Raw genomic sequence first — 119487 nt, forward strand, 5'->3', positions numbered from 1 at the left:
GGCAAAAACATTGAAAAAGAGTTACAGAAGTTTGATCAGACATTACGTTATGTCGCAGGGCGTTCAGGGATATCAAGATGATTGCATGCTTACCCATACAATATACAACGCACAACAAAACACCGAGCATAATACTGAGAGATGTTTTGTGTTTCAGATGAATTTAAGACCAAAACCTTAATTATAGAGAATTGACTAATAACGAATATGAATAGATTATGTACAATTTCACGACAATCAATCCAGAGAACAAACTGGCAAACCGTGTATGGATTTTCAGATCATTGGATATAATCAAGCAAACTATGATATGGTTTAGAATATTATGATTACGTGTCGATTGTGAGACACCGTAAGAATTGCTGAATAGCGGGGTACATTATTTGATATACACTGTTCCATTTTAGGAAATAGGAAATCTTTTGTACATGGGTACTCAAGGTGACTACATCTATAATGTTGTGAAGTGGAGGAAAAATCACGCTATAAAGGGACGGCTGTGATGCCCTACATTTTTTGTATAAAAATGTTTGCTCTTCGCGGTTTGTGACTGAGGGTGAATTGTGTTCATGTTTTGTTGTTGTTGTTGTTGTTGTTAATACTTTTATTGTTGGGGGTAAGTAAATATTCTATTATATATGTATATGTATAAATAAATATATATATATATATATATATATATATATATATATATATATATATATATAATCCAGAAGCACTCTTTGAGGTTGATAACTCATGTGAAAGCATGTGGTCTTAGCAGTTTGTTTGTTTGTTTGTTTTGTTTGTTCATTTTCCATCTGAGAAGATGGCTGGATAGCCCATATTCAGCCACATTAAGCTGGTCTTCCATGGGGTCCAGTTGGATGTGAGGTGGGACCACTTCACCGGGTTAAACACCGCTCTTTGCGATGAATGAATGAAGCGGGATCTTTTACGTACATGAGTTGTTACTCTCTCACACACGGGACCTCCATTTTATGTCCTATCCGAGGGACAGAGTGTTTTGCCTCTTGCTAGAGGGGACGGTATGCTTACACACAACATTGTTCAGTCCAGACTCGGGTTCGAACCCGGGCCGCGTGATCGTGAGGCAGACGCGCTACCGACTGAGCCAACTCACCGTTTTGTAAAAATGTATTTTCCCCTCTCTTTTGTTAACGGTAGTTTATCTTTATTTATATCAGGATATCACTGCATAACACGCATTGAGTTTTGTTATGAATAGATAGACCGTTTCTGCAATGTATTACACAACTTATGATGTTTCTGTTCCTTCAGCCTATTAACGAAGCATTTCATTCACCTGCTCACGTCTATCATGTTCCCAGAGACTCCAACTCTCCCGCTTTCGACGGGAGATTTCCCGCCGAAAGCCCATTTTTGCAGAATATCCCGTTCTCCCGCTTGAAATGATTTCTTACTTAATTTCACTGTATGTTGAAAAATAAGCCTTTAGACAGCGCGAGAGAGCATCTAAAACCTTAGACCGCAAAGGGACTTCGCGCTCGTGATGTGCGCTTCGCTTCGCGCACATCAAGTTGGAGTCTCCTCGTTTGCTAGGGGTTTCAGGCGGGAGAATCTCCAGATCAGAAGGTGCTTGGGGTTGGAGTCTCTGTGTTCCATGGGCAGGAATTCACCTAGCTGTTGCTATGTCGGGCAAGCTTTGTCGTTGTTAAAGGCAACTTTTGTGAACAAAGCATGTGTAAAAGCTAAATACATCGATCTATTATGTTCTGATCAGATGTGAACAATCTGTATTCGTTTTGAAGGGGAAAAAGAAAACATCATTAAACTAGAAAAGCACTCTGAGAGCGCAGACCTCCGCCAAGCAATTACTTTCCACCGATGATCTTGCTCTTCCCAAATTTCCAGATTTTTTTCTCCTCTCTACCACTGGGGAAAAGCTCTTTGGGCTCTTCTACAGCGATCAGTGATTTCCACCCATAGGTCTACATGCTGAAAAATTGCCCGATTTCCCAATATAGAAGCCTTTGTTACGTCATAAACCCTCAGCTGCACAGCGCGCCTCGCCCTAGCTAGCCTTTGGACAAGGCCTCGCGCGCTGTTTGCCTCTCAACAGTGTCTGAAAATAGACTAACACAGTATGCGTGACAGCCGGATTGGCCAGAAGATATGATACTTTAAGCAGGCAAATAGACGTACCGGCAACTGACCAAGGATACTCATTATAATATTTCTTCTTTGTGAAAGAAAAAAATGATAAAAGGAAAAGAAATTTATAGAGCAGTGTTTGGCGTAAATATTCGAAAGAGAATGGAAAACGCCACTAAACACAAAACAACAACAACAACAACAACAACCGACCGTGTTCGTTGCTGTATCGCAATTAGTCTCGATTCAGACACACAGGGGATATAAACCCAGACCGCATTGGCTAAAGGCTACGCTCTAGCAGAAATTAGAGCACGCACTTTAGTGCGCGCATGCAAACCTCAATACGCGCAGCCTGAACTCCCAAGTTCATTGACCCTATACCTGTCAAAATGTCAAAAATCCTTCATAAATTCCCTCAAAATTCTCGGATCACTACCAAAAGTTAATCGATTGTTACTTATATCGTTCTAAACCTTTCATGCAAGTTTCATCCAAATCCGTGCACAACTTTATGAGTTATTTTGCACACGGAAAAACACACAAACCAACGGTAACGAAAACATAACCTCCCCCCTTGGCGGAGGTAAAAAAGGGGGTAAACTCCTCGCTACAACAAATGGAGTGCCCTATCATACGGATTACTAACTATATAGTGATTACTATGCAACATGCATATTGCGGAAACAGAACGAGGGCGCTCTGGGCATCGCACACTCTTGATTTTCTGTTCTCGTACAAGCGGCTTAATTTCTTTATTTTCATCATTTCATTAACGTAGTCGAAGCACTATATTTGCATAAAGCCCTTGCTGTACCCTTGCTGGTTCATCTGGATCACTTTCGATTCCTGGAAATGGCTTCCAGGAGTAGTGGCAGAGGCACCAAAAAGAAGGGTAAAAACGCTGAAGACAACAACGTTGTCCCGGCTTCAGACCATGGGCAAACTCTCCCGACACGAAGTGAGGATGAAGGTATGGACAACTCGGCTGGTCACTCAAGCGGCGGTCACTCGGAACCTACAATGGACGATCTCAATGACACTCTTCAACAACGCATTGTCAAAGCTCTGTGCACCCCTCCTGTGGTAGAGGTCATAACAAAAGCCGTCACAGAAGCAATCATGGATTCCGTCACTCAACACGTATATGAGTCACTCGACCATGACCTCCAGTCAAAGCTGAGAGTACTTCATGACCTTGAACGGACCATAGGCAATCTTGAGCACAAATTGTCCAAAGTCGCAGAAGATCTCAAAGAGCAGGAACTCTGCAGCCGTCGCAACTGTTTGAGAATAGTTGGGTTTCCTGAAACCCCGAACGAGGACACCGACGAGATGGTCATCGATCTGGCAAAAGAGAAACTCGGCGTCGAACTCGGCCCCAGTGACATCGACCGGTCCCACCGTCTTCAGGCCAGGCACTCTGAGGGAACACATGGTCCGAACCCCCTCCTCGTCAAATTCACCCGATACACAGCGAGAAACGAAGTCTACCGAGCACGCTGCAAACTGCGCGGTTCGAAGATATTCATCAACGAACACCTCACGAAAGATCGGCAGATCCTGTTCAACAAAGTCCGCAGCAGCCAAGATGTAAGGAAAGCATGGACAAGTGATTTCAAGATCACGGCACTTACCACTGACAACAAAAAGGTGAGAATCAACTCAGAGCGTGACCTGGAAAGACTTTGATACTCAACGTCTGTGGCCATTAAAGGGGACCTCCGGATGATTTTCAGACTTTTACATTTGAACAACTATATATAAATCAAACTGAGTACAGAGTTGTAGAATTTATAGTGATTGGGATAAGGAATGAGAATGTTTTCAAAATTTATAACAAATTGCAACGAACAAGGATGATGACATGACAGCCTCACCATAAGAATGCATGAGTTGGGACTCAAGGAAGCAGAACAAAAGAAGAAGGCATGCATAGATTTTTCACAGGTGAACTTGTCGAGCAAGCGGTATTGTAATGCAATTACACTGTTACATTTCTGAAATATATGAGGCTCTGATGTCATCAGCACTGTTCAGTGTAATTTGTTCAAGATTTTCAATTTATTGGTTTCTCTTCTCAAGGACCACAATAAATTCCACGAATCTGTACATGGACCTGTTGATTTATTTACTACATGATGTGAAATTATGAAAATCATCCGGAATGCCCCTTTAACTTTGTCGACACTGTGTGACCACAAACAATGTCACCCAAATATACGTGCATTGAATGTTCAAAGCCTGTTAAGTCAAACAACAAAGCTGTAATGTGTATTGCTTGTCATAATTGGATCCATTTGTCTTGTTCTACGCTAAACAACCACTTCTTTTACTCAGACGCTGATTGGATTTGCAACACGTGCATGTTTTCTGAGTTACCTTTAAATGATGTAGTTGAGTCAAATAAGCCCGCACAAACACGACCGTCTATACCTACTTCCTCACTTCAGTATGCTAACTGTGAAACAATTTGTGAAAATATGAAATCTTTCCGTGGTCTGAAAATCGCCCACTTAAATGTTTGTTCTCTTTTGAAGAATGTTGAAGAAGTAGAGAGCTTACTCACTATCAGCTTGATGTTTTTGCTATGTGTGAGACCAGATTGAACGAATGCATTTCTGATGCTGAAATTGGAGTTACTGGCTACAATATATTGCGCCGCGATAGAAATCGACAAGGCGGAGGAATAATACTCTTTATACGTGAGTAAATACGTGAGAAGCCTCTGTCCATTAAAGTCTGGTATAGACCTCCTAATGCGCACATGAGTTGTTTTGATGAATTCGAGTATGCGCTTCAATACGTAGATGCAAATTTCACTGATTTTATTGTAGTCGGTGATCTTGTGACATAGGTAAAACAGTCCCAACAAACCAAACGAGGAAACTTCTTGTCACTAATGACTGAGAGAGACAGAATAAAAAAGAAAGCAATAAAATCAAAGCAGCCCTCCGACTGGAATGATTATAAGAAATTGAGAAATTGTGTAACTTCGTTGATACGTAAAACTAAGAGAAAATACATTACTGAAAACATTCTGAATAGTAAAGGTGATTCTGCTAAGCTTTGGAAGTTGCTTCATGTGTTATTACCCAAGAAAAAAGTAACTACGTTGAATTGTGTTAAATTTGAAGGAAATGAGATTCGTGAGTATAAGAATATTGCAAATATCATGAATAATTGCTTTGTAGATGTTCCTAAACGATTGAAAATGGCTAATTCAGAGAAAGAGACTTACGGAAGCTGTGCTCAATTCATCAACAGCGTTCCTTCAACTTCTCATTCCACCCCGTTACTGAACGTGAGATAATGAAATGTTTTGATTCAATACCAAGAAATAAGGCAGCAGGTGTTGACAATTTGCTGACGTGTATCTTGAAAGATACATTGCCTCTTATTATCAAACCACTTTGTCATGTGCTTAATTTATCTTTAGCCCAAGGTAAAATTCCAAGTGTCTGGAAATTAGCACGTGTTTCACCAATCCATAAAGGCGAAGACATGACGGACCCTCTGAATTATCGACCAATATCGGTCCTCCCTGTTTTGTCAAAGATATTGGAAAAGCTGGTGTTTAATCGGGTCTACAAGTATTTTAATGATAATTCTTTACTGAGCGATAATCAATTTGGTTTTCGTCCAAAATTTTCGACACTCCTTGCCCTTGCTACAATCAACGAAAATATACGTGAAGCACTTTATGAAGGCCGCATTGTTGGCTATGTTACTCTCAACCTGAAAAAAGCATTTGACTTGATACCTCACAATGTGATCATTGAAAAACTGCAAAATTATGGAATGCATGAACAGAGTATTGCTTGGTTCAAAAACTACTTGTCACTAAGGAAACATGTCAGAACCACGTTGTGTCTCATGCGGTGTGCCTCAGGGAAGCATCCTCTGCCCTCTTTTGTTAATTATCACCATGAATGACATTGTTAAAGTAGTGCAAAATTGCATAGTGTCTCTGTATGCAGACGACACTTGCCTCTATTATTCATCACTTAGTGCACCTGAATTGGAAAAGTATATTAAATGACGATCTAAAGTCAATTTCAAAATGGCTCAAATGTAATGGATTATTACTCATTGAAGAAAAGTGTGCTTCAATGATAATCGCGCCAATGCGGAAAAGATGTCAACTTAATAACATCCAAATCAAGATTAATGATTCTCCTGTGAATCAAACTGAAACATGCAAGTATTTAGGTGTGACCCTGAACGAAACGTTAACTTGGAACAATCACGTAGCGTATGTCCGAGGTAAATTATCCTCCGCTATTTACTGTCTGAAAAGAGTAAGACCATTTATCTCACAAGATACTGCATTGTTGTTATACAAAGGTTTAATTCAGCCGCGCCTGGATTACTGCTCCATTATCTGGATGAACGCAGGAAAGACTTTAGTTAACTAAAATAAGTGTACTACAGAAAAGAGCCCTACGGGCTGTCCTACTGGTAGACTATCGTTTCAGCAATAAATCCCTTTACAACCTCACCGAAGTTGAACCAGTTGAAATTCGCTGGAAGAAAGAAGCTGCCCTTTTTATTTTTAAGCTCTTGCATAATATGTTGCCGTCGTTTCTGTGTGATAAAATAACAGTGAAACTGAATGCACATTATCTAAGAAATTCACGCAATATCCTCAAACTGAAAAAAACCTAGAACAAATTTTTTGAAACACGGATGTATTTATACTGGCATTAGTATTTTCAATGATCCCCCCGAAAATATTAGAATATTAGACAGTCTGTCTTCCTTTAGGAATGCTCTTGATTCAGTCGTAAATTTTCATACAGGTACTCATAGTTCATTTTGAAGTGTTTGTTTAACCTGAATGAAGATAATCACCTCAGATGATTGTTGGTATTTTGTTATATTGATATTGATTTTAGAGTATGTTTAGTCTTTGTTTCGTTGTGGTTTTTTTTTTTTTTGATATTCATATCACCTCTATGTTTGATTTGATTTTGTTTCGTTCTGTATCTTTGATTTGTTCTGTTTATATCAAATACTTTGTTCACGGCCTCTCTGAAAAACAGTCTCTTGGCTAATTGAGTTCTTTTAACCCCCTGATTAAATAAAATAAATAAACAAACAAACAAACAAAAGAAAAATTCACTGGTAGATCTACTTCATGACGACCACTCTGCATCGCATTTTAGTTGCTGCGAATGTCGGAGAATCATTCTCTATTGACAGACATGAATGAATATAAGGAGCGGATCCAGGAATTCCGTAAAGGGAGGCACAAACAATATTTCTGGTGCTACTTCCGGGTTTCATCTCATTTGTTCTTTTTATTTCTTTTGTTTTAACAACAAATAAATAGGGGCGCGCGCCAGGTGCGTCCCCTCTGGATCCGCCATTGACTATGTTAAAACAGATCTGGTATGTCTGTCCAAGCACAAGAATTAATTTTGTTTAGTTAAAAATTCAGCTTTAGGCCTGCAAATTAGACCAGAAGAGGTCACTCCAAAGGATTCGTTATCCCTATAGGGTACGCACTGCTGAGGAGGAAGAATTCCCGCACACCATCCGTCTCGGTGGACCTCCTTGCCCCTGTGTGCCATCAGTTCACCTTCGACCATAATCGCATCTTTCAGTAGAATATAAAACTTCTTTAATCAAGCACATGACTTTTTAGAATATTACATAAAGGTTTGAAGCTACTGTGTGTGCGTGTGTGTTTGTGTGTGTGTGTGTCATTTTTGAGCGCCAAGATTGTCCGCATTTAATGAAGGCCTTTCATCAGCTTCACCAGGGAAGTTCTGCACAGTTTTGGAAAAAGAAAAAGAACCATCAATGAAATTTTACCAACAGGTTCGATGTTTCCAACCTTCGATGTTAATTATGACGTCTTTGCTCAATGCCATTCTGCCCTTTTCACCGACTTTAAAAGCTGCAACTTCTTTACAACGTGTCGTTCCACTCCGGTGTCATGCATTGTCGAGGCTGAAACTAGGTATCCTTGATTTCGACAATACCATTGGTGCTACGCACTGCCGCACCCATTTGGCGTGCTCTGTTGAGCAGCGCATGGAACCAGCTGACCATTAAACCCCGTCTGTGTGAGTATAGCGGATAGAACTATTCCAGTTTTGTAACTTCACAGACGTCCCTCAGCACAGATCGAGAGAAGACACAGAAACGTGCGTGAACACACGTGTTCTCATGTAACTCTCATCAAGGACCGAATGCTAGTCCAAGATCGAGTCAAAGCCGAGGACAATAATGTCTCTTTGTCCGGTAAGTGTCGGGTTTTTTCCCACGTCACAACTTACAAGCAATAGGCCTAATAACTCATGTATGATGTAGTACCGAAAGTGAGCGAACACGTTTTTGTTACACCAAAATATATTTATAAAGAAGAGTCGTTAGAGTATATCTTTTCTTCCTCTCATTGTAGACGACGGTCATGCTTCCGGTGTATTTCGTACTGAGTGGCTGACCAGAGTAATGCAAATGTTGGGTCAACAAAGAGAGATTGTACATAATATACATGGACCTCCAAACGAAAGGACTTTCAACGAATCCAATTACTTTGAAGTACGAGATCCGACGCCACCTGATTATGCACATCTTAACAGCGTATCAGGGCAATTACCCCAGGAGGGCAATTACACCCCCACCCCCACAACCCGGCTAAATACTGGTTAGTGATAAGGTTAGAGTAAAGATTAGGGTTGGGTTATGTTTAAGGTTATGAGTTTGAGTTAGGATTAGGTTCAGGATAAGGATTAAGGTTAGGGTCAGGGGAAGGGTCTGGGGTGATTGCCCAGGGGTTGATTGCCCTGGACCCCTTAAAAAGTATGTTTAGAAGAGATGGCTGCATAATCAGGCATGGTCACTGACAAAATATTTTTTCCGTAATTCCGGTCTTGACCGATGTGCCTTTTCGGACTGATGTCTTGAATAAACGCCAATGATGAGAAGCAGCAAACCTCAGACCATGACTGAGTTCGTATAACCACGAATTTCATAGCTGACTATAGTGCAAGCTGCATTCCCCCTCAATTCTTTCATTAGAGTCCTGCTTCATTCTTGAAGGTAATGCACGGCAACACTTAATACAGTAAGGCATTACAGCTGCCAAGTAATTAAAAATTCTGATATACTGTCAAAGATACATTGAAGCGTCACCTCCGTTAACGTGAATATAGCTGCGCATTACATCACGACGTTGAGTGATACTATACTCTCGGTTCCCAGAGTTTTACAGCATATTCAATTCAGACACAGATCCAGGTCCGGTAGATCGCAGATCTGCATGTATGTAGCACAAAAACTGCGAAGCTGAATGTCTCCCGAACGCAGAAATCCATCTTATATATTCAGACACACAAAAAAGTCAGTATAGTGCGCTTTATTAAAGATACAATTCACCAACAGTTTGTATATTGAGTAGGCATTACTGGCTCTCCTGGAGAGCAGGGCATCGGCACATTTAGTTCTGCGCTGTATAAAATGTATTCGTCTGTGTCCTTGCCTGTAGGGTACGTTCCTTAGAATTAATTGAGTCGGTCTTCTGCATCATCTGTTGGAATTGTTCGTCTGGACAGAAAATAAACAAAGAAACAAACATGTTTTAGGAATAGTCATCCGTGACAGTGAGCATTTGGATAGGCAATACTGTAAAGAAAAAAAGTAAACAACCACCGGAGCATAAAGGCATTATATAGCTTTAGTGGGAACGGACACTTTCCAAAGCTGTTAACATCGTGTTACCTGAATGGTTCTCAACCTAATAATTACATAAGAATTAAGCAATTGGAAGTGGGTTTTTTTCAGTCATTAATTCTATTCAGTGATTGAAAACAAGCTGAAGTGTTCACACCGGCCTTACGCGTTTAAGCACTCAGCTAACCGGGTAAACAAACATTTTCACCAACTTTCAGTAGTATATTATGTCGGCGCTCCATTAAAGCTGCAGGTCATGACATGATACAGCGTAGTTGTAATAACCAAGACCATTTACGTGTAACAACGAACCTGCATGGATCTATGTCCATGCTGACACAAGAGGGAAAGACGATTATCAAAATCTCTATTCACTGACAGTAAGTTCTGTTGACACTGTTCTAAATTCTTCGTGTCGTGCTATCACTGGTTGCCTAAAGCCCACAAAATGGTGAAGACCTCTGTATAAGTGGGATTGCCCCCCCCCCCAAGTGTTCGTAGGACTGTTGCATCCCAGAAGGAAAAGCTGAAGCAAGAAAATGATCTTGTGATCGCCACACTTTCTTCGATGATCATTCAAGAAAGAGACTAAAATCCAGGCACAGCTTCATGCATTCTGTAGAGGCACTGAACCAAAAGCCCTGACAAGCAGCGTGTATTCATGTGGACTGAACGTCTCCTCCATGCACCACATACGGTATCTATTAACGGCCCTATATTGTTAGGAAACTACACCATCAGGCGCCATTGAGGCATGGCCTTCCTGGTGTTGCTACATTCGCCTAAGAAGTGATGTAGGCCGCTGCAAATCCAACCTAGCAAAGTGGGGGTATAGTGATGCATCACCTGCCTGTGTGGAGAGGAGCAGACTATGCAGTAATATCTCTTAGTCTTTGCAACTGATTGACAAATTGCCCTACATCGACGTAAATAATATTTACGTCGATGTGGGGTAATTTGTCAATCAGTTGCAATGAAAACATCTCGACGGAAGAATTTCATGAATTTGAATAATTACGCAGTACCCGCTGCCTGCTATAAGGATTAGAACCAACACTTGCTGTCGGGCGAAAGCTCGGTGGTCTAGTGGAGATGACGCCTGTCCGGTGATCAGGAGGTCGTGGGTTCGAATCCTGCTCGAGTATGTACGCCCATGATTTTTTATCATGGCTACTACTAAAACACTGATCAATTCAGTGCTTATTTACGTCGATGTAGGGCAATTTGTCAATCAGTTGCAATGAAAACATCTCGACGGAAGAATTTCATGAATTTGAATCTCTTAGTCTGTCCATTTTTACCAGAACCTTGCACACAAGAAGATCAGGCAGCCCTAAACGCCCTGTGCAGGCAGTGCATCCAACAGTGGAATGGTAGACATTCCATTCAGCGTAGTGTCTCGAGGAGAAGAAGAAGTTCTCACTCTCATATCTGACAATCGGGGATAAAAGCACAAAGAGAGAGAGACACAGACAGAGAAAGAGAGAGAGAGAGAGAGGGAGAGATTTTATAAAATTGGTGATGATAATGTGAGCGGTGTGCTGAGAAAACAGGTAGGTCTGATGTTCGATCTTTTGCTGAAACGAGGGAGTCGAGAGTTCTCCCTCCAAACCCCTGATACAATCCCGAACGGATAAAAGGAAGTTGTGAGATTAAATAACACAAGCACAACGATTGAGGAAATTCCAGTGCAGATTAAAGTTTAAGTATGTGAAGAAGGAGTAAAATTTTCTTAGAACAACTATGAAAATTTGATCAACAATGGATGAAAAATAAGTTATGACATTTTGATGTTTCGTTAATTTTTCCAGAAGCAATTCTTGAAGAGTCAAAGTGAATACACAAAATTGACGTGATATAGATCATCGTCCCCTCACAAAATATTTGCACATAGGTTTTGACATTTCCAGTTTTTCATTAACAAACGGAAATCCGCCCCAGTGTCAAATTCTGAATTACGGTGTATGTCTAACTGATCATTATTTTGAAGTTATCGACATACCAGAAATGATATCATGTGTCACACATTGATAACAGAAACTTTGAATTTTCGTATTTTCCCCAATGATATTATGCGCTCAATGGAAAATTGTTACGGGATAGATGACACCATTAGCTATCTTTACTATATTCACATCAACTGTACGAGAAGAGTTCTTCACAAATGAGCGAACTTTCACAATTTTATAATTACCCAATTTTTATCCGATTTTGTTCAAACTTTCACAGTTGAACTCGAAAGATTTCACTCTTTCGTCGTGGACTAACGTAGGTCCTATACCTGGACCTTTAAGAGGATGGTGAAACATAATTACGAAATGGAGTGACGTATATAGGGATGAGGTTATGATATCTAGGCCAACATGATATCTCTATGATTTTGATGGAAACTGTTCTTATGCACACAACGGAATGTATCATGATACATTATGTAGCAATCGGAAGAAAATCCTCAGTAATCATCGCGAAGGTATACTACATATTTACTTGAAGAATGTAAAGACGAGTTATTTACTTCATGTGCATTTTCGGGTAAGCTGATCAATGTCATTACCCCTAAAGTATATGGTCACTCAGGACACAAATTTGGAGATAATTTCATATTTAATCATAGACCATTTCATAGTTTCACACATGATTCCATATCATTCATCTACTGTGCATTTCAACTATAATAGTCGACCCATGGCATTAGAGACATTTTTCGTTCAAAGGTGCGCCAGTCGATGCGAAATACATAGGATCTACGTCGTAACATTTAAGTATGCTTCTTTGGAAAAAGCTGCTCGCCTGTGCAGTTGCGCGGTTGCTTTACCAATCGCTGTTTGTAGAAAAAGGTATTGCCAGGATTGGCCTCTCGCTGGTGAATTGACTCTGTGTAGCGTGACGATCCTTTTTCTCGCTTGTCTTCCGTTGTATAACTAAAGAGGGCTTTTGTACAGGCTATATGCTACTTAAGCTGTACGATAATTAATGGATACTGTTGTACTACAATGATTGTCCGTAGAATGATAGCAGTCCATTGTACTCGACGTGCAATGGCAGCCCTGCGGTTTACACCTGTAGTTTGGATGTTGTTTTTTCTCCTGGTTCTTCTTTAGTTTTTTTTTTTTTTCACGGTGATTCATTGCTATGGCAACTTAGAATAAGAACTCATATGATGTTTAAAGTTCACTGCTGGTATCTTGTTCTATCAGGGAACAATCTTTGAAGGCTTCTATGGCGGTAGAACGTTGGGTGGTAGAAGGCTTCACGGTGCACCACGTATTCTTTCTAGGGTATGTGTGTGGGCCTTGAAAAGGGCCTACCCAATCCCGACGTTTCGGCAAGCATCGCCGTTCTAAAGGGAATGCATCGGCTTGAATTACCACAAAGATCATGCTGTCGTACGTTTATACGTTGTCGTACGTGTAAGTGGTCTTATTAATTTTAAAACACATATCGTAGTCATGTTATTGGTATGTTTTAAACGACATGCCCCTGGAGACAACGAAAAGTATGTGTTTCAATATTGTAAACGTTTCTTGTTTTGTTTCAGATGGATAACGAGACTCGAGCGACGAGGAAGTTGATCGGCATGAGTTTACAACACCTGTTGTGTGTGCTCCTGATTCTTCTTTCGGGAGCAAATGACGCTGAAGCTGCCAATATCCTCATGTCGGGTGGTCTCGGTGAGGGAAGCCACTTCCTCGCTCTTGTTCCCATCGGTAAGAGCCTTGTTGAGCGGGGTCACAACGTCACGTTTTTGATCAGCGAAGAGTACTCCTTTCGGGCCGCAGATCCGATACTGGGGGCGCTCTTCGACTTCGAGATTTTCTACTACAATGACACGGAATACAAGGCGCAGACTTTCTTCGATACCGCTGCGGACATAGCTAGTTTTGGGACAAATGGATTGGTGCAGAATTTTGAGATCGCCAGGCTGGCAAAACGAGTCGTAGTGGACACGTGCGTGTGGATACTTAGTGACAAAGATTTAATGAAACGCCTGGAGAGCATGGATGCCATTGTGGCCGAAATGCCGTGGCCTTGCGCGGGCTTCATCAAATCATATCTCTCGAGACACACGCATTCGCAAGTGCGTTTCATTCTGTCGTCGGCAACTGCGCCAATCTCAAGCATGCTCACTCTTGCGGGGTCACCATTCAATACGGCTTACCAGCCATCTTCTCTGACTGGCTTGACCTCATCAATGACCCTCCTCCAAAGAACGAAGAATACCATTTACTATCTGATGATGAGAGTTTTGATGGATGTGTACGTAAAAATGTTCGCAGAAATTGTGGACAAATTCGACCTAAATCCATCTCTGAAACAGTCTTTTATGTCTTTCTCCGATGAGATTGACCTGTATCTTATAAACATGGACTTTGCCGTGGAATTTCCCTCCCCCCTGACGCCGAACATCATCCCTATTGGAGGTGTCACCACGGGACCAGCTGGCCCTCTGACTGGCGATTTACTGGAGTTCATTTATCAGTCTGGAGAACATGGTGTTGTCATCCTGGCAATGGGTAGCTATTTCGCCTCCTTCACCTCGTTAAGACCAGACCTCTTTAAAATGTTCGTCGAGGCATTCAGCCGCATTCCTCAGAGAGTCATTCTGCAACTCAAGACGATGCCGGCTTACAGCCTTCCTGCAAATGTCAAGGCGATGCCTTGGATACCGCAAAATGACCTACTGGGACATCCGAAGACAAAAGCATTTGTGTTCCATGCCGGAAACAACGGATACTATGAAGCCTTATTTCATGGCGTACCGATGCTCGCTGTACCACTCTTTGGAGATCACTTCGACGTAGCAGCAAGAATTCAGTCACGTGGTATCGGCATTGTGCTCAACAAGGATGAGCTCAGCGCGGATCTGATTTACGAAAAGCTCTCGGAGATCCTGCATGATGAGAGGTACGCCAAGACAGCGGCGCGCTTGTCGGCCATCTTTAGGGATCGCCCGCTGCGTCCCACAGAGCGAGCCGCCTTTTGGATAGAACACGTAATCAAACATGGAGGCGAACACATGCGTTCAACAGTGCATGATTTGAATTTTCTTCAGTACAGTCTCATTGATGTTGCAATGATCTGTATAGCGGTTTCTTCCATTTTGGTGTACGTTCTATATCGTGTGTTGAAATGTGCGGTTACAGCACTCTTTAACAAAGGCATGTCATCAAAAACAAAATCCGAGTAAATGTCAGGGTTTTGATTGTATTATCCTTTATACTATAAGACGAACGAAATATATTAGGGACACACGCTTTGAAATATTTTCCTCCCATTTTTCATTTATGTATATCGTATATATATATATATATAATTTTTACTCTGGGATGGCAAAATACTTTGAGTATCTGTGTTCTGTATAGCTGCAATGATGAACGTTCTTTCACTTAAAGCATCGCATATTTGTATATATATATATATATATATATATATATCACTATCTGCCAATTATTTTTTTTTTTCATTGCTCCTCTGATCATTTACATTTGGATATGAGGTTTTGCCGATCCAACAGCTGCTACGGATATATATAATCATTGATTATTGTATAATGTATATGGATATATACACATACACTCATGTAGATTTGCATTTCCTCTCTTATCAATTCCCTTTATGAATTGAGTTCCATTCAGTGCATGGTTTATTCAATCACCCTTTGCAATTTTAAACAATTTTAGACAATAAAAGCACATAAATCATATATATTTCAATGCAATTTGACAATACCAATTAGGCAATGGAATGAGTAATAGACGCACTAGACACTATTGCTTATCGTATTTGGTATTTCATTGAAAAATCGAAATTTACGAGGAATTCGGACATAATATGTATATAGCCATTTCCTTCGTTGAAGTTATGCCACTGTAGAACAAACCGTATAATATGTACAACTTTTAAGTGTATAAACACAAGGGACTATATGACATAACTTGATGTCAGCTCTGAAACTATAGGATGTCTTTGAGAATAAATTATACTTTGACTGTATACCGACATAAAGCCTTACATTTCACTGATTGTTATTTCATGGTCCGACGTATACAGTGTGTCACTTTAAGGTGCGTGTGCGATGTAGACGGCCCATAACTGGAGGGGGGTGGGGGGTAGTGTGGTAAGTGGTTTTCTCCTTTCTTGTCCTTCTTTCTTTCTTTCTTTCTTTCCTTCCTTCTTTCCAAACAACTAAAAAAATATATATATTCAAAAAAGGAGAAAACTTCTTCCAAATACTCCAAATGCAAAAAAAGGTGTTTTATATGTCAAATATAGATGTATATGTATATATATATATATATATATATGTATATATATATATGTATACATATATATATATATATATATATATATATATATATATGTATATATATATATATATACATACATATATATGTGTATATATACATATAGGCCATATTTGAAACAATATCCAAATCCATCTAATTAATCTTGATGAGTTGAATTTCCCCCCCCCCCACACACACACCCTTAATTGCTTCTTTGGCTTTCATTTGTTGAGAGCCTTAACTCCCAACGAGCGAGTATGCGGACGTGATACCAGCGCCACTGACAAGAGTTAAAATCCCCTAAAAGATAACATATCTATTTTTTCTCATTTTGCAATAATTCAAAAGCATTCAATTCATTAGTAAAATAAGATATATCAGTATTCGGTGGCCTGTATACACAGGCTACGATAATATATTTGTGATTTTGAGTGACCTCAACAAAAAGCGTTTTGTGGTAGAACAAAATAAATCATGTCGTATTACATATTCCATTTCAGTGGAAATATACAGTGCTACTCCTCCACCGATCTTGTCTTGTCTACATAAATGCACAAGGGTATAATTTTGAATATGATACAAATCAATGCTGGATTTAGGTGTAAACCAAGTTTAAGATGTTGCCATAGTGTCAAATTTATGTTCATGGGATGATAATAACATAGTAAATTGATCAAAATTCTTTGGGAGACTTCTAACATTGTATGAGATAAAGAAAATTAGACTAGTTGCTTATTATTTGGTCAAGAAATCTTCAGTGAATAAATAATATTGACACTTGCAATTTGGATCAATACTGTTCTCCACATCATCAAGGGTGTTTTCATTTCCAAACTTATGTGACTTTGTTGAATTAATGGTAAAGGGATTCATTTTCAGAGACTGCAGTTTGGTAATATCAACATGTTTAGACAAATGAAAAAATGATACATTGTCCAATAAAATTCGTTATCAAGTGTATGATTAAAATGGTAGAATAATTATCTAAATTACAATTTACACATAAATATGACTGACTAAAAGAGGGAATACTTGTAAGGCAATGCACACACTCACACATACATCGGATTAACAGTAGACAAAAAAAAAAATAGTTACAAAAAAGTTTAAAATTACAATGTATGTAGAATGGAGGTAGCCAGGGTTATAAATCAAACAGATAAAGATGCCATGATGTAAGGCAGTACCGGTAATAATTTCTTGCATTTAAAGAATCAATACATAGCTGTGCTCTACCTAAATGTTATCGCTTCTTATCACCCTTTTGACACTTTTCGCATCACTTGCAGGTAGAAGAGCGATGATCTCGCCATCTGAAGACCATGCCAAGAAATCTCACCTTTGGATTAACGTATATAACTCACCAAATTAGATATCCTAGAAAAAGAAATAATGGATATATCCAATTAAATCTGTATTGTTTATTCTGAAGGTGACCTTTTCTGGAAGAATCATTGTACAAATCGACTCAATACTGAAGAAATGTACGAATCTGTCTTTTGAGAATTTGAGGTAAAAAGAGCAACAGAAGTTTGGAGCAGACATTACATTAAGTTGCAGGGCGTTCATGAATATCAAAATAATTGCTTGCTTGCTCATACAATATGGAGTTACAACAGAGACATAGATACCGAGTATAATACTGACAGATGCTTCTACGTTCCAGATGCATGTAAAACGGAAACATTGTAAAGAATGGACTATAAAATGATACATGAATAGACTATGTATAATTTCACGACAACCAAGCCAGAGAACGGGCAAAGTTTTCTAGTATACATACTGTGTATGGATTTTCAGATCATTGGATATAATTCAGCAAACTATGATATGGTTTAGGATATGCATGATTACACGTGTCGATTGTGAGACACACCTTAAGAATTGCTGAATGGTGGGGTACATTATTTGATATACAATTGTACACGGGAAGGCAGGGTGAATGCATCTATATTGTGAGGTGGTGGAAAGTCATGTTATTGGGATGGCTGTGATGTCCTGTATTTTGGTAAAAAAAAAAAAAAAAAAAAAAAAACATGTTTGCGACGGAGGGTAAATTGTGTTGATGTTTTGTTGTTGTTAATGTTTTGTTGTTGGGGTAAGTAAACATTCTATAATATCTCTAGCTCTTTGCAGAAGCACTCTTTGAGTGAAAGCATGTAGTCTTAGCAGTTTGTGAAAATGTATTTTTCCCTCTCATTTGTTACGGTAATTTATCTTTATTTATATCAAGATATCACTATTATAGATAACACGCATCGAGTTTTGTTATGAATAAATAGACCGTTTCTGGATGTTTCTCTTCCTTCAGCCTATTAACGAAGCATTTCATTCACCTGCTCATTCCTATCATGTTCCATGGGCAGGAAGTCACCTAGCTGTTGCTATGTCGGGCAAGATTTGTGGTTGTTAAAGGCAACTTTTGTGAACAAAGCATGCATGAAAGCTGAATATATCTGTCTATTACATAATTTTGGTTTTGATGTGAACAATCTGTATTCGATTTGAAGGAAAAAAATCATTAAAAAAGGGGAGTAAACTCATCACTTACACGAATGGAGTGCCCTATCATACGGATTACTTTAAGTGATTACTATGATACTACAACATGTATATTGCGGGAAACAGAACAAAAGAAACATTCTCAGGTAGATCTATACTTCATGACGACCACTCTGCATCGCATTTTAGTTGCTGCGAATGTTGCGGAATCATTCTCTATTGACAGACAAGAGTGGGTATGTTAAACAGACCTGGTATGTTTGTCCAAGCACAAGGAGATCACTCCAGTGGATTCATTATGCCTATAGGGTACGCACTGCTGAGGGGGAAGAATTCCCACAATCCGTCTGTGAACCTCCTTGCCCCAGAGTGAGGTCAGTTTCCCTTCAGTCTTCCAGGAGAGTATAATATGTTGACCTTGGGAACAATTTTTTTTTAAGTTAAGCATGGGACTTTTTAAAATATTACACATAGATGTGAAACATTTTATGTGTGTGTGTGTGTGTGCGTGTGTCATTTTTATGCGCCAAGATTGTCTGCATTAGAAAAGCTTTCATTAGCAGTGCGAGTACACTCCAGGGAAGTTTTTGAGCAGGTTTTGGAAAAAAGAAAAAAGAACCGTCAAGGAAATTTAACCAACAGGTTCTGCCATTCTGCCCTTTTCACCGGCTTTGAAGGTTGCAACTTCTTTACAAAGTGTCGTTGCACTCCAGTGCCATTTATTGTCAAGGCTGAAACTAGGAATCCTTGATTTCGGCACTATTATTGGTTCTACGCACTTATGCACCCATCTGGTGTTCTCTTTTCAACAGTGCATAGAACCAGCTGATTATTAAACCCCGTCTGTCTGAGTATAGCAGACAAAACTATTCCAGTTTTGAAACTTCACGGACGTCCCTCAGCACAGATCGAGCGAAGACAGAAACGTGCGTGAACACACGTGTTCTCATGTAACTCTCGTCAAGGACCGAATGCTAGTCCAAGATCGAGTCAAAGCCGAGGACAATAATGTCTCTTTGTCTGGTAAGTGTCGGGCCTTTTCCCCACGTTACAACTTTCAAGCAATAGGCCTGATAGTTCCTGTAGTACCGAAAGTGAGCGAACATGTTTTTGTTACACACACTCACACACACACACACACACACACATATATATATCTATCTATATATATATATATATATATATATATATATATATATATATATATGTATATATATATATATATATAAAGAAGACTTGTTAGAGTATAATCTCTTCTTCCTCTCATTGTAGAAGACGGTCAATCTTCCGGTGTATTTCGTATTGAGTGGCTGGCCAGAGTAATGCAAATGTTAGTCAACAAAGGGTCTGGGGCAATTGCCCAGGGGGCAATTGCCCTAGATCCTCCAATAATTATACAGATGTCTCGAAGATGATGACTGCATAATCATGCATCGTCACTGATAAAATATTGTTTTCCGCAGTTCCGGTCTTATTTGGCTGATGCGCCTTTTTAGACTGAAATGTCTTGGGTAAACGCCAATGATGAGAACCAGGAAAACTCAGAACCAGTCTCAGAACATGACTGATTTCGTGTCAATGGAGTGGAAATTACCGATTCGCTAGCACGCGCTCAATCATATGATCTTGCCTAATAGCAGAACAGACATAACTTTTTCACATACCATCTGTTTTTACTCTGGAAAACAATGAGCGGAAAAGGTGGAAATGAAGATTAAAAAATTGTAATTAATTACCTAAAACCTTTGCTTTTTTTCTTGAAAAGTACCTGCATTTCGCCAATACAAAGTGTCTGAGCGGTGATATACGAATACATACCACAACTGCACATGCGCTCTCCTTGATTTAAGACAGTTGTTATCTTCTGCGCATTAAGTTCATGCATTTTTCAAAGCTGTAGCGTTGTGTTTTGCCCCGGTTTGCCGGCGACGGATATCATTATAAGATTAAAGAAGGGAATAATGTTTAAAATGCTTTTGTGACACTTTTGACATAGATAAAGACATGCATTGAATAACGGAATGATGAATGTCCTTGTGTATAAGTAGGTCCAAGGAAATAATATGGTTTCAGTTCGTTATCCCGAAGGTTCGTTATTCCGAAGAATCTTTATTCAGAAGGTTCGTTATTCCGAAGATTCGTTATTCCGAAGATTCGTTAATCCGAAAATGAAATAAGGTTTGTTATTCCGAAGTTTCGTTACTCTAAAAATGGAATAAGGCTCGCTCGTTATTCCGAAGGTCCGTTACGGCCCCTATTTCATTTTCGGATTAACGAACCATCGGAATAACGAACCCTATTTCATTTTCGGATAAACGAGCCTTCGGAATAGCGAACCCTATTTTATTTTCGGATTAACTAACCTTTCGAATATCGAATCTTCGGAATAACGCCACAAATGTTCGGATTATCGAACCCTTTTTAATTTTCGGATGAACGAACCCCTTGGAATAGGGAATTTGTGTGTTTCGGATAAACGAACTTTCGGAATAACGAACCTTCGGAATAACGAACAGCACCCGGAAAGATTATGAGTACGATATTTATAACTAAGTCTATGTACATTGCTGGTGGATGAGGAAAGAAATAACAGCTTCTGTGGTTTCAATGACGGAATTGGTTGTGCTGCACATCTCGTTAAAATTGAATGGGACCTGCAGACACACGGCAGAGTCACTTCTTCATGGGGTAATGGTTCCAGAACTATTGGAAGTCTGGGGGGGGGGGGGGGCGGGGCAAAAGAACGCTGGAACGCGCGCTATCATTTGGAACAGGGAGGTGGGAAGAGATCCACCTCCCTGGTTGGAAATTCAATCTTCAACCCGTCTGCCACTTTTAAAGGGATATAGGCCTTCCCCGTGATATGCATTTGAACATGGTGGCAAGCATCAGAGTATAAGTGTGAAAAAGTTCCAGGAAAAATACTTTGACAATGACAGTAAGAATGCGATGCAGGAGCCGCATTCCAGGACTATCAGCACCTTTTACTAATGATGCCCATTGAAATACTTTTCCATTGACATGGTGCTCATGAGTGCCTTTTCAAAGGTGCTTACAGGCACTTTTTCGAATAAAAGGTGCTCACATGCATGGTTTATCTTAAAGAGTGCTCATGAGCACCATTTACAACTATAAGGTTGATGTTCATTTTTTTTTTTTTTTTTGGCGTTGCTTTCAAAATTCGAATATTTTACGAAAGACAGATTTTTAACACATGACAGATGTGTAAAATACAACATCTGTTATTTGCACTGATCCACTCGACCTACCAACTACTGTTTGACAGTCTGACGGTATAATCTTTCCAACCCAGCTACATGTACGTTTAAGCAGGCTTCTCAGCACAAAGGCCCATAGGCCACTCAATACCTTACTGTACGCACCTTACCGGTAAGGTGCTTACAGGATTTTAAAGGACAAGTTCACCTTCATTAACATAAGGATTGAGAGAATGTAGCAAGATTAGTAGAACACATCATTGAAAGTTTGAGGAAAATCGGACAATCCGTTCAAAAGTTATGAATTTTTGAAGTTTTTGTGCAGTCACCGCTGGATGAGAAGACTACTGCAGTGTATGATGTCACATGCGTACAACAATGTAAGGAAAATATAAAGAGAATTTCACAAAATTTCATCTTTTGAAAAAAAAGTACACATTCCCTTGACTCGTTACTGACATATGTTATGGGTAATATTATTCCCATTGCCTTTAGAAAGAGGCAAGTTAAGTGCTCTTTTATTGTGCAAAAAAAGTGAAAATATGTTGAATTTTCTTTATATTTTCTTTATACTGTTGTACTCATATGACATCACGAGCCTTAGTAGTCTCCTCATCCAGCGGTTCCAATACAAAAGTTTTAAAAATTCATAACTTTTGCATCGATTGTCAAATTTTCCTCAAACTTTCACTGATGTGTTCTACTAATATTGCTGCATTCTCTCAATCCTTATGTTAATGAAGGTAAACTTGTCCTTGAAAGGGTGATCATCAGCGCCTTTGATCAGTATGGTGTTTATACTTTGTAGTCACCATTTCTAAGAGCACCCATATTTGCACGAAAATAACCATCAACAATAGCTTTGTAGTTTCACCAGTCAAGCATACTAAAGCATTTATATCAGTAATCCATGAGCACGTCATTCACCACATTGATAAGAATCGGGGGGGGGGGGGGTGCTGGGATAACACACCCACACAAAGACTCGAAAACATATGAATACACAAAATTCGTAAATCGTTTTTCAAGACATTGAACGTATCAAACAATTAGACATCATTTGAGTTTACCCTTTTTCCAAAAGCAGAGCAATGTCTTTATTCAAGCTTACAATCATAACGCCAAGCTGAGGTTTGTATTTCCCACCTTTTAATCTATATGCCAAAATGCCCATATTTATCATTTTTTGTTCATCAAGAACATAGACGTGATTATATGTCATGTATTCTAAGGTTTTAAAAAATCTTATAATCAGTGAAAACTAGAAACACTAGAACATTTTTGTCTACACACCTAAAAGAGACTGTGCTTCTATAAGTTACAGGTATGATAAAACATACTGTACTACAAGAAACTAACAACTTTTAACTTCCAGTCGTTTTTCCAACACTCTAAGCATCGTCTTGTAGGCTAAAATCAAGCTTGCTGCAGGCGACTTGCAGAATATGATTAGTTCCTGGACCCTTGATTGTTTGTCCATTGGGTGAATCGACAGAACACTGCCCATTCGTACAGTAATACTTTCGTCTGAAATGAAATGAAATGAAATGAAATGAAATGAAATGAAATGAAATGAAATTAAATTAAATGAATCAAAGATGATTTACGAATGACTGCTTTTACAGCATCAATACTCCGGGACTGGGTCGAATACTGACAAATGGTGCAGAAGGAACCCATTTCGATTGGAAACCATTTGAAGGTTGTCAGCAAAACCATTTTGCGAGAACCGTTCAAGGACTTTTTTCTTTTTCTTCTTAGAGTGTATAAGGAAGTAGCATTTAGTTGAAAAAAAAAATAAAATCCCTGAAGAAAAAAAAATGTTCAAGACTGATCTAAGATTGCTTTCAAGTTCTCAAAATTCCTCCCTTGTTATGCTTGCATTGGTTATAATGCCATAAAAATTATTTCCAATTCTATTAATAGTCAGGCCTCTTTCCTGTTAACTATGGTATCGTTACTTAAGCTAAACCTTAGAAGCATAACCACAGATTTCTTAGCTGACGAGGCTAGCGCAAGCTACATACATCCCCCTCATTTCTTTCATTAGAGTCTTACTTCATTCTTGAAGGTAATGCACGGCAGCACTTAATACAGGAAGGCACTACAGCTGCCAAGTAATTCAAAATTCTGATGTACTTTCAAAGATACATTCCAGCGTCACCTCCGTTAACGCATTACATCACATGCAGTGCTGAGTGATATATTCGGGGTTCCCAGAGTTTTATAGCACCTTCAATTCAGATACAGATCCAGGAGATCGCAGATCTGCATATGACTATGTAGCACAAAAACTGCGAAGTTGAATGTCTCCCGAACGCAGAAATTCATGTAATATATTATTCAGAAAAATGAGTTATTATAGTGCGCTTTATTAAAGACACGATTCATGAACAGTTTGTATATTGAGTACATTTGGCGCTCCTGGGCTGTAGAGAGCAGGGCATCAGCGTTATGTAGTTTCTGCACTGTATAAAGTGTATAATTATGTCTATGTATGGTGCTTTAAAGGCAATCTTTGCCTGTATAGGTCCCTTAAAGTTGATTGAGTCGGTCTTCTCCATCATCTTTTGGACATGTTTTAGGAGTAGTCATCTGTGACAGTGAGCATTTGGATAGGCAATCACTATGAAGAAAAAAAGTAAACAACCACCGGAGCATAAAGGTATTATATAGCTTTCGTGGGAACTGACGCTTTCCAAAGCTGTTAACATCGTGTTACCTGAATGGTTCTCATTCTATATAATATTAAGATTACATAAAAATTAAACAAATGAAAGTGGTTTGTTTTTTAAATCGTCAATTTTAATCAGTGATTGAAAACAAGCTGAAGTCTACACGGGCCTTACGCGCTAAGACACTCAGCTAAACCTGTTAAATAAACATTTTCACCAACTTTCAGTACCCGGTAGTACATGTCGGCCTACATTCAAGCAGGTCATGACATAATAGTTGTAAAATAGCCAAGATTTTACCGGATTTTACCGGACGCGTGGCCATGCATTCGGATTTTACCGGACGCATGGCTCAGTATGGATCAGTAAAAATCAATGCACGACAATTGACCAATCAGAGATTCTAAGGCCCATTTTATAATGTCTACTAAAACGGCACCATCAGGCGCCAGTGAGGCATGACCTTCCTGGCCTAATTGCTACCGATGTGTTGGCTCAGTAAGTAGAGCGGCTGCCTCACAATCGGGAGGTCGTGGGTTCGAACCCCGGCCGCGTCATACCAAAAGACGTTAAAAGATGGGAGTTGCTGCTACCTTGTTTGCCGTTCAACAGTTGAAAAGGTTAGCGCAACGTCGATCTGGCGCTGCTCAGTGGCTGCCGGGCCCACGATCAATTGGGCAAAAAGAATTTCCATTTTCGGACAATAGAATTTTGAGCTTATATTATTATTCGTCTAAGAAGTGCCGTCGGCCGCTGCAAATCCATCCTCGGTAGCAAAGTGGAGGTATACTGAATGAGAATGATGCATACTTGCCAACATTTTGAGATCCTGAAGAGGTAGATTTTGCGAGGGAGCGAAGCAACCAAGCCCGAGCGCGCTTGCGCGCGAGGGGGGTGGGGGGGGGGGGGAGGGTGTGGGAGGGGGTGTCCCCCCCCCCCCTCCCACGGTGTGGAATTTTTTGTTTTTCAATATCAAAATATGACATTTGGTGCATGCTTTTTAACCTTTTTAAAGGGTTCTTGGTATTGATAAAAAACATATAATCCATGTAAATCTATGAACTATTTTGTAGACCATGCATATAAAAATAAAATCAGACATATTGGTAAATAATTTTTGTAGGCTAAGCATATGTAAAAAAGTAATCAAACATATTGGCAAATAATTTATCCCCTTATAGTGTACTTTCTATTGTGGAGCTAGTTTGATGAATAAGACATAATGTTGCCCTCACCAAATCTAAATTAATTAGCAGATGACCTGGCTATGAGATTCCTGTACGTGGCAGATTTTGCTCTCTTCTGCAGTGTTTGGGAGAGTTTCCATTCCTAGCATTCACTCTTGCAGAACGTGAGCTACCAAAACATTACTATTATGCGTGGTTCGAGTTACAAGTACACGTGTACAGTAAGTCTTGCACGCACGTAGATATGATAGAGACTAGTGCGCCACTGCAGTGTGCATACATGTGTGCATATTAGAAGGCTGAATACGGCGTTTTTGAGGAACGAGTTTCTTGAAATTATTATTAGTATTCTAATTACTAGCTTATTTTAGGGAATCAACGCACAATAAAGGGAAAATATGACTTCCATTTCATTTTATGGTATTGGTTTGCTACAAAATCGGTAGATCAGAAGAGAAAATCGGTAGCCGGTCAAAACCTCTAAAAAGCGGTAGTCTACCGCCAAAAGCGGTAGAGTTGGCAAGTATGAATGATGACATCACCTGCCTGTGTGGAGAGAAGCAGACTAGGTGCAACATCTCCTTGTCTGTCCACTTTTATCAGAGCCTTGCACACAAGAAGATCTGGCAGCTCTTACGCCCTGTGCAGGCAGCGCATCCAGCTGGTGGGATTGGAAGAATCTGACAGTCCATTCAGCGTGGTGACTCGAGAAGAAGAAGAAGAAGAAGAAGAAGAAGAAGAAGAAGAAGAAGAAGAAGAAGTTGTTCTCACTCTCATATATCAAGGAGCTTTAGATTTTCGCGACGGGGACTTTCAGAGGGGAAAAACTGGTCTGAGCATGCGCAGAATCGCGTATGAGGCGCGATCAATTTATAGCTTGCGCGTTCTGGGCTATTTTTACGTCCGCTCAGTTTACGACGTAGAGAGCAGATGCGCCGATCATATTAAAGTATGGGGGCGCCATTTTATTTTTTATACGTTGTGTCTCAGCGTAATGTGAAGCTACTGGTATACAAATGATGCACACAGGATAGAGTGCGTTAGTGGAGGCGTATAGTGCACTCGAGGGTATTTACAATTGTGAAACATGCACGAGGCGAATGTTGCACTACATTGTAGATACCCGAGAGTGAGCTACGCCTCCACTAACGCCACGAAATAATCCTGTGCATCATTTGTTTTATAAAATGGGTCGAAAATTCGAAAACTAACAGCATTTTCCAGCGTTTTTCACGTACCTTTGTGGGTCAAGACGTCCGAAGATGTTCGTCCCAAACATTTACGCACGTCGCACTCGGAAATCCCGCACATACAGTATAAGTATGATGGGGAGTTGGGTTTCCGGACACTTAACTAGTTCCCTCATGAAAACTTACTTATTTTACATAGAATATGCACCCTTTACCTTAAAGACTTGATATAGACTCCTCATATAGGCCTACTAGACAACATACTCTGAAAACGGAGTGAGAATTAATCTGCTAAATCGTTGGATTTGCCCTTCAAAGTGACTCCATGTACGCGTCCGGTCCCACAACGCTTGGTCTACTGTACTGTACAAAGTGTACGTATATAAGAGTATACGTACGCCACACAATGTTATGCACAAGGGAAGTAAGGCCGGCCGGCAGCCCGAACTAGAAGTTGTTTACAGGATTGACAGCGCGTACTGTATGTATGCATGCAATTCAAAGGAGCCGCCGCGCGCACAGACGATCGGCAATATAATAGGATTTAACCACGGTGGATTTAACACGCAGTGCGATGGGACTAGAATAACCAAAGCACACGTGACTCATTTCAGCGCTTCCTATTGGCTACATTCTTGAACCCATTTTATAATACTTTTCAGCACGAAGCAGGGAAGAGGAGAACGTCCAGCGCAAGCGTCGTCTCAAACGTCCGCGCAGCAAATCTGAAGCTCCCTATACTATTATGACAATCAGGGATGAAAACACAAAGAGGGAGAGAGAGAGAGAGAGAGAGAGATTTTACAAATAACTGGTGATGATAATGTGAGCGGTGTGCTGAGAAAACAAGTAGGCCTGTTGTTCGATCGTTTGCTGATATGAGGGAGTTGAGAATTCTCCTTCCAAACCCCTGATAAACAATCCCAAACGGATAAAAAGAAAGTTGTGAGATCAAATAACGCAAGTACAACGTTTAGGGAAATTCCTGCAATGCAGATGAAAGTTAGTATGTAAAGAAGGAGTACAATTTTCTTAGAACAGCAATTTTCTTAGAACAACTACTAGTATGGAAATTTGATCAATATCAGATGAAAAATAAACAATTTATGACATTTTGAAGTTTCGTTAATTTTTATAGAAACAATTCTTGAACAGTCAAAATGAATATACAAAAGTGACGTGAAAACATCCCCTCACACATATTTGCACATAGGTTTTAAAATTTCCAGTTTTTTTTTATCAACTATAACGGAATTCCATCTCATACACAGTCTCAAATTCTGATTTACATCGTATGTCTGAGAGATCATTATTTTGATGTTATCAATATACCAGAAATAACATCATGTGTTACACATTGATAACAGAAACTTTGAATTTCTTATTTTCCCCATTATATATGCGCTCAATGGAATTTTGTTCGAGGATGGATGACATCATCAGATATTTTTATTATATTCACATCAACTGTTCGCGAACAGTTTTGCAGAAATTAGCGAAATTTCACAATCTTAAAATTTCCCAAATCTTTATCCAATTTTGATCAAATTTTCACAAATGAACTCGTAAGATTTCACTCTATCTTATCAGATAACCGTATTAACTGGACCAAATTTCTCTTTAATCACAATAGGATGAGGGAACATATGGAATAGAGTGACATGGGGGGGGGGGTCATTCTTCGCTAAGTGTACATTTTCGGCATTACAAATTATTGAAAGAAAACGTGTCTCAGAAATGGAAAACCTTTCATTAAGTTGGAAAATCAAGATGAATGTAGAAAAAAATTCCATTAACGTCATCTCCGTCACTTTTCGTGACGGAGATGACGGGTTCAACAATAAAATGGGCTCATATCATCTTCCTAATCCATTCACCGTGTGTACTGTGTGTACTGGTAGAGGGTATGATCTTCTCTCCGTTATGCCACCAAAATTATAAATTAATTTGATTTGATATGTAATCTTAAGCGTTCGGAGATGACGCTGAATAAAGGGACACACAATTTTGAATTATTTATTTCATTTTTCTCTTAAATAGTTTGATATTGATATATCTTATATACGCTAATATTTCAATAGGTACGCTCTGAAATGAAATAGAAGAGCAATTAAAAACGTTTCAACATGCTTCCATCTTGAAATGTGACATAATTATATTTATCTGTAGTGTCACCGGGACATGGGGTTTTCAGTGGTACGGATACGGGAAAATAACATAATAGGTCAGGATAAACAATTCATCCCTCTGTTTCGTATGTTATCTTAATTACATGAATGTGAGTCGTTGTAAACAGAACAGAAAATAACGACATGGCCTTTTATTTTTGTACATATTACCTTTAAACTGGTGGTACTTTATACACTTAGCGAAGAATGACCCAGGGAATGACTCACGATGCATTACAGTATGTAGCAATCGGAAGGAAATCCTCACTAATCTTCAAGAATGTATACTACATATATATTGTAGGCCTATTACTTGTAGAATGTGAAAACGAATTATTTACTTCATATGCATTTTCAGATAAGCTGATCGATGTCATTACCCCTAAAGTATATGGTCACTCAGGACACAAATTTGCGGATAGTTTCATATTTAATTATAGACAATTTCATAGTTTCAGGTATGATTCCATATCATTCATCTACTGTGCATTTCAACAGTGATAAACCCATGGCATTGCGACATTTTTCGTTCAAAGGTGCGCCAGTCGACGCGATAGGATCTACATAAATATGCTTCTTGGGGAAAAAGCTGCTCGCCCGTGAAGTTGCGCGTTTGCTTTACCAATCGCTGTTTGTAGAAAAAAAAAAAGTATTGCCCGGGATTGGCCTCTCTCTGGTGAAATGACTTCGTGTAGCGTGACGATCCTTTTCTCGCTTGTCTTCTGTTGTATAACTAAAGATGGCTTTTGTACAGGTTACATACTACTTAAGCTGTACGATTGTTAATGGATACAAGTTGTACTACAATGATAATATTATTGTCCCTAGAATGATAGCAGTCAATAATATTGTACTCGACGTGCAGTGGCAGCCCAGTGGTTTATTCCTGATGTTTGGATGTTGGCTCTTTTTTTTTTCTTTTTTTTTTTTTGCTGGTTCTTCTTTACTTTTATTTTTTTTCCACGGTGATTTATTATATGGCAACTCAGAATAAGAAGAACTCATAATAATGGTTAAAATTTACTCCCGGTATCTCTCAGGGAACAACCTATTCATCGCGGAACTGACAAAAAGATCAATGCATATGTGCTTTTTTCCCTATGAAACATTGTATGCTTTTTGACGTCAAAAAGGAAAAGAAAATATACATACCATGAACAAATATCCACTGTTTATTCTGGTTTAAAGAGAGAAAAACAGACAGTGATGGCGTTCTGAATGGGTGAACAGTCTGTACAGTATCGCCGTAAAGAAGATTATCATTTACATGCCACGAACGCGAGATTTTAGCCGTCAACAGGTACGTGAATTACGAGTCTGACAATATTCTCACAAAGTCGCTCTGTCTTTGCCACGAGAAATGTCGCCGTTCATATCATCCAGATTGTCTTCATAGCTGTTATTCTTAAAAAAGTAAATATATCAAATGCGCTATTTCACATTTTGTCTTTTAACGGAAATCTTGACGGTCGCAGTTTCTCGAAATAACATCCTGAATTTTCAATACAGGACTTCGTTTCTTATTGCCCAAACTAAGAATCTATGTTGGTCATTATAGCACAAGGCATAACGTCAGATCTCATTAACTGTCATCTTTCTAGAGTTCGTTGGCATATAGGAATACTGTTTGAATATTAGGGAGGGACGTGATTCAAAGTAAAGGTATATAATCCTGGTATTATAACTTCAGAAGGAAATCGAGAAATAACAGAAAATAAATCACTGTACTTAGCACGGATTTTTTTTTTTTTTTTGCATCGGCTTTACTACAAAGATCATGCTGTCGTACGTGTATGGTCAATTTCAAAGTTTATAAGTATAGTCATGTTATATGTTTTTAAACGACATGCCCCTGGAGACAACGAAAAGTAGCTTTCAATAATTATTGTAAACGTTTCTTGTTTTGTTTCAGATGGATAACGAGACTCGAGCGACGAGGAAGTTGATCGGCATGAGTCTACAACACCTGTTGTGTGTGCTCCTGATTCTTCTTTCGGGAGCATATGACGCTGAAGCTGCCAATATCCTCATGTCGGGTGGTCTCGGTGAGGGAAGCCACTTCCTCGCTCTTGTTCCCATCGGTAAGAGCCTTGTTGAGCGGGGTCACAACGTTACGTTTTTGATCAGCGAAGAGTACTCCTTTCGGGCTGCATATCCGATATTGGGGGCGCTCTTCGACTTCGAGATTTTCTTCTACAATGACACGGAATACAAGGCTCAGACTCTCTTCGATGCCGCTGCGGACATAGCTAGTTTTGGGACAAATGGATTGGTGCAGAATTTTGAGATCGCCACCTTGGCAAGACGAGTCATGGTGGACACGTGCGTCTGGGTGCTCAGTGACAAAGATTTAATGAAACGCCTGGAGCGCATGGATGCCATTGTGGCCGAAATGCCGTGGCCTTGCGCGGGCTTCGTCAAATCATATCTCTCGAAACACACGCATTCGCAAGTGCGTTTCATTCTGTCGTCGGCAACTGCGCCAATCTCAAGCATGCTCACTCTTGCGGGGTCACCATTCAATACGGCCTACCAGCCATCTTCTCTGACTGGCTTGACCTCATCAATGACCCTCCTTCAAAGAACGAAGAACACTATTTCCTACCTCCTGATGGGAGTCTTGACGGATATGTACATAAACATGTTTGCAGAAATTGTGGAAAAATTCGACCTAAATCCAGCTCTGAAACAGTCCCTTATGTCTTTCTCCGATGAGATTGACCTGTATCTAACAAACATGGACTTTGCCGTGGAATTTCCCTTCCCCTGACGCCGAACATCATCCCTATTGGAGGAGTCACCACGGGACCAGCTGGCCCTCTTACTAGCGATTTGCTGGAGTTCATTAATCAGTCTGGAGAACATGGTGTTGTCATCCTGGCAATGGGCAGCTATTTCGCTTCCTTCACCTCGTTAAGACCAGACCTCTTTAAAATGTTTGTCGAGGCATTCAGCCGCATACCTCAGAGAGTCATTCTGCAACTCAAGACGATGCCGGCTTACAGCCTTCCTCCAAATGTCAAGGCGATGCCTTGGATACCACAAAATGACCTACTGGGACATCCGAAGACGAAAGCATTTGTCTTCCATGCCGGAAACAACGGATACTATGAAGCCTTATTTCATGGCGTACCGATGCTCGCTTTACCACTCTTTGGAGATCACTTCGACGTAGCAGCAAGAATTCAGTCACGTGGTATCGGCATTGTGCTCATGAAGGATGAGCTCAGCGCGGATCTGATTTACGAAAAGCTCTCGGAGATCCTGCATGATGAGAGGTACGCCAAGACAGCGGCGCGCTTGTCGGCCATCTTTAGGGATCGCCCGCTGCGTCCCACAGAGCGAGCCGCCTTTTGGATAGAACACGTAATCAAACATGGAGGCGAACACATGCGTTCAACAGTGCATGATTTGAATTTTCTTCAGTACAGTCTCATCGATGTTGCAATGATCTGTATAGCGGTTTCTTCCATTTTGGTGTACGTTCTATATCGTGTGTTGAAATGTGCGGTTACAGCACTCTTTAACAAAGGCATGTCGTCAAAAACAAAATCCGAGTAAATGTCAGGGTTTTGATTGTATTATCCTTTATACTATAAGACGAACGAAATATATTAGGGACACACGCTTTGAAATATTTTCCTCCCATTTTTCATTTATGTATATCGTATATATATATATATATATATATATATATAATTTTTACTCTGGGATGGCAAAATACTTTGAGTATCTGTGTTCTGTATAGCTGCAATGATGAACGTTCTTTCACTTAAAGCATCTTATATTTGTATTTATAAATATATATACATATATGTATATCACTATCTGCCAATTATTTTTTTTTTCATTGCTCCTCTGATCATTTACGTTTGGATACGAGGTTTTGCCGATCCAACAGCTGGCTACGGATATATATATTCATATAATCTTCGATTATTGTATAATGTATATGGATATATACACGTACACTCATGTAGATTTGCATTTCCTCTCTTATCAATTCTCTTTATGAATTGAGTTCCATTCAGTGCATGGTTTATTAAAGCACCCTTTGCAATTTTAAACAATTTTAGACAATGAAAGTACATAAATCATATATATTTCAATGCAACGCAATGGAATGAGTAATAGACGCACTAGACACAATTGGTTATCGTATTTGGTATTTCATTGAAAAATCGAAATAACGAGGAATTCGGACATATATCCATTTCCTTCGTTGAAGTTATGCCACTGTAGAACAAACCGCATAATAAGTACAACTTTTGAGTGTATAAACTCAAGGGACTATATGACATAATTTGATGTCAGCTCTGCAACTGTAGGATTTTTTGAGAATAAATTACACTTTGACTGTATACCGACATAATACCTTATTTTTCACTGATTGTTATTTCATGGTGCGACGTATTTTCATTTCATTTATTTTTCATTCTTCTTTTTTCCAACAAAACATAACACATAATAAATTTGGAATTACATCATAAATATAAACATTCGACTTTGCAAAAGATAAATGATACAGATAAACGAAAGAACACATACTGGAAAAAAGTACAAAGTTATGCTTCAGTTGAGAAAAAAAAAGAACTGAGAGGTTCACTAAAAAGCAAGCTTGTATGTTGTGAACCACTCAAAAAATGAACAAACTTATGAATTACTTATTTACAAATACTTATCAAACTACGACAGAACAGAACAAGACAGGAGAAATACAAAGACATGACACGACTTGACAAAAAAGACGGAAAGAATGGAGAGAGAGAAAAGAAGAGAAAAAAGAGAGAATGCCTACACGCTGAACTAGGGAAATGGAACAGGGGGTGATTGAAAATGTGCTTCAGAGGGCTGGTACTGGACGCAGCTGTGCAAGGATTTGATGGCTATTACATAATAAAACACGTAATCTATTACGCAATAATGAAGCCAGTGATCGAAAGATTGGTGGATGGATGATGAACCCTGAGGTTGATGAGATCTAACTAATAAAGAATATATCAGAGAGGATTTAAGAGAAATGATTTCAACTTGCGCTTAAAAGAATGCAAAGAAGGGGAATTTTTTATTTCACAGCTTAATGAATTCCAAAATCTAGGACCGGTGTATATAAATGTACTCTGGGCTAATAAAGTTCTCAGGAGGGACAAATGAAACTCATTAGATTGCCTAGTGGGATAATTATGAAAAAACTGGTTCCGTGGAAACATTGAATTGAAAATACTGGGAAGTGCATTTGCATTGTAATTAAACATAAACTGACCAAGCTGTAAAAAATACAAATCTTTAATTTTCAAAATTTTATATTTATTAAACAGTGGCTCTGAATGGGAACGTGGTGGGACGCCACAAATAATACGAAGTGCCTTTTTCTGCAGTAACAGTAATTTATCTAGCAAAGTTTGATGGGCACTACCCCATGCTAGGAGTCCGTAATTAAGATACGGTAAAATTAGAGAAAAATACAAGGTCAACAAAGAGGACATTGGAATATGAGACTTGAGTCTATTTATGACACCAATATTACGAGAAATTATGGTACTAATGTTAATAATGTGCGGTCTCCATGAAAGTTTATCGTCCACTGTGATACCAAGGAATTTTATATGAGATACACGTTCTAGCAGAGTGTCATCAAAAATGATATTTGTGCGCAAATCTTCTACGGAATTGCTAAAAAGCATATACTTAGTTTTCTGGAGATTAAGTGATAATTTATTAGCTCTTATCCACTGAGTAACTTTTTTCAATTCGGAATTAACAATGCGTATGAGAGTATCTGGATTTCGGTGAGAAAAGAAAACGTTGGAATCATCAGCAAAAAGTATAAATGAGAGTATATCAGATGATCTACAAAAGTCATTAATATAAATGATAAAAAGTAAAGGTCCTAATAAGCTACCCTGTGGGACGCCACATTTAATAAATTCTAGATTTGAGTCATTCCCGTTCAGAGATACATATTGTTTTCGATTTTGTAGGTAACTCCTGAACCACTCCAAGGCCTTCCCCCGTATTCCATAATGAGACAATTTATATAATAAAATTTCATGATTTATCGTATCGAAGGCCTTGGAGAAGTCCAGGAAGATACCAATAAGATGAGAATGATTATCAATAGTATGCGCGGCGGGGTCAATAAACTTCAAAAGGGCATGAATGGTACTGTGTTTCTGACGAAACCCAAATTGAGAATTTGTAAAAACATTATGAAAATTAAGAAAATTAATTGTTCTTACAAACACCAATTTTTCCAAAATTTTAGATAAGGATGAAAGCAATGAAATGGGTCTATAATTACGTACATCAAATTCATCTCCTTTTTTAAATAAAGGAAAAACCTTAGCTATTTTCATAAATTCAGGAAAAACACCACTTAGTATAGATTTATTGAAAATATGTGAAAGTGGGTCAGCAATTGATGATATAATACCCTTTAAAATAAAATTACTTATATCATCATAACCAGCACTTCGCTTATTATTCATTGCAGTAACAATATCTATTATTTCATATTTGGTTGTTGGAACAAAAAAAATGGAACTAGAATTAGGTTCACCTAAGAATGTAGAAAAATGCGTATTTGACTGTGGTACTTTTTCTGCCAGATTTTCCCCAATTATTGAAAAATAAGAGTTAAAAATATTAACTATATCATTAGGATTTTCAACAATTTTATTATCATGTTTTAACTTTGTAATATTTAATTTCTTTTTTGATATATTCATAGCCTGCTTCAATACCTTCCATGTATTCTTTATATCATGTTTATATTTTTCTAACTGAATCATATAATATTTCCTCTTTTCCAACCGTATAATCTTCGTTAAAATGTTTTTATACGAAGTGTATTTATTTTTTGACTTCTCAGTTTTTTTCATTTTGAATTTATAGTATAACCTATTTTTCCTATTTATTGCACGAAGAACAGATTTTGAAATCCATGGAAGTTTAGGAGACGTTTTATAATTAACTGACTTATCTTTTAATTTAGGAATATATTCATCTAAATATTTATTCATAATCCCTGAAAAATTTTCAAATGATGCATTTACATCATCATTATCATAAACACTGGACCAGTCAGCCCTATCTAAGCAAGCACCAAGACTAGCCAAATTTTCCGGTGAAGCTCTACGTCTAAATGAAGAAAACTGAAACCTATTAACCAAATGTTTAAGATCAAAACATGTTATAATAGGGAAATGATCAGTTATATCAGATAAAATTATAGCAGAATTTAAAATCTGCACAGAATTAGAAACAATATTATCAAGGAGGGTTGCGGAGTGATTTGTAACACGAGTTGGCTTCGAAATTAATGGCAAGAAAGAGGCTGACAAAAACATTTCTAGAAATTCTTGAGATGTGTTATCATCATTCTTAATCAAATCAATATTAAAATCACCCATTATGAAAGTGCTTTTATTAATAAATAGAGGACTTTTTAATACATTTGTCATACAATTCAAAAAATCTTTGGAACTAGAACTTGGGGGTCTATAAACAATACCAATTATAATATTCTTACTTTGCGGAATACAAATTTCCACAAACAAAGTCTCTACAATTTCATTTATTACATTTAATTCATCACAAACACTAAATTCAAATTTTTTAGATAAATAAAAAGTGACTCCACCACCCGTCCTGTTTACTCTATTATTAACAATAAAATCATAACCATTTATTGCATACGGCAAATTAACGTCAAATGATAACCATGTTTCAGTTAAACCTATTACTGAAATTTGTTGTTTATTTTGATTATCTAATAATATCTGTAACTCATCAAAATGTTTATTAATACTCCTTATATTTAAATGTAACATGGAAAATATACTTTGTGAAAAACTTTTTGTATTATCTTTAAATTGGTCAACAGTTACATATTTAGAAGGAATTTGAGGGGAGTCATATTCAAAATCAAATTCATTGTATATATCTTTTGAAGATGAGTTGACATTATTGACAATAAGATCGTAAAAAAAAAAACAGACGATTGTGACTTATTCCGACTCAATTCCGAAGGGGAACGTCTAAACAGATCAAAGAGTTCATCATCATCAAGGGAATCAAATGCTACATTAAGTCGATTAGCCATAAAAAGAGGCATAAGGTATATGAAGGCATGTCAACTGACGAGTTAGCAGAGGAATGAAAATTTTTGGCACAAAAGATGCACGAACAATTCCGGGTTCACGGATAGTACAGCGAGTAGGCAAATTCATGAAAACATAGACCTTAGGCAACATAATCAAAGAACATAGAATACATTAACAACACAGGAAGAAAGCGTACACACAAATAGTCAAAGCCTGTAAAAGAACTTTGACAGAACCAGTGCAAACATATAAACGGACATAGAGATAGCTCCCGAATTTGGAAAAATTATTTGTTGTTTATAGGAAATAATGATAGATTTATAAGATGAAAATATAGTGAATGCATAATAAATGCGTGTAAAAAATAAAACCCCTTTCATTTCTTGGATCATTATGTAGTATCATAATATTATCAAGGCCCGGAAGTCTAACATTCATTATACATCGTACATAAGGCTGTACATAAGGCTGCGTTCACACAGAATCAGAATAATTAAGTTAAAATAATATGCTGAAATTACACAATAGCCATGTCGGACAACTGCTGAAATGAGTGAACAACATAATAATACTGACAGCCCTCGCAGGGGCAGACGGGGCAACAGCTGTATGTGAACTAGATACCATGTTTACAAAAGGTGACAAGGTAATAATAAGAAAAAAAAAAACCCCACTTCATTCCAAAGTCCTAGGGAAAGCGTCATTTATCATTTGGATGCACAAATAAACCGGGCTATTGTTCGAAAAAAGATGTACTGTATATCCCACCTTCGCTCCCGATTCAACCCTCCCGGAGTTCATCGCACTGGTTGCATATATATATGGAAACTAACTTCTATTGTTTGACAAAGTGGGGAAAAAACAGTGGAATTATAGGCGCTCACTTGTAAAAAGAGCAAATATATATATATATATATATATATATATATATATATATATATAAAACAAACAAAGTATTTTGCTGAGGAAGGTGAAGAGGGCGGAGGAGGGATAGACAAATATTTCATGCTAGGCATGCGTCGCCAAAAAAAAAAAAAAAAAAAAAAAAAAAATCAGCATGTAAAATGCTGAGGCTGATTTAACACAGTCCCACCTCCCTGATATACAATCCAATTCTTACTGGTTGGGCGAACTTGCGTGCAACCAAGGCAGATTAACAACCTTCTCGGTCTAGTGTTACCCTCCATTGGCTTACAAAAGAAGTATGAAAAATGTGAAAACAATTCTCGTGCAATGTTACATAACAAGGAGGGGTACACAGGGGTTACATAGGGGTATTCAGGACGCATCAGAATGCACATTAAAATTATAGCTGATCTGAAGGTAAGTGGCTGAGGTGACTACTCTCGATAGTTGTGGGGTGGGAATAAAGAGAACATACACGTAATGGTCGTATTCTAGCTCGGATTGAAACAGATACATACGATTAAAAAAACAAACAAACAAACATGGGCATTGTGAAAAAGAATACCACTGAAAACATTATGAGTATTGGGATCGATAATGCCGACAAGGTGAATCAAAATGGGGATACACATGTACATACATAGAATATTATCATCATGACTATTATAGTGTGAGAATACCAGTACGTGAGTGGAACAGGTTTGAATTAATTTGCAGACATTACGTATGTCGGACAACTGCTGCAATGAGTGGACAATATATAGTACTGTACTACTGAAAACCCTCGCATGGACAGATGGGACAACAGCTGTATGCGAACTGAATACCATGCGTACAAAAGGGAAGAAAACAAAAACAACAATAACAGATAATTCCAAAGTCTCAGGGAAAGCGCTGTACATATATTTGGATACATGAATAAATAAACAGATCCTATTATTCAGAAAAGGATGTACTGCATGTCCCACCTCCGCTCCCGATTCAACCCCCCTGGAGTTTTAAACGCACTGGTTGCATGTGTAATTTGTATTGTTTGACAAGGTGGGGGAAAACAGTGGAAATTATAGGCGTTCATGCATAAAAAGAGTAGAAAGAAATGAAACAAACAAAGTGTTTGTTGGGGAGGGTGAAGAGGACGGAGATGGGATAGACGAATATTTCATAGGCAGGTGCTAAAAAAAGAAAACGGCATGTGAAATGCTAGACTGTTTTAAACACTTGCATGCATATGCAATTCAGTTTTTACAAGGTGGGTGAACTTGCGAGGAATTAGAGGTAGACAAACGACCTTCTCGGTCAAGTTTTTATACAGTGTGTCACTTTACGGTGCGTGTGCGATGTAGACGGCCCATATCCAAACTGGAGGGGGGGGGGTAGTGTGGTCAGGGGTTTTCTCCTTTCTTGTCCTTTCTTTCTTTCTTTCTTTCCTTCTTTTTGTTTTGTTCAAGCGGACCACTTGAAGATACAAACAACCAAAAAAAAAAAAAAACTCTACAGGAAAGGAGATTTCTTCAAAATGCTCCAAATGCCCTATATTTGGAATAAAATCCAAATCCATCTAAATAAGTTTGATGAGTTGAATCCCCCCCCCCCTCCACACCACACCCTTGCTTCGTTGGCTTTCATATGTTGAGAGTCTTAACTCCCAGCGAGCGAGTATGCGGACGTGTTACCAGCGCCACTGACAAGAGTTAATCGACCTGTATAAAAACTCTTTCCTCACACTTTTGTCACACACAATATTAATGGTCGCATGCTCCGATTTTGACTTCACAACAAACACAGATGGCCAAGAAAAAAAAAATAAGAGAAAAAGAAACCGATAAAAATGATTCGAAAAAAAAAAATTAATCGAAAATCATGTAGGACCCTGTACGAGTTTTGTCCCGACTGACATCTTATGCTTTATTTTTAGTGTAACCCGCTCAGACCTTGCAAACCCTATACATCTTTCTATACTAGCTTCTAGAACAGCATCCAACACTTTAGTACACCTAAACTTTCCTGGTCGTGCGACATTTAAGTGACCAGCATAAGACCGTAGCTCCATGGTAATCTATATAGACCAGAGGGTTCCACTGTAGATCTGAACACCAAGGACTTTTTGATACCTTCGATCGTAAACATACACTATTTGTTCAACAACAACAACAACAACAGCAACAAATGTCATACACAAAAATACAATTTGTATTCACAGACACAAAGAGCCTAGCTCATACACTGCCCTTCCTTTTCTTACATGATCTTGACCGCTCGTCCACACACTCTCTTTCACACACATTCACAAGCTACTGTAGTACTTGCAAGAGCAATGGTGGATATTAAAAAAAAAAAAACCACTGACTGAATCTGGATGCATAACTAGGTCAACTGCTCTGTATACATAAACTCTGACCCACACCTAGGCCTCCGTGTATTTTTGCACTGAGCGCGCACTTCACACCTGTGATCGCCAACCGGAAGAGATAGAAGCTAACGTGAACCTGACATACAGCTTGTACCATTAAGCATGCAATGCAAAGCTCTCTTCCAATGTTGGTGAGCCTCGACTTGTCTGTTATTGTTATTGTTGTTTTTGTTTAGCGTAGAAGCAGCCTTTATACTGCACACATGCATTCAGAAAGCGCACATCCTGTGCACATCTAGCCTATCACAGTAAGAGTGTCGATCAGTAATGAAATCTAGCTCTATTGGAAAAATAGCATTGGCTGCGAGTCAAACGTCTCCAATGCGCAGTCAATGAACTTGTTCTGGACCACTAAAAGTCGTGTGTGACCTCTGTATCTCATTATCAGGTGCACTGACGATTTCAACCACTAACCGTCATGTAATTACTCTGTAAGGCGCATTTATCCTTTGGACACGCTATGATTATGTACTCAGTGAGTATATGATTTAGACGCGGTGTGTTTTACGAATCGACACCGGTACTACAGTACAATCTCACTGCGATTATGCGAGTGCGCTGAATTGTAAAACAGTGGACGCATGTATGGCGGCTTGGTAGCAAGCGACCGTCAGGTGTATAGGGACTGCACGTTTAACAACGCATCCGGTATAACGCTCCTTCTAGCCACATACATTATTATGCCTGTGCCATATTGGTACGCGAATATTATAAGCGTTGAGAAGATTGTTAACCCCTGACAGTAAGAATACTTGCCCATTAAATGATATACTTTGTTAAAGGCAGACTCATAACAATGCACGCTGTGATCAGTGAAGATAGGGCTATACATGATCATGGGGGATCGACCATCACCTGTCTCTATCAGTTGACAACCTTCCATACTCATTCATTCACTCATTGATTTATTCATTCATTCACTCATTCATTCATTTATTCATTCATTCGTTGGTTTTTATTTCATTCTTCGGATAAAAAGCAAAATATTAACATTCATATTATACACGATACTATGTACCCTACAGATATGACAATGCTTGAAAACTATTTAAAGTACAGATATGACAATGCTTGAAAAACTATTTAAAGGGACGGCATAGTATCGATGGAGCTGAGGATTGGGCTTTTAACTTTCTGCAAGATACCAAGAAAACTATATCTGTACTTATGAAATAATACAGATGATACCATTCTAAGAGGAATTCAAAGTTTATGTGGTGATAATCGGTTTTGGAATGGCTGAGACATCCAAAAACAAAGTAAAAGAAAGCTACATCCATTATAGCATGCATTGAAAATGATTTGCAGCACAAATCAACTCATGTGTATGTGTGTAAATAGATGATTAACAGAAAAATGAGTTAAACATAAAGAGACAAATGATAAAACTTGTTCTTGGTTGTCACTGAATTCAGGAGTCGAATATTGCGTAACGGTGGAGGCAGGGAATTCTGTGATTGGCCCAATACACCGAATTGATTTATTAAGAGAGTGGGGAGTTACTCTAGATTGGTGAAGAAGATGTCTTCATCTGGGTTTCTTGTATATCTCAATGTTCAAAGAAAACATTTCTCTCAAATATTCCAGTATTGTTTTGGAAAATAACGTTGCATGTTCAAACAAACAATTGATTTGTTTATATATATATATAAATTTAGAATGTTTAAAATTATGAAATATGTACACATTTAAATCGGATCGTTTGCTTTTTTTTTTCTACCTGAGTGACATACATGTTCATCCAATAAAAACGGGAAATGGTTCAAAAATAGTTCATAGGCAAGACGGGCGTCGTTCAACTCAACCATATCTGACCAGTCAGTTTTTGAAAAATCACCCATCAGTAACGTTAATGAAAAAGATGTTATTTTACGGTATATATAATGCATTATAATTTTTACTATTCAAACTCGTAAGAGCTTCAGAAGAAACAGAAAAATATTGATAAAGGTCAGATAAATCTGAGAGAAGGATACCAGAAGTGATACGATGGTCAGAAGATGGTAAGATATCATCTATAGCTGATGTAGAACATACATGTACATAGATACACGTACACACATACACACATACACACATACACATATACATAGAGTAGCTGATGTAGAACATACACGATTCGGTTTGCATATCAGGTGGGAAAACCTCATGAAGAAGATGATAATTTTCAACGTGATTCTGGGCAACACTGCTTTGTGTACTGCAATAAATCAAGGTTCAAGTCTCACATAATAAGGCATGATTTTCGACATTTTATTTAGAGTATTAAAATCATTAACCCTTAAAGAGGGTTTGCGATATAAAATTCCAACTATTATCTTGTTCTTAATTGCATCCGTGGTTTCAATGAAAAGAAATTCTTCACCATTAATGGACAATCCAACATTTGGTAAGATTTGGACAGTGAAGTTTTCTCTCACATAATGCTACTGCTCCACCTCGACCGTCAATACAATTTACTTCATTTCATTTCACTTATTAAATTTCCACACAAATCATACAGTGCTGTGTTTACAACATCCATCCATGACAATGTGATGTAAAGTAGCACATAAATTATAAGCTGTACGTGCAGTATGTACTAATCAGCATTTAGGCTACATGGCACAAACTCAATAGAAATCATTCTCAAGTAGTACATTACATTCATGACGGATGAATAAAACTATATGTGGTGTGAACCTACATAGAAGCAGATGCTTGCGAGAGTAGGTTTCCCGAAAGAAAGTCAAACACAGGCTGTTGCACACACACACACACACACACACACAACAAACCCAGAGAAGATAATGAGAAAGAAGAAGAGGAGAAAACACCAACAAGACCGTCATAGGGACAGTATCAATGACGGTCCCTGCAGCTGTAAGAGGAAAGAAATATCATGAATATGAAAGAAAATATTTGAAAATGAAAACATGTGGACCTGTTCTGCAATCATGCAGAATAATCTTAAAACTTTTATTATTTTATTATTATTATCAACTTCTAATTCATTGTTATCCCTTCTAATGAAAATGACTCGAAGTTCTATTCTTCCATGTCTTAGTCACTCCTACAACGGAAAAAAAATGTATGCTATATAATTATATGACATTCGGATTTTTTTTTTTCATTCTATCTAATACAAGTAAAAGCATGTTCTCATACTATCATATCAGAGTTAACATTCGGTTTTGTTTGTTTTGGGTGGTTTAAGGCAAGTTTTATATCTATACAGCTGAAATATGAGATTTTTGTCATTTCCGTATTTGAAATTAATAAGAAATTGTGAGAGCATGACATCAACTCATTCATTTGATTATTCATTAGAGACTGGTCAAGAAATGTATTCCGAAAAAATGTGACATTTCAAAATGTCATATCTTTCTTATTTCATATCTGTTTTTTTTTTTTGTCATTTTTGTATCTTTCTTTCGGGATTAGTTTTCTCTTTCTTTTGACGTTTATTTTTGGGGTGGATTTCCCTTGTAATGCCTCCTTAAAAACGTAATTTTGAGTGTATTTCGCATGATCTAGTAAAAAGAAATTACACAGGGATCATGGGGATAGAAGGAGTTTCAATTTTCCTTTATACCTGAAAGTGATGAGGTCTTGTGTGATATCACCATGTTTCTCCATGTGGCTTCATTGAACTGTATAATATCTTTTCGTACAGGTGTTCGTTTTCCGGCATTTGATACACTCCGTCTGATCATGGCCGAAAGTCTCTTAACGCGAGTTTTCAAAGTTTGCATCTGCTGCACATTGATCCTTCTGTGTCTGGAAAGAAGTGGTACTGATGCAGCCAACATATTGATGATTGGGAACTACGGAAAAGGCAGTCATTTTTTAGCCCTGGTACCTGTCGGCAGAAGCCTTCTAAAACAAGGCCACAACGTGACCTTTCTAATCAGCGAAGAATATTCTTTCCGAGCCCAGGATGCCAAGTATTCGGAACTCTTTAAATTCGAAATTTTTCACAACAGTGATCCCGATTACAGTGTCAAGGAGTTCTTTCAGAAATTAGAAGAACTGGGATTTAGTGAGTCGGGAAGCCTCTTACAGTTCTATAAGCTCTTTTCTACCTTCTCGAGGGCCATAGTGAAGACTTGTGACTCTGTTTTGGAAGACGAGGCCATGATGAAACGCTTTGAAACGCTGGATGCTATCGTGGCCGACATCGGCTGGCCTTGCAGTCTCGCCATTAAAGCATATCTCAGAAGCCGTTCCAGGAACGATCCACGCCTCATTTTGACGTCACCCACCACAGTAAACAACGCTCCTTTCGACATCTTAGGGTCTCCCTACAACCCAGCTTACCAACCATTCACAATGACGGGTTTCACATCATCAATGAGTTTTACCCAGAGACTCATCAACACACTGTCCTTGTTTTCAATGCGAGTATTTGTTTCCCTCATGGGTTCAGAGTTCCAGAGTGTTCTTGATAAGCACAATTTAAGCAGTTATTTGGGAGGCAGCGACCGTATGGCATCATGGCGCAATATGACAGATTTGTTTCTAATCAGTTGCGACTTCGCTATGGAATTCCCCTTTCCACTGACTCCCAACATCATTCCAGTAGGTGGACTGACGGCCGGACCGGCAAAAGACGTGGGTAAGGATCTCAACGATTTTATGGAAAGTTCAGGTGAACATGGGGTTGTTATTTTCACATTGGGATCATACTTTGCATCCTACACTTCCGTTAGACCTGACGTTCTGAAGATATTTCTCGACGCACTCGCACGAATTCCCCAGAAAGTCATTATTCAACTCAAAGATACGCCCTCAATTCCCTTGCCGCCAAACGTGAAGGCGATGCCATGGCTACCTCAAAACGACCTGTTAGGTCACCCGAAAACAAGGCTGTTCATTTATCACGGAGGTAACAATGGTTTTCACGAGGCATTGTACCATGGAGTTCCGGTGATCGTAATACCATTTTTCGGGGATCATGTAGATATTATGGTTCGCGTGACGTCACGTGGTATGGGCCTGGGCATTGACAGAGCACACCTAAGTGTTGACTATGTATACCGACAGATGAACGAGGTATTAACGAATCAAACATATCGCGACAGAGCTAAGCAACTTTCAGCTATCTTTAAGGATCGCCCAATGACACCAGCAGATCGCGCAGCCTTCTGGATCAATCACGTGATCAACCATGGCGGAGATTACATGCGATCACCAGCCAATGACCTCCCCTTTGTCCAATATCATCTTTTGGACGTATTTTCTTTTCTCCTAGGCATCGTGTGCTTGACGGTGTATTTGTCGTATAAATTTCTGAAACTGTTCATTCGTTGCTGTGTATACGTCTTGAACTCCCTTGTCAAGGTAAAGCGTGACTGAAAGGCACTGTACAGTACTGGTTGAGGTGGGGATTCATGTTTTGAACATTCCTAAGTGAGATAATGAGAAACCTCATGAAAAATGAAAGAGGGTGTAATTTTAAGAAGGATTCAACGTTTTCTTGATGAAAAATGGTTTTCAAATGGCTGAGATATCCAAAAAAAAGTGATAATAATAAAAGGCAACAGGCCACGCCTTTTGCTAGAATCTCTTTGTTTCACCTTGTTTGTGAATATCTCATCCATTTCAAAACCAATTTTCATCAAATAAACTTTTGATACCCCTTAGAATTGCATGCTCTTTGACATCTCGTAGAGTGGTTTCTGAATATCTCGAAAAACTTTAAAAGCTAAATCCTCTCCTCAACCAGAACTGAGCACACCCTTGAAGCATGTAGTAGTACATGATTGTATAATGTGTTAGTGAGACTGAAGGGTGTAGAGTATAGTGTTTGCTAAAATAAGTAGTGGGGCATAGGGTTATAGTCAATTAAGAGATACTGAAATATACATGGTAGAGATGAAAATAGAGAACTACGTCTCAAGTACAAAGAAGAAGAAAACATATGCAAGAGTGTCAGGTGACTTTATCTATTCAATTTACCAACATATAGTGCATAGCTGTAGAATTAGTTAATCTATTCTTAGCTATCAAAAGTGAAATAAAATAACTCATACGTTAAAACTATGTTGTGCGGATGACCGTCCGACTCGTCACAGAGAGATACATGCAATGCATTGCAAAATAATGTCTCGTTCACATAATTAAGATGCATAAGGATATTATGTATTTACATATAGAAAGCTAGCAAAAGCTACAGGTGAAGCCCAGTATAATATTATCGGCGACCAAGTTTGTTTTTTTTTTCCTCTTATATTCGCCATATGATTAGATTTACATAAAGATACATGAAAGAATAATGACAATATTGGCACAGATCCACCTTTCGGTGCTCATGATGCTCCAAGAAAAACACGTGAACAAACATGGATGGAGCGCTGGAGGGAAAAAAATAGAAAAACTGACAAGGAATAGAGAGAAGGAACACACCCATAATCAGAGTATATTTCAGTCATGTGATTGTAAATGCCAGAGGAATAGCATGAATAAAGGTTTTCAGTTTGGATTTGAATGTTTTGTGTGCAGGAAAGTTGACGCAATCAAAGTAATGTAGGCCTAAGTAAATGCTTCAGAATTTTGTTCATATGACTGAAAAGCACGTCTTTACACAAAAGTACAGTACATGACAATTGCCACGTGTATAAATTCGGGATATAGACCTACAATACATGTTATCAATGCATAACGACAATATTAACAATGCAATGAAAGGATAATACAGACGTACTAGAAATTTTTGTTTATCGGATTTGACAGTTCGTTGGAAACTTGAAATTGAAATGAAATTCTGTCACTATATAAGAACAAAGAGCATGCAATGTGCACATTATTCAGACACCATGTGAATAGTTTGATGTCAGCTCTGAAACTGTATGGTGCCTTTGAGAATAAATTAAAACTTTGACTGCATGTATACTGGTATACCTGTTATATTCTTTTCGCTAATTGTGTGTTGTTATTCCATGGTTAGACTTTTTAAATATACGTAATGTACATACTGTAATATAGCACGGACGTATGCTGTGTCTGGTCTTGAGGGGATGGTTCAGGGATTTTTTTTTTTTTTTTTTTTTTTTTTTTTTTGGGGGGGGGGTTCCACCAGACAGTGTTATAGGCAGCGGGGGGGGGGGGGGGGGGTGTTCGTCGGAGCCCCCTGACTCCAATACGGCGCTGTTTGCCTCCCCCCCCCCCCCGAAAAAATAATAATAAAGGAAAGCCGTAGTAGGGTCCGCTTGAGCGACAACAACAACGCATCATATAGGAGAAAACTTCCCAAAATACGACCTCTCTCTCTCTCTCTCTCTCTCTCTCTCTCTCTATATATATATATATATATATATATATATATATATATATATATATATGTTGATAAGGTAGTCCACGTGTTGGCAAGATAAAAAGATATATATATACATATATAGATATATGCCGTATCTTAACATGATATCCAAATCCATACAAATAACATTGATGAGTTGAAATCCCCCTCCCCCCCCCCACGCACACACACTCACACAATTCTACTTCCTTGGCTTTTATTGAGAGTCTTAACCCCGAGCGCGAGTGTATGTGGACATGTTATCAGCGCCACTTACAGAGTTAATCGTGCTGTATAAAAACTCTTTCACAAGATGATTTTTACAATCATAATGTTTTCTGATTTGTGGTTTTTTTTAATGTATAATATTGCAGTTTATTATGGTTTTCCTTGACCCCTCGGTAAAACAGCGGTGTCTTGTAGTCATAACTGAGCAGGGCAGTCCAGCCATATTGGACTGCGCCCTGCTCAGCTATGCCTGTCACTCCTTTGTAGGCCAGTTGATAGGCCTACTGTTTGATTATCGTTTGTGTATTATCATGCTGATCTTATGCGGAAAATAAGTACAATCTAATTCGACACAATCTAAAGCTCGCTGATATACCATTGAAGATCGAGTGCTCTGATGTCACTTTAAGAAGAAAATGGCCAAGAAAAAAATTAATCAAAAGAAAAAGTAAAAAAAAAAAAAATCATGCATATTTTATTACGACTAACATCGGGATTTCCCTCAGTGTGATCTGCTCTGACTTCATTCATTTCATTTTATTTCATTTTCGACAAAAGTATACAATATGACATTAGCATATAAACGAAATAAAGTACAGCATGACTTTGGCATATTCAAGTGTTTGTACACTCAAGTGAGATTCAAATGCAGATCATTTGTTTTTTTTTACAATGAAACAAAAATACTTTTAAGTAATTGAAATGCATGGGCAAACTGTTATAACTGTATTGTAACAAAGAAAAGATATCGGAAATGAAGGGGACTGATAGAAAGCCTATTATAGCTTGTAGAATGCAGTCCCCTCGTGAAAAAAAAAGTAGTAATAATCAAACGAAAGGATAAGACACATTGCTTGGGAAACAAAGGGAATATGAAACAAATCATACGCACACAAACGCACACACAGATAGAAACGAAGCAGCTCTCTTACATACGCGCGTGGAAAGAATAAACAGGAGGTCAGACCGTTTGGTCAGGACTTTGCAGACCCTATCCATTTCTAGAAACTTCTACAACAGCATCCAGCACTTCAGTAGGCCTAAACTTTCCTAGTCGTTGGAATCTATGTTCAGAATATTGCTCCATGCATGGTAATCTTAACCATCGAACTCCACTGTTTGAACACGGAGGACTTTGATCGTAACATATTTATTAAGAAAAAAAAATGTACCTCAAAATGTACTTTGTATTCATGGACACAAGAGCCGAGCTGCTATAATCAATGACTTGCTCTTTTCAGGTCACTCCTCTTTTTTTCACTAACTTGTCCAAACTTTTTTTCAGCTGACACGATCACAAGTTTCTCGCAGGGGCAGTATAGTGGAATATGAAAAATGCATTCTGATTGCATCCGGAAGTATTAGAGGGTAAAGAACCTTGGTATGCATAGACTCTGACCCACTGGTCTCCGTTTATTTATTTATTTATTTTTTTTTTTGTTGTTGCACTGAGCGCACTCTACACCTGTGATCACCAACTGGAAGAGATAAAAGCTAAGTCTACCCTGTTATACAGCTTGTACCATTGTTACAAACTGCTCTCCAAACGTAGGCGAGTCTCAACTTGTTTGTCATAGTTTTGTTTTTCTTCTTCTTCTTCCATGACTAGTACAGTCCACTAAATGTGTATCAGCGTAATAGTGTGTGGGCAGGTGTGGTGTGCAGGCATATACAGTGTCATTAAAATGTCTACAAAATCACTATGTGCAGCTAAAAGCACCCCCGGTTGTTAACGCAGTTGTATGTCCTGCACCCTCTTTTTGAAGAGATCTAGAGAGGTGCAGTTGACAGCATCCAGAGGAAGGCTGTTCCACAATCGGATGGCATCTGGGAAGAATGATGATTGGTAACATGATGTTCTTGTGTGAGGGACAATAAGTTTCAGGGTATGTCCACGATGCAAGTACGGAGATGGTGCAGGTACTGTATAAGTCTGTGGGATGTCCACTGGGGAGTTCATGACCCTGTACATCATTACTGCCTTCAGCTGGGCTCTGCGTTCTTGAAGTGTTTGCCAATACAGCTGGTGAATCATTGGCGTAACACTACTTGTCCATCGATAATCGCTAAGGACAAAACGTCGCTGGACTTTCTCTATATAGTTTGGTGATGTTCTCCTGTGTAGAGGGGTCCCAGACAGTACAGACATATTCCAGGATAGGGTGCAACAGAGTGTGTAGCACAGGATTTTTGTTTTCCTTGGGCAGGCGTTGATGTTCCTTTTGAGGAAAGCTGATGTTGAGTTTGCTTTCTTGCTTAAGGTATCAACATGATGGTTCCAGCTGAGGTTTTTGGTTAGGTGGACTCCAAGGTACTTTGCAGTATCTGCCCTCAAAAGTGTCTGCCCATGGAGGCAGTAGGGCTGAGTGATAGGCTTCTGTTTCTTGGTTACAGTGAGAACCTGACACTTTGGGGGATTAAGCTTCATAATCCAATCCTGTTCCCATTGCTGCAAAGCATTTAGGTCTTGCTGCAGTGCAGAAGAATCCTGTTCTGAGGTGATTTTGCGATACAGCATGCAGTCATCCGCAAACAGACGTACTCTCGTATCAGAAGTCAAGTACTCCGGCAAATCATTGATGTTTTGTTTTTGTTTAGCATAAAAGTCGACGTTATAAAACACAGGTGCATTCAGAAGATGCACATCCTGCATCGTAGACCTGCAGCTTGTAGGCCCCTACAATGTTTGAGTGTCAGTAGATCATCATGAAGCGCAGCTGTTTGTCGAACCCATAAATAATGCCCTATCATCGACTTTGTTCTGAGCCAGCATTAAAAATTGTGTATGACACCTGTTTATCTAATACCATTATCAGGCACACATATGCCCTTTATTCTCCTTTGTGAAAGAAATGTTTCTCCGGGTTGGCATGAATTTTAGATTTCCTTTATACCTGAAAGGGATGAGGTCTGGTGTGATATCACCATGTTTCTCCATGGGGCTTCATTAAATACTGTGGTATCAGTAACTGTAGTATTGCTTTTCACATAGGTGCTTATTTTTCGGTATTTGGTACACTCCGTCTGCTGATCATGGCAGAAAGTCTCTTAACGCGAGTTTTCAAAGTTTGCGTCTGCTTCGCACTGATCCTTTGTCTGGAAAGAAGTGGTACTGATGCAGCCAACATATTGATGATTGGGAACTACGGAAAAGGCAGTCACTTTTTAGCCCTGGTACCTGTCGGCAGAAGCCTTCTAAAGCAAGGCCACAATGTGACCTTTCTAATCAGCGAAGAATATTCTTTCCGAGCCCAGGATGCCAAGTATTCGAAACTCATTAAATTCGAAATTTTTCACAACAATGATCCCGATTACAGTGTCAAGGAGTTATTTCAGACGGTAGAGGAACTGGGATTTAGTGAGTCGGGAAGCCTCTTACAGTTCTACAAGCTCTTCTCCACCTACACACGGGCGATAGTTAAGACGTGTGACTCCGTTTTGGAAGACAAGGCCATGATGAAACGCTTTGAAACCCTGGATGCTATCGTGGCCGACATTGCCTGGCCGTCCAGTCTCGCCATTAAAGGGTATCTCAGAAGCCGTTCGAGGGACGACCCACGCCTCATTTTGACGTCACCGACAACGGTAAACAACGAAGCTTTCGACACCTTAGGATCTCCCTACAGCCCAGCTTACCAACCATTCACAATGACGGGTTACACGTCATCAATGAGTTTTACCCAGAGAGTCATCAACACGCTGTCCTTGTTTTCAATGCGAGTGTTTAATTTTTCACGCATTCAGAGTTTCAGAGTATTTTTTATAAGCACAATTTGAGCAGTTACATGGGAGGAAGCGACCCTATGGCATCATAGCGCAATATGACGGATTTGTTTTTAATCAGTTGCGACTTCGCTATGGAATTTCCCTTTCCACTGACGCCCAACATCATTCCAGTAGGTGGACTGACGACCGGACCAGCAAAAGACGTGGGTAAGGATCTCAACGTCTTCATGGAAAGTTCGGGTGAACATGGGGTTGTTGTTTTCACATTAGGATCATACTTTGCATCCTACACTTCCGTTAGACCTGACGTTCTGAAGATATTTCTCGACGCACTCGCACGAATTCCCCAGAAAGTCATTATTCAACTCAAAGATATGCCCTCGCTTCCCTAGCCGCCAAACGTGAAGGCGTTGCCATGGCTACCTCAAAACGACCTGTTAGGCCACCCGAAAGCAAGGTTTTTCATGTATCACGGGGGTAACAATGGTTTTCACGAGGCCTTGTACCATGGCGTTCCGCTGATCGTTATCCCATTTTTCGCAGATCAAGTTGATATGGTTCGCGTGACGTCACGTGGTATGGGCCTGGGTATTGACAGAGCACACCTAAGCGTTGACTATGTATACCGACAGATGAATGAGGTATTAACGAGTCAAACATATCGCGACAGAGCTAAGCAACTGTCAGCTATCTTTAAGGATCGTCCGATGACACCAGCAGATCGCGCATCCTTCTGGATCAATCACGTGATCAAACATGGCGGAGATTACATGCGATCACCAGTCAATGACCTCTCCTTTGTTCAATGTCATCTTTTAGATGTATTTTCTTTTCTCCTAGGCATCGTGTGCTTGACGATGTAATTGTCGTTTAAATTTCTGAAACTGTTCATTCGTTGCTGTGTATACGTCTTGAACTCCCTTGTCAAGGTAAAGCGTGACTGAGATTGAAGCACGTAGTATATATGAGTGTTCATTAAAATAAACCCTCAGAGATGTAGTATCCGAATGATAGATACTGAAATATAACACGCCCAACTAGAAAGATGAAAATTAAGAATGATGTAACAAGTCAAAAGAAGATGGGTGATATTTGTGATTATGCAAGAGCCTCCCTAAGCGGTTATCTTATCAATTTAACTCACCCATTATGAAAAGTGCAAAAAAAGTGCAAATAAAAGGACTCACATGCTAATGATCGCCAAAAAAAAAAAAAAAAAAAAATTATGTTTGATGTGGATTTGGCCAGAATTCTACCCCTTGCGATCAAAACAAGGTTTGTTTTTTATGTTAAGTATTCTTCTTTTTTTTTGTCAATGGGATTGTATAACATGCAACTCCCAGACTGTCTCTTGGTATAAGCAAATTTTGCTAACGGCATCAAATTTGATAGCTTTTCTTCTATTCTTTTATGTACGTTATACCTATGTATTTAGCTTGGCTTCATTAGCATTTCTCAACAGAATTTTATTGTTACCTACAGGAAAAAAAAATTGTCTTAGAATAATCAATCATAATAACTTATCTCTATTTACACACACTTTCATGATTTGTTTATTCAGAATGAACTCCTCAAAATCACCGATATATACCAGATGCAACTCGTCATTCATATACAACTTTCATAACAATCTTCCGTCAGTACTTAAAACAATGCTTGTTTTTGATAACACAATACATAAGTACCCCTCAAGACAGTCTAGCTGGATTTTTTTTTTTTTTTTTTTAGCCCCAAATACTTTTGTTTAATGTTGACCCAAAGTGTAGAATTTCCTTCCTGCTGAAATGAAAAATTAAGTTAGTTGGCACGATCGATTTTAAGTTCGGATTCGCATGGATTTTTCTGTGTGTGTGCTCGTGTCTGTGTATGTGTTTGGTTGAATGTCATGTGCGTGTGTGTGTGTGCGTGTAACTTGTTAATTGTAAAACTCTTTTCTTTTTTTTTTTTGCAAGTTGCCTCCATATTCCTTACTAGCTAGCGCTATTTCAACTTAAGGTACGCTTCATTATTAACATATATGAATACCTGAATAAAAGAACGACCCAAGTCCATTAGAGAAAATTTAGGAAAAATAGAAATGAATAAATAACTTCCTACTTCTTTTTGTGTTTTCAGTTATTGGGATGTTATTCATACAAATTTGAATACAAAACAGTCACTTGAATGATTGTATGTATTTGCATGACCACGTTAATGGTTTCCAAAGGCAATAGCCAAATTTGGAATTGGGTCGTTCTTATATTCATAATGTTATATATATATATCATTTGCATGTGTGTGTGCGTGTTTGTATATTATACATAACAGCTCTCAAAGACTTAAGGGTTAGCCTGATCTTAGCCCGGAGCACTGAAAAGTGGACCTGTGCGCTGTATAGATAGCCACTATCATTACTATTATTATTATTAATGTTATTATTATCATTACTATAATTATTGTTATTATTATCATTATCATCATCATTATCATTACTATCATGAACAGCTACACCGATATCACTATGTCTTCTCATCCAGGGCCCGTCAAAGTTAAAGCAAGGCATAGTTTTCTGTATGATTTGCTTAAGTTTGGTGCTTACCAGATATTCTTCAACATACAATGTAGTTCAGTTGAAATAGACAATCACTGACAGAAATAATTCCAGATTGTGCCCAATGAGGACATTGCTTGTTTGAAAATGTGAAACGTTCATGTGTTGATTTTGGACTGTGGTAATTTATGTGTCAAGTCATTTCAAAGAACTCATTAAATACAATTTTGATGTATAAATTTTGTCCCGGCCTGCGGAGGGGATACCCCGTTCCTTACGAGCCCCACCCCTCATTTCGTTTCGACACCCCGTTGGGGTCTCTCGACAGCGATCACCCCTGATTCGGTACACACAGTGACTACTTTGTACTAAAAAGGGTTCCTGAACTTCAAATAATTGTGATCCTTGTACAGGGGTTAAGAAAACACACACACACACACACTTTTATGGTATTCTTTATTTGAATTTCATTCAATATCAGGCTCATTTTCACAATGAAACTAGTATAAACAAAAATAAGCAGCTGTATTCTTCTCACTTGTGCTGCTGGATCCCATTTTTTTTTTAACGGCAATAAAATGATTTATGCAAATCATACCGTGTACACAAAATTGATATAAACTACTGCATAAATCGCATAATACAAAAAAAGCTATCTTGATCAATCTAATCAATATGTCCTTCATTACACACATCACACACTTGTGAATACAGCATTTCACCAAAACCTGCAGTAAACTAAAATCTCACAATTAGGCCTAAATTACTCGGACGTAATTCATCATCTTTCTAACCTATCACCTTTCCCTACCATATCTAATTTTGTTATGCAAAGCAGAATAAAAACATGCGCGTATTCTTACAGCATTTACCAAGCGTAAGGGTCCCACAAATCCGCTTTGCTTTTTAAAGGGATCATCCATTTCCATTCCCATCCTTAACTTTATGCATATGTATGTATCTAAAAAATACAATTGTTTTCTTCATTTGTCACTCACTTTCACATGTGTTTTGTCAATTTACAATTTTTGCAATTATTACAATTATGTTCTGCTTATACACTGTGTATAATTGCTGCTTATTTGATGAAAATGACAATAAATTTGAACTTTGAACTTTGAAAACAGACGGGATTCCTACATAACCATCCTGGCTAACGAATCGTTACCCTACTTCTTTGTAACTACAACTACCCAACCCAATCCAAACACGCACTTCTCTACATCTATACACACATCAAACCTACCCCTGTTCACCCCCAGCATCACTCACCAAACAAATTTGACTCTCCTCCAAGAAAACCAAACCTCAACACACATAAACACACAACCCATCCCAGAAAATTTGATATCTTACCAGAAAACTTCAGCTTCATAGAGTAAGTTGATATATCAATATGCTGAAATCTTACCCTGCCTGTGGCCTCTTTCTAACTATCTGGAAAATATAATACACCCTTTCATTTAGAGGGATGGCATAGTTTTGGTTCAGATGGAGATTCAGGTGTGAACTTTTTGGAAGATACTTGGAAAATATTTATATGAGTTATGAAAGAGCATATAGTTCAAAGTGCTATTAAAAATATATTTGATAAAAATCAGTTTTGAAATTTCTGAGATATCCCCAAACAAAGTTTTCCTAATAAAGGGTGAGACCCATTTTTTATTAGGATGGCTTTGTTATACTATTTCTGCATATTTTAGCCATTTCAAACCCGATTTTCATCAAGTAAACTATGAATTCCTCTACAGTAACATGCTCTAAAATTTCATAATGTGGTTTGTAAGTATCTTGCAAAAAGTTAAAAGCTACTTCCTCATCTTACTATAGGATTCCTTTAATGCCTACATTTTGAAAATGCTCAACAGGTTAAATAAAAACCTTTTTGTAAGATATGGTGTACATTATAAATACCCTTCTCATATAAATCATAATCAAAGATAGCCTTCCCCTTATACACAAACATTTTTTTTTTATATTATTAAACACCACTGGGTTCATCACATCATCCTCAAAACTCCTACATTTATCTATTAGCGTCAATCTTGACCACTCATCATGCTCATAATCACATGAAAAGATTATAAATCTTCCTCCTACTAATCGAAAACAGTAATCTAAATACATTTTTCGTCCAGATTTCTTCCCACCGTACAATAAACTTTTTCAACGACATAATACGATGCGTTTCAACAAACGTCTTAAAATTCATCATTCGCAATCCCCATCAGCATAATCCTGACACATAATCTTACTTTAACATGGTCTTTAAATTCCACTATGATTCCAAAATTATCTTATCCAATTCTGAAAGTATCCACTGAGGAAGCTCTATAAATGATAAAACATAATTTAACCTTGATAATGCATACATTTTGAACAGATGGATTTTACCCATGAGTGTTAAGTCATGCTGTTTACACCTTTCAAATTCAATTCAATTCAATTCAATGTTTTATTTCATTTTTCGACAAAAAAGATATGAACATCACTTTTTTGACAACAGAGATTAAGGTGCGTAAAGTATAACATGAGAGAATGTATATACAATGATTGTACCACCTTATAATAATTATACACTATCATATAACTCAAGTGATTAGACGTAATTATACAGTATGCAAAATTCGAAAAATGGAGGGACCCACTAAGAAGACAAAGCTTGTAGATTGTGGGCCCCTAAGAGGAAAAACATCAGTTGAGAAAAAAAAGTAATAGTCTGGAAGCCCACTAGAAAGATAGATCAACAAAAGCAGACAGATATACAAACAAACAAAAATGAAATGAGACTGGAGTAGGAGTAACAATACAATGGAGAGTTGACTATGAGACGAGACAAAATGAGGCAAAGCTAACATAATGGAAAAGAACAGAACAGACAAAAACCTTCTACAGAGACAGCGATCTCGTAAGAAGTGCGTCGAGAAAGTGAGAAAAAGTGACGCGAGAAAGAACAGGGCAATAGACATATGATCGGAGAAATATCGTAGCATTATATGAATGTAGTATACAAGAGCTAAAGTATACTTGGCAATCAATATGTGAAAACATAGGTTCTTAGAAAAAAAATTATAACAGCTGGTTAATTCTATTCAGTAGAATAAGGTTGCAATAAAGAAACTTTCAATTTCCTCTTGAATGAGTATATTGAGGGGGCATTTTTAATATCAGGATGCATGGAATTCCAATAGCTCGGGCCAGTATAAACAAATGTGTTCTTTGCTAAAATCGTGCGGAAAAGAGGTAAATGATATTCGTTAGAGCGTCGAGTTGGATATTCATGAAATGACTGATTTTTTAGGAACATGGAATGGAAAATATCAGGAAGAAGGTTATTGTTGTACATATACATAAATTGACCTAAATTGAATAAAAACAAATCTCTAAATTTTAACAACTTATTAGAGGCAAACAGTGCATCTGTATGAGAACGTATGGGAGAATAACAAATGACACGAAGAGCTTTCTTTTGCAAAAGGAACACTCTATGCAACAGATTTTGGTGCGTGTTGCCCCAGACTAAAAGTCCATAATTAAGGTAAGGCAATATCAATGAGGAGTATAACATAAGTAATGATTTTTTAGGTAAACACAATTTTAGTCTATTAATAACGCCTATATTACGTGAAATTATATTGCAAATATAATCGATATGCAATTTCCAAGAAAGTTTCTCATCTAAAATAACCCCAAGGAATTTAAAATGTGAAATTCTTTCCAAAGGAGTGTCATCCAAAACTATGTCAGTACTTAAAGTGCCAACAGTATTACTAAAAAGCATATATTTCGTTTTCTGAACATTCAAGGAGAGCTTATTAGCTCTGACCAAATTTGTTACTTTCTTCAACTCGCTATTAACTTTTCGTACAAGAACATCAATATCGCTATGAACTAGAAATACATAAGTATCGTCAGCAAAATTAATAAAAGAAAGAGCTTCAGATACTTGACAAAAATCATTGATATAAATAATGAATAACAATGGCCCTAACAGACTTCCCTGAGGAACCCCACATTTAACTTCTCTGATCACCGAGTTATCATCTTTGATTGTAACAAACTGTCTTCTATTGGATAAATAACTCTTGAACCACTCCAAGGCCTTCCCACGTATTCCATAATGTGATAACTTGTAAAGCAATATATCATGATTAATTGTATCGAAGGCCTTGGAGAAGTCCAACAAAATGCTAATCAAATGAGAGTGGTCATCAATTGCACGAGCCGCCCGTTCAAAAAAACTTAAGAGAGCATGACTGGTACTGTGCTTCTCACGAAACCAAACAGAGAATTTGAAAATATTTTATATTGTTTCAGAAAATTAGTCATTCTCTTATAAATAAGTTTTGCCAGAACTTTAGACAAAGAAGATAATAATGAAATTGGACGATAATTACTGGTATCAAGTTTATCGCCTTTTTTGAATATTGGAATTACTTTTGCCAATTTCATTTTTTCAGGGAATACGCCCTGGGATATTGACAAATTAAATATATGAGCAAGAGGATCAGCGATCGACGATATAACACCTTTTAAAATAACATTATCAATCTCATCATAACCAGAACTTCGTTTATTCTTTAAAGAAAGTGCCATGTCAATTATTTCATATCTATTAGTAGGAGTAAAAAATATAGAGTTGGGATTAAACTGACCTAAGAATTCAGTGAAATGGTTCTGAGTAGCGGGAATATTTTGAGCAATTGTTTCACCAATTTCTGAAAAGAAGGAATTAAAAGCATTTGTTTGCAATGTGAACAGAATCATGAATTATTTCGTCATTCATCTTATTCTGAATTTTTACTTGTAACATTCATGGCCTGTTTTAATACCTTCCAAATACTTTTTATATCAAACTTATATTTCAATAATAACTTTGAATAATATCTTTTCTTTTCAGATCGTAGAATAATTGTTAAAGTATTTTTATAAGATGTATATTCATTCTTAGATAATTCATTCCTTTCCATTTTGTATTTATAGTATAATCGATTTTTCCTGTTAATAGAACGCAGAATTGATTTTGAGATCCACGGTAATCTGGGTGTCTTTTTATAATCTTTATTCTTTTGTTTTGGAATTATTTCATCCAAATGGTAATTAAAAATTTCCGTAAAATTGTTAAAAGACAAATTAATATCATCACTTTCTAAAACTCTCGACCAGTCAGTATTATCCAGGGCCGCGTCCAGACTAGTAAGCTTTTCAGGCGACTCTCTGCGACTAAATAAGGGAAATACAGAAGGTTTGACAATATTAGCTTTTGTCTTAAGAGGAAAATGAGTCATAATTGGGAAATGATCAGTCAATCTGACAGAATTATAAAAGAATCTGGGAGGGGTAAAACATTACAAAAGAAGTTGTCAATAAGGGTAGCAGAGTGATCTGTAACACGTGTGGGTTTTGAAATAAGCGGAAGAAAGGAAGAAGACAAACATGTTTGAAGAAACTCGCTTGAGATATTATCATTGTCCAATTTCAACAGATCAATATTAAAGTCACCAAGTAAAAAACAGTCCTTATTTTGAAAAACCGGGGATTGTGTCAAATCTGAAAGATAAATACAAAAATCTTTGAAGCTTGAATTTGGTGGTCTGTACAATATGCCGACCACGATATTTCTATTTCCTGGAATACAAATTTCAAGAAAAAGAGATTCAACAAAACTATCCATTCTAGAAATATCATCAAGAACAGTACATTCAAAAGTACGTGATACATACAACGCTACACCTCCACCACTCCTATTATCTGGCCTGTTATTGGAAAACATGTTATACCCATCTATTGCAAAAGAATTTCCAGAATTAGAAGTTAACCAGGTTTCACATAATCCCATAACTGAAAATGGTTGATTTGTATCAGATTCCAGCAGAAATTTAAGATCCTCAAAATGTTTGTTTATGCTCCTTATGTTCAGATGCAACAAAGAAAAGGTATCTTTAGGAAAATTATTATACATGTCTTTACAATGGTTCACTGTGATATAATTACACAAAACATTCTGAATTAAGTCAGAACTGAAATCATGAGGCAATTCATTTGTGGATGAATTCAAATTATCAACAACAAGACTATCATATGGGGTAATCCGTGCACTATCTGTCCCATTCAATGTATCAGTTTCTGACATATGTCTAAATAGTTAAAAGAAGTCATCATTTGAAACGGAATGAAACGGCACATTCATGTTCTCAGCCATTGGAAATATGGGGTGTATGTGTATCAATGAGAATCAGCTTTGCGTATAAAACTAGAATAGCATGAATCAATACACAAGATAACAAGACCAGCCGACGGAATGTGGCAGAATACCATAATAATTGACGAACATGAATGGCGCCAGAATCAGAACTAGCAGAGTAACGCTGCGGAGTAGAACGGAAAACGGAAAAGAGAAGGGAGACAAGAAAACACAGTAACGTTGAAGAAGACAAACATGGAACACATACAACGAGCGGGCAAAGATACATCGAAGGACTCAGTGGGCTTCCTAAATAATAACAACAACAAATGTAGAAAATCCAAACTATGTCGGACTTAACAGGGTACATGCTGATAAACAAGTTTGGCTCACGAGATCCCTCATGTGTTATAAATTTGTGTGGAATTTCACAGAAATTACCATATGACGTATGATTTTTGAATTACATAGACGTAATCATATGCTAGTAACGAGCGTATTTCGAACGAGAAAAAAACAAACAAAACAATATCAGCAACCAACAAAGAGACGAGGGGACGACAAATACTTAGGGATTGGCTCACCTCCAAAATAACAAATCAATGATAAGAATCCCGTAAGGGAAACCAGAGTAATGTTTAAAAACAAATGGTGAATACATTAATTTACATCCAAGACAGCTCAACATTCTGAAAATAATTGGTCGCAAAGAGAGCTGTTGGAATCCGTAATGACACTAAATAGTCCAGGCTAGAAGGCACCCAACCTTGTTTTTTGATATATACAATGTTTTTTGATGGTTTCTTGTCAATTCGAGGGTGCTGATTCCAAATCCGATTGATGCCACTCGCGTAACCTTGAGCATTTTCGGCAAAATGCAAAAATTCAAAATGGCCGCCAGATATGCTAATTCGGCCGTGATAAACACAATAATGTGCATTATGACCAATTATTCCACCAAACTTTGTACATTAATTCTGCTCCTAGAGTTACTCCATCTGCATTTGCGAGAGAATTTTCATTTCATATAGGTTTATTTAGTATTTAAAGCTCATTTTTTATTCAAAATGGTCGCCATTCCTATGCTTATGTAATATGTGAATGGCAAAACACATGCATGGAAATATATAGAACAAATTTACTGTATTTCCAGTCCCGTACCTATGCTGTCATAAAGTGTTGCATGTGTAATACATATATGTTGGGTATCACTTACAATATAGAGGGCCTACATGTATATTGACCATTTAATATTCATAAACCTTACGATGTTTAACACAATTTCTTATATATTTCATTTTGACTCAACAACGAATATACGTTCACTAAACGTCTCGCAAGAAATCAATATACCATCATATTCTACATGCAGATTGAATATACAAATGTAATACTAACACAATATTAAGAAGCCTAGATGCATGGTATTTATCAAATAATGTTGAAAATGGAGGGGAAGTTAGAAAGCGAAGCTTCTAATATGCATTCCCCTTGAACCATATTATCAAAGTACAGAAAAATCCTATACAGTAAGTGCAGAGATACATGGTTGCAGACAAAAAACACATCGGACATTGATGACACAACTAAAAACCCTTTACATTGTAGATTTTTTTTTCCAGCAAGGAGTTGGGGGGGGGGGAGGAGGAGTCCTGAGGCGAGTTTGAAATGATCATAACCTCCATCACTTTGATATGATATAATTTAGAAGTACCGCCTTGATGTTATCGAGCAAACTTGATTTTCTTCTTTAATTAAAACAACAACAAAAACTGGCGAAGGCATAAACGAAACTGTCCAAACGCAATACCGTACAAACTATTCATCAAACATCAACACAGGAGCAATGCGAGATACCTCTTTCAGTTCTCTCACAGTTCCCAGGTGTTGATAATATACACTTTGACATCATGATCTCATTCAGTCTTGTCTTAAAACTAAAACTGTCATTTTTATTGTCTTTAAAGAACCCTTTAATTGTATGTTTAGCAGCAAGCGACATCACCCCCAAATTTGCAGAATTCTCAGGCTAAAGATGCATATTGCTTTAATTGCAACCACATCTGGTGCTGTTCAGCACTTCCTCAGGGGTTAGAGGGCGATTATTTGTCATAGAAACGGAATGAAGACATGAAGACTTGCTTGATCACCCACCCGTTGAAGCTCTATGGCTTTGTTGCAAGGCCAGAGACGTTGTAGGTAATTTGGGTGGTATCAGAGATGACATCAGACCAGCATCTGCACCAACCAGCTGTTTTGGGGTCAAAGCTTTCAAGTTACGGGAGGGAAATCTAGACAAAACGCTTCATGAAATGCCCCCATGCTATCGTGTTTGGAAGGTCAGGGTATGCGTTGACGGCACTGGTGACACTTGCCATCCTTTCCTTCCAGCGTGAGGGAGAGTGATCGAGTGCCAGTGAATGAGGGTAGAGTTCCTTAGCCTATGCTTGGAAGGCTTGCCACAGCGGAGGGCTACCTTGAACATAGCGTTGGCAAGATGGTTACTAAGATGGAAGGCATGGGTCTGATGATAATCTTATAAAGGGTGGGGCAAAGTCTCCAGAAGGTGAATCAATTTGTCTTGAGATCGGCTCATGTCATCCAAGGACTTTCTATGAGACGTAAAGGCAAGATCGTCTGCAAACTTCCTCTAAGTGAAGTGAATGTTATGTCACCATGTATATGTTAAAAAGAGCTCTAGTGGAGTTAATTTACAGCCACCATTAAAGAGGCTATCATTCAGAGTCCTAACACAGCTGGTCAGGTTACCTAGAGCAATCCTGAATCTGCAAGTGCTGAAGATTAAAGACAAGCAGTGTGAAGTTGTTATAACACTGCTTTCAGAATGAGGCTGCACTGTACAGATCTCAGAGTCTCCCTTGACATCATATACGCAAACACATTCACTCCGAAAAAAAAAAAAAACCCAAAACAAACTGGTGGTAAAATAATCATCTACCATATATAATTCATCTGGGTTAATATGAAAAGTTTTGGGCATTGTTTTCCTTTCAGAGATTTGACGACAGGAAGTGAGGTGGTCCTTTTTTTTTCCACTTTCCCCTGCCTCACTGAAAAATTTGTCTACTATAGCTTTTAGATTATGTAGAACAGGACAGGTAATTGGAAATTTCATTTGTGTCATCATTTAGAATTCAGCCTTTTAATTTGGTAAATCATAGTGAATATTATGATGTTGAACATCTCAAGGCAAGTAAGTATCAAATGTCCATATAAACGATCTTGATGTTGGCGTCAATTCCAGCTTTGGTGGATTTTTCCAAATTCGTGGGAAAAATTCAGATTGACCTAGCAAATTTGGATGTTTCCATCAAAAATAAAACAGCTTTTGTTACTAACTACCTTCTGATTTATAATCAGCATACAAATTGATACACCGTGTGCCTGAGTGACAGAAAAAAAAAATATAAATTTTGTTTATTTCCATGTACACTTTGCCGTTCGTATTGAGCAGGGGTATATGAGTGGCATCCTTTTTGAAGTTTTGTATTAAGAAGAATTATAATAAGCCTAAAAAACAATAATTTTTGTGTTTGTTTGCTTGTTTGTTTGCTTGTTTTGCTAGTGGCACTCATCAGATTTGCATTGCACATGCAAAACTTGATAAAAGCGTAGGTATATGTGGCAGAAAATTCGTCTTCTATTTCTATGCATAATTTTTTGCTATTCATATAGTACATGAGTATAGGAGTGGCGGCCATTTTGAATTGAAAATAAGCTTAAAATACTAAATGTACCTCTTCAAATGAAAAATTTCTTGCATGTGCAAGTAGAATCACTCAAGGAACAAAAATTTAAAACATTTTGATGGAATAATTGGTCATAAAATTGACATAACTGGGATTATCATGGCCAAATTAGCATATCTGGCAGCCATTTTGGATTTTTGCATTTTGCCGAAAATGCTCAAGGTTACGCGAGTGGCATCAATCGGATTTCGAATCAGCACCCATGAATTGACAAGATACCATCAAAAAACATTGTATATATCAAAAAACAAGGTTAGGTGCACTTTCTATGGAGCCTAGCCTGGACTAAAACTACACCGAATAAAATCGGTAGCATGAACGGAGCCAAGTGCCCTGACCAAAATCACAGGCAACAGCTGATCTTAAAATTACACTTATACAAAACATAGAGCTTCACACTGTTGCTGTTACATAACGCTCTGAATCTTAGTGTTCAGCTGCGAAGAAATGCAAAAGCACTAAAGTACCGTACACGTTAACACATACATCTGTACATGCATATATAATAATCCTCGTATTGACAACACTGGCATACGTACTGATATACTAGTAGTACATGCCGACACGCTAAAATTTATACAGGTTTTACATATTGAACAATAATAGTCATATTATGGAATAGGCCTACTTTGATAAACCACCAGCATAGATTCATGCATACTCATATTCGTCCAAATAATTCAAAATAAAATTAGATATTCAACATTCATAAACATCATAAACAACTTGGATCATGTGTCAATGAATTGCCAACACTATACGAAGTTAACTTGATCAAAAGAGAATATAACATTTTCTGTCATTTTTTTACTATGTTTATATTTGTTATCGTCATCAAAAGAAAAATAGAAAAGGCAAAGTTATAAATTTGGCGAATCATTATAATTTAAAGCAATCCATTACACTCAAGTGCCTAAGTATTGTATACTGTACTTGATCGTATACAATAATTGTATATTAATTAATGAGATACCATGTCAACGTACCGAGAGAACAAAACGGGAAAAGCGAAAATATTCTCCAAAAAAAAAAAAAAAAAAGTCTGATTCTTAGTGAGTTGAGGGGCTGGTTCACCGGTCTCTGGTCAAAGTTATTTTGTGAGATTAGATCCGTGGCAGGTAAGGCCCTGAACAGCGATTATTTTTAAAGTGTTTGAAAGAAGAAAAAAGGTGATCAAAGCTACAGCATAAGGTGGCATCATTAGAGAGCGCTCTAAAAAAGTAATATGCCTAAGGGCTAGGCCAATTGAAAGTAGGATATAAATGACACAAAAATACTACGAAGGCCCTTTGACATCCGTATTGTTAGGCAAATACCCCACGCTTGGCCCATAGTTTTGGATGGGTTGAAGTTCCAGTATGATAGCGATAAGCGATAGGATAACACATACAGTATAGGGTCATTCATATAAACAGGATGGATTTTCAAGGGTATTTTTTTCGGCATCCATTCAAGACGTATCGTAACTACACTGGACAATTCCATTGCCCTACGAGGAAAATTCCAATGCCCTACGAGGAAATTTTTTTTTTTTTTTAATTCTACTTAATATTACTTAACAATTCACCTTTTTTCTCTAATATCTCTAAGAACCGCCCCAAATTGTAACTTCTTAGACATATTTTACAGGTTTTCTGTATCCTTGCCCATCCTCAAAAATAGAAATAATAATATTTTTTTCTTTATTAACTATTAAACCACTTATTTCCCCAAATTTACCAAAAATATATTGAAACCTGTTGAAGGATTTCGTGTCTCTTATAAACAACAAAAATGTCATCCGCCTTCACTTTTCCCCACATAATATTCCATTAACAGTATTATATTTCCCTTACTACTTGTATCAGTGTTTCAATGACCAACACACACACACACACATATACAGAGATAGGGATCACTCTGCCTAACACCTCTCTTGATTTTGAAATAACAAGTAGAGTGCCCTCCATTCATGACACAATTTTCTTTTTGTAATAAAATAATAAACACCTTGCTTTTCTGATATTGATAATTCCCCTCCATAATACGCTTCATGTATTCATTTACACACACACATATGCACTCACTTCCGGTGCTCCTCCCAAAAGAAATAAACAAACAAACAAACAGAAACCCCCCAAACAAGCAAACAAACAACCAAACTGTATCGTATCTGAATGCGAGACCTGATCGAGAAAAAAAAAAAAGAAGTCTTACTTCAAATTGACTAATCGTGACCAGATCGCATCCAAGTGCACCGAATCACATCAGTGTCGACTAACATCACTTCACCAGGGGCAGATCCAGGAATTCCATAAGGGGGGCTTTACAAAATTAAAGGGGTGTGCGCCCTCATCCCCCGTTTTTTTATTTTCATTTCTTTTGTTTTCACAAGAAATAAAGGGGGCGCACCCTGTACGTTCCCCCTGAATCCGCCATTATTTCACATCCAAACGACAATAACAAGAAATTAAAAAGAAAAACTCTAACCAAAAAGTTGTAATCTGAGATTAAAAAAAAAAATATATATATATAATACAATAAAACTTACAACTCAATAAAACAGCGTGATTTCGTGCCAGTCCCGCACTGTGTTTCTTATATAGCCAGTTACAATTATCGGGTTTTCCCTTGCGTTTTTACATAAAAGACAGTACATGTCTATGATTATGAAGGAATGTCTTCATATAGGCCTAATGCAAAAAAAAATCTTGAACTTCTCCGCAATTCATTGAGTGCTAATTTTAGACTTTTTTATTTTTTTTATTTTTTTTAGGGCAAACAATAATTGGATCCTCATGAGCTGCCTCATGGACATAATCACAAATAATGATATTCCGTATAACCTCACTTTCCCAGGGGCGATATCATAAGAAAAGTTATCATTTGTGTGCAGTTGCCAGTTTTTTTTTTCTGTTGTTGTTGTCGTTGTTGTTGCTGTTCCATCAGTCCTTGTTGCTGCTGTTGCTTTTTTTCTGGCACTTTATATTGCAACGTCTTTATTTTTTTTTAAGTTACGTTCGGTTCTTGCATTCCGCATTGTGCATGATAGCAAATCACCACGTACGTACCTCGGAGATTTTCGTCTGCCAGGAGAGTGAATTCAGCTGCCCTTGCCAGCACCTCATCTGATAATGAAGCAAGCCTTCAAAGTCGATAGGGTGACAAACCAATATCGTTGACAAACACCGGCATCTCAGTCGAGGCGAGAGGTTACGAGCTTTTCAGAGTCACACATTAACATTTTAAACACCTAATATCTGATCACTCTCGACAGCTCGGTCGTCACCTTTCTTTTTACCTCCTTTTGGACTTTACCCCGCTAAGTATGTGAGAGATCTGGAGATGATTCTTGGATTAAGAATGCGAGTCACACATAAAAATGGCCGTATCCAATCGGGGATGACGAAGTCGGAGGCGCCCTGATGAGCGAGGAGCCTCACGGGTGCCCAACACTCAATATCGCTCTGTTCACTCTCACATGAAACACTCTCAGTCACACGTAAACATCACATGTTTGAGTCGTTCCTTCACAATTCGGTCCTTTTTGCTGTGTGGGTTCATTCTAGAGCAATCAACAAGAAATGTCTGAAGAGGTCTATGGCTCGAGATGGCAAATAAGCTCTTTCTTGTAATGACAACGACCTATAGATATTTAATCAGTCTCACTAAGCTCATGAAGACATAAGATGTACATGAGATTCGAATTACATCCTGAAGAGCCACCTCAGTCATAGTTTTGAGATGTATCGGACCGGAAGCATTCCCTACATTGTAATTCTGAAGAGTACTTTAAATTATATAGTGAAAAGGTGCTTCCTTGTGAGAACACAAAAGAAGATATAGGCCTTAGTGATATCATTAAGTTGAATATTTGATAGAGTTTTAATATCACGAGTTAAAGTCACATCAATTGTAACACATTAAGCATTAACTTATCTTGACTGCCCACCGCTCATTTACCTTGACATTCAGTTGCTTCATGAATCAAAATGTGCAGTACATCGCTGTATGACCTCTGGACAATAGCATGTCGCACAAAGCCCTGACATTAAAGAGGATATTACAAATTACTGTCGAAACTAGGAGCATGCTCCCTGTAGACATATGCATATTTCAGTATCTAGCTAAGCATGACGGAAGAAGCGATGATAATCTAAGTAGTTATCTATCCTAGTATCATGTATTGTCTGTAGATGTTACAAGGGAGCTCTACGACCAGTGGCGATAGTCTCAAGAATATCCATATTCTTTTATTGATCATTTTTCCTTACATTCTTATCTTTATGAATGTGTTGATGTACAATTTTTTTTTTCATTTTTTTTTTCAAAAATTGCGCACGTTTCTGATTCTTCATTGATAATCATAAAACTTATAAATATACTATTCCTTCCTTTTCTTCATAATATGATACCAAACATTCATATTCGCCATGCTGATTTTGTAAACATTGATGAGATTATGAAAAAAGAACAAAAGTATAAGGTCCTTGTATTCAGACGTAGTTTTGGAAGGACTATATGTATACCAATCAGTATGATAAACATTTGGAGAAAAATGATTTTACATTGAAACTTGTCAGGGAGAGCTATCACCATGGATCAAATACGTCAGCACTAAAAAAAAAAAGAAGAAGGAAAATTAGGAAAAGTTTTGCCTTTTGTCAGTGTCTGATGAGAACTATCAATTCTCTTGTGTGACATTGATGAGCAGTATACGACAGCGTTAAAAGAGCTTGAGTGAAAGAATGCCGGAAGATATGAATTGTTAGTTATAGTGCTGCGTACTTCACTCTCATCTTCACGACTGTCGGCTGGAGATAAAAGGGAAACAAGGGAATAATTAAAATCCACTTGAATTGTTGAAATAAAGTCAGTGTACCGATATTGAGTCTCAGAGCATACGTCCATCAGACCTTATTCAACTTGCTTTTAATAAATAGACCAAAATCAGACAAATCATATCAGAATTATCAAAGTTTATTGTTGCACATGTTTTCAGATAATGTACATTTTTCGAGAATGCAAATCATTATAGTTGGATTCAAGGATGTATCTTATTATTTCTGATTTAATGCACGTTATTATAGTTGGATTCAAGGATGCATCATATTACTTCTGATTTCATGTCAAGCAGGAGCTTAATGAAGGTTTATACCTACAGTTCAATGGGTGACTTGTGTTGTGAGGTGATGACGTCATCGATTCTGCCAATTTAAGGATGACCAATATCCCTGACCTCCAAAGACAAGGCAAACTTTGAAGATGTAAGAACATTTTTTTTTTAGGTCCGATTTTGATGGAACGTCTCCCTTTCTGCTCGTTTGAATTTACTCTATTGACTACAAAGCTACCCTGAATTATACATCGCATTCCACTTTTACTTAAAAAGATACTCCTTGAGTAAGCCGACGTTACTTGCAGATAATGATATAACCGTTTGTAGATTACATTATAGATTACATTTCACCTAAGTGTGATTGCTGATAAGAAAAGGGACCATAAATAGTGACATTTAAGATAGTGACCTAGTTGACAGATATTACGACAAAGCGGGATATGGAGACGAGAAATATATCGTGATGACTACTGCATACTTTGACATGGAAGCGAGGCCCTGAATATAAGGATTCATTCACAAATCGGGAAAACTTGGTGACCAAGTAGTTCTTCATAGACGACATTATAAGGTGTTCAGCAGAACTCTTGAAATGTAAGGAAGGTCCGGGTTGATAACGTTAAGAAGTATATACCATGGCTTGCGGTACGATGTAAAGGGGAAATCATTATAAAAACCATTTCATCACACTATCCTTTATGCTTGTGCTGTGTAGTTAAGCTAAAAAAAAAATAGATACTTCTGGTAAAAAACACACTTTACAGTCCGGTGCAATGGTAATGTTTTATGGTTGCTATGCAAATTTATTCTCCCACCTATACATCAACTTTGAATTTACAGTAGAAACACATGCAACATAGATAAGAGCAATCTCGTGTATAGTGCATCAGAAAGCGTGACTCAAGACTTCATATACGATACATATCTCCATGAGAATAAATGGAATTGTTCGTACAGTCTTTATTCTGTAGAAATGACAAGTACTGTGACCCCTGCTCTCATATCGATTGACCCGAACGAGAACAACTTTTAAACTCAGATAAAGGCCATGGACAAGGACGGTGAAAATGATAGGAAATAATGCGCAGAGTTGTTCAATGATGGTGTTTTCACAGCAAAATCTTTCTGGCAGAAAGAGCTTCTGAATTTTTCGATTTCTTGTCAACACGATACATACAAAGCTCATTTATGAATTCCATGCAATTGTCACATTGATACATACGTACACACACACACACACACACGCACACACACTGTTTATATTTTTTTAATAACAATTTGCAGTGATATAAACCCTTCAGGCGTGACGACGTACTTTTGAAACCCTCACAAGCAAAACAAACTGATAACAAATCAACTTAATGCACTATTCCACTATTGATCCACGTAAACTCGAATGCCCACACATATCCAACTCTCTGTTCGACAGACCAAGGAGGTTCACGAGATGGAGTAACAATTATATTTACTGGACCCAGATATTGGAATGATCTCCCTCTAGATATCACTTCTTCCTTATCTTTATTCACCTTCAAACGCAAATTAAAACAGTTATTACTTAGTGGATACACACTACCAAGTTTTTAGCAACCCTTTTATGCTCCCAGTCTTTTGTCCTTGTCCGCAGCACCAAGTCATTCAAGTTATTTCATGGTACCGATACATCTTTTAATAATATAGCATTTTTGTTATTCAGACACTGCGAGATTTGTATGCAGTCTGGATTGTGCGATATCTATGTGGTTCATTAGTTTATTACTCATCGATTTTTTGTACTTGTGTAATTTTAGTTGGTCAAGACAAACATATCCGTTCTCCGTGTAAAATTATATGCCTATGAACTCGGGAACCTACAGTTTTACAAGCTTTAAAGCTTTTATGTAGGCCCCATCATATTTCTTATACTTACTAGTGACATTTTCACACAATATGACCTTGTACATTTGTGTCAAGTATATTTTCTTTTTCTTTTCTTCTACGATCAAAAGACATGATTGTATATATTTTGTATTCTTGTTTTGTTGTCAATAATTTTGTAATGTCATCATTGAGAAATGGAAATATGAAATAAATTTGAACTTTGAATAGTGTTATTCCCTTTGATCCCATGTTTGATGCCGCCACTAAGAAATATTTGAAGTATGTACTAAACTGAAGCTACCCATCGATAGGAAGACAATTGATTCATGTGGCATTGCATCATGACTTGTCTCTCTCAAAGGAATACATGTATATATCTTTATGATGGTAATTACTTTTCACCGTCCCTTCGTATTAAACATGAGCGGTACATAAAGGTACAGACACAGGGATGTTCGCATAAAACTTCCACAAAAAATTGATGAAATAAGAATTAAAATTACTCGATTTTACTTTACATTTTTTTAAACACTAATCTAACATAATATAAATGAATAAAGAACTACACTCGAAATTATTTTATACTATATCAGTTTCATTTGTCGGAAGTGATCGGAAAGATTATAAAATCGACTTTCTAGTGAGGGTGCAGTTCAAATATTTGTACAACGTAGGGCTCAGATTTACACTTTTTTGACATAATCCTATTGGACAGAGTTACTTTCTTTTTATACTTTATCACTGGTTGAAATCTAATGTCCTTTAATACAAAAACAAACAAAATATAGCCGACATCATGTTAGCGTTCCGAATGAATCATCACATTGCTCGGAAAGACGGCGGCATTCGAGCCCCGATCATCAAAGGTACAAATGCACCTGTGGAATTCTTTTGTACATCAAAAGAAAACTGACAGCTGTTTGAATGTTTACAGCCAGTTGGAACTCCATTTTTCAAACCTGCTTGGACAGACTATCACCATGTGAACCCCAAAACTGTTTTAGACTAGAAATCAATTAGGCGTTACGGACCCGACGTCTGGAACAACATATCCGGACAACTAAAGCAGTGTATTTCACTTTTCTCTCTCTCTTTTAACTCGTTTTGTACAGGAACCTGGTGGCCTGCGTATTAAAGTTCACCTTTATTAACATTTAAGGATTGAGAAAATGCAGCAATATTAGTAGAACACATCAGTGAAAGTTTGAGGGAAATTGGACAATCGATGCAAAAGTTATGAATTTTTAACATTTCTGTGTTGGAACCGCTGGATGAGGAGACTACTAAGGCTCGTGATGTCATATGAGTACAACATTATAAGGAAAATATAAAGAAAATTCAACATATTTTCACTTTTTTTCGCATAATAAAAGAGCACTTGACTTGCCTCTTTGTAAAGGCAGTGGGAATAGTTTTACCCATTACATAATATGTCAGTAACGAGTCAAGGGAATGAGTACTTTTTTCAAAAGATGAAAATTTGTGAAATTCTCTTTTATTTTTCCTTATATTGTTGTACGCATGTGACATCATACACTGCAGTAGTCTTCTCATCCAGCAGTGACTGCACAAAAACTTCAAAAATTCATAACTTTTGAACGGATTGTCCGATTTTCCTCAAACTTTCAATGATGTGTTCTACTAATATTGCTACATTCTCTCAATCCTTATGTTAACGAAGGTGAACTTGTCCTTTAAGTCTATGGGCATTGCAGAATTTAGAATGGAACAGGTTAAGGCCCATCTAGGAAAGTATCTGTTATCGAAAAATTTACTCAGTTAACACACTCGTTCTTTATACTTTTTTTGTTTCCTTGGTCAGCCCTGAACCATAACAAAATATTGTTTTATTTCACCCATTCTCTTCCGTCCTTCTCTTTGTCAATGATTATACAATGGCATCTATTTGCATATCATATCATCCATTCATGCGCATATACCTTACACCTAAGATATAATATTGTACATTAGAATGGACAGTGTCTTACACTGTCACTTGCACACGAATACACTTTCGTAGTAAAATAATATGATACTGCGTCTTTCTTTTCACAGGCTCGCAACCTGTATTCTTTAGGAATAATGTGTAGGCTACTGTCAGTACTGACTTACTGAAAGTTAATTTGATTGTTGTAGTGTAATCGTATATGATAGGGCCTACCACGTCAAGCTCTGCTTATGATCATGGTCCCCTTTATTGATTTCTCTCTCTCTCTCTCTCTCTCTCTCTCTTGTTTATTCATATTCGAATATAACAGTATGCACTATTATATGAGGTTGCTTTGAATTTAAATGTACATTTCATACGTGTTATGAACGATGTTGTTATGTCGTTGACAATTCCTGTATTAATTTCCTTTAAAAATTCCGTATCAATTTATATTGATTTGTCATTGTACGAGGAGAAAAATAATGCAGAATTAATCAAACCAAACCAATTCAAGGGGAAAAAACACTAACAAACAGGCACACACACACACACACACACACACACACACACATGCAGGCACTCCCACACGCACTGTATATCTTTCTTTTGATTAAAAAAAAATGCAGTGATATTAAACCTTGCAGGCGTGACGAGGTGCTCTTGAAAGCCCCGCACGTAAACCAAACTGATAACAAAGGGGGGGGGGGGGGGGGGGAACACACACACACATGCATACAAACAATTTTTGCAATTTCGAGCCACGGTCCACTTAAAAAATGAATGAAAATCTCCTGTTCGTTTAGTCTCGCACTGTCTCTGTTCGTATTTGTTCAGTATCTTGAGTTTAAGCTTTTAAACGTCTCCCAACGGCACATTGAAAATATAGTCGTAAAGTAAACGATGCCGGTTGTATGATGATAAAACAAATAATTCACGAAAATGTTTTTGCGACGCTCAGCACTCTTTGGATATGGCAAGATAGACGTGTTTTGTTTTTTCCATTTATGCATTCATTCATTTATTGATTTCAAGCATCATGTGGAATTATGTTGATATTGCTGCGATGGCCAATCAAGAACTTCCTCATATCAGGAGCTCTTCCACCTCCCTGCTTATATAATTTTACATGAGATGTTATCTATGTTGTGACTAAGAAAGATTGTAACCTTGTATAGCTTTGAGTACAACTGTCATAGTATACAGATAAAGCTTTTTCTCTCTTTTGATGTTACTTATACAGCTACGACACATTCTTACATTACCAAAGCTCCAAAGCTGCAGCTATACTATTACCATTTCTGTAAAAATCCACTATAATACTACAAATATACTTACAAGAACTTAAACGCTACCCTTTTCTGCTGTTTTAGCCAACTGTGATCATAATATTTTTACTATACACTGCTGTAACCAACCGATATCGCAATGTCACTATCTGTTGGGATTGCAAAAGAACAATTATTGTAATGCAAAGTGCTCAAAGTATAACAAGGTTTTAGTCTCTACTGATACCTGTGTTATACAGTCCAAAGTGCAATAGAAATCTCGTATAAACTTTTAGCCATGTAGGTACTAGACTATAGTCTATGTTGAAGTGTTCATATGAATGATAAGGATATATTGCAGGAACCTTCTGAGAGATCTTGTCACAAGTAGTCCGGCATTGAGGTGATCGCTTTCTCACAATGCGATCAATGTTAAAGAGTCAGTTCTGATGCATTAGACCGAATTCAGTTTGTATAATAGCTGATGGAAATGGCATTCATCTTCATTTTTTTTTTGAATTTGTTTGATTTGATTCAAGACGCCGTAAAAACAAACATACAGACAATCAAGCATACAAAAACCTCTGCACGATTGAAGAACCAAACTCAGTATAGCACGGTTTGATTATATTTTTTGTTTCTCTCTCTCTCTCTCTTCAGACATTATGGATGTGCATGATTTTTTTTTTGTCTCCCAGACGGAACAATAAATGAGAAGTCAAAGCAAACACGGATTTTTTTTTTCTTTCAGATATGGTTCGAAGATATATTCGACGCTAGAATAAAACTTATTTTGTAGCTACAAAATGATCTTCCCATCTCATATACAAATTCTGTCAGGCATTGTTTCCGTCATATGCATTATAAGCAGTTTACAAAGCTCGCTCAATTTGCTATGTTTTTTTCTTCACCGCAGAGCAGAATGTGTCCTTGGTCATTATGTTCGTCATGAAACGGTTCTCTTTATACGTTCCTATTCTTCTGACAACAATGCCGTGGAGTCACAATAGGGCCACTGTGTGAGCGGGGTCATATTATGTCGTATTATGTCATATTAAGGAAGAAATCCATCCCAAAAATAAATGAACTTCAAAAGAAAGAGGAAAAAAAATCATATAGAATGATAAACATGACAAAAATCGGATAAGAAATAAGGAATATATGACATTTTGAAATTTCACTTTTTTGAAAACATTTCTTGACCAGTCCTCATGAATATTCTATTGAGCGAGTTGTTGTTGTCGTACCCTCACAATTTTTCATGCATGTTAATATATAATATGATATTCGGAAAATTTGTTATTTTTAGCTAATACAAATAAAGGCATGTTCCCATACCAATATAGATATCAGAATTAACATTCATTATTTTTTTTTGGTGGTTTTCAGACACGATTTATAGTTATACACATAAAATATAAGATTTTTGTCATTTCTGTATATAAAATGACTAGAAATTTTGAGAGCATGACATCACCAACTTGTCGATTTGAATATTCATAAGAACTGGTCAAGAAAAGTTTTCCGGAAAAAAAAAATGTGAAATTTTAAACAATCATCTTAATTTTTTATCCGATCTTTGTCATTTTTATATCGTTCTATATATACAGAATATTTTTCTCTTTCATTTTAAGTTTATTTATTTTTGAGGTAGATTTCCTCTTTAATCGGGCATGACTCCCTTGCGTGAACAGCCCCAACAAAGTGCGTGGCAAATTGTCGTCTTCATGAATTATGGTGCAAGTTTTTTTTTTTTTTTTTAATGTCAGTGTTATGTATCAGGTTTGTCTTCATAGTCAATATCATAGCCGGTATTCTAAATTGATGAGTGATGAAGATAAACAGTATGTGGAACTTCCGTTTCTCATCGGGGCTTATACAATAAGGGACAGGCTTAACTCTAAACCGTGCAGACTGGCTGGCCCTCTTACAAGAGGGTTAGTGGTTTTTATACCAGTGAGATGCCTCTTACAAGAGCGCAGATGGTTAATGGTTTTTATACCAGTGAGACAAGAAGACATCTACAAGACGTTGGTCACCAACTAACTGGTAGATCCGACGCTATCGACAGACACTATAATGTACTGCACAAAGCTATGATGACACACGATACGGTGTACTCTTATACAAGTCGCTCTTGCATCGGAATATGTTGCGGGATGCGTGGAACTGCTGCTATGAGAATGGTGAGCGAGCCGTCTTGACTGTAATCTTGCTTCCCGAATAAGAGGGAGAGAGAGAGAGAGAGAGAGAGAGAGAGGGGGGGGGGGCGTGTCGCATGGATATAAACCCCACCAAAAATAGACCTTAAGGGAGTGTATCTATGACGACCGTTTTGACTAGAATTCTTCATTTGCACCGAGGACTTCTCGGTTACACCTCGAGGCTTGGAAAATGCATGCGTAAAAGCCCATCCGACTTGTCGTCGCTGCGCTATATACAAGCAGCACGAAAGACAGGATTTTTCACTTTCTCTCACATCCTTTCGTGCCAATATCCTTGCCTGCGACATCGAGCTGAGTATCAATAGATCACGGAAGCGGATCATCGTTGACAATAACCATCTCGTAGACATCGTATGTAACGACAAACCTGTACTTATCGAAGTAACACATCTTTGCACAAAACAAATTAATACTCCACTTACGAGATACGCCTTGATACGGTTTACATAAATTTGATAGATAAAGTAAGTACATAAATGTGCTACATAATTATACCAGGGAGGTGTTACAGAGATGGAGTGGCAACTCTTCGTAATTCATGCAAACACATGTTTGGGTTCAAGGCGTTACAATGGGATGTCTAGCATTCCATTACGCTTTGAAGTCATGCTCGGCACCGCTCTAGTTGCAAGACGAAGTTCGGAGACGAAGAACGCATTTCACCTTTCGTTGAATTACAAGCTTTATTTCACCGCAAAATTTTAAATGAAATACTCGAATTGATTTAGAATAGTTTAGGAAAGAATTCAATATTGTTAACATGTATTTCTAGTTTCTTCGTAATTCGCAAATCGAAAGGGAATAAAAATTAGGCCCTCTTAAAAACCTAATTTTTTTCTATAATGCGCACATTTCCGCATGTTAATTTTCTATCTGTTAATAAGGGGATATTTTGATCTTTCAAAATTTATAAAGTACTCCGTTAAAGCGTGTTCCAGCGTGTTTTTAAACTATTTGCTGTTAAAATTGTGAGTTTTACACTGCATTTTGATTCGCTGCTCCAATTCAAGGTACAAAATTAATTGTTGCCATCACATTGAAAGAGAGAGCGAATTGCAGTAGGAGCAAATATTTCTAAAGTAATGTGAGAGCGCTAGTCCCGATTATTGACGCTCTCTTTTGTCAAAGCACATGGGTAACACCTGTAGTTGAACGCATAACTTCTCGGCGGTGCCGCGCATGACTTCAAAGGAGAGCTTTAGTTGCCTCGCCTTGTCTAGCACCTCCCTGATTATACACACAAAAATTATGTATATTCGTTCCTAATTGAGTAAAAGCCCACGCTGACATTGTGTACATTGAACTGGTGCATAACCCCACCCCCCCCCCCCAAAAAAAAAAAGAAACACAAATCCTATGTACGAAATGTAAGACGAGTACAATAACGTTGCTTCTTCAATCAAAATCAAAAATACAAATAGGTGACTAGGAGTCCTATAATTCTTGTTGAGCAAGTTCCGGATCGCTCGAGATAAAGAAAGACGAACAATGGTAGCACGCACCCATCCTGCGGAGGATATCCTTAAACATAGTGGCCCGAATTCACGAAGGTGGTACAAACAAAACCATGGTCTAAACCATGGACAAAAACCATGGAGCGCCAAGTGTCAAACAGAATACTTCGTTACGAAATTGGTCATTTCGTCGACAAAATGACTGTTTCGTTAACGAAATTATCATTTCGTGGACGAAATGTTCATTTAGTTACAAAATGTTGTCATTTCTTTACAAAATAATCATTTCATCGACGAAATGACTGATTTCGTAGCGAAATATCGCATGCGACATTTGGCATTCCATGGTTTTTGTCCATGGTTTAAACCATGGTTTCATTTGTACCACCTTCGTGAATTCGGGCCAGCATGTTCAGGAACACTGAGCAAATAGTTGTACAGCCGCTATTAGTCTAAACAATGTATATTATGCCATGATGATTAGCGTGGCAAAATTGCTACTGTATTATAGCTTAACAAAGTCACATTCTAGTTTCCAAACAACGTGGAGATTGTCATAAAAAAGTGAGTACTCCACATAAAACCAAACTACAGAACGAGAGCGAAAAACATTGCGTACAAAATCCATCAAAGTTGTTATAATTGTTATCTTGTCTTTTTTTCATGAGACTTGGTTTAAGATGAGACTTTACAGGTGGTATGACGATAATCTTGGTTTCAAGCATTATAGATGTTAAATGCAAGAAAGGATCGTTGTTGCACAGCACGAAGATGTTCACGTCTGTGCTGCATGCGCAGTGATTACGAGAGCGTCCACAGTGAGAGGGACCTAACCAGCCAATAATTGGTTTACTTGCTCACGTTCGAAATAGGCTGAGGGCAGTGTTGCCGTTTTAGCATCAGTCATTTTCAAACGTCTACCATACCTAGACTGACACCATTAGCAGACGATCTATAGCTTTATATTTTGATATAATCGAATGTGCATTTTTTTCTTAAGAAACTGCCATTTTGTTAGCATTCCGCGAATTTAACAGAGGAGTTATGGACGCAACACGGGATCACCCGGAACAATCAACACCTTTAATCCCATAGGTATTCAACAATTGCAATAACTACATTCGAAGAGTTATGTGCATCCTAATTGGCTAATTTGACTATATGCATATTGAACATTTTGATTTCTGATGGAGTTTTACATGATGTGACGCAGATACTTCAACGAACAATCACTTTACTGTATGATCAACTTATTCGTTCATTGAGCCCTCCCAAAATACATCGCGGAAGAAGGGTGCTGAGATACACCTATGTGATTCTTTGAAACTGAGATAATATGTGACCGCATCATGTAGATATTAGACATCACAATCACTAGCATTGGGAAAATGTAGGGCCTGCAGTTGTGTTCAGATAAGAGTTAGGACATGGTTGTTTCGACCAACCAAAATGTCAATGCCAAGTGAATATCTAGAAGCAGGTGATACAATAATTGGACACTTCATTACGTCCAATTACTGCACAAATACTTGATTAGACATCAGAGAATACTCACTGATAGTTATATTGGACACGAGAGTTAAAGTAAGTGTGACATCGCTATGATTATTATAGGGGTAGATGAGATTTGTTTACTACTTGTGACTACGTAATTTTTTATTTTTTATTTTTTATTTTTTTTTTTTTTGCTCAGAGCCGTACATCGCAAAGTAGAAATTTGGCTTTAAGACGCCTATGATTTCCTATAAAACAGAACTCGACGACACATTCATAAGGCACTTTAAAAACAAAAGCTGGTTCAAGCCAAATATATCATATACGTTCCGAACTCTCTCAACTTTGACAGTGTTTGACTGATACCGCGACATTACATGGTGTTATCCAAGCATCCCTAGGATTAAGACAGATACAGTAGACTCGAGCTGATCAGGCCTTCCGCTATTTGTGAGCCAAAGTTACGTACTGTACACACAGACTGGAGCAGCAGAGAGCGAAAAGAAAATTGCTTGAGATGTGAGATCAATGAGTGACTATGACTACATACGGCTAGGCTGCTTCATACAAAATATAGGACTTTCATTTACTACACATCGTACAAACTATGATGGTTAATGGTTAAAGTGTTATGGCATATCCACCCTATCTATCATACACTATTAGAGATGTTTGCTATAATATGTATGTATAATTATATCTATATCAGGTCCGTAACTGGGGCGAGGAGGGGTGGTGTTCGGGGCGTTCCACTTTTCAAGTGAAAAAAAAAGAAGCAAATAGAAAGAAAGAAAAAAACAAGGCTGAAATTTTTCCACAAAGTTCCAAATGCAACAGATAAGTGTCTTTTCTTTCTTTTTTTTTTAAAGATTTCAAGAGAAAAATAAAATCCACATTCGTATGAATAACCTCGATGGTTGAACCCTCCCCCCCCCTCCCCCCTCTTGGTCGACGTATTTTATGGCTGAGTGTCTTGACTCCCAGTGAATCGCTGAGCAAGATATCTCAAACACAAAATCGAGGGGTTGGGGTAGTTTTCACTCCCAGAGATGTTTAAATCCCCTTCTCTATAGACTGATAGACAAGGATATTTGATTTTTAAAGGGGATGGCTAGTAACTGATCAGTGGGAATCAGTGGGAATGCTGGGGGATGATTGTTTCAATCCTTGTGGGATTCATTTAAGAGTACATTTTATATCTATTGTTGTGTGAAGATTATTTTCTTCAGAATGGTCTCATATTCAAGTAATGTGCAGTTTAATGCCCCGTCACTGTACAGGTATGCTAGCCTGGAAACATTAAATTGCACTTTACTTGAATATGAGACCATTCTGAAGCAAATAATTTTCACACAACAATAGATATGTAATGTACTCTTAAACGAATCCCACAAGAATTGGAACAATCATCCCCCAGCATTCCCACTGATTCCCACTGATCAGTTACTAGCCATCACCTTTAAATTTATTTGCTCAGTAAAAAGAGAAAACTACGTAGACATTTGACTATAATGCATAATTACAGAACATTTGAATTTCTAATTGAGTTTTACATGTTTTAGAATTTCATTTGCTCAGTAAAAGAGAAAACTACGCAGCAGTTACAAATTTGATTTAGTTTTCTCTTATTTGGTCATTACATTTCTCGTTATCATACTGTGAAGAAAACATAATGATAGCATTATGCTTTATCTGTTACCACTCCATTCACTGCCGTTTATTTAGTCATTACCAGTGAATGCTATCTACCTCTATAGACTTACATTATACAGTAAAGTACACGCAGAAGAGGTGACAAATATACAACGATTTAGTCATTCACATTTTCCTTGAATATTTGTTTTTCTTACTTTTTTGAGCAAAAAGTTACCATTAAAAAATCCACCACAAGCGAGCATCAGATTGTTGACTTTCAATTCTCAAAATGCAAAAGCGCCCTCTTGGGGCGATGCCCAACTCCCTCACCTTTCAGTTGTTGCTCTTGCTCGTTTGCATGTCCCTCCAAATAGACCTTTTGAACAGAAATGTTCTTACACGCCCGGTGAAAACATTTTTGAGTACGGTCATTAACTCAACAATATTGTCTCTTACACTACTTCACATTCATTACCAGGACGTGATCATCGTGAAAGAGGTGGTTGACATCTTCAATGACATAAATCCAATCAAGGATGGTAATGAACTTGGTATAGACGCTAGAACAACTTAGTATGGTAGGAAGGAGAACAGAGACTTCTCTTTTAAAGATGGCAAATATATTCATTTTTGCTATTAAAAACATTCGACTCCCAGAACGTGCCCCACTCGGTCCCTTCATTCCCTCAAAAATGTCCACTTTTTTTTTTTTCAAATTTCAACCACCTTTCATAAAAAATCCAAGTTACGGACCCGAATATATCGGAAAGTAAGAGTGTGAAACTGTTTATCGCGTGATAATACGATGTAACTTTGATATAAAAATTCATCAATAAGATATGACAGTATGTAATTGGAAATTAACTACACATAGAATTCCTCTTCGAATGGTTTGATTGCACTACCATTTATTTTTGTGCAGCTGCCGGCTACGGAGCCTTGTCCCAATAAGTCCCTACTTCCTCTCAGGTTGTGGTAAGACCCCGCGCTGCGGTTTGCTGCCATCAAGTGGCCGGCTTCCTCCAAATCCTTGAGGGCGCTCGATTTTTCCTCTACCGGATACGACCTCCTCCTCGCCGAGTTCGTCCTGCTGATGCGTCGGTATTTGCTGTAGAGGAAGCCAAGAATGATAAGCGCCACCACGATGCCAGCCAGCAGGGCAAGGAGGATAATGGACTTGATTGGCGTCCCGGTTCGCGGGCAGGACATCATTGCTTGTGGCACACTGGTCAGCAACATGCCTTGAGGCGACGCACACATGACATCGTCCATGTAAAGTCCCCACTGGTACTTCTGAAGCGTTCGCTCGTTTAGACCGAGCTTGCAGTCACAGCGCAGTGAATTATTTACCAGGTTTAATATCAAAAGTCCCCGTGGAAGGTACTCCAGACTACTCTCGTCGATGCTCACAATTTTGTTCCCCTCTAAATTTATTTGTTTGAGGCTAGGCGATCCAGCAAATGCTACCATATCCGACATGCTTATGTTATTCCAACTCAAATCCACTTCTTCCAGGTTAGAGAGGTTCTGTAGATTTGGGATCTCCCTGAGCCTATTACCTCTCATGCGCAGAATCCTTAGTTTCGCTAAACGGTTCAGCGTTGGAGCCTCCCCAATGTCGTTGAAATTCAACGAGAGGGTTTCCAGCGGCAGATCTCGTGGACCTAGAAATGTCACCGACACCAATCGGTTACCACTGAGATCCAGGTATCGCAACATCCCGAGGGAACGAAAAGCATCGACGCTAACTTGGCTGATAGAATTGTTGGACAAGTCGATGTATTCCAAGCTTGTGCTCTTGCCCCAGATGGAGCGTGAGATATTAACAAGGAGGTTGCTGTGTGCGATAAAAGTAGTAAGATTTACACGCCCAAATAGAAGCCCTTTGGGCAGCAATTGAAGCGCATTAGAGCTCACATCAATCGTTTGTAACGCGTTGTTGGAATCAAAAGCAGTAGGGATGATTGAACGAAGCCCGTTTGAAGAAAGGTCAATTTTTGTCAGCTTCGATGCAAATCCTGGATATTTCCATTCAACCTTGTAATCTGCGTCCTGCTGAGAGGTTGCATTTCTGAAGTCCAGTACCCTAAGATTGAAAGTACCAACTAACCATTTGTGTCCCAAGCTGGACAGGTTGTTGTTAGCTAGGTATAATTCCTCCAAACTGGGTCCAAATGCGTCGGGCGAAATCGTTGTTAAGCTGTTTCCCCGAAGAGAAAGAATCTTTAACTTAACTGTGTTCGATGCCATTTTTGACGGAAGCGTTGTAATCTCATTGTTATGTAAATACAACGCAGTAAGATTTGGCATAGACTTAAAGACTGTCTGGTTGATAGTTCGTATTTTGTTATTACTTAAATCTAGTGTCTGAACTGTATATGGATCTTCGGCTGTAGGAATCTGGGTCAAGGCATTCGTACTGAAATTGAGGGTCGTTAGTCTTTTTAGATCTTTAAAGCAATTTGCATTTATGGTTGTTAATCTGTTGTGCGTGACAGACAGCATCTTCAGGTTTTTGTACCTTCCGAGTGCGGAACAGTTACCTCTATCCAACGTGTCCATTGCATTCCAATCCAGGTGAAGAATCCGTACGTTCTGACGAATAACACCGATTTGCACATTCTGATTCAAATTCGAGCAGTTGACAAGCTCCACGGTATAGTTACAACAGCAACCACGCAAGCACGTGGAAGAGTTTGAGATGAGCGGCGGAGATGGACAAGAGAGTGCACCCCCTTCGAGGAAAACCAGGGCTAGGAGTGTTATGTAAGAGACCCTTGCCCAAGCACCAGCCCCAACTTGGGGCACTCTCCAACTGATCATGTTTGTCTTGGTGGTAACAAGATGGCGGAAGCACGCCAAATGGAGTCGGAGATCTGACGAGCTGCTGCTGCCAATAAAGCATATGATGACGTCACTCCTCTGTAATTGGAAGATCCGTCATAACGAGACCTGTAAAAGAGATGGGAAATTTGTGCAGAAAGGGTTACTTTCTTTCCATTATTATGTATAAACATTTTCAAATTACACGTTCTCATGGCTTCGGAAAAAGAAAGAAAACAACACTGAACTGAAATACAACGATTACTAATAAGTTTCTGAAATTTGAAGCCTGTGAATACTTTTTAGATTGAAGTGGTAATATCTGTATAGGTACAATGGTATACATGTATAGGACTGCAGGGTCAGCATCATGAACTGTCGAAGGTAAAGTAGGATTATTAAGACGTCTTGACAGCAGTGAGATAATGTGTCCATTGGTTAGATAGATAGATAGATAGATAGATAGATAGATAGATAGCTAATTAGTTAGTTAGTTAGTTAGTTAGTTAGTTAGTTAGTTAGTTAGTTAGTTACTTAGTTACTTAGTTGAACTGGTGAAATTTTGGACCCAGGGCCTGTTTCATCACGTCGGGACTTTTTAAATATTGTGTAGTAAAATAATAATATAAAAGAATCTTCGTATTCTTTTGCTGGTAAGGTTCATAAATGTATTCTAAGGCTTTCGGAGCTTCTTTTTTTATCCCAACTGGTAGACCGTTGATATATTGTGAGTAGGAAATAATAATTGCTTGATATTATGTGGTACTGTGGTGAAACACCATCATCATCATCATCATCATCATCATCATTATCATCATCACATTCACACGTACAGTCCTCAAATGAAAACGTGCAAATTTTGTAACTGTGTCGGCAAATGGTAGTTAGTTTGATCCAAAGTGTAACTTGAGTGTCATTATAATGATATGTCTCTGTATATACGAGTGTACGTCACGAGACCGACGCCAACGAGTCATACAGCCCACGAGTTATACAGCCCACGAGTCATACAGCCCATGAATTCGACACTGCAAACAAGACCCACGAGACCCATACATTAAATCCCGTGTTATATCTGTCGAACTCGTGGGCTGTTTTTACCTCGTGTCGGTCTCATGGGCTTTATTTACCTAGTGTCGAACTCGTGGGCTTTATGATTCATGGGTGTCGGTCTTGTGGGATGACCCCGTATATACACCCTAACTTTCTAAGAGTTACACAAAAGTCCGTTCTATCATAACGAGCTTGCATTGACCTTATTACTTTGTTGATCAGGCGTAGTCTAGATATTAATCCATTTCGCTTATACACTAATCCTAAAGACAACGATGGTTACAAAAGATGGAGGATTGCAATGTAAACAAAGAAAATTAGTGGCAGAATGCAGGAAAGAAATAAACGGCGAGATTGATTAAAAGAAAGAAGGAAAAAGAGTCCACGAAATGAATCAACAAAATTCATGAGGTTGTCGTATAAGGGACACTTATACGCAGCTGCAAATTGTTAGAATATCTCATGATTTCTGATTCATGACCATGCTCCGGCATTAGAACACTTTCAAGAATGATCGATTTTAGGCTCGGCAGCAGCCGTTTTAGTGAAAGATACTAATCCGAGACTCATGGCGTCTCTTCAAGATGTCGTATCCAGCTGCCACTGCCTCCACGGACACCCCATGTTACTCGGCTTTCACATCAATGTACATTCATGTACTTATTGAATAGTCTCGTGTCTCCATTTTTTTTTAATGATGTTTATGTACATAATATGTGTACGTTATCCATACTGGGCGTCCCAGTCAAGCTTTTCATAGCTTATGACGATCCAGACAAAGTGTGTAATATGTTTCATGTACAAACTATGTGCATATTTGTGAATAATGTATGTATATGCATTTTGTGAATAAATCAAATCAAATCAAATCAAATCAAATCAAATCCATGGATGTAACATTAGCATGATTAGGATGGGGTCGGGTAGAAAGAGGATGGAAGATGACGTACGGATTTCTCACACACACACACACACACACACACACGCGAGCGCGCGCGCGCGCACACACACACACACACATTAACTGTTGCAGACGACAAGACGTTGAGCTGTGCTCTGTTTTCACATCCTGAAACCAAACTTTCTCTTCCTTTTTTTTTTCATAGCATGGAATAAGGACATCAGAATTTAATTCTATCGACTATAGAATCCCTCATTGGTATTTAATATTCTAAAAGACATTGTGATACTGTGGTATGAAATATTTTAATCAGTTGTCTCTCTCAATACAAATGTATTTGTGAGATAGCAACTGCTGATTTACATTCAAACAGAGTGAGACAACTGATTAAAATCTGTCATAGCACATCTTCACATCTCTGCTTTAATAATCTCTTCATTATTATGATATTGTAAATTAATAACCCTACAGGTAGACATTGATTAATGCGAACTAATTCTAAGACTGATTGTACATGACAAATATGTCTTTTTTTCTGCTATTTTTTCCTCACGTTTCCCCTGGGCTATACCAACGTTCTCACACAATGATGACTGACATGCAAAGAATCATTGAATCTATTGCTGAAGGGCATTTTTCCTCGAGCAAACTATTTTGACGAGAGATCCAACAAAATGAACAGAATGAGGACTTGTTATGACATGCTGCACGAACAATGTTGACTCCGGAGATCATCCTCAAAAGGTATGATTGCATTAAAAATATTTAGTATGTCTTCATTGTTTAAATCAACTTAGAGCAATAATGCATTAATGAATTTCACATATAAAATATAGAGTTGCGAGGAAATAGTCGTTCAGTTTTATTGTTATGAATGGAGTCATTTTACAGATGCCAACGATAACAGGCTTTTTAAATGCATACACCTGTGTCCATATCTCAGAGAGGATGAGGTACACCCATAGTGAAAACTTTTGACTAGATTTGGACAAGAAGTCCATGCGTGTCCGCTCCGTTCACCGCTCCGCTTTGTTTACTTTACTATACGCCCGGCTGGCCACGGGCTCCTCGTAAGGGCGAGACGGGATTGCTCCATTGTTGGAAATAGGGGTACCCGTATCATCACATGCAGCGCACCTTTGTCACCCGTCTCTTCCGTAGACCATACGAGCACACACACACACACACACACACACACACACACACATTCCACATGTATGTAAAATATAATAAAAGACGGAAAGTTGAAGTTTAGAAGTACACAATCTTACCGGCTACCAATGCAGTCTTCACACTGATGATAAATAAAGTACATAGTTTTGTACGTGTGGGACTATACGCAGCTAAGCGTTTACGCTACTTTCCCACTGCAAAACAAAACGATTTCGGGATTTTATTTCACCAGTTAACTATACTATCCCTCATAAATGACAAAATTTCGTCGTTATAAGAACCATGAAATCATATTTATCTTATCTTCATTGTCATAAATATTGTGCTAAAGAAAGAAACTGGAAACAAATCCGTCGATTCACCGAGTCGAAGCAATGGTCATTGTCAGCCTCTTTGCGCGGGAATGTCCAAGAGTAATTACTACTCCCCCGAACTGCGAATGGAATAGTCGCATTGCGTCATGGGCGGTTTTCCTCCATTTGGAGGCATTTTACATTTTATGCAAAACTTTTCAGGACAAAAGTGCAACGAGATCTTTTGACCAATCGCAATGAGTTTTACATGGTGGTCAAGCTTAGTATATGCTCTTTCTAAAACCGTTCGCCCCAAGTCGATACGTGCCTGCATTCTCGAGTTATGGCCTTTGGCGTGTGGCAGGTGCACGTGAACTTGCTGGATTTGGAATCATTTCCCATAGACTCTTGCCTAATAAAGTGAATGCGTAACAACTTTGAAACAAAAAGTGCAATATGACTGGGTGATTGCCCCTGTCATAAACTTTTGAATGTCATCACATAGCAGACAATTTCCGCTTTCAAATGATACTCGCCCCAAGTGAAAAAAGTTAACTGGAACAAAGAGATTTTATTAGAAAAGCGAGACATTGTCATAGTTTGTACACGCGCGGAAAGGTAGCATTTTAATGTCCACATTTTAATGTCCACTAGTTTTCATTATGGGATGAGTTACACCAAGGATGAGTTACACCAGGATGAGTATGAGTTACACCAAGAATACATTTTGAATGTGGCAAATTAATCCGAAGAAGTTTTATTACATACACTGAGGTTAATAGCAAGATGAACAACAATGAATATAAACAATTAAGATAGCTACAATCAAAGCCATGTGGGAAATGTTTAAGATTTTAAATTTCAGCCTTTCATGTTACTGCTGTTGTAGTCAGTTATTTCCGCAGTGCAGTATTATAGATAGTAATTGTAAATTTTACACAATCCTGTTTTTCTTTACATATTTAGAAATACGAGTTGTAAACATCCTTCCCATCAAAATGGTGGGTAAATTCAGCACTGGGATTTTCTTTTTAAATAAGGAAGTAGAGTTTGTTTGATTATAACAAAAATATGATTCAATACTAATTTTGTGAACAAACCAATAAAACAGCTAGATGTGAGACACTGAAAGCATTGCCCTATTTAGTTATCATCAAGGTATTGTGATCAATATCCAGTTTGCACACGTTTACCTTCAAAATATCAAAATCACCAAATGAAAAAAAAAAACATTTCTTGGTCTGATTTTAATGAAACTTTTAATAATGATAGAGTTTCCCTCTAAGAAGTTCTGGTAAATAGAGTAATCATAAGTAGCAGTTCTAGTGATAATAACCAATAGGCCTATCTAACACTTGTAGTTTCTATAAAATCAAATAGGGGCTCGTATAACAAAACTTGATATCAGGTCTGACTCTTAATACATTCTCTTACAGAATTAAAATTCGCCCCAAATTATGATAAAGAATTTCGTTATGACATGCCCATAGAAAATTTGCACATCCATAAAAACACTTCAGTCGAGCGACAAGAAAAATTAAGCCAAAACTGAAAAATTAGGGACGAAATTCGCAACAGACTTCACTATAAATTGTGCATTTACTCTCAAACACCGTGAACTGTTTGTGAAATATTTGTCTATTTGTCTCAATATTTGTCAATAATGTAAAAGTAGGCTTATTTGTCTTTTTTTTTTGTGTGTGAGTAAGTTGACGATTGCAAATAAATTGACAATTTCTGTGAATTATTTGGAACTTCGACGAATTCGGAAAAAAAAAATCAACATTTTTTTTTTTTTTTACACAACTTTCAGGAGAAAATTTTCCGATGTCCCTTCGTGTCACCGCCATTCCTAAACGGGGTTCCCCTGGAGCGGTGTACACAGTGATATAAATCTTTGATAACGTCGCGTAATTCTCATAGGCTTGTTTCTTCCGCTCGGCTCTTTTAATCTCACAGAAGAGGGGGCTTCGTCACTTGCATCGAAAAGGTTGCTTGAAAATGAAGCTCACGCTCCGGTGGAGCGGGAATTAATGAAGACGTTAGGTCATAATTATGGTGATTCTTTTTTTTTTTTCTTCTTTTTAATCTCAGGTCGGTCTGTAAGAGATGACGCCATTCGTCGAATGTTAATTCAAACCATTAGCATACATGCCAACCATAGACCGAATCTGGCCGCCTGTCCCTTCCCTATCACTAGGGACAAGTCGCTAATGTCAAAGGTAACGACACCCTAACCTTTGGTCGTTAGACAATTTACAGCGGGAGTTAAGATGCCGAGAACTGTGCAGATTCAAGGAAAGGTATGACAACGACGACTTACCAAACAGATTGAAAAGAAAAGCTTGGTGGCTGTGTACATGTACCTATATACGGAGAGTATCTTGAACGTCATGTGGCATTCTCGTGGGCATTAATCTTGTCTGTTGGTTTCTAGAGCCAATGCTCGAATTTGAATCAGAATTGGCGTATGTCAAACGGTAATGAGAGGTAAACGATGAACCTATTGGGATTAGTTTGAAATACATAAATACATATGTTTACAGACTCGAGTACCCTTGATGCAGACAATGTAAAGCATAAAATTGATAGAAAAAAAAACACCTATCAAGTAAACAAATAAACAAGTAAACTTGTTCAATTAGTTGGGAGCAGCACTACGCTTTCACCATCGTTAATCACGGATTGTGCTTTCGTTGAAATTCTCGATCGTAAAAATAATTCTTATTTCAGATGATACATTGATCTATTCGTCTAACGACGTTCCGGGATTGTATAGTAGGGAGCTTTAGAGATTTTCGCAACGCTGGGGGGGGGGGGGGGTGTTTTGTGCATGCGTAAGTTTGCTTATCACGTGGTCCGAGTTAGTGCACAGTCAGTTTGGGGCAAAGAGTATAATTATATAAGATCTCTTTTGGTTCTGTGCCATTTTCGCGTCCGCTCAATTCACGACGCAGAGGGCTACTTGATCATGTTGATGCAATGATCCTATGGGGGCGCCATTTTACTTTGTAAAGGCTGCGTCAAGAATAATTATCAGTTGCGTGACTTCTTCTTTCAAGAGGGTTAGTGAATTGAAACATTAAAAAAAAAAAGATCAATGCTTCACTTGTATCACGTTTAGGGAAATTATCGGATGTGTTCCTGGCCGTGCTGCACCAACAGTACCTATGCCACTTGTTTGTTTGTTTGTTGTTGTTTTTTTTCTGATACAACGTCCAACAGTGACTGCAACAATACAACCAACGCTAAACGTCTACTATTTTTAATGAACAATTTCAATGTTACAATTCCTGACTCATTTACCCAGGGTCTGCTTCTATCTTCCCGCTCCTACTACGTGTAACGAAGTAATTTCTTTTTCGTTCTTTATTTTGAACGCAATAAAATTGAAAGTGCGTTAATGACAGCAATGACAGAGTGTTGCCTAGACACTAAGGCCCGAATTCACGAAGGTGGTACAAATAAAACCATGGTTTAAACCATGGACAAAAACCATGGAGCGCCAAGTGTCGCATGGAATATTTCGTTACGAAATCAGTCATTTCGTCGATGAAATGATCACTTTGTAACGAAATGACATTTTGTAACTAACTGAACATTTTGTCCACGAAATGATGATTTCGTTAACGAAACGACCATTTTGTCGTCGAAAATACCAATTTCGTAACGAAATATTCCGTGCGACACTTGGCGCTCCATGGTTTTTGTCCATGGTTTAAACCATGGTTTCATTTGTACCACCTTCGTGAATTCGGGCCTAAGTGTCCGTAGGCCATCGTGCTATGCCATGGCTCCTACTGGAATAATTACAAACAAACGAACAACACCGTCTCATAAAAATATCGATCTTTTTTCTTTTTCGCTGAAAATGATTCGTGTTCTCCCTTGGCAACATGGACATGTACAAAATACTCAAACGCAGTTTTATGGCTGGGCATGCGGCGAACTGAAGTGCCTGCTTCAAGATCAGTGCTAACCAGGCATTGAGCGATCAATAATGCAAACAGAGGTGAATTTGATTGCTTGCCGTTGGCCATAATACATAACCCATTATCTCCTTTCAGCCATATAAGGCATTGAAATAGACTGTAATTTTAGTCTTTATAATGATGCGCACTCTCTTGCAGTTATGCGTTAAAATGTAGCACACTATATAGCAGTCTATGGTAATAAAACGCCATTCTATCGCCAGAGAATAATGCATCAAGGAGTAGTTACTATCCAGTGACTGATGACGGCATTACAAAGCACATTTCAACATCTGAAAATACTTTTTTTTTTTAAATTTCTATTCGATCTGCTTTGTTTTTCTTCGCTTTATTATTTGTGTAAAAATATTGCCTTCACTACCCTGATGAAAAACACACAGTGTGAAATCTGTCACACTGTTTTCGAGCGTTTTAACAAAGTAAACACATGTGAGTCGTCAATTCACAGTGTGAAACAAAGCATTACTATGTGAACACTCTGTGAAAACCACACCACAGTGTGAAATCATCTTCATACTGTTAAATTCGAGCGTTTTCACATAGTCGACTATGACTCGACTATATATGAACACACTGTGGGACTGATGGCCTCGTACCTTCACTGCTTTCTATACGCTGCAATATCATTTGTACCCAATCGCTGCGAGATAAGAGTCTTCATTTCACAGATTTTAAGGGTGGGGATGATAATTGGAATAACGGGTTTGGAATAAGCTAGTTCGCAGCTCCACTTTGAGCATGAGCAGAAAAAGGGGTCGTTTGTACCAACCAACAGGCATGTTGGTTTTTAAATTCACTGGGAAAAGCATCTGTGCTGTAATTAACATTCATGTAATCCTCATAAATGCTGCTTGCCAGCACATCCACCTGACAGCAAAAGTGGTATTCGGCAATATCAAGAGAAAGAGTTTGTTGATATAATATATACATTCAATACAAAATAATGAAATAGATGCTTTCCCAAGTGTTATTTGACGGACCATCCTGGTTATCGGGTCTACGCAAGTTCATTCTTTGTTTGAGCATGATTGAATCCCATAAATTGTTACATGAAGCTTACGCATTATATCTCTCTGAAATTTAATGAGTGAAGTGCTCCTAACCGACTGAGAAAAAAAAAGAAGGTCATTCGTACCAATGTGCCCGTGAGCTAACTCCTAACTGGCTTATGGGAGACAACTTGTGACAGCTTGGGTTCAAAGGGTAAATCTGAAAAAAAAAAAGACTTCTGTTACATAATCGGGGCTCGACATTAACTTTTCTCGGACGGCCCATTCGGGCCACCAAAATCTTCGAGGACCCAGGTCACTGAATTGATACAAACGAAATATAAAGGATTGCATATATTATTTAATCATATATACATTCTTTGTTCCAAAGATTGACATCTATGATTTATTTGGAGGGATGCAGGGATTTCATTGCTTTCCCTGGTTTTTATTTCACGCAATATCAACCTTTGAATGCCTTCTATGCACGATATCACGGTGTCAGCTTTTGAGAACTTACGTTATGAGGAACACGCTTTCTCGTTCTACGGAATGTTGGATTTAAACGACCAACCTGATCGCATAAGTTCGTTGGTAAAACATGAACAGTGGTAATACGTGACCAAGATGTCATTGCAATGAATGTAGATGGTCACTGAGAAAAGGCTAAAACAAATTACACATGACAAAAGAGGAGATAAAGCACAGCGAAGGAGTTGAAAGCGAAGGAAATTACTTATGATGCTCCGACAAAGTTTCATGAAGGTCAAAATCGTGAGCAGTCGTGATAAATCGTGATTCGCCGGCGTGGGTCCAATTTAGTACAGAGAAGCAAGAAGAGTAACAACTGTGTATCAACCGTACCCATCGCTTCGTATCGGAAAGCTTATTTCTACGAAAGTACTCACAATGAGATAACGTGAGTGACGAGGACTAAATGAGCGATCATTACATGCCGCACAGAAAAGAGATTACTTACGATGAGGGTCGCCAGCACAGATGGCAATAGAGTTTCGAACCAACAGTTCACCTCTCCAACTGTACTCCCTAGATGCAGAAAAGCAACACTTTTGAAGCTCTTTTGCTCGATGTGTAGTTCAGACAACATCAAACTGCACCAGGGTTGCACCGCTTCATGTCTGTATGATGAAACCCCTCGTCAGTTATTGATGGTTAGCTGTTTAAATACGTCAAGCGCACCAACAAGCCTCCGCCATCACTCAATTTGCCATGCTAATATCATTTCATCCAATGACATATTGAAGATACAATCAACATTTTTAATCTCCCCGGAGAGTTCCTGGAATCAACAGCGAGGCTGGCGCTCATTTCGGAGAATTCAATCTTATTATTTTATGGAACATCTATAGCCTCGTCGTTGTTTTAATCGACCATTATTATGACATTGTATAAAATCGGTGTTCTTTTTCGAATAGGCTACTTTCCATCCTCTACACAACGACATCGGAAGCTAAACGTCGCCGGACGGTTAGAAAAAGAGAATATTCGTATTCATCAATCACTCATGAAAACTGGCAATTGAACTAATGACAACACGAAAAGGAATCGGAAATACAGTATACATGGTATACTAGACACGGTCGTAATAACTGTATATTGTGATGCATGGACGCTTCATGTTTGCCAAATCGCATAGTACAGCCCATGCAGAAGATATGAGGTCAGCTGAGCTCTTCTTAGCAGGACGACGTGGTAGAAACAAACTACATGAACATGATGATGGATACGGTTAAAATGTTATTTCTTCAATATAATTTCTATCTCAGTCATTACTTTAGCATTCTTATCCTCATTATCGTTATTATTATTATTATTATTATTATTATTATTATTATTATTATTATTATTATCATTATTATTATTATTATTATTATTATTATTATTATTATTATTATTATTATTATTATTATAATTATTATTATTACCATCATATAAAACATTTATAATGAGAACACACTGCATGAGTCCATTTCACGTCATTATCGCAAGTGCAGGTTGTTTTCCACTATCTCGTGTAGTTACGTATGATTGTTGATGTAATACAATACTCGTAGTCTATTCCGCTGTTCCACACCCACGCATGTCATCATGGCGCCTTAAAATGGACTTGATAATATCGCTGTGAATAATAATGATAAAAAAAGAATGCAGCGAGCACGAACGAATGCCATGTCAACGGATTCATCTTGATAGCAAAACATTTTATTTTTTAATGAGAAGATGATAGCATTTGCGGGTGTTATTCAACCATGATTACGCGCTTCATTGTGCATTTTGCGGGTGAATGATTTGTAGGAGAAAACAAAATCCGAGTTACTTCAACGAATTGAAAAGAGAAACAAAATAAAAAGAAAGATATACATTTCCATTCAATCGATGCATTATATAACATAGGAGAAGCCGAGGAACCACGAGAAAGGAGGGGAAACTGCAGAAAACTGGAGGACAAAGTTGTAAGAAGTAAGACACAAAAAAATCAAGAGATTCAGAGGTCTCGGGCTCACCTGAGTATCACAAGGCCCGTTCTGCACATTCTTAAAGACTATAATCATATTAGTCCCGAAGAACAACTAAAACACAACTTGGGGACCTGTCGGGAACCTCTATAGATGGCATAGTGTCCCTTTGTGTATCTTATCACACTGGCAATAATACCTGCCACAGTTTATAGAAACCTTGACCATACGTTGCTAAAAAGAAGATCAAAATGTAAGAACTGCATGTCTCCCAATTTGATGCCAGCACTATAATAGGCGGCCACCTCTGGATCTAACGTAAACAGACTTGAAAGTGCACTCAGAGCATTCAGGGTTTCCTGAAAGATTTTTTTATTTTTTTTTTTAAATCAACGAATTACTTTTTGGTATACCATGAAAAGTAATTATACAGTCTTTTGAGGGCAGCTTGTTGGCCATTTTTTTGTATGGAAGCAGAGACAAGTGGCATTGTCGCCAAAACCTGAAAGATTTTTTAATTTTTTTTTAAATCAACGAATTACTTTTTGGTATACCATGAAAAGTAATTATACAGTCTTTTGAGGGCAGCTTGTTGGCCATTTTTTTTTTTGTATGGAAGCAGAGACAAGTGGCATTGTCGCCAAACCTTATTGGTACACTGTTAAAACAATCTAGCGATCTGGGTTCAGTGATATCAAGGGGGGGGGGGGTCTGGGTTATGATTGCGATGTACTTTCTCGAAAGTTCACTAAAATTGTCACTAATGTGAGATAATATTTTGTGTGGCACTCATCCTACCGAAGACTGAATTGCCAATTATTGGGTTTCTCATGAAATAATTCTTAGGGCATAATTTTCAAGAAAGATGAAACTGAAAGTTTAGTTTGGTTTGATTTGGTTTGCTTTTGTTTCTGCCTTTTTCCAATTCACACATAACAAAAGAATACACATATTTAGAAATTAGCATTACACGACGCATAAGCCAGCATACTGTCTTATAAATTAATTTAAAGTACATATATATATACACACACTATGAACATGACAGTATTCGATGTATGAGACGTGTAGCATAATGTCATTCACAAAAAAAAATGTTCAGAAGCGAATCGTTGAATCAACAGTTGTAAATCATGTAAATAATGATTGATTATTCATTTAGAGTATATCATGTCGTTCCTTCTGGTGTATTTTTGTGTCACATATATGTCTGTTACATACTTCTGTATACTTAAGTTCCATGGCCTCCCCCCAGCTGACCTCCTAACAGTCTATCTGGCCACTGTTAGACCAATTCTAGAATACGCTGTTCCTGTTTGGGCCGCGGCTCTCACCAAGAAACAGGTCGACTTGATTGAACGCATACAAAAGCGAGCCTGCAGAATCATCATTGGTCGAAGCTATACTAGCTATTCAGACGCTAGGGACACTCTGCACCTCCCCACCCTCAGTGACAGGCGGCGAAACCTCTGTGTGTCCTTCGCGAGGACCCTTCTGGATCCATCCTCCAAGTTGCACCACCTGCTTCCGCCACCCCGTAATCACTCACACAATACAAGAAGTAAACAGAAATTCACCACTGTCCGTTACAGAACTGAAAGACATAAGACCAGTGCTATTCCTCATTTAATTCGGTTGTTAAATGAATAGTTATGTTGTGTGTGTGTATGTGCGTGCGTGTGTGTGTGAGTAGGTGTGTGGGGTGTGTGGGTGTGAGTGTGCGTGTGCTTGTCTATGGTGTATCTTTTAACAACACAATGTATATTAGGATCCTCTTTAAATACATGACATGTTTTAATGATTTGAGTCATGTGATATGTGAAATCTTGTGTTGTTTTTTTTTTTTCATTTTTTCCTGCTTCATGTTTTAACAAGTCTATTGATATAAATGTAATGTTTTAAGTTATTAAGATTTTTTTTTTTCCGGTAAATGACATGAATGCAATATTTATTGTTCTTATATAGTATTTGAGAAATGTTTATAACACTTTCTGCATTAACAAGTGCAAGTAACCAGTATATGCAATATAAGCACAGAATATGTTTTTTTATGTTCATTACTGATTTTATCTCCAATTTTCATTTTTTTCCTCATATGCCATGTGCCATTTTTTAAAGTCTCAGGCGAACTTTTCTGACTCAGCCAGTGCAATACTGCCGTATACAATAGTGCAATACCCGCCTTCTTATGTTCTGTGTTATGTGATCTGTGATATATGATTTTGCTTTTCTTCTCTATGTTTGAACAATATTGTTTTGATATATGAATGCAATGTTTTAAGTAACAATGATGATTTATAATTTTTTTTTTTTTTGGGGGGGGGGGAATGAATGTGATATTGATTGTTGTTATAGTAATACTGTAAACGGGGATTTTGTTGTAATGATATTAAAATGTGTGGTTATGATAATGATAATTAGTTTTGGATATTGTTAGTGAATTAAATGAGGTTGAAGGGAAAAAAGTGAAAGTTGGATAAAAAAAAAAAGAAGAGAGAAAATGAAGAATAAGAACACAAAAAGAAGAGAAAAAAGAAAATGGACGAAAATGAGAAAGAAGTTGAATTTACAGGTTGTTTTTTCTTTAAGTTATCGTGATTATTTATGGCAATGAGAATAGTGATGTTAGAAATTTTACATGTATAATATGTGTTTGTTTCGTTTTAAATGTTAATATTAAGATACCAAGTAAGAGTAGTTGTTACTTTAGTGATACCATTGTTAGACGTCAATATAGTGGGTTTTTTTTTATGGAGGGGAGAATGAGAAAGCAGTTTGTATGTCTCTCCATTATAATGCTAGAGAACAGATACTTTTGAAATCACGCAAGGAAAATAAGTCTTCTTCATGAAGAAAAAAACCAACAACAACAAATAACTGCAACAAAAAAGAAATAAACGTAAAATTTGATCTTAGCATACATCACACTATCATATCAGGAAGAGAGAATGTACTGAGTCACAACGATAAAAATCACTTATTATTTCGGAAGTAGGTATAAAATCAAATGAAAGGAAGTAATGGCAGTAATGAAGTAAAGTCATATAAGTATGTACGTTGTACGTATATATATCTTGGCGTATTATGAAAGTATGTATAACCACATGTATATATATATATATATATATATATATATATATTTGAATTTGATTTAATAAATACCTCTCTACCCCACCCCCCCCCCAAAAAAATGCAAGTTCCAGCTATATCAATCTGATAGCCTTGCATACTAGCTTAGTCAGCTGTCGTAGCCATCAAAGTCATTCTACTACTTGAACAATCATAACATGTCGGAAAAAAAATGAAATTTGTACATTACGATAACAAGAATCTGTCTGTTTTGATATTCACAGCCACCGTACCTTTTCAAGAGCAGAGTGGATTTGACCTTGAATACAAGGATGTACAATGCTTCAAACTCAAAACCTCTAAGTCCCACTTCTGTTTTGAATCAGTACTTTAAGTGGAACTTTACTGTTAAACCTAATGAAATCATTGTCCCCTTTTGTCTTTGAAGAATCAACTTTTAGCATATTTAGCAGGTTTAGTGCCCACGTGATCATATTGAGATCCTATTACTCTAGGGACGCTACCAGCAAATTTTTCTGAAATAGTAATGGGGTTTTCAAGAAGAAGCTGAAAATGTAACGGACGACGCACGCTGGACACTTTGCTGGACGATAATAATGATTGCAATAGTTCATTTTGGCTGAGGTGAGCTAAAAAAAGAAGGAGAAAAAGGGAGAAAGAAAGGTGAGATGAGAATAACAAACGCAGGTTGCAGATGAAGCCAAAAAATAAAGAAGACGAAGGAGATGATAATGAGAATGATGATGAAGAAGAAGAAGGAGGAGGAGGAGGAGGGGGAGACGAAGAAGAAGAAGAAGAAGAAGAAGAAGAAGAAAAAAAGAAGAAGAAGAAGAAGAAGAAGAAGAAGAAGAAGAAGAAGAAGACTATTGTTTTCGGCACAACTCTACTTATAATTCTGCCCTTATCAGCAGGTGCTGAATTGATGGTTAAATCATGTCATAATCTCCTGCCATAACGGCTAACTGCATGTGGCGATTTGCGGACAATCAATAATGAGAACCTCACCAATGGCCTTGAATATCGAAGGAGCAGAACTAAGAAATAAAGCAGAACTTTTTTTTTCAGTTTGGATGGCGTTTGAATATCAGTGAAACAATTTCCAATCTGCATTTATGGAATAGTTTTATGTTTCTTTTCTCTATTTCCACTGGCATATAATCGCTAGGATTTTCGTTTTGTGAGATCATTAATATATACCCTTATAAAATCAGTTAACCAATGAAAACATCACAATAAAAAGAAGGTTGTCTTGAAATGTGGCTTTAAAAATGATTATTTACAATTGTTAAGATATATTTGTGCATTATAATACTCGGCATTTCTCGCCATTAGCGATGACTCATTTATATTTAGACGAATCATTTGTGGTATGCCCAACACATTGCGATGGGCATTTCATCATGATAATTAGTGTTAATTTTATCAAGATGAGTAATATTTTCTTACCTTCACTAGCAATGATTGTTTATCAAGTGTTCATAAGGTTTGTTGAACAATGTCGTATGTGACAAAACAAGAAACTACACAATTCTAGTCAACTGAACGGCGTGAACATTTTCTTGAAACTCTCCCAGACTAATGCAGACTAGCATCTTTTCTTTCTTGTGTTCTGCTTCTGATGTGAATATTTTTTTTCTTTGTCCGAAGAGACGCGTCAGGCATTACCCACTACCCAATTTAGATGCAAATGTAGTCGCAAATACTACTCTACCTGAACAAGTTGCATTATTGCGATGTGTGATTTCGAGTAACCTCGGGCGACTTGGGTGAAAGACTGAAAATTGTGTTCAAATAACGCTCTCTCTCCTCGCTTCCATGTACTTACCTGCAACACTGGACCCCATTTTTTACTTGCCATAATGATTCATACATGTTATTGCTTTTTTTCTTTTGTTTTTAAATTTTCCATTTTAGCTGTGCGGTCTAATACTGTACAGTAGTTGTATACCTCAATTTGATATGACATGTGCCAAACCCCTACCATGCCTACTGGTGTTATTAGGCTCTTTCTGAAATTGGTTGGACTTTTGCACATTGTACTGAGTACCTTCTTACTAATACTAATTTGCCAATACAGTAAAGACCTATACTACGTCTCTTTTATATACCGGAATTGCAATTCAAGATTCAAGACTCAAGATATTGTTTATTGTCATGTAAAAATAGCAATAGCAATAATAATACTTTCTCATAATTTTTTTTTTCTCTCGAAACAAGTTATTACAATTTTGAACAGTAACTCCGAATGAGAAAATTTTAATCCATTAAACTCGTCCCATGATTACTTATTTCACTCGTCTTCCGTGGACTGATAATGCAAAGTGCGGTGCTGCTGTCTGTGCGACATCGACACAGAGATTACTGGTGTATTGTATGAGATACAGTAAGCGCTGGTGTTTTTTTTATTCCAAAAAGCATAAAAAATACTTCACCTATTTTTTTGGAAACCCAGGGAACAGCTTTAAAAAAAATGAATAATTAAAAAAAAAAAGACGGATTTCTATTTTTGTACCCTACGGGTACCGAAAACTGCATTATTATGTGGCCTAACTATCTTCTCCTCAATGCTACAACTGCTATTCAATTATGTAACTCTCCAATGCCCCCTCCCCTCATTTCGTTTTTCTGCATAGTCCGTTTGTTGTAAGAACGTGCATGTTATTAAGGGCTGTTTTTTAATATATTTTTCTCTCACGTGACACGGAAGGATCGTATACTAATCCCAAACGTCGTTGAACGACGTTTTGGAGAGTTTGTGTTTCTTCTGGATAGAGCCAGTGTGAATCAGGCATATAATGCCATTCCCCTTTCCCGCAAAGAATCATATCCCAAACCACAATGGCGAGGCCTATACCCAGTCGAGGGATAAACGTTGAGATTCAGATTTAGCTTTTCAGCAGTGTATAATGCCGGACTGCGGCTAGAAAGGGCTTGCAGGCGAGGTCGCTCGAAACACTACCAGCAGTCGCCGTTTTTCCCACACCGCATGTCACTTACGAAGAAATTGGTCGCCTCATGCAAGTCAAAACTATCGCTAGCAGACATTTGATCGATCCTACACCACAGAACAACATTTTAAGATATCACTGGGCTTTTGACTCTTTAGCCATTTCTCGGCTTTGATACGTGTGAATATTTATAGATTGATGTCCATTGTTATGCATTTATTCTTTTGCTTGACACATATTACGCGGTTTTCCGTATCCCCTATGAAAACTTGAGATGTGCAGAAGAACTGTCGTGATGAAACCTAAGTCGGCATTTATTATCTGGTAGCTGTCGCCTTATCACCTTGGATTAGGGATTCTATCGTAAGGTGGATAACTGGAAGCTACTTTTCACCACTTTGAGGTAATATTAATCGACTCTACATTGTACATCGCGTATCTGCACCATCTCATTGGCGGCCGAGAGCGTATACCGTATACCGCCATTAATCTAACATCCGCTCATGGCTTATAATGCAATATATCAGAGGAGAACAGTGCTTTAAGTATTCATCGAGTGAATAGACGTCAATTTTTACAACCCCATCCACCATGTAATACTTTCCGGTACATACTAGAAGGCATAACGATGCCTTTGATGTTTTTCTTTTCTTTTCACAACGCCCAGATACTTAAAGAAAATATCCGTTACGAGCAATGATTTGAATTAATAATGTAATAAGATCTCTTTGTGCTCAGTTTTTATGACCCCAAGTTACATAAAGCGGGAAAGAAAAATCTACTTTACGTTTCCGTTGATTTGAACAAATTCGAATTAGAACCAGAAAACGGAAAAGTGCAAGTTTCAGTAAAATCAAACCATACAAGACACGAGAAAATTATTGAACTTTTTATTCCAATGTGACATTAATAAAAAAAGAAATCATATCATTTAATCCTTTTAACCAAATTAATCCAGCACTGTCACAATTGTGTGAAATGACCTGATATGAATAGTGAATCACAGGGTGTTAATTATTCATGCTCTTAATGATGCGGATCTGCTTAAGAGCTGCGATTCAAAGACAGCATAAACTCGTCTAATTTGCATATATCTATTTGCAACAATTTAAAGACATTTTCTTTAAGTTGGAATTCCAGAACATGCTGTTTGAAACAAAACAGAGTGGAGTTGCACGCTGAATTTGACATTGCCTTAAACCTAATCTTGAGCTGCGCAACATCTCTGACTAAATGTATTGACATCTTTCTGTTTTATGTCATATCACTCCCTATGTCGGATGGTAATTGCCCATGTAATATTTTTAAGATTCAATTTGACAGGGTATATGGAAAACTGTCCTGTGAATTAAGAAATTGTTATTGGATACGAGCTAAAAAAAAAAAGGAAGAAGATTAGAAGAACCAGAAATTGATATAGCCACCGATTGTTTTCAAATTTAACTGAGCACGTACAAGAAACTTCGTTCAAAGCCATGTTGAAGGCGAAGGGAATTGTTTGGCAGGACTATGCTAGATACCATCTTATATGATAACAAAAAGAAAAAAAGAAAAAAAAAGAAATAATAAAGTACATTAATCAGTTGAACTTCTGAAGGCGCAGTGATCACGAATCAATTCAACAAGCGAAAAAGGCAAGGTCCAGAAATGAGCACATTCAAAAGACAGGAATAAGGACATTCTGAAGTCATCGACAGACAAGTGAAGCTGAAGAGACGAGTTTGTTGAAGAAGTTGAAGATAAAATAAAGAAGAAGGCAAGGTTCTTTGGCTGATTACAGCATAGATGGCTATTTAATCACTCATCTGTCTTCAAATGACCCCACCGGGAATTAGCTGCTGTCAAGAAAACTTTCAATAATTCGAATTAGCATGTCCGGAAGAAAAATGGTTTGGAAGCAGCAAACTTGCTCTTCCGATCCCTCTCAAAGGAAAATAAATCTTGCGCCGTCCCCGGCTTTTGTGTGTAAATCTAAGACCACCAGAGACATCAGTTGAAGGGAAAGCGCCTCGAATGCTGATGTCAGCGTACAGTGTGGGAAGTTTGTTTTGACACTGTTCGCTGACTCCACGGCATACTTTTCAAAGTAGAAAGTAAAGGAAGCATCCATCTTTTCTCCTACCCATCGTGGGTTCCTCGGTATACAATAAAAAATATTAAGGCCTAGCTATCCTCCTTCAGCTGTCACCATGCATCTTCAATAATCCTAAAGATGGGACCGAACCATGTCTGTTTTCATTAATCTAGCAGAGTCTGTCATGATAAGCCAGTGCGGAGTCAGGTAATGTGTACATGAGTACATAACACCTTTCTGTTTTCTCATTTGGTTGGTCACTTTCCTCCGTTTCAAATTAAGGGACATAATGTATGAGTTTGCCCGACGTAACAAAAAGACATTCATGCAATTCATCAGTCGTGTTTAAACAAAAGGATTAACTTGCGTAGACTTGGCACTGCCTGGTGATCATAGTTCGTCAATGTTAACGCTTGTCTTGGGAAAGCATCCATTCATTGTTTTGCACCGAATGTATTAACAATCTTTTTATCTATTGATAACGGCAATAACACTTTTTTTTTGTCAGGTGGATATGCTTGGCAAACACCGTTTACAAGGATTACTTGAATAATCCTTACATCACAGATGCTTATTATCTCAGTCAATATAAAAAGCAAAATTCTCTGTTGGTACATATGCCCTTATTCTACTCACGCACAAAGTGGATCCTCGAACTGGTTTGTTAAGGCATAACTCGTGTGATTCATGCTCGACTTTGGCAAAAGTAGAACTGGATGAATCAACTTTTAAAGCATTGCAACATACATTGTATTAATTTGATAACGTAACTCATTGATATTTTTATTATTCACGTATTATTTTTGACTGCATGTATACAGTGTCGTGTCATTGAACGAATTGGGATCGATTATGCTTACACAGGTTGATACATATCCACTCATCGTGTTGATTGCAGATGATTCTTTTTCTTTTTAAACCGTGACATCACCGAAACCTACTGCTGGGGTGAACATGGAAGTCGAGTGGTAAGAGCTGTTGCTCCCCGATGGTAGAAGGATGATATATTATTCGTCAGCTAATCATCCAATCTTACATCAAGTATTAATGTCCCTCATTATACGAATACTCGGAGTGATCTCTGGATGTGCGTTTGTTGGAAGCATCATCTATTCATTAGGTTGGACGCTCTTTAATACTTCATGAAAACTGATCGTAATGATAAATAACCAATGAGTGCAGTGCTCTGGACTTCTTTAGTCAGAATAGCCTATGGCGGTCAACCAGGTAACAAAAAAAAAACACAAACAAACAAACAAACAAACAAACAAACAAACAAACAAACAAACCCAAATGATTATCTGCTTAAGTAGAGCGGTAATTTTGTGATAATCTACACTGATAATCATATGGATCTGGGCATTAACAGTTAGTTTTGTCATATCATAATTACACAGTGTTGTTCGTCGATTTTACTGATTCGATATAAAGTCATTTCTACTTTTCTGTTTCTGGAAGTGTGTTTTCATATGTTTACAATTTTACTTCGTAATAGGTTAGTATCTACTGAAGACGAAATTGAATTGAATGACACGATACACAAATTGCCTACTATGTAAAATGGATAATTATGGGTTTTTCATCTCCACTGACACCACAGTTACTTTTCTCGATAGATTTACTACTGTTGTGGAACCAAAGGTGACAAAGTAATACTTAATTAATGACATTATCTGAGAAAAGAGTACCGTGTTAACAAGCATGCACGGTTACACGAGGGAAATATGACTATAACGAACGCGTTATAGAACAAATGACAAAACTTTGTCTTACAAGTCACTCGTAGACACAGACCTATTGCGCACACTTTCGTACACTGCTGAAGATTGATTGAATTAGCATGCTTTAAACGATAGTACGTTTTTACTTAAAAGGACTATGCAACATGCATGCTGACTTGTGTTGATTTACGATACCTTTAACAACCCTTTTGGCGAAACGAATATCTAAATGCGTGTCATATAGATATTTTATAATAATTTCTACTATTTTTCTTCAGATTGCTTGGATACACGCCCCTCACAAACACACACACACACAAAACAAAAAACCACCTTCCAAACCAGCATTCTGTAAGTGACATCATGTGTTAATCATTTCTTAAGTACTGATATGATTAACAAAATACAATATTGGGAAATATATAAGGCGCCATGCTATCAGAATACTTTAAATACAGTAGTAACAATAATAACAACAATAATGATAATAATAATAATAATAATAATAATAATAATAACAATAATAATAATCATCATCATACTACTACTACTACTACTAATAATAATAATATGTGAATCATTAATATTTTAATATTTCAGATATTCATCTATATTTTCGTTTTCTGGAATATGAACATTTAATATAGCATCAATAAATCTTGATGTCACCAATGCAGATAACCGGTATGTTTGATTGGGACGGCAGACAAAAGAGGTAACACTTTATGGGCTACCTGCAGCTGCATTCGAGTGATAACCCTTTAGTCGAGTTTGTTTTAAGAGGTGAAATCGGCTATAAAGGGACTCAGACAGATGTATTTAGGATCACAGGGAGCTGGAACAGAAAGGGGGCGGAGTGAGCGAGATAATGACACATTCAAAGCATGAGTGACACTGGGCAAGTTAGATCCGGTAACCGCTGTGTGTGTTACAATTATCGGACACGCACGCACGCACGCACGCACGCACGCACACACACACACACACACACACACACACATAGTGAGAGAGGGAGGGACATAAAGGCAGATGGAGGCATAAATAACTTGATTTACTGTACATTAATAATGCGTGTGTTCAGTCACGTTTACGCATTTTGTGAGAAATGGTGGGGGCAGAAGCTTCCGCCCAAGTCACTACAAATAAGTGTTTTCTCCCCGACTGCAATGTGAAGCTGGGTCGATGCAGAAAACTTCACATTATCTTGGTCTGTGAGTAAATGTATTCAGACTGTCCTCCGCGGTCGTTAACAGGAGCCTGTCTTCCCTGCCTCCACACAAATATATTATTCATCGCTAAGTACAGATCGCATTTCACACCGATGGCTATTATATTATGGAACCGAGTGAAAACAGCAACACAGGTGCGGTGTAATAATGTTTCGTGTTGCTATCCCTTGATGTTTGTCATAGATCAACTTGACATACAACAACAAACAGAAAGAAAACAAAACAAAAACAACGAATAAACAAACAAAGTCGTATTCTTGGAGAAGTTTGCATTGCTCTTATGTTATTATAGTATTCTAACAACAAAACGATGGTAGATCTTGAAAGTACACGCACTCACCAATGGTTTAACTTACAGCGTTGACTCTACTATTTCTGGTTGAAGAGAAAGAGATTTCAAAAGAATCTTTAATTTTGGGGATTAGGGCGTGGGTCAAATGATATAGGTTCTATCATCCGCCAAGGAGAAGATAAAAGTGTGAAAAATTGGCACCCTAATTTGGTAATTGGCCAATGGGACCACACCTGGATCTGCCATAACCATACTTGAAACTTATATTCGTAGCACTAACTTCTGATTCTCAAATATTATTAATGAAGAAGAGCTTTAAATATCCCTTTATTTCGGGGCTTTGAAACCCCTGTGGCCGGGACGGGAGGGGTGTGGTGTGGTAATGGTCGGGGGGGGGGGGCATTGTTACTATTTGAACAAATCTAGATCATATTACCCTTTAATAGGGATGTTAACCGCCAAGAGTTCGGTGAAAATCCGCCATGGGGTTTTCAAGAAGAAGTTTAGAATGTACATCGTTTAGTGCTAAAGTGTAAAAAGTTTAAAATTCAATTTTAATTGCCACCTATATCCACCCCATCTCCCCCAAAAATGCAAATTCCAGTCAGAGAAGTGGGATATCTTTACCAGCTAAGTCAGCTGTACTATAGACATCAATGTCAATGTACTGTTCAAAATAAGAATTATACATACCAGTACAAACAATAAACTTGTATTGCCATACTAAGAATCTTCCTGTTTTAATGTCCACAGCATTTGCACCTTTCAAGAGCAGGATAAATCTGACCTGAAATGCCTTGTAAACAATGCTTCAAATTCATAACCCTAAAGTCCTACTTTAGTTTCAGAAACAATCAATTAAGAGAAATTCTACTTTTAAAGCAAATGAAATTCTTGCCTTTTTGTCTTTGCAGAATAGACTTTTAATGGACATTTGCCAAGCTGAGTTTGAGTGGGCTTAATGTCTATTTGAACCAATCATTGAGATCCTCTTCCCCTTGCGATGCTACCTGTAATGTTTGGTGGTGAAAATCCATCATGGGGTTTTCAGGAAGAAGCTGCAAATCTTACACGTTAAGGCGCGACTGTCGACGCACGTCGGATTCCTGACGATGAAATAATGATCGCTGTTAGTAGCTCACTTGAGCCTTTGACTCAGGTGAGCTAAGAAAAAAAAATATAAAAAGGGTATAAGCTGAAGAATGCGGGTTTTTTTTTCTTCCTCAACACTCCGCCTCCTCCTGCAATTTCTCACTGTCACACCATTTTTGCAGATCAATCACTCACTTTCTCGCTCTGAGTCACAGAGTAGGTCACTCGCATCCTTAAAGGGATTGTATGGTTTCGGTTGAGCTTGGGATTTAGAGAAACCACTTATATGAAATATTAAACATCATACAATTCTATAAAGCGGTATTCAAAGTTATTTGATGAAAACTGGTTTTGAAATGGCAAAGATATAAAAAGATTACTACAACTACAGCTTCTGGATATCTCAACCACTTCAAAATCGATTTTTTTTTTTCGTCAAATAAACTTTGAATTCCTCTTAGAATTGTATGCTCTGTAATATTTCCTATAAGAAGTTTCTAATTATCTCCTAAAAACCTGAATTCCTATCTCAACCAGAACTATGCTATCCCTTTAAAGGAAGAGTGTACCTCAAGGGTAATGATAGTAGTAATAGCAGCAGCAGCAGCAGTAGTAGTAGTAGTAGTAGTAGTAGTAGTAGTAGGAAAATGATAATTAAAGTAACAATGATCACAGTATTGACTAAAACTCCAGTGATGTCGAACAAATAACATTGACTGTAATATCACATTGTGATATGATTATGATATCAATGGTAATGATAATAACACACAGACATTGTTATTAAGAACGAACTGATCAAAATGGACGCTTAATATCACATGGTAGCCTGTAACGTTATCTTTTCGTTATCCTTATCGTTTTATGCAGTATAAAGGAGGCATCACGTCAGATTAGATTTCAACCAACATTTGACATGCGCAAGGAGTTGTTCTGAATATTCTTCTTGGCCACACGGTTGTGGCATCCCTAATGTAATGCTACTAACCTCTTCCCAACATATTTAATGCAAAGTATATATCTTATTTCTCAACATCTATTTCTTACACTTTCCCATTAACATAATCTTCCTTAATGCCTCTATTGAAGAAAGAATATCAAGAACAAAGTATTATAATTAGGGTCTGGGATAAACATTACAAAGTTTACCTCCTTAAACTTCAAAACAAATGATAATTTTGATTTTTTTTTAGGTACTCAACAGAATGATTTTAGGTGACATCTAATTAGCAGATGGGACATCTCGACTTACCGACTGAATTCTGCGACGGATGACCTGATGATCTTAAAGCCCTTTTTGCTTTAAAGTTATGTGTAACACTTTTCCAACTTTCCACCTGCTTTCTGTAATTTGTATTTGCTATTGATGGTTGTTATAATTTTATGGACTGTCAAGCTATCATTTTCTGACTTTCTTCGAATTGCCAATTGACATTTTTTGTTTGTTCCTAATCTATATAGGCATGAGAGACATAATCATTTATTGCTGCACTAAGGGCGGTTATAATATTGGACTTATTTCAGGCTTACAATCGATCGTTTCTTGTTTTAGAGTAATTGCTTAGTCTATAATAATACATCATATTGATCATCACATAATATGACAAGTAATTGGCTTTTACACGAACGTGAATGGAAAAGTAAACGACTTTCCTCACGATTGTGCAGTTTCGTGAAGAGAAATCAATTTCTGTTGGAATGCGTTAGAGGAGGCATTATGTTTGAAGTCGATTAAAGTTCTTTGTCGACATTTTACCATGACGACGAATGCTTAAATATTAATGCTTTTTGCACACAATGCATTGGTATGTAAATAATCATGCAGTATCGGCGGCGCCTCAACTGATGGGAGGGAATGGCAAACGATTCAGAGGAGAAAATGTTTTATCAATACTCTCCTTACAGCAAGAAAGGCAGTTCACGGTGAATATAACATTGTTGCTGTCTCACCTTCAAATGGAGCGAGCAATGCGGCATCGCCTGAAAAAGGCTGTTAGAAATCCGTAAGAACTGTTCAAAAGACGCAAGCAAAAACACCGTCGATGCACCACAGTCTGGTTTAGTCACACGCCTGAATCCGTATGTCGGCTAGCTAGGCTTATGTGATCGGCTCAGCGGGGCGATCGGTGGAGATGAGACGTTTATCCTTGGATTGATGCATCCCCAGGTAGATCGAGGATAGTTATACAGAATCCGGAGGATGGATGGACTGAGGGCACGGAGAGGAGGAGGAGGAGGAGAATATGGAGAGGAGAACAGCGCATGCGCAATGCCTCATTAGTAATACGCTTGAGTGAACTAGACGCCACGTTGCGTTAGATTCATTACTAAAAAGCCAGCAGGTTCTGAAGATAGCCAGATATAGGCTGATGCAGCGCACGCTTACTGTCCTTACCCCCCCCCCCCCCCCCTCATATTCTCCGCAAGGACGCACACCTTGGCACGCGCCAGCTGAGACGGTCGCCATGACAACGCATGAAAGTTTAATGCAGTTGAAAGTGCTACAGCCGAGCTGAGGTCCCGTAAAACTGATGCATCGCCGTAATCCACCAGCTTCATAATTGCGCCTTTGACAAAGTGGGTAAAGTAACGTCAGTGAATTCTTTCACTGTATTTTTTTTTTTTGTCCATGCTAGCTGTTTCTGGTCCGCATGCCACGTCCTTTTAAGCGTCCTTTCTTCAAAATGGTTGTTTCATTATTCTCTGCTTATCGCAGTTTTAATTACCTAATTCATTCATCCATCCTCACCCAACTCGTCAGCATTATTAAAAGCTTTCTCTATTGCTTAGCATGAGGTAACAACCATACCAAAGAGAACATTGACATTATATATATATATATATATATATAAGTGTACATGTAAGACTATTTGTTTGTGAGTATGAGCAGTATACAAAAATAAATTTAAATGTTTTTGTTTACGAAATGGAACCGTGCATGATAGGAATAAAAATGTAAGAGCAATACCCATACACATAGCGACGGTAAGGATAGCTAATGCTATTTTATATATATATATATATATATATATATATATATATATGATTCACTTAAAATCAGAGATTGTGCTGTACTACTTCTTTAAGCTTGGTCAGAGCCTTATTGTGTACGAATATAAATACAAACAATTCAATATCATATTGATCGATTGATTGATTGATATGCCATTTTATTCGGCAAAATAAAACACAAAAACATAATTATGATAGTGGCATTTACAATGAGAGCCAGCAAGCCTTGAAAGAATCTTGTGCTTGTGTTAGGATTCCTACACATGAAAATATTCTATTCACATTTATTTTTATTGTGGATTTATTAAAGTTTATCAAGGGTGTCAGTTCTGAGCCAAATTGCAGAAGCTATCCCTTTTTCATTTGATCAAGTCCTGTTAAAAAACTGATTATTCGGGCATGAAAACCATTGACGAAATCAGTGAACGAGTATACACTGCAGATCAAAACAAATCGCCGAAGATTGTTAGGACAGATAAATTACATCATATTGATCGTGCATGAGTAGAAACTACTTGAACTTGTGTATGGGTGAGATAATGGTGTTTCTCAATCAACAGGCGCTGTTGTATATGAATTATGTTCTGCAAAACAGAGTGAATTGTTAAGAACGAGGTAGTTCTGTGAGAGATATCTTGTTTTTATCACTTTTAGGGCTATATGTTGACAACCTCAAGCAGAATTTGTTGGTTATTGTTAGCTTTGTTTATTCTTAAACATGTCCTCTATTTGTTCATCAATCATTTATTTATTTATCTATTTATTTATTTATTTATTTATTTATTTATTTATTTATTCATTTATTCTTTACTCCATTTACTTATTCATTTATCTATTTATTTATTTTTCTTTCTAATTCTTTCTTTCTTTCTGGTGTCGTGTATGCCCTGCCGATAGGGGCCATGTTGTCTGAGCCTTTAATATCTAACTCCCAGGCGCCTGACACGTAGTCTTATGTAGGTTGCCACGTACGAGCCAAATCACCATACGAGACACACGTATGACAGTCGTAGCACAATATATTAAAGAACTATATAATTGTACCACTCATTGTTAAACATAACCACTGTGGAGCCTGCCGAATATCCGTGTAGTATGCGCCTTCCTGATAATACCGCAGAGTGGTAACATTCTTGTAACATTATTGGTAGCGTAAGTTTTTATGTAACATCGTAATCAGCGATGCTCGTATAATTCACGGGTGCTGTGTAAGATTTTCCTGAAGGGTAGTCTTGAGTCAGTTTTTTTTTTTTGTTGTTTTTAAATAATGTTGGTATATTTTTATTTTTTTTTTTTACTGGCCATGTGCTTTTTAGTGCCCCTCCTTATCTCCACCAGTCAATATCTTCTACCTATCTTCTTTTCCTAACTTCTCTCCATGACATGACTTTTTCCCTTTCATCTACTTTCATCATAACTTACTGGGGAGATGGTGGAGATGGGGGGGGGGCGAGAAGTTAAATAGAGGATATTCAGGAACTGAGGAAATGTGTAACTAGGGTCTCTTAGGGTTTTTTTTTTTTTTTTTTTTTTAGACAGCTTACGTGTGTGCGTGCGTATGTGTGTGTGTGTGTGTGTGTGTGTGTGTGTGTGTGTGTATGTGTACCTTCGTGCGGGTGTTTGTGTATATATTTTTATATGAATTACAGATTTCGTATTTAAATCATTCAAGACACTGTCTGCTCAATGCTTTTGTCTGCCTGTTTGTCTGCTCTTTTTTTTTTTTGTTATGCCAGTGAAAGGCGAATTTCTGTATTTTTAACAGACAATAAAAATCCTTGTATCCTTGCTACCCAGTTGTATTAAGGACCAGAATTGCGACGAGAAAGATACATGTGACATAACACGAGCGCACCAATGCATTCGCATGCATACATACAAATTACATGTTCTCACCAACTGAAGGCGGTATGGCTTCATACCAGGCCTCTGGTCTCAAGGCACTGATACACACAAGCCTTAGCGTCGCAACATACAATACTATACATTTCATGTGAACCTTCACACACACTTATACACTGCACACAAACATAAACGTCAACTCGTGAAACATTATATAGATGATGACTGGCGGGGGAGGGAACATACCGAATGTTCCACTCGAAGAGTTTGAAATGCTATTGAGGGAGGTTATAAGTCCCGAGACGAAGTCGAGGGACTTATAGCCTCCCGAAATAGCATTTTAAACCCTGAGGGTGGAACGTTTGGTACATGTTCCCGACAACAAAAGTCATCATCTGTTATATTATATGGGTTAGTCAAATCACAACCGTTTCACATTGTATGGAATAGGCAAATCCTATCGATTGCGTGAAAAAATATGATCGTTCAATATTGTTTGGTATCGTTTGTCATTTGTTACGTGAAAATGTTTTCCCATGGGAGAACATTACAAAAATGTTCTGCCCATGGGCGAACAAACCAATGTGCCTCCATCACGTGACTGTGTTTAGCCAATCACTAACCGGTATTTGACTAACACATTCAATAACAGACTGTACCAAACTTTTCTCTTTGATACCTACACGCACACGCACACAAGCAAACACAGAACAACACGGACGCATAACATTATCACGTGTATGATAAGGTGTGCGCGTTTGTTTGTGAGTGCATGTGTTAATTTGAAAGAACTAGTGTGTGTTTGTATATACAGGTTTCTCGATCAAGCATGCATGGTTTGTAGTTTTTGATGCCTTAGAGAAAACATGAAAATGATAGCATGTTAATTTGATATAGAGTGGCTACATCACAACATGTTATGTTTAAATCACTAGTATGTCTTTTTTTGTAAATTCTTCTCCCCTTCTTCTCCGCGTTTTAAGAGCCTTGTTGTTGCCGTAATGATCCTCTGACCTATTGGTTAACGTGATATTTAGTCCAAACAGTTCGTTATATCAAGCCATATTTTCTCCGAGAGCATGATCGCTCTACCGATGGCTGTTGCTTTCTTTATATCAACTTAGTGTATATAGAGCTAGCATTGTGTAACGCATCCTCCCCGAACGCACAGTAACCATTTGCTTTTCTTATCTCAGAGATCCCTCTGTTGGTTTGTGACTTTTTTTTTCATCAGAGTGCAATCCACGACACTATGCATCCCTTTTACTCAACCCATTTTATTTCTGGAAATTTATATGGGCTCAGACGGGAACTTCAGGGGAGGGAGAGGGCTGAGGGAGCAGTGACCCTTGAACCAATCACGATTACTATACCCTTTCCTCTCCCCCGTACACACGCTCACACACACTTTGAAAAACTAAACAATACAAAACAAAACAATGCTCCCTCTAGCCTCTTTATAAATGAAAGGAAGGTGAATATCCCAAATACTTCTTTTAAACTCGAGAAGCTGCATCTTTTATCTGTTTTCTGGGCTCACAGGCGATCCGCAAACGCGGGAGAGAGGTTTTCTGAAATGCGCCGAGTGATAGTGACATGCGTCGGAGGCTCGATGCGTGCTCTCATGAATAACTTAGGCGCGCGCTTGCCACGGGAGGAGGCAGGTTGCTGCTGGGAATTGAGACGGCTCATCACACGGTTCACAGACGGGGGGCTCTCGGCTGCTAGCTAGAGGGTAAAAAGACTGGATGAGGGACATTGCAAAGCCATTGACGAAGAAGTGGTGAGGAGAGGATAAAGATATATTCAGCAATTTATACAAACAGTGTTTGAAATAACACGATCATGCATGGATTTTGTGTTCGGATGTTGCGAATCGAACAAGTAGCATCGACGCAGAAAAAATATTTTCTATTTTTACACCATTTCTCCCTCAAAACATAGCAAAACGCATTTTAATAAGACAGCTCTATGAAATTAATTAATCAATTACATCAATTACAGCATACTGCATAACACAATTTATTCAAACAAACAGATTGCTGTATGCAAGGACTATCACACGAACCAAGAATGAAGCGTAGGATACACATTCATATTATTATGCATCACATTGGGCTCGACACAACCTCTTCAATAATTCCTCGAACTGCTGGTTGACTAGTCTATTGACGTAGCTTCGTAACACAGTAACGTCATCCTCTTTCTTTCCTACGCTGTCGTATGACACAAATCCTCCAATATCAGTAATGTCTTTAAAGGCGATAAAGTTGATTCTTATGTACATAATTTTTCATTCCATTTCCATTTTTTTTTAAATTGTATAACCTCTGTATCTTAGGATGATTAACCTTTACAATAACTTGCGTTGTATATTCAATAGTATTATGTTCTACCTGTATACATGATACACTTTGGATGATGTGTTATTTATACATTATTTACTGAGAGATTCACTTCTGTTTATCAACAAGCTCTGCTTTTCAGCCGATCACTCTTTCTCATTTTCATGTATGATTTTCTGTCAACCCTGCAAAACACTTTCCCTTTTTATTCAGTTAATAATTATGTACATTGAATACTGTCTGATTCACTTTATAATTCACGCATTCCTTACAAATTGATAAAGAAATATGATGTGTGAAATGTATGCTTTGTCCCTTAAGTATTACTGAATTGAAACGAATTTAATTGAAATACCTATCTTATGGAAAAATGCTTGTGATATTTACAAACAACGAATTAGACATGTTAGACGTTGTCACTTACTGAACTCAACGGAAACATAATTCAGCAAAAACATCAAATTCATCTGCACCAGCAAAAAAGGTGTACTCGCACTTCATAAGCACAAACAATCCACACACACACACACACACACACACACACACACACACACACACACGCACGCACCTCCACATCTTCATACATGCGCTAAGACACGAGCATGTAGAATAATCATCCCGCAACATAATTATTCGGCACGCAATCTACAATCCAAACACTCACTACTAATGACCCTATCCCTATGTCATCTATTTCCATGACAGTTGCAATTATTTCGATGAACAAACACTGTGAGCATATCATATCATGTTTATATGCGTGCTTTGTGTGTTGATTGTCGTGACTGTGTCCTAAAGGTGAGCTTTTGAAAAGATATCCTCAGACACACATGACAAATAAAAAAAGAAGAATGTATAACAAACCCAGTTCTATTTATAGCTATTATTTCTACCCTTTCTGCAATATTTTCGTCACAGCATTTTAGAAGAGAAAGGCTTCTTTTGCAAAACTTTTAAAATTATCAGCATAATTCATAAGTGGCACTATTATGAAGTTGTTTGATGTAACAACAACGATTTAAAGGGATGGTATAGTATTGGTGGAGATGAGGATTAGGCTTCTAAGTTTTTGTGAGATACGAAGAAACCACTTGTCAAATAGTACAAAACATACCATTTTAAGAGGCTTTGGAATCGGCTTTGGAATGACTGAGACATCCAAAAACAAAGCAAAACAAAGCAATCTTAATAAAAAGTGGGTCGCACGTTTTATTAAGATTGCTATGTATTGAATATCTCAGCCATTTTAAAACCAATTTTTATCAAGTAACTTTGAAATCCTCTTGGAATTAGACCTTCTTTCATATTTCTTAAAAGGTTTCTTGTTATCTCACCAAAAAAATAAAAAAAAAAAATGTTAGAAACGCAAAGTTCAGTCCTAACCAAAACTGTACAATCCCTTTAAACGTTCTATAACTGGTGGAAAAAAAAACATAAACATGAACTCTAACCCTTTGCAAAACATTGAATGGTAGCTAATAAGGTCTGCCTTCTATGTGCAACCTGACTGAATTCACCATTCTGCCTGGTGCCTCCTTTGGTGACGTCATAATCTGGTTGTTGTGAAGCTTTCGTCACGGCTCATGTCCTGTTTGTACAGTGGTTTGACTCTCGATAGTGTATAGTGTTGGTTAGTAGGCCTACTTGTGTACAAATTTCAGTGTTGTGTGTGTATTAATAGACTCTCTATAAACTGTCATTAAATTGATCTGTATAATGGTCGGAAATTGGGGGTATGTATTCAAGGATATTAGTTGTCCCGGCAGCATCAGATTAGCGTATGATTATGCTTTAAAGGTATGTGCAGGCTAAAATGAAGATTCCGCTATTGTGTATCATAAATGTATTGGATCGCACTTGAAAGTAGTATGCATGTGTTTTGTGTTTCTACATAACATATTTTGTAAATGTGCTTATGCAAATGACTGTTTTTCTCTCAAACCATTTTTCATGAAAGTGTAGGCCTATGTATGAACATTTTGTCAAGAATACAGCAACAGTTTGATTCCCATCCCGAATATGGCTTACTACAGCTGGATGAATTTGCTGTACTATGATTTTTTTTTCATGTTTTTCTTGTTCGATGTTCTTACAAAATACATTTCAATCACAGACTATCATTGTCTCATTCATCATAGAGTAGGCATGAGATGCTAAGCCTTCTTTTTGTCACTTGAAGAATGTTAACATGACAAGAATGAAGAAAATAGTAATGAATGATTAATGTAATTTCTATACTTTGTTTTCATAGTACATTCATGCATAAATGTAACACAAATTTAATTGAACAAAACTATTGAGTATTGTTTTGATAAAAACCATGACATTATTCCATGATGATGTACAAGATGAAGACGAGTATGTGTTATTTTATGCATATACAAACTTAAGGGTCACAATGTACGTACCGTTCAAAAGACAAATGAAGCAATCCCAAAGACAGGGCTCATCATACAGGGCTCATCATAACACAAATACAGGGCTCATTACAAGCGTACGTTTGACGAGGACATTGGCCTCAGAAATAGTTCGACATGCAGCACGACAAATTAGAGGGATACTCGAGCCACCACATCACTAGCCTTTTGTCAAGGCCCTCTCGCTGTATGGTGAAGAGAGCCCAGCTGAGTGGGGTTGCGCGAGGGCCTTTTGAGATCTGCTTCGCATCCTTTTGTTAGCCCTTTGAATTACCGACTTTTGCTCCCCGATTTCGGGAGCAAAAGTCGGGGTCCAATCAGCGTGTCTGTCTGCTCGAACCCGATTTGAATAGAGCGAATGCACGCCGCTGCCGCAGACCTCACAGAACTCTACACACTCTCACAGAACTCTACACACAGAGTGTGTAGAGTCCCGTGGCAGACCTCCTCGGGTGGTCAGTGATGCATGCGAACAGGCATGACCACCAAGGCTGAGGATGCGGGGAGCGCGCCATTCCATTGGTTGACCGGAAGCCATTAAAATGAGTATTCAGAAGGGTTCACGTGTCATGAATAATAATGTGTGCAGCAGATCTCAAAAGGCCCTCGCGCTGGCGCGCTCGGCTGGGCTCGCTTCGCTCGCCCATTACAGCGAGAGGGCCTTGACAAAAGGCTACCACATCACTGAATGGAGAAACAAAAATATGAAGAAAAAAAAAACATGTAGTGGTGCATTGTGTAAAAATGTGAAGAGATCAGTGGAGATGAAGTTGTTAGTATGATGGTGAATGTGTATTTTCTGTTCATGTCTGATGTTTACGTTGAGTTAGCGGCTCTTGCTTGAATGATGGTAGTGAATAGAAGAGGAAAAACGGTGAATTGTTAAACACATTCACAGACATAGTGAACACGTTAACGACATGCTCCAATGATCAGACGTATGAGCATTGTAATTGCACCACCCTGCATTTTTTTAAAATGAAAATTCGTTCATCTTGTACACAAACAACAGACAGAAAAAAAACAAACAAACATGGTGAACTGACAACATCCGCTGGTCGTAGGTTCCACCTGCTGGCGGATGTAATTAGAGATTAAAAAGTCATTAAACCCTACAGGAAGTCGGTTGAACGTGTATTTGCACATAGAATTTGATGTCTGAAAGGTGTGAATGTCATTAATTTGTAATACTTTGACTGAGAGAACAATGGGTTGGAGGAAGAAAAGTAGTGGGAGTTCGTAATCAACCGCACTGAATTTGTTCTTACTGATTCGCAATCTCAAACACAGTGTTACAGTATGTAATGTAAAGTGATATTAAGGCATCGTACAGAATAGACAAAGACTTCGAGGAAATCAAGTTTACCAAGTTTCTCAGGTGGTATATATAAAAATTCCGATGCCTCTAGAATATGAAATATGAACAGTGATAGTGATCATTCCACGACAAACTTGAATCAATAGTAATGATTTTAGATCTCTTTTCAACAATTGGCTTTTCATCAACACAGATCCATTAAACTGATGCAATTAATATTTCAAGATGTATGAGGCTTGAATATTAAAAAAAGAATAATGATTATTACAAAGAAACCGCTGGGATACTTTAAGTGTTTCTGAATTCTATGTGGTGATAATAATTTCAAATGTTTTAATGGAGGAAAATATCTGTATCGTCTTCAAAGAATATAAAGCTACACCGCGAAGATAAATTCATGATGTCATTACTATAAATTAGAAAGAGTCTAACAGGGGACCCAACATGGATCCTTGAGGGATACAACGACGTTGGATTCCGATGATCCTGAAGAGTGAATACCTGTTCGATAGATAATGACTTTTCCATGATAAAGCTATACCGAAGACACCATTTATATCATCAGTGTATTCATCAAAATGTTGTCATGATTGTGTTGGCTACCGATGTGTTGGCTCAGTAAGTAGAGCGGCTGCCTCACAATCGGGAGGTCGTGGGTTCGAACCCCGGCCGCGTCATACCAAAAGACGTTAAAAGATGGGAGTTGCTGCTACCTTGTTTGCCGTTCAACAGTTGAAAAGGTTAGAGCAACGTCGATCTGGCGCTGCTCAGTGGCTACCGGGCCCACGATCAATTGGGCAAAAAAGAATTTCCATTTTCGGACAATAAAATTTGGAGTTTATATCCAAAACAATTATTATTATTATTATTATTATTATTATTATTATTATTATTATTATTATTATTATGATTACTGGTATCAAATGCCTTTGATAAAATCCATATTTCATGCATAATCATAGAAGGGTAATGTATAAGTGATGGACTGTTGTGAAGACACAAGAATTCAAGCACGAAAAGCAAATGACGTGCATGAAGAACACCTCCAATGGATGAACAAATTACACTCACACTATGATTCCGACCAAAATATCATCAATCAAAACTATAAAGCGCTGCATGACTCACAGCATATACTAGCCAAAAACACACACAAAAAAGGCATTTTATTAAACAATGGCTTGAACTCAGTGACTTTGATATGTTTTGTGAAATTTGAGTAAAGGCAAATTAGGCAATATCTTCAAGACTTTGTTCACAATATTCCTATTAACCATTCATTAGC

The 119487-nt window shown here is 37.8% G+C and overlaps 4 protein-coding genes and 2 pseudogenes across 4 annotated transcripts; 4 read left to right on the forward strand and 2 right to left on the reverse strand.

The window, feature by feature from the left end:
- Positions 1 to 2970: 2970 nt before the first annotated feature.
- LOC140230719 (UDP-glucuronosyltransferase 1-2-like) lies at positions 2971 to 26351 on the forward strand. The gene is made up of 3 exons (XM_072310859.1): positions 2971 to 3768; positions 13337 to 14904; positions 26114 to 26351. The coding sequence occupies exons 1-3, from the start codon at positions 2971 to 2973 to the stop codon at positions 26349 to 26351; spliced, it is 2604 nt and encodes an 867-aa protein (XP_072166960.1).
- A 4625-nt stretch (positions 26352 to 30976) lies between these two features.
- On the forward strand, positions 30977 to 32586 carry LOC140230720 (UDP-glucuronosyltransferase 1-2-like; annotated as a pseudogene).
- Positions 32587 to 40492: 7906 nt separating this feature from the next.
- Positions 40493 to 45917, forward strand: LOC140230967 (UDP-glucuronosyltransferase 2C1-like). The gene is made up of 2 exons (XM_072311110.1): positions 40493 to 40577; positions 44102 to 45917. The coding sequence occupies exon 2, from the start codon at positions 44140 to 44142 to the stop codon at positions 45781 to 45783; it is 1644 nt and encodes a 547-aa protein (XP_072167211.1). The 5' UTR covers positions 40493 to 40577; positions 44102 to 44139; the 3' UTR covers positions 45784 to 45917.
- A 3762-nt stretch (positions 45918 to 49679) lies between these two features.
- On the reverse strand, positions 49680 to 50603 carry LOC140230722 (uncharacterized). The gene has a single exon (XM_072310860.1). The coding sequence runs from the start codon at positions 50601 to 50603 to the stop codon at positions 49680 to 49682; it is 924 nt and encodes a 307-aa protein (XP_072166961.1).
- A 380-nt stretch (positions 50604 to 50983) lies between these two features.
- On the forward strand, positions 50984 to 52620 carry LOC140230346 (UDP-glucuronosyltransferase 2C1-like; annotated as a pseudogene).
- Positions 52621 to 81985: 29365 nt separating this feature from the next.
- Positions 81986 to 83944, reverse strand: LOC140230723 (uncharacterized). The gene has a single exon (XM_072310861.1). The coding sequence runs from the start codon at positions 83942 to 83944 to the stop codon at positions 81986 to 81988; it is 1959 nt and encodes a 652-aa protein (XP_072166962.1).
- Between the last annotated feature and the right edge of the window lie 35543 nt (positions 83945 to 119487).

This window comes from Diadema setosum, chromosome 7 (assembly GCF_964275005.1).
Source record: "Diadema setosum chromosome 7, eeDiaSeto1, whole genome shotgun sequence".
Lineage (NCBI taxonomy): Eukaryota > Metazoa > Echinodermata > Echinoidea > Diadematoida > Diadematidae > Diadema > Diadema setosum.

What these genes read in the sequence shown, in the direction of transcription:
- LOC140230967 (XM_072311110.1), top strand. Translation starts at nt 44,140, where the DNA reads ATGGCCGAAAGTCTCTTAACGCGAGTTTTCAAAGTTTGCATCTGCTGC.
- LOC140230723 (XM_072310861.1), bottom strand. Translation starts at nt 83,944, where the DNA reads ATGATCAGTTGGAGAGTGCCCCAAGTTGGGGCTGGTGCTTGGGCAAGG.
- LOC140230719 (XM_072310859.1), top strand. Translation starts at nt 2,971, where the DNA reads ATGGCTTCCAGGAGTAGTGGCAGAGGCACCAAAAAGAAGGGTAAAAAC. An exon ending in TTACCACTGACAACAAAAAG is followed by an intron (nt 3,769 to 13,336) that starts GTGAGAATCAAC and finishes GTTTTGTTTCAG; the next exon opens with ATGGATAACGAGACTCGAGC. An exon ending in GCGGTTTCTTCCATTTTGGT is followed by an intron (nt 14,905 to 26,113) that starts GTACGTTCTATA and finishes CAAAATCGGTAG; the next exon opens with ATCAGAAGAGAAAATCGGTA.
- LOC140230722 (XM_072310860.1), bottom strand. Translation starts at nt 50,603, where the DNA reads ATGCAGGATGTGCATCTTCTGAATGCACCTGTGTTTTATAACGTCGAC.